This window comes from Malus sylvestris, chromosome 4 (genome assembly GCF_916048215.2).
Source record: "Malus sylvestris chromosome 4, drMalSylv7.2, whole genome shotgun sequence".
Taxonomy (NCBI): Eukaryota; Viridiplantae; Streptophyta; class Magnoliopsida; order Rosales; family Rosaceae; genus Malus; species Malus sylvestris.
In genome coordinates, this window is record NC_062263.1 from 25,097,912 (window position 1) to 25,241,707 (window position 143,796).

General features: G+C 38.6%; 11 protein-coding genes, 1 long non-coding RNA gene and 1 pseudogene across 22 annotated transcripts in view; 10 read left to right on the plus strand and 3 right to left on the minus strand.

Annotated features, from left to right (window-relative positions):
• Positions 1 to 10,827: 10,827 nt before the first annotated feature.
• LOC126620080 (WEB family protein At2g38370-like) lies at positions 10,828 to 13,921 on the plus strand. 2 transcript variants are annotated; one of them, XM_050288549.1, is made up of 2 exons: positions 10,828 to 11,321; positions 12,206 to 13,921. In XM_050288549.1, exons 1-2 carry the CDS (start codon positions 11,139 to 11,141, stop codon positions 13,718 to 13,720), a joined length of 1,698 nt encoding a protein of 565 aa, XP_050144506.1. In that variant the 5' UTR covers positions 10,828 to 11,138; the 3' UTR covers positions 13,721 to 13,921. The 2 variants fall into 2 exon arrangements, with proteins under 2 accessions (XP_050144506.1, XP_050144509.1); XM_050288552.1 differs by having other exon boundaries at positions 10,834 to 11,321; positions 12,209 to 13,921.
• Positions 13,922 to 14,749: 828 nt separating this feature from the next.
• LOC126618778 (uncharacterized) lies at positions 14,750 to 18,678 on the plus strand. The gene is made up of 6 exons (XM_050286937.1): positions 14,750 to 14,884; positions 16,373 to 16,468; positions 16,622 to 16,815; positions 17,027 to 17,224; positions 17,864 to 17,923; positions 18,239 to 18,678. Exons 2-6 carry the CDS (start codon positions 16,378 to 16,380, stop codon positions 18,398 to 18,400), a joined length of 705 nt encoding a protein of 234 aa, XP_050142894.1. The 5' UTR covers positions 14,750 to 14,884; positions 16,373 to 16,377; the 3' UTR covers positions 18,401 to 18,678.
• Positions 18,679 to 21,520: 2,842 nt separating this feature from the next.
• LOC126618777 (CBL-interacting protein kinase 2-like) lies at positions 21,521 to 24,369 on the plus strand. Its single transcript, XM_050286936.1, has 2 exons — positions 21,521 to 21,685; positions 22,332 to 24,369. Exon 2 carries the CDS (start codon positions 22,739 to 22,741, stop codon positions 24,221 to 24,223), a length of 1,485 nt encoding a protein of 494 aa, XP_050142893.1. The 5' UTR covers positions 21,521 to 21,685; positions 22,332 to 22,738; the 3' UTR covers positions 24,224 to 24,369.
• A 155-nt stretch (positions 24,370 to 24,524) lies between these two features.
• On the plus strand, positions 24,525 to 26,121 carry LOC126618781 (basic blue protein-like). 2 transcript variants are annotated; one of them, XM_050286946.1, is made up of 3 exons: positions 24,525 to 24,787; positions 25,356 to 25,647; positions 25,772 to 26,121. In XM_050286946.1, exons 2-3 carry the CDS (start codon positions 25,467 to 25,469, stop codon positions 25,975 to 25,977), a joined length of 387 nt encoding a protein of 128 aa, XP_050142903.1. In that variant the 5' UTR covers positions 24,525 to 24,787; positions 25,356 to 25,466; the 3' UTR covers positions 25,978 to 26,121. The 2 variants fall into 2 exon arrangements, with proteins under 2 accessions (XP_050142903.1, XP_050142904.1); XM_050286947.1 differs by lacking the exon at positions 24,525 to 24,787 and having other exon boundaries at positions 25,360 to 25,420; positions 25,520 to 25,647.
• Positions 26,122 to 27,549: 1,428 nt separating this feature from the next.
• Positions 27,550 to 100,892, plus strand: LOC126618779 (basic blue protein-like). Of its 9 annotated transcripts, none has more exons than XR_007621850.1 (4): positions 65,671 to 65,998; positions 67,386 to 67,456; positions 68,376 to 69,242; positions 85,408 to 85,694. XR_007621850.1 is itself a non-coding variant. In XM_050286942.1 (4 exons), the coding sequence occupies exons 2-4, from the start codon at positions 67,436 to 67,438 to the stop codon at positions 100,652 to 100,654; spliced, it is 324 nt and encodes a 107-aa protein (XP_050142899.1). In that variant the 5' UTR covers positions 65,672 to 65,998; positions 67,386 to 67,435; the 3' UTR covers positions 100,655 to 100,892. The 9 variants fall into 9 exon arrangements, 8 of the variants coding, with proteins under 8 accessions (XP_050142895.1, XP_050142897.1, XP_050142896.1 ...); XM_050286942.1 differs by lacking the exon at positions 85,408 to 85,694 and adding an exon at positions 100,592 to 100,892 and having other exon boundaries at positions 65,672 to 65,998; positions 68,376 to 68,615; XM_050286945.1 differs by lacking the exon at positions 85,408 to 85,694 and adding an exon at positions 97,411 to 97,446 and having other exon boundaries at positions 65,672 to 65,998; positions 68,376 to 68,615.
• Positions 60,914 to 61,644, plus strand: LOC126618782 (basic blue protein-like). Its single transcript, XM_050286948.1, has 2 exons — positions 60,914 to 61,094; positions 61,215 to 61,644. The coding sequence occupies exons 1-2, from the start codon at positions 60,914 to 60,916 to the stop codon at positions 61,418 to 61,420; spliced, it is 387 nt and encodes a 128-aa protein (XP_050142905.1). The 3' UTR covers positions 61,421 to 61,644.
• LOC126619636 (cationic peroxidase 1-like) lies at positions 64,452 to 65,539 on the plus strand. The gene has a single exon (XM_050288053.1). The coding sequence runs from the start codon at positions 64,452 to 64,454 to the stop codon at positions 65,460 to 65,462; it is 1,011 nt and encodes a 336-aa protein (XP_050144010.1). The 3' UTR covers positions 65,463 to 65,539.
• A 10,726-nt stretch (positions 100,893 to 111,618) lies between the features above and the next one.
• On the plus strand, positions 111,619 to 112,328 carry LOC126618783 (basic blue protein-like). The gene is made up of 2 exons (XM_050286949.1): positions 111,619 to 111,998; positions 112,123 to 112,328. Exons 1-2 carry the CDS (start codon positions 111,818 to 111,820, stop codon positions 112,326 to 112,328), a joined length of 387 nt encoding a protein of 128 aa, XP_050142906.1. The 5' UTR covers positions 111,619 to 111,817.
• A 3,017-nt stretch (positions 112,329 to 115,345) lies between these two features.
• LOC126618259 (uncharacterized) lies at positions 115,346 to 116,217 on the plus strand. Its single transcript, XM_050286310.1, has 3 exons — positions 115,346 to 115,457; positions 115,612 to 115,802; positions 115,885 to 116,217. The coding sequence occupies exons 1-3, from the start codon at positions 115,346 to 115,348 to the stop codon at positions 116,215 to 116,217; spliced, it is 636 nt and encodes a 211-aa protein (XP_050142267.1).
• A 5,742-nt stretch (positions 116,218 to 121,959) lies between these two features.
• Positions 121,960 to 126,781, minus strand: LOC126619217 (uncharacterized). The gene is made up of 3 exons (XM_050287517.1): positions 124,745 to 126,781; positions 123,306 to 124,360; positions 121,960 to 122,313 (listed from the first exon to the last, which is right to left on the minus strand). Exons 1-3 carry the CDS (start codon positions 126,230 to 126,232, stop codon positions 122,193 to 122,195), a joined length of 2,664 nt encoding a protein of 887 aa, XP_050143474.1. The 5' UTR covers positions 126,233 to 126,781; the 3' UTR covers positions 121,960 to 122,192.
• Positions 126,782 to 132,143: 5,362 nt separating this feature from the next.
• Positions 132,144 to 134,205, plus strand: LOC126619610 (uncharacterized). The gene is made up of 3 exons (XR_007622110.1): positions 132,144 to 132,319; positions 132,912 to 133,047; positions 133,596 to 134,205. It is a non-coding gene; the product is annotated as an uncharacterized LOC126619610 (long non-coding RNA).
• A 5,909-nt stretch (positions 134,206 to 140,114) lies between these two features.
• Positions 140,115 to 141,053, minus strand: LOC126618260 (protein TIC 22-like, chloroplastic; annotated as a pseudogene).
• A 2,062-nt stretch (positions 141,054 to 143,115) lies between these two features.
• The window catches only part of LOC126619652 (CBL-interacting serine/threonine-protein kinase 14-like), a 1,671-nt gene continuing 990 nt past the window's right edge, over positions 143,116 to 143,796 (minus strand). Inside the window, exon 1 of the mRNA XM_050288065.1 lies at positions 143,116 to 143,796. This exon is cut by the window's right edge and continues 990 nt beyond it. Within this exon, the coding sequence (XP_050144022.1) occupies positions 143,293 to 143,796 (504 nt within the window). The 3' untranslated portion in view covers positions 143,116 to 143,292.

Below are 143,796 nucleotides of genomic sequence, written 5' to 3' on the forward strand. Positions count from 1 at the left end.
CCAATACAAATAAATACATGTTGTAATAGTCATTTGTAACTAACTAGAAAGGAAATACATTTCTTGATTCTCTCTCTACTCTCTAAACTCTCTTACTCTCTTACTCTTCTACATTTCTCTCTGTCTTTCTTCCTGCATAACCTTTCTTCATCAACATACATAATGGTTTACATGGTATCATCGCCGGAACAAGCATGAAAGCTTGACGGATTTCGATCTTGGTTATGGTTGCTTCCGCTTCTACCCTATTACTTCTTCTTGCTGTGATTTCTTGTGTTAAAATTTGGGCTGGTTTAGTCTTCTTCTTCCTCTGATTCGTTCTCGATAAAAGTACACCCACCAAGTGTTTGTGGTTATTCCTCTGTCAAGATTCCTTGGGATTTTTCTCCTAATTGGTAACAATGGTGACTGCTACTCAGTTACATATTCTTCAGTCTCCAATTGCTTCTTTGATCTCGTCGGTTTCAAGTTCAGTTAATGTGAAGTTGGATGAAACAAATTATTTGGCTTGGCATTTTCAGATGGAGCTACTGCTTGAAGGCCATAGTATCATTGGTTTTATTGATGGCTCGATTCCTTGTCCTGATCAATTTTGCCAAGAATTATCTAGGGGTTCTACTACCCGAGTTCAATCTGATGATTATAGAGTATGAAAGATGCATGATAAAGCATTAATGCAGTTGATCACTGCAACCTTGTCTCCTGCTGGAATTTCTTGTGCGATTGGTAGTACCAGTTCCAAAGAATTGTGGACCAGGCTTAAAGAACAGTTCTCAACTATCACAAGAACCAGTATCTTTCAACTCAAATCTGAACTGCAAAATATAAAGAAGGGTAATGATGCTATCACTGTATATTTGCAGAAGATTAAAGAAGCATGGGATTTACTATCTGCTGCTGGTGTATTCTTTAATGATGATGATATTGTGATTCTTACATTGAATGGTCTGCCTGCTGAATTTAATATTATACGATCTGTGATTCGGGGTCGTGAAACTGTGATATCGTTGAAAGATCTTCGTTCTCAATTGTTGGCTGAAGAAGCATTGCTTGAAACCATTCCTGCATCACCTGTTTTGTCTGCACTAATGGCACAGAACAATGACTTGGTGTCCAAGAATCAGTCTTTTTCAAGTTCTGGTGGAAATCATCCTAGTTCCAATACAAATGCATACAGGTCTTTTAATCAGAATGGTAAAGGCAGAAATCGTTTTGGTTCTAATTTCAATCCGAGATATGGTAATCAAAAGAACTTCTCTTCAAATCTTGCACCTGGCATTCTTGGTGCTTCTCCGCCAAGAACACAGATTTATGGGTTTCAGCCTCAACTTTGTCAAATATGTGGGAAGTCTAATCATTTGGCTTCTACATGTCGTTTTCGAAACATGAATGTCTCACAAGGTTGCCAAATCTGTGGGAAGCACAACCATCTGGCTGATACCTGTAGATATCGAAATACAAGTGGTCCCTCAGGATGCTTTAGTTGTGGGAACTCCAATCATACTGCAGAAACATGTTTTCAAAAGAATGCCAATCCTCAAATGAGTGCTATGCATGCTGCAACATTCAATGGTACCACTCCTTCTTTCTCAGTGTCATCTCCTCCTCCACAGCAACAAATTTGGCTTACTGATTCAGGTGCAAATAATCATATGACGTCAGACTTGGGAAATCTTTCCTTGTCCACTCCATATCCGTCTAATGAGACTATTCAGACTGCTAATGGTGAAGGTTTAGCTATCTCTCACATTGGTTCCACTCTTCTTCGAACTCTAATGCAGCCTATTAGGCTTAATTCTGTTCTATATGTGCCAAAATTGTCCCAAAACTTATTATCTGTTCATAAGATCTGCTTGGATAATAAATGTTGGTTGATCTTCGATGCTTTTTCCTTTTGGATTCAGGACAAAGCCACAAGGAGGGTGCTTTACAAAGGGCTGTGTAACAATGGTTTGTATCCGATCATCTCACCAAGTTCTCATGCAGTTATCAACAAAAGGAATCTTGCAGCTTTTCTGGGACAACAAGTTACTACCAGTATTTGGCATAAGAGATTAGGTCATCCCTCTAATTCAATTGTTTCCCGCATTTTAGAATCCTCACATGTTCCTTGTGTTGCTGATCAAACACCTTCACTGTGTCACCCATGTTTAGAGGGCAAATTCAGTAAACTCCCATTTCCTTCCTTCGTAGATAAATCTGTAAAACCTTTTGATCTTGTTCACAGTGATGTGTGGGGTCCTGCTCCTTGTGTTTCTTTAGATGGATTTAGATATTATGTCACCTTCATTGACCATTGTACAAAATATTGCTGGATTTTTCCCATGTGCAATAAAAGTGATGTTTCGGGTATATTTGTTTCTTTATACAATTTCATCTTAAATCAGTTTCAAGTAGCCATTAAAACTCTTCACACTGATGGTGGTGGTGAATACATAAACAAAGCATTTCAACAGTTTTTGTCTGATAAAGGAATTAAGCACCAACTCTCCTGTCCTTACACACCCGAACAGAATGGAATAGCTGAACGAAAACACAGGCATATTATTGAAACTTCCATCACTTTGCTACAGTCTGCTTCCTTACCCTCAGTGTTTTGGTCTTTTGCTTGCAAAACCTCAGTGTACCTCATTAATAGAATGCCATCTTCTTCCTTGGGAAATTTATCTCCATTTCAATTGCTGCACAATTCCATACCAGTAATAACACATCTGAAAATATTTGGATGTTCTTGTTACCCTTGGTTAAGGCCTTATACTCATACCAAGTTAGATCCCCGGACTGCAAAATGTATCTTTTTGGGATATGCATCTAACTATAAAGGCTATCTTTGTTATGATGCTTCTAAAAACAAAATGTATATTTCTAGACATGTTTTATTTGATGAGACAGAGTTTCCTTATCGTTCTTTGGTCTCTAAATCTCACTGTACCACTATTTCACCACCTCCATCACATATTTAAACACCAATTCCAGTTCTCAATCATATTAATGCACTTGTTTACCCGAGTCACTCAATCCCTACACTGAGGTTTCTGCATCCAGTCCTGCATCATTAAGCTCAGATTCTATCTCTAGTGGCATGCCAAATCTGGTACTCCAGCAACTTTCAGCAGCCTCCACTACAGCTCCAGTTACAGGTTCACCTGACAGTGCAGGAACTTCAACTGCTACTCAATCCATTACTTCTCAAACTACACAGCCATTCTCCCCTGCACCTCCTGTGGTACCTGAATTCCAACCTGAGCAGCTCCAAGTGGTTCTCTCTGTTCCCCCAGTGAACTTACATCCTATGCAGACATGATCCAAAAGTGGTATTATTAAGAAGCTTGCTTTACTTGCTCAAGTTCATGAACATAGGGGGTTGATTTGACACAAGTGGAACCTGCAACATATAAGTCTGCGTTGAAATCCCCAGTTTGGTTTACTGCTATGCAAAATGAGATATTGGCTTTGCATAATCAGGGAACATGGTCATTGGTTCCATTGCCCTGTCACAAGAATTTAATTGGGTGTAAATGGGTATATAAGATAAAAAAGAATGCTGATGGCTCAATTGGGAGGTATAAGGCACGGCTGGTGGCAAAAGGCTTTAATCAAGAAGAAGGAATCGATTATGGAGAGACTTTTAGCCCTGTTGTTAAACCTACAACAGTGAGAATCGTTCTAGCTTTATCAGCACATTTTGGTTGGACGTTGAGACAATTAGATGTGAAAAATGCCTTTCTCCATGGCATATTACAAGAAGAAGTCTACATGACACAACCACCTGGGTTTGTTGATCTTAAACATGAAGATTATGTTTGTCGATTACATAAATCGCTTTATGGGTTGAAACAGGCACCACGGGCCTGGAATGAAAGGTTCACTGCTTTTCTACCATCCTTAGGGTTCAAGTCTACCTTTGCCGATTCATCCTTATTTGTAAAAACTGTTGACACATATGTGGTGATTCTGTTATTGTATGTTGATGATATTATCGTCACCGGCAGCCATACACAAGCTATCACTGAGGTTATTCAAGCTCTTACTCATGAGTTTGATATGAAAGATCTGGGACCTCTTCATTATTTTCTGGGCATTCAAATTGTACAGAACAAGGATGGTTTGTTTCTCTCTCAAGACAAGTATGTTACGGATCTGCTTACTAAATCTGATATGCTACTGTCCAAACCGTGTGCTACTCCATGTTTGCCTTACAACCGTATTCTCAGCAATGATGGAAAGCCTTATAATAATCCTACAATGTACAGGAGCTTGGTTGGTGCTCTCCAGTACTTGACTTTTACGCGGCCAGACATTGCTTTTGCAGTGCATCAGGTCTGCCAATTTATGCAGCGACCAATGGACTCCCACTTTATGGCTGTCAAGCGGATTCTCAGGTACTTACAGGCTACTCGAGGCTGTGGTATTCAGTATATCCGAGGTTCCCTTGATCTTACTGCCTATAGTGATGCAGACTGGGCGGGCGATCCGAATGATAGACGGTCCACAACTGGAATGGTGGTGTTCTTGGGGTCTAATCCCATTTCATGGATGTCTAAGAAACAACACACTGTCTCTCGCTCATCAACTGAGGCTGAATATCGAGCTCTCTCTACTACAACGGCTGAATTGGATTGGATTAAATCTCTGTTGTCGTTCTTGCAGCTTCCTTTGGCCGAGCCACCATTACTTTACTGTGACAACCTGTCTGCAATTGCACTGACTTGCAATCCAATTCAACATCAACGTACGAAACATATTGAGGTTGATGTCCATTTTGTTCGGGAAAGGGTCGCAAAACAGCAACTACATGTTCATTTTGTATCGTCTACTGAGTAGTTTGCAGATATCCTCATCAAGGGTCTTTCTGCACCACTCTTTCAGACTCATTGTGCCAATCTCAGGCTCAATTTCTCTGCCCCTGAGCTTGAGGGGGGATGATAGGAGTACTAAGATTCTATAGCTGTGATATAAGAGTTAGTTAAGGTGGTTATTGTGTGGCTTGGAGAGTAAGCTGCAAATACAAATAAATACATGTTGTAATAGTCATTTGTAACTAATTAGAAAGGAAATACATTTCTTGATTCTCTCTCTACTCTCTAAACTCTCTTACTCTCTTACTCTTCTACATTTCTCTCTGTCTTTCTTCCTGCATAACCTTTCTTCATCAACATACATAATGGTTTACACCTCAAACCTAAGAAGGGATGCCAATTTTTGCGGAACGGACTTCTGCGTATCATCCATAAGTATAAGGGAATTTTAATGAAAACCTTCCAGTATTGTTCACTTTAACGAAAAATCACATTTTTATACTAAAAAATCATTCATGATACTATTCACTTTATCCTTTATTTTGTTCTTATTATTAAAACTCAAAATTTTGAAACTTTTTTTTATTAGTTTTTCTTAAGAATACAGGCTTCACAACCTTACGAAGAAGAAAACAATCGAGTTAATATTCATTTTAAATGTCATGATATGGTTCAGATACAGTTTAGCAAAACATTGTACAAAAAACGAAACAAACGTGCAGATTTAGCATACTCACATTCATGAAAAAGTTGTGAAAGAACAGGTTGAGTAGCGAGACTACCATGCGTGACTCGACTTAAACAACAGTGCCGACACGACGCTCATTGATGGTCATCATGTCATTATACCTTAAGGAATATGAGGTTAGAGGTGTTGTGTGAAGAATTAGCAATTGAGGATGAGAAAATAAGAAAAGTAGGAGAAGAAAAGCCATGCTTCTGCAGTTTCTAATTTTTTTTTTTTTTTTTTTTTTTCTTTTTTTTCAATTGGGCCTGTCTGTTTGTTGCTGTGTGTGTGATAATACATAACTAGCATGCCCTCTAGAACTAAAGGTCGCATGTATGGATATTAACATCTCAAGGAAAAGAGATTAAATATGAATACATAAGAAATTATTTGAGCTGTAATTTGATTTATTTTTCTTTAATTTTGCAATTGCTTGCCTAATGGCCTGATGATCAATATTTTGTTTTGGAATTCGTTTGTCACTTTACAGAATATTTTGGAAGGTGACAAATCAATTCCAAAACAAAATATTCATCTAGCAAGCAATAGAAAATTAAAAAAATTAAAGTAAATTACAGCTAAATGATTTCTTATGTATCCATATCTAGTATCTCTCTTCTTTGATATCATTATTTCAATTCATGCTTCACCTCTAGCTCTATAGGGCAGACTAACTATATATTACCACACACAAACAACAAAAGGGTAGTCTCTTCCACAATTGAAAAACTTTCGTGAAGCTGCACAAGCATGGCCTTTCTTCTCCCATTTTTCCTCATTTCCTCCTCCTCAATTGATAACGCTTCACACAACTCCTCTGAGCCCTATTCCTCAAGGTATCCCGACATGATAACCATCATCGAGCGGCATGTCCGCATTGTCGTTTACGAGCATGGCTTCCTCACTCCTCAACCAGTTCTTTCACGATTGTTTCGTGAACGAGCGTACATCTACATATTCGTTTTGTCTTTGTACAATATTTTACTATATTGTATCTGTACTATACCGCATGGAATTCAGAGTGAATATTAATGTTATTTTTTCCTTGTTCTTAGGGTTTACTTTGTTGTTCTGGATGATATGGCAGAAATGATAGGAGAGAAGTCTGCTTCGCAAAACTTGATATCCCTTTGTGGGTTCGACGTGGTGGACGATGTCAAGGCGGCACTGGAGGCAGCATGTCCCTCAAACTTGTCTTGTGCAAACATCCTATAGATAATTCGAACTTTAATTTTTCTAATTAGTTAGGAATCAGGAGTAATTATCATGATTTATATTATTTATCATGGATTTTAGAAGCTGAAAAGAAACTAACTTTATTTATTTAATGTAAGGAATAGCTTCTTTTTTTTTTTGTCAAATAATAGTTACACTTACACACTGTGGTTGATATATGGACACCTATAAATCTGTAATGACACTTATTACTTTTACCAATTTTTATAGAACTAACACTGTTTGTTTAATTTTGCTAGACTATAGAAGGGGTGAAGTTGAGAGTCTAAGAGAGATCAGAGTAAAAATTAGGATTTGTTTTTTTCTTCCAAATACATGAATAGACATCTAGCTAAATAAGTCCATTAATACTATTTTGAAAAACATTTACTTTTCACGATTTTATTTATTTTTGTGTCATTTATCATTTTAGAATCTATATTATTCTTAGATTTTTTTTTATAAATATTTTTATCATATTTTGCTTCTGGTTGGTGCCCTAACAATGTATTTTGCCTCTAGTGGGGTGGCCCTACATGAGATGTTTAATTGGGTTGGAGTCCGTGTTAATCTCTGATTTTCAACCTTTCTAGTTGATCTGTGGATTTGAGACTTTGAAGTGTTCAATTATAGAGAGATAGTGGCATTGTCCGGTAATGTTATCAATCCAGATAGTGGTACTGTGTCCCACTCTATTTCATCAAATGAGTTAAAAATAGTTGTTAATTGTGCTAACGTAGTATTGACAGTTTGGTCTTTTCAACTATGGTTGTAAAAAACATGAGTGTACAGATGTGGGTTAAACTCAAACTAGGGTTTGATTTTTCCAGATTATGAAAAATAAAAAGAGAGCGATAGTGGTATAGAAGATTCTCATGAGAGAACCCTAAATCTTTACAAAACACTGAAGTTGATCAAGATTCTCTTTTTGTAGTTTTAAATTAACCTAGAGAAATCAAATTATAGTTTGAGCTTGACTCACCTCCCATCACCCATAGTTTCTCACTAGCATTGCCATGTCACATTACCTCTAAAATGTTTCACTTTACTCTATTTCGTCAAATAAGTTAAAAGTAGCTGTTAATTGTGCTAATGTGGCATGAACAATTTAGTCTTTTCAACTATATTAATAAGAACCATGGGTATAGAGATTCTCATGATAGAACCAGAAAAATCTTTGGAAAAGGATCCGGAAACATTTAAATTGATTTGTGAATCCTCAAATATAACCTTCTTTTATATTTCAAAATTATTTTGTTATATCTTTTTCTTAATCTAGAGAAATCAAATCCTAGTTTGACATTAACCCACCTCCCATTACCCATAAGTTCCACTAGCATGCCATGTTACATTACTTCTTAAATGTTTACTCTATTCGTCAAATAAATTAAAAATAATTGTTATTTGTGCTAACGTGGCATAAACAGTTTAATCTTTTTATTGTGTTAGTAAAACTATGATTGCAGGGATGTGAGTTAAACACAAACTAGGGTTTAATTTTTTTAGATTAATTAAAATAAAGAAGAGGAGAGTGATATATATTACCATAACAAAACCCTATGGTTCGGTATGGGATCCCATATCAAAACCCTTGTCCCGATTCCCAAACCAAAATTTTCGGGAATCCCAATTTCAATACCGATCCCAAACCAAATTTTTGGGAATCCCGAAATAGTTTCAGGATTTCGGGACAAATCAGGAATCCTGAAATGGTTTTGGGCTTTTGGACAAAAATTTGACATATTATGTTTTTGGGCTAAAATTCAACATTTTATATTGAAAAATTGACATATACGTAGGCCCAATCTGCCAATTTGTTTCTACTAATCTGTGCACAAATCTGCCAATTCAAAAGCATCTGTGCACAATCTGCCTATTCAAAAGCAATCTACCAATCTGCTAATCTGTGCACAAATCTGCCTATATGTGGCTCATCTAGAAATAGCTTGCTTAAACTTTGATCTGTTCCCGCTTAAAAATGCATTCAACCAATCGTCTCAACTAAATTCAAAAGGGGCGATAAACTATGCATTTTACCCTTCAAGTTCTTGATGGTAAGCTTAAACGAGAATATATACAACAGAAAGTAAAAGAAACGCTACAAAGCAGACGGAGACAGAATTTGTTCAACTATGCATTTTACCCTTCAAGTTTGAAGAATCTTGTCGAGCATGCTCCCCACACAAACAAGAAATTGTGATGGGCCAAGTTGACATAGCAAATCGACAGTACATGTACATTACATCTTGGATTTAATCCATATAGGATGTTTATACAGTCATTCATAACGGTAAATATGGAGAAGTTGGACAAGGCTAAAAAGGAGATGAATCCTACTCCGTTGAGGCAAACAGAATTACCTTGTCCTTGATGTCCTTGTAGCATTGGTTTGTACACCTTCTCTGTTAACAATAACACACCAACAAAACAACATTTGAAATATCCTTAGTAATGTTGTCTGCCTAATACCCCAAGTAATTCTCATAAAAAGACAAAAAATTTGATCTTGCTTAAGCTTTGATCGACATTGGTAAATATGGGTCGCTAATGTGACATCCATTTTATTAATTATGGCTTCCTACTAGAAGAGAATAATCTCCACATATGCTATTAAACCAGAATATGAGAAAGTATTAAATCGGAATCTGAGAGAGTATTAAACCACAACCTATTAAATTAGAATCGAGAGAGTATTAAACAGTTTGCATTGAGAGAGTATTAAATTAAACTACATCCTATTACAAAAGGTCAACCAATGACTAATGTAAATATACCAAAGCTCCAAAAGCTTAGATTCCTTAAAGACTAAATACTTCCAAGACTTGAATATAAATATGTCCCACATTACACTCTTAAAAGCAACAATTAAATCAAAGGAATATACAATTCAAGAGAGCATAAAATTAAATAAAACTCATCTGAGAATTTTACCTGTTGCTGTTGGCAAATAAAACTCCAGCACAGTAGCAAAGCAAAAGAGCCCAGTTCCTTCGGACCTTCACCAATATGCAAAAACCCAAGAACCTGAACCATTAGATCAATTAAATAGAATCTGATATGTGAAACCAAACAAACCCTAAATTTACAAACCCTAATCTAGAATTCAAAAATTAAATTTCAAAAACCCTAAAATTACAAACCCTAATCTAGAATTCGTAAATTAAATTTCAAACCCTAAATTAATTCCCATATTTATTTACCTGTGTATGAATCTGAGAGATAGAATTGCGTGAAAGAGTCCGAGACTCCTGAGAGAGAGAATTGCGAGAGAGAGAGTCGCAATAGAGAGAATCGTGAGAGAGAGACCTCAGACCGGTGGTGGCTGTGACTCTGTATCGTGAAGGAAGAGAGAGACAGCGATGGATGATCCGCGTGCGGTGGTGGGCCGGTGAATGGCTGGCCGAAGTTGGATTTGAGTGAGACTGAGCTGAGAGATAGAGACCGAGAAATGAAATGAAAGTTAGAAACTGGAGTGGAGTCAGTTTAGTCCTCGATGGGGAGAAACAAAATTGAAACCTGAAAGCCTAACAAGGAATAGATGGACGGCATACATTTTGAAACAATCCAACGGTTCAAATTAATTCTAATTATAATTAAAAAAATAATATATATAATAATTAAAAATATACATTTTCGGTTCAGTATGGGAATACTTAAATATTGGAAAGGCAATCCCGATTCCCATACCGATATTTCGGTATTTTTTCAGTTTGGGAATACCAAAATTTTGGGAAAATCGGTTTGGGACATTTTTTATTTGAAATCAGTATTTTTTTTGTTTGGTTTAGGAATTTTGGGAATTTTTCCACCCTATAACAGGAGATCTCAGTTTTGGAACGTTGGAGGCCGAGGACCAATATTCTTCATAGATTCGTACTAACAGTTTAAAGCCCAACAGCCCCAAACTCAAGAGGACAAGCAAAAGTGCTTTTCTTTAACGCGCTTTTATCATTACCCAAAAGACCAGAAGCCCGTTAGGTGATATTGGCTTTTGTTGCCGTTTAAAAAATCGAACGACACCCGACGCCCCCACCAAATTTCAAAAAATCAATGCGCACATCACTCCATCCATCTCTCCACTCCTACGTGTCATTCGACCCCTCTCCCGCCTTTCCCGTAAACCCCATAAACCCCAGCACTATTTCCCCTCCTCTACCCCTATCACACGTGTAAAATCTTTATTTATCAGGGGTATTTATGGAACTCCGGAAAAATCAAACGTACACTTTCGTTTGTACCGTGCTGCTCGGGTTTGTGTCTGTCTGAAGACTCTGAACTCTCTCTGCTCAGTAGCCAAACACCATTAATCTACACGCGAAGTGTTGTTAGGTTACTGAGAAAGTTTCAATCTTTGGTTTCGTTCTGTTGGGATTTCATTTGGGTTGTCGGGTTTGGACATGGAGACCGGAATCATCGGAGTGTCGGAGTCGGGTTTGGACGTGGGGAAGGAGGAGAGGGTTTTGAGGGCGGAGATCGATACTTCGGCCCCTTTTCAATCGGTGAAGGAAGCAGTGAGTCGATTCGGTGGAGTCGGTTACTGGAAGCCCTCTCAGCTCACTAATAAGCCTTCTGGGCCTGCAGTAACTCTCTCTCTCTCTCTCTCTCTCTCTCTCTCTCTCTCTCTCTCTCTCTCTAAACATATAAAGATTGGGTTTTTCTTTTGAGAAATGTAGAAATAAGAAGGGGGTTTTTTCTTAAAAGGAGAAAAATTACATGGATTGAGATTAATGGCTATGGTTTTTGGGCTGACGATGAAGTTTTAGTTTGAAATGTAAGGTTTTGTGTTGTTCTTTAAAGTTTAAAGTTGTTTATAAGTTGTTTAATTGTTGGTTCAAATTGTAAATTTGTAATGAAAATGCATTCTTGCACTTGGATTTAGAGCAGCCCGAGTGATCCGATTGCTTCGGAATGTAGTTGAAACTTGTAATGGGATTTGATGAACTTCAGTTTCTGTGGAATAGTGTGTGCCAAATGCTATTAGTTGTCTGTTTCTGACATTTTTGTGAGTTTATGGCTTTAGGACTAATGAACATCTAGCAAGTTTTTTATTTAACGCCAAGGCAATCGAGAATTATGAAATGTGTGTTAGCCCACCGCGAAAGAGGAAAGGTGATTTATGTTTGTCTTGTTGAGTAGGGGACTCAAGGGTTTTGGCTTGTACCATATAGGATTGCGTCCTCATACATCTTGTCATATCTTTCGCGTTGGTTGCACCGAAGGGTAGATTCATAAGTTGCAACTTTGGATTCATTTCGTATTAAAATCATTATGTGATGGTACCCTTTTCATAAAATTACTGAATTATGACTCGGTAAGACCCTGATTCAAAGAGAATGGTTGTGTTGTTTTCTAACCATAGGTAGCTTTTTAACATCATGTTCGCTTTTTTGTTTTCTGGTGTTTCTATTGCTTACCAAATTGCTAAAGACTACCTTATCACGTGGTGACATGTTTCTCTTCTTAGCAGCATGACATTGAAGATGTTGACACTGAAAAACTCGAGGAGCAGGCTTTGCAGTTGGAGAAAGATCTTACTTCGAAAGAAAGGGAAACGCTGGATGTTCTAATCGAACTTGAAGAAACCAAAAAGATAATTGATGAGTTGAAAAGGAAGCTACAGGAAGAAGTATCTGAAGTGAATGTGGCCCTTGAGGCAAATGGAGGTAAGGAACATGTGACTCCTGTGGTAAATGAAGAGGATAAGGAAAACCATGGCAATGTGGGTGGTCATTACAATTCAATGGGCGGCATTATTCCCTGCCCTTCTTCAGCTCCAGGTTTAATCTTGATGGAACTGAAGCAGGCGAAAATGAACCTTACAAGGACTACTACCGATCTTGCGGACATTCGAGCTTCAGTTGAATCATTGAACAAGAAATTGGAAAAGGAAAGAACCATGCTTGAGAAAACCCGTGTGCGGTTAACTTCAAATTCTTCGAAAGTGTTGTCTCTTGAAGAAGAGTTAAACCAAACAAAACTAAAGCTACAATTGGCAAAGGATGGTGAAACTAAAGGTGGTACTGCTAATTCTTTAGATATTTCAAAGGAGCTTCAACGGTTGAGTTCTGAGACTGAGCAGTTCAAAAGAATGGCAGAAGCTGCAAAGTTAGAGATCTTGCAAGCAACGTCTGAGATTGAACAAACAGGAACGAAGATAAAAACGGCTGAAATCCGGTTGGTTGCTGCGAGAAAAATGAAAGAGGCGGCTAGAGCTGTAGAAGCAGTGGCTCTAGCGGAAATTAAGGCTCTATCATACCATGAGAGTTCATCTGGAGATTCATTGCGAAAATTCGACCATGTAACTCTTTCATTCAAGGAATACTCAGACCTAATCCGCAAAGTTCGAGATGCTGAGGAACTTTCTAAGAAGAGGGTAACAGATGCCATGCTTCATGTTGAAGAAGCAAACGTGTCAAAAACGGAAATCCTGAAAAAAGTAGAGGAAGCAACTGAAGAAGTCAAAACCAGTAAAAAGGAATTGGAAGAAGCTCTGAATAGAGTGGAGGCTGCAAATAGGGGGAAACTAGTAGTTGAAGAAGCTCTTCGCAAATGGAGATCCCAGCACGGTCAAAGAAGACGTTCTGTTCACAACTCTACCAAGTTCAAAAATCCTTGCCCGTCTAATCACGGGATAGATTTGAAATTACGCGATGTGAATGGTCTGAATCTTGTTAGTGACGGGCCAACACCTGTGTTGAAGCCAACTTTGTCGATAGGACAAATACTAAGCAGGAAGCTGCTTTTGCCGGAAGAGGTTGAAATAGAGGTGGCCGGAAAAAACCCTGTAAAACAAAAGGTGTCACTGGGACAAATGCTGCAGAAACAAAATGGTGATCAACCCTCTTCTGGGAAGTCTGAGAGGGAAATCAATATCAAGAACTGTTCTGGTAAGAGAAAGAAGTCTGGATTTGCTCGATTCTCGCTACTCTTGACGAAGCAAAGCAGGAAAAAGAAGAAGCCAACTCCAAACTTAAAGTGATTCGGCCTGTCAATCGGCTTATTATCTCAATCAAGAATTGACTCTAGTTGTATGTGTGCGCGTCTCAGATTGTTTTTTCTTAAGAATTCGTTTGGTTTAGGTTGTAGTCGTTCCCAGACTATTGGATCTGTTCATTATATATGTAACCTTTATGTGTTGGTTGTGAAGTAAATGCACCTAGCTAATGCTAAAGTTCCTCAAGAGCCACGTTTAATTTTCCTCCCAAAAATGTTTGTGATACACATGAACTAAACCCTTCACCCGAGGTCCTGTGTTTGATTCCCTCTCTTCCAATATGCTCAAGAGCGACTCCTACCACGAGAGCTGAAACCAGTTGTCTTGTAAAAATGGTGCCGACAAACAAACATTTGCCTGGCAATCATCATTTTGCACGTAGGTAAGACGGGAAGGTACAGCCAGCTTCGTGTGGTGGCCAACTTGAGTTAAATATTATCCTGTTGGTATCCATCAAGCGTCCAAATCTGACGAACATATCTTGACTTCGATTTTTGTTGCTGGTAAATCACACGATCGGAGGAAACTAAAACGTCCATGTGAGTCTTCTTGGCCTCTGAAAATAGTGGATAATTATAGTTTATCACCAATTGTCCTCCCTAAAAAAAATGTGTGTAAATTTTTTCGACCCTTAAAAAGGTAGACTGCCACTAGCTGGTCCACAATTGAAAAAAATAAAAGAAATTAGAGAATTGATAACCTTGTTTAGTATATAAAAATCGAATGTTTATCAAAATAATGCCTCTTCGGAATATCCGTTGTACTTGTTCGTGGATATGCAGTTTCGTCAATAGTGCAGTAGAAACAAGAAACACCAAAAATATCTCAAAAAGCAAAACAAACCCAACCCTACGTGGATACGCAGTTGACAAGGCAGGAAGATCACGAACTCCAATGTGACACGGAGGAAGGAGTCCATGTCACAAATTGCTTAGCAGTGTTAGCACACACACAAGCCCAACCCAGATGGGGTAGCTGTTCCTGTTTAAAACAAACAAGAAAACAAAGCAAACGATCGCCAACGGCAATTCAACGCATACCCCACCCCCGAACACTTCGAAACAAATAAGAAAGAGAGAAGAGGAATTCCAAAAAATCCAGTTTTCCACCTCTCTCTCTCTCCCTCTCTCTCCCCCCTGACAATCACAGGTAAATACTTATCTATGTATCTCCGATTGTTCGGGATTTCGACTCCGCTCGTTTCTGTTCTTCCAACGTTGAAAATCCTTTAGAGTCTTTATAACTTCAAACTTGTTCCTTATTTCGTTTCCCACGTTTTCTCAGCACCAAAAGGCAAAAGCTGTGATTTTTAGGATTGATTCGATATCTGTCCATGTTGTTTGTTATTTGCTACATGTTAGTGTTTTTGTATGCATTGTTTTGTTAACTTGGTTCTTCTGTTTGTATGTCGTTGACAAATTTTATTGCTTTTGGTCTCTGATTAAGGTTGTCTGTTGTTTGGTTATTTATGTTATAGATGTTCTTGCTTTTACTATTAGACTATCAGTACAGTTTCAATTGCGCAAATCATCAGGCACATCACTATCTAATCGGTTCGGTAGGGTACTTGGGAAAGAATTTACCCTTTGACAAGAATTTACCCTGCCACAAGAATTTACTGTACACTTTGACAAGAATTGACCCTGCCACACTTGGTTTGGTGAATTCGCTTCCTCAAAATTTAGGCAGGTCTGTTACGGTCTTACGGACAGTTTTCTAGGGAGCATTGATTCGAGGGTTACGGCCCTGACCCTTGTAGCACTTGTTATTCAATATTTTACGACATGGGGCAATAGTTTCCGACTATTATGAGGCTCAAGGTGTATTCGAATTATAACTAGAATGAAGTCACTAAATTTTGACACGATGCGATAGATTGATTTTTGTTGTTTGCGTTTCTGTAATTGCTTTTCTGTAATAGAGTCACTAAACTATGACACGACGCGATAGACTGTAACTAGAATGGAGTCACTAAACTATGACACGACACGACGCGATAGATTGACACGATGCAATACTATTTTCATGCGTTGATAAATTTTCTTACTTTTGGTTGTTGGTGTTATAGCTGTTATTGCTTTTACTCTGACTTCAATTGGGTAAATGGTTAAAAACATCAGTTGACAATCGGAAGAGTATTTGGGAAATAAGAAACTTTGAACTTGCTATGGACTGTGAGATTTTAGTTTGCCCCGCTTGGTTTGGTGAATTCGGCTCAATCAAAACTTTGGCAGGTGTGTTAGAGACAGCATGCCAATCAGTAGCGAATCATGGGTTACGGTCCTGACCCTAGTTGACGTTAGCCCTTGTTGTTCAATAGCTAGCGACATGAGACAATAGTTTCCAACCATTATTAGGTTCAAAGTGCATTTGCTACGACTTTATAATTATCTTGTCACTACTTTTCTTTGTTTTGGGGAAACTACACTAAAAAGGTCGTACCCAGTGCACAAGGCTCCCGCTTTACGCAGGGTCTGGGAGAGGTGAATGTCGGCTAGCCTTACCCCCATTTATGGAGAGGCTGCTCCCAAGTCTCGAACCCGAGACTATGACCTTCTATTGTTTGCTATTGTTTTGATAACTATGAACCCCTTATCATGGCGGCTTTCTTATGTTGACAAATGATCGCAACTTCAGGCACCATGGACGTCAGAGTTGGGGTTTTGTTCCTTTTTGTGTTGGCAGCGAGTTGGGCTTGTGATGCTAGACAACTGACAAACCTTGATTTGTCTGGTAAGAAAATTTACTGTCCAATGATAATGAAATATGAACATGCTTCGTAGTATCGTCTTTGAAAATCGAGGGTCCCATTCACACCTCAATGTTGAGAAGTAATTGCTTCCTGGGAACATATTGTTTAACTGATAGTTTTACTCTCTGATTCAATTTCAAAGTCAGGCCACCTGGTGGAAACTCAAACCTTCCAAGTTGAAGAAGTTGTTGGGAATGAGAAAGCGTGCACATTGTGTGAGGAGTTTGCTGGCCAAGCGCTTGATTACATTGGTGAAAACAAGACCCAGACAGAGATCGTTGAATACCTACATCAGACCTGCTCTCAGTTGCGCTCTTTCAAGCAGCAGGTAGTCACCCCTTCTAAATTTCTACAAGATTTATAGAGTATTAGTACACTATCAAATATACTGCTATAAGAAGCTTTCTAGAGTTATGATAAGCTATGATGCATTGTATCTAAACCAAAATCATTTGGGGATGTTTAATACTACTTTTCTTCTCCCAAACTTAAGAAAAAAAAAACTTTCTGAACGTCTTTACGATTTTTTTGTGGGACAGTGTGTCACTTTGGTGGACTATTATGCTCCTCTCTTCTTCTTAGAGGTCTCCTCTCTAGAACCCGCTGAGTTCTGCCAGAAGGTCAACCTCTGTCAGCAAGTAGCTTGTGTTTCTTCACAATTCAAAGAGGATGGCTGTGGATTATGTCACCGTGCTGTTTCAGAAATGTCGGTTAAGTTGAAAGATCCTGACACGCAGGTTAGTAATTGCAGTACTCTTTCAATAATAAGAAGACACCATACTGAACATATCAGATTTTGATGTTTATAAGTTAATTTTTACCTTGTTGATCGTGATTAGCCACAGTTTTTAGTTGATTTGTGACAAATTATGGTTACCGCTATCTTTTTTAACTTACAAGATGGAACCTTGTTCATATTTCATTAAATCCAAAAGCTTGAGAAGAAAACTTGGAGCCCTAAATGCATGTGTCTTTTTTATTTATCGCTGAGTTTGTTTGCGAAAGGTCAACAAGCTACTGCACATGTGGATTGAACTTAATCATTTGCCACCCATGACCAACATTAGACAGCTGTTATTAGTATCATTCTGCAATTGGCTTCTTGCTCAGAGAACTGTGTTGAAAATTTTTCGCGATGTGGGATTTATGTTTTCAGAAATGCTACTCACCGAAAAAAAACATAGTAATGTTGCAAATGTATACTCCAGGAGAGCTGAAAACTTTGGAGCTTTTTACTTCAAATATTGGCAAAATAGACTGCTGGGTTTTCTTGTGATTGTTATTAACTTATTACTAGCAAGAAATTTCTCGTGGTTTTTATCCAACGGCGCTTCATGCCACCTAGACAACTGAATTCTATTTTTGTTTTCTGTCAGCTGGAGATCATTGAGTTACTTCTGAAGGCATGCAGTCCGGTGGAGTACTATAACAAAAAGGTGAGGAAAACTAAGAATATTAGTCAATATCCATGGATTCATATGTTCTCATCAAAAGTGTGTTTTACTCCCGATTTTCATGAATGCGTTAACAGATCAAATTGAAAACTGATATTCGTATACGAGAATTTTATTGCTGTATGCATTAACAGATTAATCACTTGGTTATTTATCACGGCCCTTCAAAATCTTTTCCGTTGAAATGTCTCTCTCTCTTCTCTATCATTGGGACAGATGATACTAATCGTTTAAGGTAGTTCCATTGCTTCAGTACCTTCATATGGTTCTCTTCTAACCCGCTTGAATTTTCAACAGTGCAAGAAGCTCGTTTTCAAGTATGCCCCACTCATGCTTGCCAATGCAGAGCAATACCTCGAAGCAACAGACATATGCACAGACATATGCACTGCACTACATGACTGTAATTCGAACACAGCTAGCATTATGGAACACATATCCAATCTTTCCGACTCTTAATCGTGGCAACGAAGAGACACTGGACTGATGAATCCATTCCGTCATGGGAACAAAGGTAAACTGGAACTTGTGTCTAACACATCCGTTTGTGTAGGTGTGCCCGGCTGTGCTATAATCTCTTTGTGGCAGGAGACTTGATTCAACATTTATTTTAAAATATGTAACGATAAAATTCTGTACCGCATTATCTTTGACGATTCGTAATCTCTTATGTTATTCGAAGCTAAATCATATTTAGATTGCAAAACAAGGAAAAATCAAACGTTTTAGTTGTTTTAGTGATGCAACGTTGAATTATATATGTTGAACATGCTGTTGCTTACTGACAGCTTTCCTTGCTGCTAAAACAAAAGATGGCCTTTATATTTTTAGCAGCACAGAACAGCTCCGCGACTATACAAATCCATTCTCCAGCTCCCACAGTTGGAGAGAAATATGTGTACACCTCGGACGCTGCTAGAATGTTATCCCGAGTCAATTAAGCATTATCATGTAAGAAAGTTAAAACATATGACAATGTTTGATAGCTTTGGATACCAACTCAGTACTGATAGTTGATACTTAGAAAAAAGTCAAAACAGTGTTTGATTGACTTTGAATACCGCAACACAGCACTAGTTTCTTACAAGAAAACCACTCAATAAACAAGTACAAGTGGGAGACTAGAAGGTTCGAGGGAGACTAAGGGTGGTTTGGGAGTGAGGTGCTTAAAAAAAAACATCCATGAAAAAAAGCTGTGAGGGTTTTAGGTGTTTGGTAAACTGAAAAAAAAAAGGCTTATTTTGAAAGTTGCTGTGAGAATAAGCTGAAATCAAAGGAAAAAGTTGAAGCTGCTATTTGCAGCTTTGGAAAACTGGTTTTTTTTCAAAGCACACTGAGCTACAGTGCTCCTTTAATGAAAAGACCCACTATCAGACTGCTTTTGTTTTTCCAAAAGCACTTTTACAAAAAAGTTTACCAAACACTCTGCTGATTTATTTCACAGCCGCTTATTCTCATAGCAGTTTTTTTTCAAAGCACAGTAATACCAAACCAGCCCTAAGAAGCCAAGCACCAACTTTGTGCTTTATTTTTGCTAAAGAAATTATTAAAAAAGGCTTGCTTATTATATTTTGTTCGTTCATTGGTTTCACGAAGCTTCCCTAATTCTCCTGGTCGACTTGCAAAACCCATATGCTTTTGAAAATTCTAGACTTCTCTGACCATGTGTTTCATATGTTAAATTTCGAATTCAATCATTTTCTCTAACTGTTCTTACGTCCAACTTTCTAAGCATAATTTCATTCCAATGTTCGTATATTTTGACTCTATTCATCTTAAAAAAACGATTTCTACCATCTTTTTCATCCTTGTACACACCCCCTTATTCATCCATGTTCATTAATTTTTATTTAATTTACACAATCGAAAGATCAAAATTAAACAACGATAAACAAGAAAAGAGAATGAATGTATAAATTTCACTTGCCTTAGCATTAAATTTGTACGGAGCAAGAATTTCACTTGCCTTGTTTAATTTACAAGATTATGTCATTGAATTTGTATGGAGCAGCGCGCGGCCAACTCCGACCGGGAGACGGTGGGGCCCCAGGGAGGGTAACCGGACACGGACCAGTAAGCTCGTGTGGTGCCAAGCAATCGCTGAGTGGGACGTGTACGGTGGGCAGCCTTCGGTAGAAACCTCTGCTAATTACCAAAAACTGGAATATTAACAAATAAATTCTTAAAAAAAATAATAATACATAATTAATAATAAATAAAGAGAAAATTATTGGCACTTCAAAAATCACATTCTACACTCCAAACTTTCTATATTTAAAAAGAAAAAAAGGTTCTAAAAAACGCTAGGCGCTAGTCGGAAGGCGGGCTGGCGCCTGGCGCCTAGCGCCTAGACGGGCTCTAGGCGGATTTAGATAATTTTTTTGTATATCTTGTAAATAAGTGCATATTGACACTTACAAAAAATTATACTTGTATAAAATTCATGGATAAGATAATAAAAAAAATGATAAAATGCAAAAAGAGTATCTAACAAGTCCAAAATTTAAAAACACATTAAGCATATATGTCATGTAACCATAGTGAGGAGTATTGTAAAATGACAAATGTACAACAAGTTCACAATTTTAAACCACTTAGACTTAGATAGGATTTTTTATTTTATTTTTTAATTTCATTAAAAAAAAAACCGCCTAGCTCCACCTAGCCCCGCCTACCTAGCCTAGCCCGCCTAGGCTGTCGCCTAGAGCCGATTTGATTTTTCCAACCGATTTGCAAGAAAACGCCTCGGCTTACCACCGCCTAGTGCCTAGGCAGCTGCCTAGGCCATTTTTTAGAACAGTGAGAAAAATACACTTATGAAGAGTGTAGAATAAGATTTTTGAAATGCCAACAAAACTTCCCTCATTAAATTCTTACAACAAATAATAATAAATTAATCACGTCGTGTCGTGATTGGTTTCTGGGTGAGAATGCCAAAGATGTTCGAGTCATGAAGCATCGCATTGGCCCGCCCTCCGCCCACCCAAATTATATGCATTGCACCCCAACGCCAATCAAAATCAAAATATTGCCTTAGTGTTTTTAATATCGTAGTGATTAAGGTTAATGATATCAGAATTTTTTTTTTTGGTCAAAATGATATCGGATTGAGTTTTTGATTGGGTCTACTCCGCAAAACTAAGGTAAGCAAATGATGACTATTATTATGAAATTGGGTCTATTCTGAACCTTAGTGTTCGAAGCCTAGGGATACGTAGATCTAGACTACACATTTATGTGGAAAAGAAATCGGAGTCGTTGACTTGTGTGACGTAGATCAACGAAATGAGTTAATGAGAAACATTAAATGTGGCTCAAATTTGTGAATCCTTAAGTTCCGGACATTAAGGTAGTGGATCTAGTTCCTGTTATTATGGCTTCCGTTTAACAAAAACTCATGGAGTTAGCAAAACAAAACAGATATTATACTAATTTTACGAATATTTTATTTAAAATTTGGGAAATAATTTAAGAAAAAAAGGTGGCGCCTTTGTATTTATGTCCAAGAACAGTGAGTCGGGAGTGCTGTGATCTCATGCAAACAAGAAGCCAAAAAAACGAGTGAGAAAAAGACAGAAATTTATTGGTTGGCGTTGGCGCGTTAGGCACAGCTTATAAAGGATAGCCACACACCACTACAGCCATTTGGGTTTTCTTTATCTTGCTTTGAATCCAAAAAGCAAAACCAAGATTCTGTTCTTCATTCTTTCCAACTTGGAGAGAACTTCTACCTCTAATTTCAAGGTAAGTTCGAATCTTTTTATTCGGTTCTTTAATTCTATTTGTTGGTTCTGTCAAAGTGAGAAATTTTCAATTTTGTTTATTTTTAGGTTCAGATTTTTTTTTTTAAATTTGTTTCCTGTTTGGTTGCCTAGAAAATTAGAGTTTTTCTTTTATTTTCCCTTGTTGAGGTGCTGAAATCTTGGAAATTTGAAGCTGGGAAATGGGGTTTTTTTTTTTCCTGTTTCTTTTTGGATGAGTTTTAATTGAATATCTTGAATTTAAGAAGTGATTGTGTTGCTGAATTGTTTATCCTACTAGAAGTTGAAATAAATTAAAACCTTCAAATTATTTTATAAATTGCTGAAACAGATGATGAAGTTCACAGCTTTCGAATATGAAGGATACAGAAAACTATGCATTATTTTCGAAATTTGCTGCAAATTATACACTGAATTTAGAACTTGGAAGTGTTTTTAAAATAATCGAAAATATTTTTAGTGAAAATAATTTTGGGTTAAAAGCACTTATTTACTTACACTTTTACTGAGAATTGATTTCAAAAATATTTTTACTAAAAGCACTTTCAGCCATTTTAAAGCACTTTTAAACGGACCCTTAAGCATGCGAAGGCTCAAAGATCTTATATTTCCGTCCTCTTCTCTCTCAGGTGTATATTTGTTGTTGGCAAGTTTGGCGCTTTGACTGCTTGCTACCTTGTTTCGTGTCCGGTTGAGTTTGAGCTAAGTCATCTTTTTCAGTTTTCTCTGGGTTATCAAAGACGGAAGCCAGGGAATGCTGAAAGATGTGCTTCAAGGTTGAGAACTCGCCATCTCTTATCGATGAGGTTGTAGCTCTGTTTGAGTTGCCCTTGCTTATCAATGATGAGACTGAAAAAACTCTCAACGAGTTCAGATTCTATGCTCAAGTGCCCACTTCAGTGAGAAATATAGGCGGGCACATCTTGTCGAAACATGATGTCTATGAAGATGGTTGAACTTTACATTCTTGAGAATATAGTTTCTGTATTATCGGGTAGAAGTAGCTTCTGCTGTGTACAAGAATAGTTAGCCGGAAATGGAAAACAAAGGAAGCGTGTTGATGCAGCGGTATGAATTGGGGCGAATACTAGGCCAAGGAACCTTTGCCAAGGTTCACTATGCGAGGAATCTTAAAACCGGCATGAGTGTGGCGATTAAGATAATTGATAAAGAGAGGGTCTTGAAGGTCGGAATGATTGATCAGATTAAGCGAGAAATTTCTGTCATGCGACTGATTAGACACCCGAATGTTGTGGAGCTTTATGAGGTAATGGCCAGCAAAACCAAGATTTACTTTGTCATGGAGTATGTCAAAGGTGGTGAGCTCTTCAACAAGGTTTCCAAAGGCAAGCTAAAGGAGGATGTTGCTAGGAAATATTTTCAGCAGCTCATCAGTGCTGTTGATTACTGCCATAGTCGAGGAGTCTGCCACCGAGATTTGAAACCAGAAAACCTACTTTTGGATGAGAATGAGGATCTAAAGGTTTCAGATTTCGGATTGAGTGCCCTTGGTGAATCTAAGCGGCAAGATGGTTTGCTTCATACAACTTGTGGAACCCCTGCATACGTTGCGCCAGAAGTAATAAACAGGAAAGGATATGATGGTGCCAAAGCTGACATTTGGTCTTGTGGAGTGGTATTGTATGTTCTATTGGCTGGCTATCTCCCATTTCACGATTCAAATCTGATGGAGATGTATAAGAAGATTGGTAAGGGCGAGTTCAAATTCCCTAACTGGTTTTCGCCAGAAGTACGCAGGTTGCTGTCACAGATCATGGACCCCAATCCAAATACTCGGGTATCCATTGCCAAAATTATGCAGAGTTCTTGGTTCCGCAAGGGTTTGGTCCAAAAACCGGAAATTGCTGAGGTACCGATGAAGGAGCCATCCGCTCTGGATGTTGATGCAATTTTTGGACCAAATGAAGACAGCAATTCTTCTGTGGAGTCAAAGCAAGAATTATCAAAGCCATCTAACTTGAATGCTTTTGATATCATCTCCTACTCCGAAGGCTTTGACTTGTCTGGATTGTTTGAGCAGACAGACCAGAAAAAGGAAGTGCGGTTTACATCCAACAAAACGGCATCCACCATCATCTCTAAGCTGGAGGACATTGCCAAGCGTCTGAAGCTAAAAATAAAGAAGCGGGATGGAGGATTGTTGAAAATGGAAGGGTCCACGGAAGGCAGGAAGGGGGTGCTGAGCATTGACACCGAGATATTTGAAATCACCCCGACTTTTCATCTGGTGGAAGTGAAGAAGTCTAGTGGAGATACATTGGAGTATCAGAAGGTCATTAAGAAAGATATCAGACCAGCTCTGAAGGACATTGTTTGGACTTGGCAAGGGGCGGAGCAGCAGCAGCAGCAGCAAGAAGAAGAAGAGCCACCACAACTAGTGCAGGAGCTGCCGCAGGGACAAGAACACGTAGGGAAGCAAGAACCGCCACGGCAAGGGAAGCAAGAGCAACAGCCTTCTCTGGCACTCCCAGTGCATGCAGTCTCACCCCAGGATTCGTAACAATCGAATAAAAAAAATGGTAGCGGATTTGATTGTAGTATGTGATGATATGAACTTTGTTGGTCTAATATTGAGAAACATTAGTTTTTCTTAAACTGAATGTGGAGGCCTGAGGATTCATGTAATAAAATTGCTTTTTTTTTCTACATTTGATTACTTTTCCTACGGCGGTGGGTTAGAGTGACCTGGCATGAGGGATACCCAACCTCACCCAGGCGGCTAGCGGTTTAAGGGGTGGTGGTCGACCCCAATACTTCTAATGCATTGAGGTTGGGGACCCGATCTACTAGGCGTCCTCACACCCGAAGACGACATGACTCTATGGCAGCTCCGGCCCCAACCCACCCTACTGATGCAGTGGAGGCCGATTCAGCGGGCGTGCAGCCTGTGGAAGACAGAGAACTCCTAACCAGGAAAAGAAACAAGAAATTATGGGGGAGTACTCCCTCGACTAGCGAACCCGCAAGTCAATAGCTTGTTGATGCACGACATGGGTGCCGTTTTGTGCACCAAGTGCTCCATGATCGGCAACTCGTGGACTTGGAACTAATTAGAAACGTATGGGTATGAATTAAAACTAAAACAACATTGGTACAAATTAGTTTTATGCATGCCCTAGGCTAGGATTGTATATTATACCTTAGATTTGGAATGAAACAAATCCTTTTCTTCTATAACATCCTGACATTACCACCCATGTCCATGTGCGATGTATGGGTTAGTCTATAGCCTTTAATTATTTCTCATGGTTGGTCACAATATTTTGGTTTAATTCACCTTAAAATTAAGAGAGGAATTTTTACAAATGGAAGGAAAACATAAAAGAACATTGACCAATGCAACTTTTGAGATCTGATTTAAGGCTGACATTCAAGCACGTGCTGACCTTGATGAAACAAATAATAAAAATAAAATAAAATAAATGAGAAACAAATCAAAATAGTTATAGAAGAAACAAATCAGAGGTTGACAAATGATTTTCAGGATTCGATCCCGATTATGGGCGACAAATGCAACCGTACAAGGAGAAGGAATATTCTATAAATAATTATTCAATAATTGTGAAAATTATCTACGGCAGTTTCATATTGTATTTTGAGTAACAAATCAAAATGAATTGAATGCAGGATAGGCCCGATGATCTATAAATTGATTGGTAATGTGGCTTCGTATTCCAGTCTATAGTCACAGGTTAAGGTTTTAGAATTTGTGAGTTTGTGAATCAAATCAAATCAAACCAAAGATGTCAATCAAAATGAACAAAATTTTGGTCATTGGATTTGGGCTTTTGGTCAGTTTACTACTCCAATGTGAACAAGTTCATGCGGTAGAATACACAGTTGGGGATGAGAAAGGATGGAGCCCTAGTGCTGACTTATCTCATTGGACCGAGGGCAAGAAGTTCAAGGCTGGAGATGTTTTGGGTAAAAAGACTTGTTTTCAATTTGTGTTCATGCATCCTCAATTTTATTCTTCTATAGTTTATTGATTAATTTAGTTGGTTTTACTCAATTTCTTTTGTTTGTTTGTTTGTTGTTTTTGGAACAGTTTTCAAATATACCGATCCCAACCTCTACGTAGTTGCTATATCGAACGAAGATAGCTACGTGCATTGTGACCTATATGCTGGGGGAATGGATAGATACCGTTCAGGAAACGATCATGTGGTGTTAAAGAAGGGCATAAACTATTTCATACCAGCTGGTGGGTCTTATTGTGAAAAGGGAATGAAAATTGCAGTTGATGCGGAGTAAGTATGTAGTTATAAGCATGAGCATTGTTAATTATCAGGCTCCATTGTTAATTATCTTACCATAGATGCCATATTTGTGGAAGAAATAATTGGAGCTCTATTTTTAATTGTCATTGTTTTAGCTAATAAAATATTTTGTTTTGGAGTTGTGCTTGTACCAAAAATCAGTGATTTTCCTATCGCGTAATGTCGATTTGTTTTTGCTGTTGATGATAGCAATGACCATCTTTTCCGGATACAAAACTTGTTAATTATTGTACTAATTGCGTTCATATCCTCATTAACATCACAACGATATATACACACATAAATTTCACATTTTGATGATTATTAATTCGAATCCGGGATAATTTCTTAAACAACATGGAGTGAAGAAATCGTACTTATCATTACAAGAGACCTTGAATCTTTGATACCAAGACTGAGAGTCCTGAAGGCTTATTATATTAACACCTCATAAACTGTTGAATAAACCCCACATATTTAATACACCCCACATTTGCTATTTCACTTAAAAATTATCTTAATACACCCCACATATTTTCCCATAATACCCCCACACCCCACATTCTCAATATACACCTTATATTTTCTAAATACACCCCACATTTCTCAATGTACACCTTATATTCCTCCCCAACAACACATCCGCAACTGCAAGATTACTACGATTAATTACTAATCTATGATCTTTCATGTTCGATTCATCGCCATATGACTAAGGGTAATTAGCAGATCACCAATTAGGGTTTTAGGATGCATGCCAGTTTAAATGAACATTACATACCTTTTATGCCTCCGAGAACATGATGAATCGGCCTCTCACGTCCGAAGAGCTTTACACCGCAGATTTCACCATTGTCATCAGAATTGGACGAATACACTAATCTCGGCTTTCTATACATACCTTTTGAGTTGATTAAACTTAATTATTTGTATGAGTGCTATTAATTGATGATACATGTTCATCGTCACCAACTTAAATATGATCGTGATTTATGTGAGGGGTTCTGAGCTTGGTGGCCAAGTAAGCTTGTATAAAGTAAGGAATGGCTTGGGGAATTAGCTCAAATATTTTTCAAGGTTGCTTTGCATGCCTGCTAGATACCATTAAAAAATAAACCTTGTTTTTACAAATGTACACTCTCCTGGCAATCAATATATTTTAGTTTAGTTTGTAAAACATAAATCAGTCACAATCAAGACATATCGTTTCGGTGGTGGCTACATTATTTAGACCTGGTAATAACTTAAATTGTTCCACACGATCTTGGTAGTTGGCGTAAAGGTGTTGAGCGTTATTTACTGCAAGAGTATGCTAATTTTGTGCAACCGGTGGCATGGGATGCCCTGGTGCCAAACGTGGCTGTACAAAACGAAAGGAGTCAATTAGCTTTCAAAAACAACGTTCAATGTTGCAAAAAAAGTAAGTCAACTCTTAGTACATGTATAAAGTGATTGTCATTGACTAAACCAATTGCAATCTTAAGAAGATTAGTGGGCTCATCATATTGGAGGATTGGGTGATGGAGAATCGTGGAATGGATCGCACGCATAACTTTAAATGTGTAAGTTTCTTTCTTTATACCTCTTTGTTTATATGTGTTTTCGTATAACTTTAAATGTGTTATCTGTGGCCTGCCTCAGTTCTAAGGTAGAATTGATGTACTTATAATTCATGGCTGTGATCCACTTGAGTTTCTTCATTATGAGTATTAAGTTGGCCTTGACTTTCTTAGCTTTTAAAAATGTGATTCTATCAAGTTCAACAGTTTAGAAACGTAAGTAGATTCAGGCTCAACATTTTTGGCTCGTTGGAACGTCAACCCAAAAATCTACAAATTGCAATGGTAACTTAAACACCGGTTGCCACATAATGATAAGAACATCAGGCGTATTATAACAACATTTAGATGCATACGGTAAGTGTTACATTGTGAGCATTCAATGCTGGTTCACTCAGAACCAGTCAGGGACTGAACCTAAAAAATCATGGCACCAATTGTTTACTCGTTCATTGTCCGTGCCTCCAGCAGGCCTCCGGACGAAACTACTGAGAATGAACTGATTTTTGGGAGTCACATCAGAGCTACTGGCAACCATCCATTTGAGCTGCCTCAAGCGATACGTCCTTCATAGTGCTTATAAAGACTAATTATGGTGGGGCTGCGGTTGTGAAATAGTGGGGTGTAAAGGTTAGGATTATTTGTTTCAATTCTGATCTTAACATAGCCACCCTTCATAGTGCTTATATAATGTTTGTTTATTGCAATTCGATTCTCAGTCAGTCATTGAGTGGTGTTTTGCTCAATTTCATGTTCTTGCCTTAGCTTTCTTGACCATGCTATCAGTAGTTGGGAGAAATTATTTTTATTTTTCTAATATAAAGATGAATTGATGAAGTTTTGAAGAAAGATTTGGTAGAGTTTCGGGTTGCAAGATTGTTCTTGTTCTAGATGACAAGTAGTAGTGCTGGAAGATTGATGGGTTATTACAGTAGACATGTTGTCAGGGAAATATTTGGCCTACAGTTTTTTTTTGTCTTGCGTTTACAGTTTAAAGAAGAGGAACTACTTTCCTGGATCAACAGTGGCTGTTTTCGCATATGGGAGCTGTAGGCCTCGCAGTGAGTCTCTTTCCTCTTTCCGTCGATGGTCATGATGGTGTTTTTCTTGTGGGTTGGTTCTTTGAGAATTTAAATAATCGTGCCCTTGTGTTGTTGATATTTTCAATCTGATGTTGAACCCAATTTTCTTTGGATTGTTGAAAGTATATGAAATTTATTAAATGAAAAATGACTGATCTGATTTCTAATAGAAAGCCAAGTGCTTTTTGGGTTTAATTTTAGTTTCTACCCTTGTATTGTTTAGGAGATTTGGCTGTAGAATTTATTACCAAGTTGGATTGGTAGAGCTTTCATCATTTTCTTTCCTCGACATGGGTTGCCTGTAAAATGGTTGCTAGCTTCTAAGAGAAAGGCAGGTGCTTGTTGGGTTTAATTTTCAATTTCTAATAGAAAAAGAGTTATCTCAAAAACTAGAGGTTCACTTCAATTTCGGACAAGCACAGAGCTGAAAAATCAATTAAATCTGTCTGTTCATATAACTTTAAATGTGTTATCTGTAGCCTGCCTCAGTTATAAGGTTGAATTGATTTACTTATAATTCATGGCTGTGATCCACTTGAGTTTCTTCTTTATGCCTTTCCTCTATTAGGTTGACCTTGACTTTATTAGCATTTCAAAATGTGATTCTATCAGGTTCAACAGTTTCGTGAGTTAAGTAGATTCAGTCGCAACTTTTTTGGCTCCTTGGAACCTCAACCCAAAAATCTACAAATTGCCACCCTGATTTCAACTCCTGTTGCCACATAATGATGAGAATATTAGGCGTATTATTACAACATTTAGATGCGTATAATAAGTGTTACAATGTGAGCATTCAATGCTGGTTCACTCGAAACCACACATAGAGACTACAACAACAGCAACAATAAAGTCTTATCCCACTAAGTAGGGTTGGCTGTATGAATCTTAGAACATCACTGCACTTGGTTCTGTGCCACATCTTCCGTTAGATTTAAGTACTCAAAGTCCTTTCTTAGAGTCTCCTTCCAAGTCTTCTTAGGTTTTCTTCTACCTTTTCGACTCTAAACCTGTCTTGTAATCACAACTTCTAACCGAAGCGTCTGTAAGCTTTCGTTTCACATGTCCAAACCACCTTAACCGATTTTTTCTCATCTTACCTTCAATTTCGGCTGCTCCTACTTTACCTCGGATATCCTCATTTCTAATTCCAATCTTTCTCATGTGCCCACACATCCAACGAAGCATTCTCAACTCCACAGTCAGAGAGAGAACCTAAAAAATCCTGGTAGCAATTGTTTATACATGATTCTATTCTACAAAGGTCTCTCCCGACTGTATAAATACACCATTATCAGGTTTATCCCTGGTAACACAATCATCGCATTCTAACTCTCTTGCCCACTGCTTGAGTCTTATATTTGCTTACTAATTTGATTGTCAAAGAGCTTTTGACCGACACCCCGGTCTCAGGCTTGCTCACGGTTGTTTGTTTTTTTTACACGTTACTTGAATTTGTGCATCTCCACCACATGCAGCGGTGCACGAATTTGGCACTGACTAATTTTTTTGCAATCGGCCATGATCATGAATTTGGCTCCAACTATTTTTTTTTGCAATCGGCCATGATTTGACGGTTGGTGCGCAAAAGAGGGCTAAGCTTTGTCATCTTGATCATAGCCTTGGGAAGTCCGTTTGAAGCTTGCGCATGCGTCTCGGTTGATCCGTCGTCAAAGAGTTCTTGATCGGAATGTAACACCCTTTTTGGCTCACAAAGTTTTTTTTTTTCGAACAATAGCGTTAGTAAGGTAATTGTAAAATTAGCTGCCGACGGGATTTGAACTCACGCCGTCATGTAAGGGCACAACACTTTTCCATCACTGTGGTAAATGACCACTTGTTGAAATCACCAAGTTCTTAAAATATGCATTGTCAAACAAATGTTGGGCTCCTGAAATCACCAAGTTCTTGATCGGAATGTAACATACACTAAACTAAGTGGTTGAGCTCTTAGTTAACTAAGAAGAAAGAAATAATTAGATATTGATCTTGAGCACTAGTACGCTAGCTGTTGTTAGCTCATATTAGATATTGAAATCACCAAGTTCCTGACCCGACCACTTAAATCGCACGCTAGCTGTTGTTAGCTCATATTGGATATAAATTATAATTAAGCACTAGTACGGGCCATTATCTGATAATTTGTCAATAAAGCATACAATTTTCTTAACTACGTGATAAAATCACAGTTTGAATATGAACACTTTGGAGTCTTTTATATTTATTCATCCTTCCCTCTTCTTAACGAGGAAACATTTTTTGGCGATTGGGATAAGTTGAATGAATTAAAATTAAATCCTAATGTTCTAGTTGAGGTAAAATTTCAGATGGACCTCATTCGACTCAAAGATGCTTTGAATGAAAGAATTCTTGTTTCCAGTCAGTATATTCTTGATTCTTACAAGGGATCTTCTGCGATATCAATTCCACTAGACTGAAGACAAAGATGTGTTGTATATGGACGGAAATTGTGATATGAAGCAGCGTTAGTCCTCGATGAAGGTTTTTGACTATCATTCCAGTAAACCAATGTGTTTTACTAGCTACATCTAAAGAATGTTGTGAAGGAATAAGCTTGGTTAGATCTTCAAAGGTTGTGCTTCTGGATGTCACTTGAAATCCATTGGTCAAGAGGCAAACTATATCTCGTGCCTCAAGGCTAGGAAAAAACAACATTGTCTAAGTCCTGCAGGAGTGCCCTGACGCCGAGATTGTACGCCTCGATTCTAAGTCCTGAAGGGAGCGCAAAACAAAACATAAGTGGACCAAGTTTATATATAAGTACTACTAAAACAAATACTCTTTAAACGTACTAACCCCCAGGTTTTATAAAAACTCATATAGCATAATAAGTAGTAGGTTTTTCCGAAAATCCTAACATGCCATAAAACATTTCATAAATTAATATATATTGTATATAGTGTGCTTAGTAGTGATAACATAATCGCCCGAAGGCCCTACATCGCCCACCCGAAGGCATATATAAATCTTCCGCCTATAGGCCTTACATCACTCGTCCGAAGGCAATATATGAATCTTCCACCCGAAGACATTATTTATAAATCTTTCGCCCGTAGGCACTACATCTCCCACCCGAAGGCAATATATAAACATGAATATCCACTAAGTAAGAGCAGAAAATCATAAACATAATCTTTCCAAAATATATCTCATCGGAGCTCAATAGCTCAAGCATCATATCATAAATCATGTTCATAAATATCTGAGTATACGTAAATCCGATAAAGCATGATATTTCATAAAGCATAAATCCGATAACTCATAAACATTTCATAAAACGTAGTCATAAATCATGATTTTCATGTATGCAATTCTAGTAATCAAAACATGCATTTTGGAAGGGGTCCACTCACAGATAATCCGTTGCCGAAAAGTTGCTCAAACTTGAGAGGAGGGAGTCGCCACTAACAAACGCACATAAGCATATAAAGGGACCAATTAGTAAAACCCTATTAAGATGATCGAATTTGGGAAAATGGACGTCAGATTTGGAATATTCCCTAACGGAATATTCTTTGGAATGGGTCTGGTCTGGTCGGCTTGGATCCGGGTCAAATTCGGGTCGGGTCTGATTCTGGGTTTATGGGATCGGTCGGACTGCTGGGTTGGGTCAGGTGTTGGTTTTGGGCCAGGAAACATGTGGGTTTGGCCCGGGAAGTATCTGGATTGGGCCGGGTTTAGGGTAATCGGGTTTGGGCCAGGTTGGTTGGGTCGCTGGGTTGTCGAGTCGAGTCGACCCGATTTTAGGACGTGGGTCGGTCGAATTCTAGGCAGAGGTTCTAAAGCTCCGTTCGAGCTCATTTCTTCACCATTTTCAACATTCTAACTATAGAAATGAAGCTTAGGATGAGGGGAAGAGATTCATACCAGTTTGGAGCTATGTCGTGGCCGAAGTTGGCCGGAAAATGGCCTGGGAGGCTCGGGTTCTCGTCGGAAAACTGGGCTTGGGATCCCCGCGCTGTTTTCTGCATCCAACAAGAATAAACCACTTAAAACCTACCCTAATCTAACCCTAAAATCCAACCTAGTGGGGTCTAAGCACTTACCTATGTCAGGGATGTAGAAGTCTCGTCAACAGTGTGTCGGGTAAAGCTAGGAACAATGAACTCCACCACTGCCGAAGCTTCACGTTCTTGGCCTGGGGTCGCAACGACGAGGTATCGATGGTGGTGAGGGTGGCTCGCCAGGGGAAGTCACGGTGATGGTGTTGCCATTGTTGTTGTTTGTTGTTGGTGTGTCTGTGTTCGTAAAAAGGAGAGTGCAGAGGTGAGAGGGAGATAAAAGAAAGAAAGAGTGAAGAGAGTTAGTGATCGAGAGTGACGGGGAGAGGGAAGAGAGAGAGAAAGGCTGGGAGACCAAAACAAGGGGTGGGCCACCCATTGGCACACCATCCAAGCCCAAAAAGCAAACATCTCGAACAAATATCTCCCTACCCGTGAAATTACCAAAATGACCCTCATTCCGAAAATCGTAAAAAAAGTCCGGGGCGGATCGTTGCATATATTTTCAATTAGTAATTGTTATAAAAAATTCTATTTCCAACAATGAATTACTATTTACAAGGGCACATCGTCATCACAATTACCATTCAGCGACCTTGGGGTTGTCGTAAATACAAATATATGGTTGGAAAAAGAAATATTTCAAATATACAATTGTTATATAAAAAAATGTTTAAAAGTGCCATTAATGGAACAACACTAACAGTAAAACATGTAAAAAAGCCATTAACATATTGCAAAATACTACAATCCTAAGAATAATCACGATATAATAAATCAAGAACAACCCTCGAAGATGTCCTCTAACACTAGGTCTCAAAGTCCACTTCAAGTGGTCCTGCAGATGAGTATAAGGATCTAATCGGTGAACTTCTGAGAGTTGTTTGATCACACCCGTATCACATACAATGTCAATGCTTAAGTGCGTGAGAATTGGACACAATATTAATACCATTTGAATCATTCTAAATGTATAAAAAATTACTACTTAGTACTCCGGTCTAATAGTATTCCACTTCATTAATATCGTCTGTTAAAAAAAAGTGTTAGAAATTATAGAACATAATACCTAGTGTCACCTTTGATGTCAAGTTTCAGGACATGTCCTTCCTTTTTTTATATACCCTTAGCCTTCTTCTACCCAAGGGCGGAGCCATGATTTTTTTCTTGGGTGGGCTAGCTAAAATTAGTACCATAAAATCATATGTTTATTTTTTGTTTATATAAAATTATATAATAATCAATATAAAAGAACAACAATAGAATATAAACTATTCTCAAAATCATAACCCTAACCGATAAACTGAAGGATTATATAAATAATTAACCTTCTAATTAAATCATGAATAAGTAAATAAAGAGATTAAGAATGTACCAAAGGTGACATTCATTAAAAAGGTGCAACGGAAAGTCAACAATTGCAGAGATAGGGATGTGATTGTGAATTTAAAAAAGTTAATTTTCTTTTCTTGAAAGAAGCACAGAGGCTAAATCGCATAGGATAAATGGTCATTTCTTTTATGAATAGGATAAAAGGGGGACAAGGGATATAACTTATTTGTCATTTTTAGCATAAAACATACTATTTATTACCTATCCTCTGCTAAATATACACGAAATAATAACCTATATTGAATGGTGTTAATCACACAAAAGAATAGTGTTGTTCATACACACATATTTCCCTCCAACACACCTCCTTGTTAATTTTTTGTCATTGATCATCTTCAATTCATTCGATTCGACAGCCAAAACTTGAGAGAGGTGTATGAAAAGTAAAAATGAGTGCATGAATAGCATTACCCTAACAGAAAACCTCCATAGACTACAACCCACCTTAGCCTTATGGGTGGCTACGTTCCACCTCATTAGTACCTGAACTAATCGATAAATAAAGCAACAATATAAAAATTGATACAAGTATATATTCTTAATTGTACATAAACACTAAAGCAAAGCAACCAAAACCCATGAAAACAAGAATACAACACTACGTAACATTGCATCTAATTGTTTGTGTGAAGTGAAGTACACGACCGACATTTAAAACCCATGAAACAAGAACACAACTCAAAAAAAGAAGAAATCTAGTTACAAATAGGGAATTGGACTAACAAAATCGTATCTATACACATTATTTTTTGGAGAACCACGTCAATATTACAGTAATTATATAGAGTCAGATAGGTACCTAACGTCTTTTGCTATGTTGCACCACAGAGAAGATTGTTCTGGAGATGATCTTGACCTACAACATTATGTGAGGACTTGATGGACGTAGCCCCATAATTCTGGCCCAAATTTGCGAAAAATGATCTTCAGGATCATTCAACATTGCGGGCCGAGTTTTGGATCCATTTGTGCAAAACAAATGTAGGCCGTTGGATATGATTTCAACGGCTGTAAATAAATCAATCAAAGCAAGGTTACAGTAAAACCAGGTAAAAAACGACTTGTCATTAAAACCCATTGGATCAGACAACAGTTTTTTTTTTTTGTTTTTTTTTCAACTATAACTCTCTCCCTCCCCCAACAACAATTACCTCCTTCATTAATCTTATCATCTCCTCTGCCAAAAACTCTCTAGCAAACGATTTCCAAAAAAAATTTCATCGAATTCCACATAGTTTGAAATTCAGTCGAACTTCTCCAATGTTTGTTGTCTCCGGCAAGGCGTTTGAAACTCAATCGACTTCCACATTGCATGTTTGAAATTAAGTTGAACTTCATCCAAATTGGTTCTTAATTTGTCCAGTCAATTGGACAGAAAGGACGTCGTCGTACTTGCTTTCTCCAATTCGAGGTAAGATTCCTTGCTTCCATACATACTCGAAATCATACTTCCTTCTAGGTCACTTTGAAATTTGGTGAGTTTGAAAATGCCAAACCTTAGAAGTAAATTTTATTATTTGTGTTAAATTTGATAAAAATTAATCTAGTGTTCGTGGTTATTTATGCATGGTTGATAATGAAATTAGTGGAAATTGGTGGAAACTATGTAATTTTGAGAAAATTTGGTTTTGATGTGGGTTTATGAACTCTTGTTGACAAGTTGTGTATAAGGCTTATATTATTGAATTTGGTTGTGTTGAAGTTATATTGTTGACTTGGGGCTGATTTGTGTTGATGAAAGCTTCTTCAATTTTATGAATTAACTTAAGTTTACTAAATTCATAATGCTTTGTCCACGCCTGATGTATTGTTATGAAAACTAATTGACAGGCTAGGTTAAAGGTATATATTGTTGAATTTGGTTGTGCTGAATGCTTGTATTGTTATTTGTATAGCAGATGGAAAATCAAAGTGTTCAATTAGTGACAAGAGAAGAATAATCCTACAGGGGAAGATTTAACAACCTATCCCAAGCTTGTCATATGTTAGGGATGATACGTCAAAAGTTTAATGATGCCCAGATCACTGCCTTTAAGGCATCATGCTTCAGGCATTTAGAGCACATTGATAAACTGACCATCAATGGTCAATTGATCCATGAAACGGGGCTGCAAAGGCTTTACGTATACTTTTTAGGTACTATAATTTTGTAGCTATTATAAGTTAGGGTGAATTGTCAATTTCGTCACTGATTTATCACCTGAGTAAAAATTAGGTTCTAAACTATTTTTTCTGAAAAATCAATCCTTGAATTACAAAATTCTGCTAACTACATCCTTCATATTAGACTCAAAGCTATTGTATTCAATTTTTCATCAATTTAAGTCACGTTACGAGCATGTGATACACTTTAGAGGGTAAACTAGTAATTTTTTTTATAAAGAAATAGTGTATAGAGTTAACTTTGGAGGGTAAATTAGATGTTAGATTCGCAACCTATATGAAATGTTAAGGGCTTATAGGCGAGAAAGGGATGATATTACGCTCTAAAGTATGTCAAGTGACTTAAGGTGACAAAAAGTTGAATAAAATAGCTTTGAATATAATAATAAGAATGAAATTAGAAATTTTTAATGAATTTATGGACTTATTTTATTGAAAACATAATTCAGGGACCTAATTTTCATGGATTGAATACTAAATTAGTGTACGTGTATGTGTAGGCATACGAAACATTTCACCAACTGAAGAAGTCCTTACATTAGTCAACGACTGATTTATTTCCTTTGTCTATGTTCCTTATTAGTAAGAGTTTATTTTTACTCACCGTTCAAACCTTGGTATAACTGTTGACTTGTATATAGTTTCCCACAATTTAGGATTTCCTAGTTAGGGTGATTCCTTATAATTTGGGATTGTAATTATTGTATTTATCCTTTCCTTTTATGTATGCCCTAGGATTGTATATTATACCTCAGATTTGGAATGAAACAAATAACTTCAACGCATCATTTTCTTCTTGGCACTAGAGCCAAGAAAACCCTAATTGGTATTGTGTGATACCACCATTGATTCCTAACTGTGCTGAGCTGTTCAACACATCGTCCAGGAAAAAGACAACCCACCGCTTCCATATCATTATGCTTGTGTTCAGCGAGCGACCTGGTGTTTCCTTGTCGTTGATGTTCTCGACCAAGCAGGGAGTAACCATGTGTTATTGCTGTCAGTTCCACCGATTCATCATTCTGCAAGTCCTGTCGACCCTGTTTTTTCCCCATTCGCATCACGGAAGCAACCGTTTCCATCCATGGCAGAGAAGAGTGACGAGAAAACTGTTGTCCCTGTTGCGGTGCACTCGGACAACTCAAACTTTAGAATCGGTATGCTACTTGATGAGAAGAACTATGATTTATGGGCTCCTCTCATCCAAACTCATATCGCTGGAAGAAAAAGAATGGGATATCCTCGTGGGTCTATCAAGGCTCTATACGAAAACGATGCCAAGTACGATGATTGGTTCTCTGAAGATCAAAAAATAAAGAGTTGGCTACTGTCATCCATGAAACCTGAGATTATGAAACGATATATCCGTTTACCCACGGCAAAAGAGATTTGGGATTCTCTAAAGACAGTCTATTTTGATAAAAACGATGAAGTTAGAATTTACACTCTAAGTCAGAAGGCATCATGCCTGCCTTCGGCAGAATGGTCGTTTCTTGGTTACATATTTTGGGGAATTGACTGAAATTTTCCAAGAATTAGATCATTGTAATAGAGTGGCTATGGAGTGTGCACATGACATCAAGGCTTACAAAAGTTCAATTGAGCGGTAGAGAGTTTACCTCTTCCTTGGATGACTAGATGATGTTTTTTATGACTGTACGCAAAATTGGTACTCTTGGTGGTGCTCACTGGTTTGTTACGTTTATTGACGACTGTACGCAAATAACTTGGGTTAGGTTGTTGAAATCTAAAAGTGAAGTTAATTCAGCCTTTCAAAATTTTCATCATATGGTTACTGTGCAGTACAACATGAATATTCAGGTTCTTCACAATGACAATGGAGGTGAATACGTCAATGCGGACCTTCGTGCATTTCTTGACAAACATGGTATTATTCATCAAACTACGTGCCCTTACACTTCTTAACAGAATAGAATTGCTGAGAGAAAGAATCGACACTTGCTAGAGGTAGTTCGTGCCTCTCTTTTAGCGGCACACCTTCCCTTGCATTATTGGAGAGAAGCCCTGACTTCGGCAGCATATCTTATCAACTGTCTCCCATCTCGCACCATTGACTTCCAAACGCCTTTGCAGACACTTCAAACTAAAACTCGTTGCCCACCTGTTTCTAATTTATCTCTTTGTGTATTGGGATGTGTCGCATTTGTCCACCTCCACCCATCTCAAAGACAGAGTAAGCTTGACCCTCGTGTCGTTCGTTGTGTTTTTTTGGGATATGCCACCACTCAAAAAGGTTACCGTTGTTATCATCCTTCAACCAAGAAAATGTTTATCACAATGGATGTTGTGTTTCATGAACATGATATGTATTATAGTTCGTATGGGTCCTCACTTGAAGGGGAGATGCGAGATGAAGAAGTTCAAACCCTTGATTATGTTAGCCCGATTGGGGTTGACATGCATCAGCCCACAGTAGCAGAGGAACCCACAGAATCTGGGCCTCATGAGGGTCAACAGTTAGTTGTGCAACCCACGGAATCTGAGCCCTATGACCAACCCGCCCATGTCCTGCCCCCATCTTCAAGGCTTCAAGATAATCCCACGCCCATGTTCTCTGGGCTTCAGAATGTAGAGGACTAACCTGTGGTATCTGGACATCTGGAATAGGCCACGAACCAACAGCAGCAGGCCGTGATCTCTGGACAGCAAGAATGAGGCACAGACCAACAACAGCAGGCCATGGAATTTGGGCATCTGACTCAACAAGATGGCACAGATCAATCTCACATTCACTTGTCTCCGGTCGATACCCATAACCAATCACATTCCATTTCGGATGCTCCACCTGCTCGTCGTCTTCCAGAGCACATTAACTGAGGTATCCCTAAACCAACTTATGAGGCCGATCTTAAATGCAAACACAAATATCATGTGAGTGAACCAAATATAGATTCAGGGGTCAAATATCCATTGAATAATTATGTGTCTACCCTTCACCTATCATAATCAAATAAGTCATTTATCCATCAATTATCTACTGTATTTATTCCTAACAATGTGGCCTTAGCAAATGTCTGCTGGAAAGAAGCAATGAACGAGGAATTGAGATCATTGAAGAAGAATGATACTTGGGAAGTAATCGACTTGCCAGTTGGCAAGAAACCTGTGGGATGCAAGTGGGTCTATACAGTGAAATACGGATGCTGAAGAATGGTCATTTCAGAATTGAAGGTTATATGGATGCTGATTGGGCTGGTTCAACGGATGATAGACGCTCTACATCCGGTTATTTTACCTTTGTTGGTTGAAATCTGGTCATGTGGAGAAGCAAGAAGAAAAATGTAGTAGCAAGGTCAAGTGCAGAAGTAGAATATAGGAGTATGGAGCTTAGTATCTGTGAGATTTTATGGCTTAAGATTCTATTACAAGATTTGGGCGTTAAACAGAGTCAACTGATGAGATTATTTTGCGAGAACAAAGCTGCTCGTGATATTGCTCACAATCCGGTGCAACATGATAAAACCAAACATGTAGAGGTTGACAAGTTCTTTATTAAAGAAAAGATAAAAGGGAAAATAATTGAAGTTCCTCCAATCAGAACAGAAGATTAGGTAGCGGACATTCTCACCAAAGCAGTCTCGAGTGAAAAGTTTTCTAAGTTTGTAGACAAGTTTGGCATGTGTAATATATATGTACTAACTTGAGGGGGAGTGTTGACTTGTATATAGTTTCCAATAATTTAGGATTTCCTTGTTAAAGTGATTCCATGTAATTTGGGATTGTAATTATTGTATTTATCCTTTCCTTTTATGTATGCCCTAGGCTAGGATTGTATATTATACCTTAGATTTGGAATGAAACAAATCCTTTTCTTCTAGAACATCCTGACATTACCACCCATGTCCATGTGCGATGTATGGGTTAGTCTATAGCCTTTAATTATTTCCCATGGTTGGTCACAATATTTTGGTTTAATTCACCTTAAAATTAAGAGAGGAATTTTTACAAATGGAAGGAAAACATAAAAGAACATTGACCAATGCAACTTTTGAGATCTGATTTAAGGCTGACATTCAAGCACGTGCTAACCTTGATGAAACAAATAATAATAATAAAATAAAATAAATGAGAAACAAATCAAAATAGTTATAGAAGAAACAAATCAGAGGTTGACAAATGATTTTCAGGATTCGATCCCGATTATGGGCGACAAATGCAACCGTACAAGGACAAGGAATATTCTATAAATAATTATTCAATAATTGTGAAAATTATCTACGGCAGTTTCATATTGTATTTTGAGTAACAAATCAAAATGAATTGAATGCAGGATAGGCCCGATGATCTATAAATTGATTGGTAATGTGGCTTCGTATTCCAGTCTATAGTCACAGGTTAAGGTTTTAGAATTTGTGAGTTTGTGAATCAAATCAAATCAAACCAAAGATGTCAATCGAAATGAACAAAATTTTGGTCCTTGGATTTGGGCTTTTGGTCAGTTTACTACTCCAATGTGAACAAGTTCATGCGGTAGAATACACAGTTGGGGATGAGAAAGGATGGAGCCCTAGTGCTGACTTATCTCATTGGACCGAGGGCAAGAAGTTCAAGGCTGGAGATGTTTTGGGTAAAAAGACTTGTTTTCAATTTGTGTTCATGCATCCTCAATTTTATTCTTCTATAGTTTATTGATTAATTTAGTTGGTTTTACTCAATTTCTTTTGTTTGTTTGTTTGTTGTTTTTGGAACAGTTTTCAAATATACCGATCCCAACCTCTACGTAGTTGCTATATCGAACGAAGATAGCTACGTGCATTGTGACCTATATGCTGGGGGAATGGATAGATACCGTTCAGGAAACGATCATGTGGTGTTAAAGAAGGGCATAAACTATTTCATACCAGCTGGTGGGTCTTATTGTGAAAAGGGAATGAAAATTGCAGTTGATGCGGAGTAAGTATGTAGTTATAAGCATGAGCATTGTTAATTATCAGGCTCCATTGTTAATTATCTTACCATAGATGCCATATTTGTGGAAGAAATAATTGGAGCTCTATTTTTAATTGTCATTGTTTTAGCTAATAAAATATTTTGTTTTGGAGTTGTGCTTGTACCAAAAATCAGTGATTTTCCTATCGCGTAATGTCGATTTGTTTTTGCTGTTGATGATAGCAATGACCATCTTTTCCGGATACAAAACTTGTTAATTATTGTACTAATTGCGTTCATATCCTCATTAACATCACAACGATATATACACACATAAATTTCACATTTTGATGATTATTAATTCGAATCCGGGATAATTTCTTAAACAACATGGAGTGAAGAAATCGTACTTATCATTACAAGAGACCTTGAATCTTTGATACCAAGACTGAGAGTCCTGAAGGCTTATTATATTAACACCTCATAAACTGTTGAATAAACCCCACATATTTAATACACCCCACATTTGCTATTTCACTTAAAAATTATCTTAATACACCCCACATATTTTCCCATAATACCCCCACACCCCACATTCTCAATATACACCTTATATTTTCTAAATACACCCCACATTTCTCAATGTACACCTTATATTCCTCCCCAACAACACATCCGCAACTGCAAGATTACTACGATTAATTACTAATCTATGATCTTTCATGTTCGATTCATCGCCATATGACTAAGGGTAATTAGCAGATCACCAATTAGGGTTTTAGGATGCATGCCAGTTTAAATGAACATTACATACCTTTTATGCCTCCGAGAACATGATGAATCGGCCTCTCACGTCCGAAGAGCTTTACACCGCAGATTTCACCATTGTCATCAGAATTGGACGAATACACTAATCTCGGCTTTCTATACATACCTTTTGAGTTGATTAAACTTAATTATTTGTATGAGTGCTATTAATTGATGATACATGTTCATCGTCACCAACTTAAATATGATCGTGATTTATGTGAGGGGTTCTGAGCTTGGTGGCCAAGTAAGCTTGTATAAAGTAAGGAATGGCTTGGGGAATTAGCTCAAATATTTTTCAAGGTTGCTTTGCATGCCTGCTAGATACCATTAAAAAATAAACCTTGTTTTTACAAATGTACACTCTCCTGGCAATCAATATATTTTAGTTTAGTTTGTAAAACATAAATCAGTCACAATCAAGACATATCGTTTCGGTGGTGGCTACATTATTTAGACCTGGTAATAACTTAAATTGTTCCACACGATCTTGGTAGTTGGCGTAAAGGTGTTGAGCGTTATTTACTGCAAGAGTATGCTAATTTTGTGCAACCGGTGGCATGGGATGCCCTGGTGCCAAACGTGGCTGTACAAAACGAAAGGAGTCAATTAGCTTTCAAAAACAACGTTCAATGTTGCAAAAAAAGTAAGTCAACTCTTAGTACATGTATAAAGTGATTGTCATTGACTAAACCAATTGCAATCTTAAGAAGATTAGTGGGCTCATCATATTGGAGGATTGGGTGATGGAGAATCGTGGAATGGATCGCACGCATAACTTTAAATGTGTAAGTTTCTTTCTTTATACCTCTTTGTTTATATGTGTTTTCGTATAACTTTAAATGTGTTATCTGTGGCCTGCCTCAGTTCTAAGGTAGAATTGATGTACTTATAATTCATGGCTGTGATCCACTTGAGTTTCTTCATTATGAGTATTAAGTTGGCCTTGACTTTCTTAGCTTTTAAAAATGTGATTCTATCAAGTTCAACAGTTTAGAAACGTAAGTAGATTCAGGCTCAACATTTTTGGCTCGTTGGAACGTCAACCCAAAAATCTACAAATTGCAATGGTAACTTAAACACCGGTTGCCACATAATGATAAGAACATCAGGCGTATTATAACAACATTTAGATGCATACGGTAAGTGTTACATTGTGAGCATTCAATGCTGGTTCACTCAGAACCAGTCAGGGACTGAACCTAAAAAATCATGGCACCAATTGTTTACTCGTTCATTGTCCGTGCCTCCAGCAGGCCTCCGGACGAAACTACTGAGAATGAACTGATTTTTGGGAGTCACATCAGAGCTACTGGCAACCATCCATTTGAGCTGCCTCAAGCGATACGTCCTTCATAGTGCTTATAAAGACTAATTATGGTGGGGCTGCGGTTGTGAAATAGTGGGGTGTAAAGGTTAGGATTATTTGTTTCAATTCTGATCTTAACATAGCCACCCTTCATAGTGCTTATATAATGTTTGTTTATTGCAATTCGATTCTCAGTCAGTCATTGAGTGGTGTTTTGCTCAATTTCATGTTCTTGCCTTAGCTTTCTTGACCATGCTATCAGTAGTTGGGAGAAATTATTTTTATTTTTCTAATATAAAGATGAATTGATGAAGTTTTGAAGAAAGATTTGGTAGAGTTTCGGGTTGCAAGATTGTTCTTGTTCTAGATGACAAGTAGTAGTGCTGGAAGATTGATGGGTTATTACAGTAGACATGTTGTCAGGGAAATATTTGGCCTACAGTTTTTTTTTGTCTTGCGTTTACAGTTTAAAGAAGAGGAACTACTTTCCTGGATCAACAGTGGCTGTTTTCGCATATGGGAGCTGTAGGCCTCGCAGTGAGTCTCTTTCCTCTTTCCGTCGATGGTCATGATGGTGTTTTTCTTGTGGGTTGGTTCTTTGAGAATTTAAATAATCGTGCCCTTGTGTTGTTGATATTTTCAATCTGATGTTGAACCCAATTTTCTTTGGATTGTTGAAAGTATATGAAATTTATTAAATGAAAAATGACTGATCTGATTTCTAATAGAAAGCCAAGTGCTTTTTGGGTTTAATTTTAGTTTCTACCCTTGTATTGTTTAGGAGATTTGGCTGTAGAATTTATTACCAAGTTGGATTGGTAGAGCTTTCATCATTTTCTTTCCTCGACATGGGTTGCCTGTAAAATGGTTGCTAGCTTCTAAGAGAAAGGCAGGTGCTTGTTGGGTTTAATTTTCAATTTCTAATAGAAAAAGAGTTATCTCAAAAACTAGAGGTTCACTTCAATTTCGGACAAGCACAGAGCTGAAAAATCAATTAAATCTGTCTGTTCATATAACTTTAAATGTGTTATCTGTAGCCTGCCTCAGTTATAAGGTTGAATTGATTTACTTATAATTCATGGCTGTGATCCACTTGAGTTTCTTCTTTATGCCTTTCCTCTATTAGGTTGACCTTGACTTTATTAGCATTTCAAAATGTGATTCTATCAGGTTCAACAGTTTCGTGAGTTAAGTAGATTCAGTCGCAACTTTTTTGGCTCCTTGGAACCTCAACCCAAAAATCTACAAATTGCCACCCTGATTTCAACTCCTGTTGCCACATAATGATGAGAATATTAGGCGTATTATTACAACATTTAGATGCGTATAATAAGTGTTACAATGTGAGCATTCAATGCTGGTTCACTCGAAACCACACTTAGAGACTACAACAACAGCAACAATAAAGTCTTATCCCACTAAGTAGGGTTGGCTGTATGAATCTTAGAACATCACTGCACTTGGTTCTGTGCCACATCTTCCGTTAGATTTAAGTACTCAAAGTCCTTTCTTAGAGTCTCCTTCCAAGTCTTCTTAGGTTTTCTTCTACCTCTTCGACTCTAAACCTGTCTTGTAATCACAACTTCTAACCGAAGCGTCTGTAAGCTTTCGTTTCACATGTCCAAACCACCTTAACCGATTTTTTCTCATCTTACCTTCAATTTCGGCTGCTCCTACTTTACCTCGGATATCCTCATTTCTAATTCCAATCTTTCTCATGTGCCCACACATCCAACGAAGCATTCTCATCTCCACAGTCAGAGAGAGAACCTAAAAAATCCTGGTAGCAATTGTTTATACATGATTCTATTCTACAAAGGTCTCTCCCGACTGTATAAATACACCATTATCAGGTTTATCCCTGGTAACACAATCATCGCATTCTAACTCTTTTGCCCACTGCTTGAGTCTTATATTTGCTTACTAATTTGATTGTCAAAGAGCTTTTGACCGACACCCCGGTCTCAGGCTTGCTCACGGTTGTTTGTTTTTTTTACACGTTACTTGAATTTGTGCATCTCCACCACATGCAGCGGTGCACGAATTTGGCACTGACTAATTTTTTTGCAATCGGCCATGATCATGAATTTGGCTCCAACTATTTTTTTTTTGCAATCGGCCATGATTTGACGGTTGGTGCGCAAAAGAGGGCTAAGCTTTGTCATCTTGATCATAGCCTTGGGAAGTCCGTTTGAAGCTTGCGCATGCGTCTCGGTTGATCCGTCGTCAAAGAGTTCTTGATCGGAATGTAACACCCTTTTTGGCTCACAAAGTTTTTTTTTTTTCGAACAATAGCGTTAGTAAGGTAATTGTAAAATTAGCTGCCGACGGGATTTGAACTCACGCCGTCATGTAAGGGCACAACACTTTTCCATCACTGTGGTAAATGACCACTTGTTGAAATCACCAAGTTCTTAAAATATGCATTGTCAAACAAATGTTGGGCTCCTGAAATCACCAAGTTCTTGATCGGAATGTAACATACCGTAATACTAAGTGGTTGAGCTCTTAGTTAACTAAGAAGAAAGAAATAATTAGATATTGATCTTGAGCACTAGTACGCTAGTTGTTGTTAGCTCATATTAGATATTGAAATCACCAAGTTCCTGACCCGACCACTTAAATCGCACGCTAGCTGTTGTTAGCTCATATTGGATATAATTAAGCACTAGTACGGGACATTATCTGATAATTTGTCAATAAAGCATAAAATTTTCTCAACTACGTGATAAAATCACAGTTTGAATATGAACACTTTGGAGTCTTTTATATTTATTCATCCTTCCCTCTTCTTAACGAGGAAACATTTTTTGGAGATTGGGATAAGTTGAATGAATTAAAATTAAATCCTAATGTTCTAGTTGAGGTAAAATTTCAGATGGACCTCATTCGACTCAAAGCTGCTTTGAATGAAAGAATTCTTGTTTCCAGTCAGTATATTCTTGATTCTTACAAGGGATCTTCTGCGATATCAATTCCACTAGACTGAAGACAAAGATGTGTTGTATATGGACGGAAATTGTGATATGAAGCAGCGTTAGTCCTCGATGAAGGTTTTTGACTATCATTCCAGTAAACCAATGTGTTTTACTAGCTACATCTAAAGAATGCTGTGAAGGAATAAGCTTGGTTAGATCTTCAAGGGTTGTGCTTCTGGATGTCACTTGAAATCCATTGGTCAAGAGGCAAACTATATCTCGTGCCTACAGGCTAGGAAAAAACAACATTGTCTAAGTCCTGCAGGAGTGCCCTGACGCCGAGATTGTACGCCTCGATTCTAAGTCCTGAAGGGAGCACAAAACAAAACATAAGTGGACCAAGTTTATATATAAGTACTACTAAAACAATTACTCTTTAAACGTACTAACCCCCAGGTTTTATAAAAACTCATATAGCATAATAAGTAGTAGGTTTTCCGAAAATCCTTACATGAAATAAAACATTTCATAAATTAATATACATTGTATATAGTGTGCTTAGTAGTGATAACATAATCGCCCGAAGGCCCTACATCGCCCACCCGAAGGCATATATAAATCTTCCGCCCATGGGCCCTACATCACTCGTCCGAAGGCAATATATGAATCTTCCACCCGAAGACATTATTTATAAATCTTTCGCCCATAGGCACTACATCTCCCACCCCGAAGGCAATATATAAACATGAATATCCACTAAGTAAGAACAGAAAATCATAAACATAATCTTTCCAAAATATATCTCATCGGAGCTCAATAGCTCAAGCATCATATCATAAATCATGTTCATAAATATCTGAGTATACGTAAATCCGATAAAGCATGATATTTCATAAAGCGTAAATCCGATAACTAATAAACATTTCATAAAAGGTAGTCATAAATCATGATTTTCATGTATGCAATTCTAGTAATCAAAACATGCATTTTGGAAGGGGTCCATTCACAGATACTTCGTTGCCGAAAAGTTGCTCAAACTTGAGAGGACGGAGTCGCCACTAACAAACGCACCTAAGCATATAAAGGGACCAATTAGTAAAACCCTATTAAGATGATCGAATTTGGGAAAACGGACGTCGGATTTGGAATATTCCCTAACGGAATATTCTTTGGAATGGGTCGGGTCTGGTCGGCTTGGATCTGGGTCAGATCCGGGTCGGGTCTGGTTCCGGGTTTATGGGATCGGTCGGACTGCTGGGTTGGGTCAGGTGGTTTTGGGCCAGGAAACATCTGGGTTTGGGCCGGGAAGTATCTGGATTGGGCCGGGTTTAAGGTAATCGGGTTTGGGCCAGGTTGGTTGGGTCGCTGGGTTGTCGAGTCGAGTCGACCCGATTTTAGGCCGTGGGTTGCCGAATTCTAGGCAGAGGTTCTAAAGCTCCGTTCGAGCTCATTTCTTCACCATTTTCAACATTCTAACTATAGAAATGAAGCTTAGGATGAGGGGAAGAGATTCGTACTAGTTTGGAGCTGTGTCGTGGCCGAAGTTGGCCGGAAAATGGCCTGGAAGGCTCGGGTTCTCGTCGGAAAACTGGGCTTGGGATCCCCGCGCTGTTTTCTGCATCCAACAAGAATAAACCACTTAAAACCTACCCTAATCTAACCCTAAAATCCAACCTAATGGGGTCTAAGCACTTACCTATGTCGGGGATGTAGAAGTCTCGTCAACAGTGTGTCGGGTAAAGCCAGGAACAGTGAACTCCACCACTGCCGAAGGTCCACGTTCTTGGCCTGGGGTCGCAACGACGAGGTATCGATGGTGGTGAGGGTGGTTCGCCGGTGGAAGTCACGGTGATGGTGTTGCCATTGTTGTTGTTTGTTGTTTGTGTGTCTGTGTTCGTAAAAAAAAGAGTGCAGAGGTGAGAGGGAGATAAAAGAAAGAAAGAGTGAAGAGAGTTAATGATCGAGAGTGACGGGGAAAGGGAAGAGAGAGAGAGGCTGGGAGACCAAAACAAGGGGTGGGCCACCCATTGGCACACCATCCAAGCCCAAAAAGCAAACATCTCAAACAAATATCTCCCTAAATTACCAAAATGACCCTTATTTCGAAAATCGTAAAAAAAGTCTGGGACGGATCGTTGCATATATTTTCAATTAGTAATTGTTATAAAAAATTCTATTTCCAACAATGAATTACTATTTACAAGGGCTCATCATCATCACAATTACCATTCAGCGACCTTGGGGTTGTCGTAAATACAAATATATGGTTGGAAAAAGAAATATTTCAAATATACAATTGTTATATAAAAAATGTTTAAAATTGCCATTAATGGAACAACACTAACAGTAAAACATGTAAAAAAGCCATTAACATATTGCAAAATACTACAATCCTAAGAATAATCACGATATAATAAATCAAGAACAACCCTCGAAGATGTCCTCTAACACTAGGTCTCAAAGTCCACTTCAAGTGGTCCTGCAGATGAGTATAAGGATCTAATCGGTGAACTTCTGAGAGTTGTTTGATCACACCCGTATCACATACAATGTCAATGCTTAAGTGCGTGAGAATTGGACACAATATTAATACCGTTTGAATCATTCTAAATGTATAAAAAAATTACTACTTAGTACTCCGGTCTAGTAGTATTTCACTTCATTAATATCGTCTGTTAAAAAAAAATGTTAGAAATTATAGAACATAATACCTAGTGTCACCTTTGATGTCAAGTTTCAGGACATGTCCTTCCTTTTTTTTTTATACCCTTAGCCTTCTACTACCCAAGGGCGGAGCCATGATTTTTTTCTTGGGTGGGCTAGCTAAAATTAGTACCATAAAATCATATGTTTATTTTTTGTTTATATAAAATTATATAATAATCAATATAAAAGAACAACAATAGAATATAAACTATTCTTAAAATCATAACCCTAACCGATAAACTGAAGGATTATATAAATAATTAACCTTCTAATTAAATCATGAATAAGTAAATAAAGAGATTAAGAATGTACCAAAGGTGACATTCATTAAAAAGATGCAACGGAAAGTCAACAATTGCAGTGATAGGGATGTGATTGTGAATTTAAAAAAGTTAATTTTCTTTTCTTGAAAGAAGCACAGAGGCTAAATCGCATAGGATAAATGGTCATTTCTTTTATGAATAGGATAAAAGGGGGACAAGGGATATAACTTATTTGTCATTTTTAGCATAAAACATACTATTTATTACCTATCCTCTGTTAAATATACACGAAATAATAACCTATATTGAATGGTGTTAATCACACAAAAGAATAGTGTTGTTCATACACACATATTTCCCTCCAACACACCTCCTTGTTAATTTTTTGTCATTGATCATCTTCAATTCATTCGATTCGACAGCCAAAACTTGAGAGAGGTGTATGAAAAGTAAAAATGAGTGCATGAATAGCATTACCCTAACAGAAAACCTCCATGGACTACAACCCACATTAGCCTTATGGGTGGCTATGTTCCACCTCATTAGTACCTGAACTAATCGATAAATAAAACAACAATATAAAAATTGGTACAAGTATATATTCTTAATTGTACATAAACACTAAAGCAAAGCAACCAAAACCCATGAAAACAAAAATACAACACTACGTAACATTGCATCTAATTGTTTGTGTGAAGTAAAGTACACTACCGACATTTAAAACCCATGAAACAAGAACACAACTCAAAAAAAGAAGAAATCTAGTTACAAATAGGGAATTGGACTAACAAAATCGTATCTATACACATTATTTTTTAGAGAACCACGTCAATATTACAGTAATTATATAGAGTCAGATAGGTACCTAACTTCTTTTGCTATGTTGCACCACAGAGAAGATTGTTCTGGAGATGATCTTGACCTACAACATTATGTGAGGACTTGATGGACGTAGCCCCATAATTCTGGCCCAAATTTGCGAAAAATGATCTTCAGGATCATTCAACATTGCGGGCCGAGTTTTGGATCCATTTGTGCAAACAAATGTAGGCCGTTGGATATGATTTCAACGGCTGTAAATAAATCAATCAAAGCAAGGTTACAGTAAAACCAGGTCAAAAACGACTCGTCATTAAAACCCATTGGATCCGACAACAGTTTTTTTTTTCAACTATAACTCTCTCCCTCCCCCAACAACAGTTACCTCCTTCGTTAATCTTGTCATTTCCTCTGCCAAAAACTCTCTAGCAAACCATTTCAAAAAAAAAAAAAATTTCATCGAATTCCACATAGTTCGAAATTCAGTCGAACTTCTCCAATGTTTGTTGTCTCCGGCAGGGCGTTTGAAACTCAATCGACTTCCACATTGCATGTTTGAAATTAAGTCGAACTTCGTCCAAATTGGTTCTTAATTTGTCCAGTCGATTGGACAGAAAGGACGTCGTCGTACTTGCTTTCTCCAATTCGAGGTAAGATTCCTTGCTTCCATAGATACTCAAAATCATACTTCCTTCTGGGTCACTTTGAAATTTGGTGAGTTTGAAAATGCCAAACCTTAGAAGTAAATTTTATTATTTGTGTTAAATTTGATAAAAATTAATCTAGTGTTCGTGGTTATTTATGCATGGTTGATAATGAAATTAGTGGAAATTGGTGGAAACTATGTAATTTTGAGAAAATTTGGTTTTGATGTGGGTTTATGAACTCTTGTTGACAAGTTGTGTATAAGGCTTATATTATTGAATTTGGTTGTGTTGAAGTTATATTGTTGACTTGGGGCTGATTTGTGTTGATGAAAGCTTCTTCAATTTTATGAATTAACTTAAGTTTACTAAATTCATAATGCTTTGTCCACCCCACCGCAGGCAGAGTTAGTGAGCCGTGTGGAGAAGGAAGACATGGGCTATTATATTACTACTATGGTGACACCTTATGAAAACTAATTGACAGGCTAGGTTAAAGGTATATATTGTTGAATTTGGTTGTGTTGAATGCTTGTATTGTTATTTGTATAGCAGATGGCAAATCAAAGTGTTCAATTAGTGACAAGAGAAGAATAATCCTACAGGGGAAGATTTAACAACCTATCCCAAGCTTGTCATATGTTAGGGATGATACGTCAAAAGTTTAATGATGCAAAGATCACTGCCTTTAAGGCATCATGCTTCAGGCATTTAGAGCACATTGATAAACTGACCATCAATGGTCAATTGATCCATGAAACGGGGCTGCAAAGGCTTTACGTATACTTTTTAGGTACTATAATTTTGTAGCTATTATAAGTTAGGGTGAATTGTCAATTTCGTCACTGATTTATCACCTGAGTAAAAATTAGGTTCTAAACTATTTTTTCTGAAAAATCAATCCTTGAATTACAAAATTCTGCTAACTACATCCTTCATATTAGACTCAAAGCTATTGTATTCAATTTTTCATCAATTTAAGTCACGTTACAAGCATGTGATACACTTTGGAGGGTAAACTAGTAATTTTTTTATAAAGAAATAGTGTATAGAGTTAACTTTGGAGGGTAAATTAGACGTTAGATTCGCAACCTATATGAAATGTTAAGGGCTTATAGGCGAGAAATGGATGATATTACGCTCTAAAGTATGTTAAGTGACTTAAGGTGACAAAAAGTCGAATAAAATAGCTTTGAATATAATAATAAGAATGAAATTAGAAATTTTTAATGAATTTATGGACTTATTTTATTGAAAACATAATTCAGGGACCTAATTTTCATGGATTGAATACTAAATTAGTGTACGTGTATGTGTAGGCATACAAAACATTTCACCAACTGAAGAAGTCCTTACATTAGTCAACGACTGATTTATTTCCTTTGTCTATGTTCCTTATTAGTAAGAGTTTGTTTTTACTCACCGTTCAAACCCTGGTATAACTGTTGACTTGTATATAGTTTCCCACAATTTAGGATTTCCTAGTTAGGGTGATTCCTTATAATTTGGGATTGTAATTATTGTATTTATCCTTTCCTTTTATGTATGCCCTAGGATTGTATATTATACCTCAGATTTGGAATGAAAAAAATAACTTCAACGCATCATTTTCTTCTTGGCACTAGAGCCAAGAAAACCCTAATTGGTATTGTGTGATACCACCATTGATTCCCAACTGTGCTGAGCTGTTCAACACATCGTCCAGGAAAAAGACAACCCACCGCTTCCATATCATTATGCTTGTGTTCAGCGAGCGACCTGGTGTTTTCTTGTCGTTGATGTTCTCGACCAAGCAGCGAGCAACCGTGTGTTGTTGCTGTCAGTTCCACCGATTCATCATTCTGCAAGTCCTGTCGGCCCTGTTTTTTCCCCATTCGCATCACAGAAGCAACTGTTTCCATCCATGGCAGAGAAGAGTGATGAGAAAACTGTTGTCCCTGTTGCGGTGCACTCGGACAACTCAAACTTTAGAATCGGTATGCTACTTGATGAGAAGAACTATGATTTATGGGCTCCTCTCATCCAAACTCATATCGCTGGAAGAAAAAGAATGGGATATCCTCGTGGGTTTATCAAGGCTCTATACGAAAACGATGCCAAGTACGATGATTGGTTCTCTGAAGATCAAAAAATAAAGAGTTGGCTACTGTCATCCATGAAACCTGAGATTATAAAACGATATATCCGTTTACCCACGGCAAAAGAGATTTGGGATTCTCTAAAGACAGTCTATTTTGATAAAAAACGATGAAGTTAGAATTTACACTCTAAGTCAGAAGGCATCATGCCTGCCTTCGGCAGAATGGTCGTTTCTTGGCTACATATTTTAGGGAATTGACTGAAATTTTCCAAGAATTAGATCATTGTAATAGAGTGGCTATGGAGTGTGCACATGACATCAAGGCTTACAAAAGTTCAATTGAGCGGTAGAGAGTTTACCTCTTCCTTGGATGACTAGATGATGTTTTTTATGACTGTACGCAAAATTGGTACTCTTGGTGGTGCTCACTGGTTTGTTACCTTTATTGACGACTGTACGCAAATAACTTGGGTTAGGTTGTTGAAATCTAAAAGTGAAGTTAATTCAGCCTTTCAAAATTTTCATCATATGGTTACTGTGCAATACAACATGAATATTCAGGTTCTTCAGAATGACAATGGAGGTGAATACGTCAATGCGGACCTTCGTGCATTTCTTGACAAACATGGTATTATTCATCAAACTACGTGCCCTTACACTTCTCAACAGAATAGAATTGCTGAGAGAAAGAATCGACACTTGCTAGAGGTAGTTCGTGCCTCTCTTTTAGCGGCACACCTTCCCTTGCATTATTGGAGAGAAACCCTGACTTCGGCAGCATATCTTATCAACTGTCTCCCATCTCGCACCATTGACTTCCAAACGCCTTTGCAGACACTTCAAACTAAAACTCGTTGCCCACCTGTTTCTAATTTATCTCCTCGTGTATTGGGATGTGTCGCATTTGTCCACCTCCACCCACCTCAAAGACAGAGTAAGCTTGACCCTCGTGCCGTTCGTTGTGTTTTTTTGGGATATGCCACCACTCAAAAGGGTTACCGTTGTTATCATCCTCCAACCAAGAAAATGTTTATCACAATGGATGTTGTGTTTCATGAACATGATATGTATTATAGTTCGTATGGGTCCTCACTTGAAGGGAAGATGCGAGATGAAGAAGTTCGAACCCTTGATTATGTTAGCCCGATTGGGGTTGATATGCATCAGCCCACAGTAGCAGAGGAACCCACGAAATCTGGGCCTCATGAGGGTCAACAGTTAGTTGTGCAACCCACGGAATCTGGGCCCTATGACCAGCCCACCCATGTCATGCCCCAATCTTCTAGGCTTCAAGATAATCCCACGCCCATGTTCTCTGGGCTTCAGAATGTAGAGGACCAGCCCGTGGTATCTGGACATCTGGAATGGGCCACGAACCAACAGCAGCAGGCCGTGATCTCTGGACAGCAAGAATGAGGCACGGACCAACAACAACAGGCCATGGAATTTGGGCATCTGACTCAACAAGATGGCATAGATCAATCTCACATTCACTTGTCTCCGGTCGATACCCATAACCAATCACATTCCATTTCGGATGCTCCACCTGCTCATCGTCTTCCAGAGCACATTAACTGAGGTATCCCTAAACCAACTTATGAGGCCGATCTTAAATGCAAACACAAATATCATGTGAGTGAACCAAATATAGATTCAGGGGTCAAATATCCATTGAATAATTATGTGTCTACCCTTCACCTGTCATAATCAAATAAGTCATTTATCCATCAATTATCTACTGTATTTATTCCTAACAATGTGGCCTTAGCAAATGTCCGCTGGAAAGAAGCAATGAACGAGGAATTGAGATCGTTGAAGAAGAATGATATTTGGGAAGTAATCGACTTGCCAGTTGGCAAGAAACCTGTGGGATGCAAGTGGGTCTATACAGTGAAATACGGATGCTGAAGAATGGTCATTTCAGAATTGCAGGTTATACGGATGCTGATTGGGCTGGTTCAACGGATGATAGACGCTCTACATCCGGTTATTTTACCTTTGTTGGTTGAAATCTGGTCATGTGGAGAAGCAAGAAGCAAAATGTAGTAGCAAGGTCAAGTGCAGAAGTAGAATATAGGAGTATGCGCTTAGTATTTGTGAGATTTTATGGCTTAAGTTTCTATTACAAGATTTGGGCGTTAAACAGAGTCAACTGATGAGATTATTTTGCGAGAACAAAGCTGCTCGTGATATTGCTCACAATCCGGTGCAACATGATAGAACCAAGCATGTAGAGGTTGACAAGTTCTTTATTAAAGAAAAGATAAAAGGGAAAATAATTGAAGTTCCTCCAATCAGAACGGAAGATTAGGTAGCGGACATTCTCACCAAAGCAGTCTCGAGTGAAATGTTTTCTAAGTTTGTAGACAAGTTGGGCATGTGTAATATATATGCACTAACTTGAGGGGGAGTGTTGACTTGTATATAGTTTCCAATAATTTAAGATTTCCTTGTTAAAGTGATTCCTTGTAATTTGGGATTGTAATTATTGTATTTATCCTTTCCTTTTATGTATGCCCTAGGCTAGGATTTTATATTATACCTTAGATTTGGAATGAAACAAATCCTTTTCTTCTATAACATCCTGACCACACCATTTTTCCAGAGGCCCAAAAGGCCTGAACCATAGCAACAATATCGCTGCCAACCACTTCCCAGAATTCGTGGTAGAAACTCCCTGTGAACCCATCCGGCCCCGGAGCTTTATCCGCCGGAATTTGGAACATAGAGCTCCGCACTTCTTCCGCCGTTATCGTTTGCATCAGCCAATGAGCCTTTTCCGGTCTGATCTGGGCTTCCACACATTCCGTGATTTCCTTAGTACCTCTTGGGTTACAGGTGCGGAATAGGTTCCTGAAATACCTCACTGCTATCTCATCCACCTCGCCGGGTCCCGTGCACCAATTTCCCTGCTCGTCCTCCAATCCCACAATTTTATTGCACCTGCGTCGCTTCATAGTTTGAGCATGAAAAAACTTAGTATTTTTATCCCCCTCTTTCATCCATTGGTTTCTGGACTTGAGTTTCCAGTATCTTTCTTCCTCCCTAAGCAAGTGTTTAAGTTCCCCCTCCATATTCCTAACAGCCTCACTAGCAAACTTGTCCGACTTGTAGGTGTTCCTCAAGTCATTTTTCAGAATTGCAATCCGCAGTTGTGAGTTTCTTCCACTTGCTCTACTCCATTTTTGCAGCCCTTTCCGGACCCATTTCAACTTCTCCACCACTCTAAATGCTTTGGATCCCACAAAGTTGTACTTCCAGTTTGTGCCCACAATACCATGGCACTCATTTTCCCTATTCCATCGGGAATCGTATATAAACCGTTTCCGCCTCTTAACGGAAACAAAATCAGTGTCCAAGATTAGCATAGCATGGTCAGATCCCTCCACAACTTCATGCAGGACTTTAGCCTCCGGGTAGGTCGAGATCCACCCTTCAGAAGCCAAACCCCGATCAAGCCTTTGCTGGATGGGTCCATCCTCCCTTTGGTTCCTCCAGGTAAAAGGATAGCCTGTAAAGCCCAAATCAAGCAGCTCATTGCCAGATACGAAATCCCGAAAGTCTTTCCTACTTGCCACCGATCGGTAGTTCCCCCCTTCCTTCTCCGATTCCTCCAGAATATCATTAAAGTCCCCAATGACCACGCATTTCTCACCCACAACCCCCAACCGTTGAGATAAAATGTGCCACTGGTCCCTTCTTTTCTTATCATCCGTGCTTGCATAGATCGCAACTAACCTCCACTCCTCATCCTTGATCTTGTCACTGATACCGACCTCAATGAAAAACTCCGAGTAATTAACAAGCATCACCAGGTCATAGGTTCTCCAAAATATACACATACCTCCCGCAATACCTCTTGGTTCAACCGCGTGCATGAAATCCATCCCAAGTCGCTTCTTTAGGTAAGCATAGCGATAACTCCGATTTTTTGTTTCTAGGAGTATCACTATGTCAGGGGTGTGGAGTTTGTTTTGCTCCATTAAATTGTCAACTGTCAGGTCACCCCCGATACCCTGACAGTTCCAGCAGATTAGCTTCATGGATTCCTGGGAGACCCCTCACGGTTGGTCTCCTCCGCCTCCGAAAGCACAATCAATCTTTGTTTTCTACGTTTCTGAAACCCAACTTCCCCTGTATCCTCCTGCTCCACATCTGTAAACTGCCTTTTTGTCCTTTTGGTTTCCCGCATTACAGCTTCTATAATTTGATTTAGCTCAAAAGGGTCTTCATCCATAGTCCCCGTAGCCGTGGTCTCGTCCTTCTCTGTTCCCTGTTGGTTCAGCCTTCCCTTTCCGTTCACCACATTTCCTTCGGTATTATCTGCATTTTGTAGTTCCACATTTAAATCAATTCCTATGCCCGATTCCTTTGGTCTGTTAGCCTCGTATGGTCTATCTTCCTGTTCCGGCAATTCCTTCAGGATAATGTGCCTTGCCTCCTCCGCCATTACGCCCCCCGGTCCTATTAGCCCTGCATCGAAAGCGGCCTCTCTTTCCCTTCTTGCATCCTCGGCCCTCATCCTTTGGCATCTAATTTCCCCAGCTAGAGATTTACCCCCGCTCCCTTTTGGCGTCCAGGAGGCTCGTGTTTTACTTGGCGAGGATGCCGTATCAACCACCTCTTCTTCCCCCCGAGCTCCCCTGCCCTCGCCACTTAGGATGCTCCTGTCCCTGGTTTGTGCCAGATCTCCTGTGCCTGAATCCAAGGATGACCGAGAGCTTCTTCGGTTCCCATCTCCGTCGTCAATCCGCTCTCTCTTCCATCTTCCTTCGCTTGTCCTCCCTCCATTAGACCCGACTGAGGCTTTACTACGTGAATTAGATCCCAAAGGTTTTCCTCGGATATCAGTTTCTGCATCCAGCCCACGGTATGCGGGGGTATCATCGATGTCCCCCTTACCATCCCCATCTGGTCTTCGATCCACCTGCAGTTCCTTGCACACCCGGGTAGCATGCCCCAGTATTCCACAAATTAAACCATACAAATCTGGTGCTTATTCCTAAAGTATCCAGTCCGAGGAATATGTCTCAACTACGCCCAATTTCCTTATGTAATGTTGTGTATAAGGTGATTGCCAAAATTCTCACTAACCGTATGAAAACTGTCATTCCACATCTGATCAGTGCAAACCAATCAGCCTTTATGGCAGGTCGACAAATCCAGGATAATATTTTGGTTGTGCATGAGATTCTTCACTCACTGAATCAGCAAAAAAACGGGGATGAGAATTGCGTCGCCATGAAGCTTGATATGGCAAAGGCTTACGATCGGGTTGAATGGAGCTTTCTTCTGGAAATGATGAGGGCTCTGGGGTTCCCTCATGAGTTCTGCAAGAGAATTGAGGTGTGTATAACTACTGTGTCGTACAGTGTGCTACTGAATGGCTCTGCAACTGGATTTATACAGCCAAAGCGCGGACTGCGACAAGGAGATCCCATGTCCCCATTTCTATTCCTAATTTGTGCCGAGGGGTTATCAGCTGTGCTTAGGAAAAGGGAGGAGCAAGGTTCTCTACACGGGATAAGAGTCACGCCTGATGGGATGCAAATTTCCCACCTATTTTTCGCTGATGACGCGGTCATCTTCTGTAAGGCAACTGAGGTAGAGGTCAGAGGAATATTGGAGGTTTTGCAATGCTACGCTGTTGCCTCGGGACAAATAATCAATAGAGAAAAAAGCTCCCTGTATTTTGGCAACCAGTGTACACGGCAACAACGGCAGTTGATTGTGTCATGCACCAATTTTGTTGGTAAGGAGACCTTCGGTAGGTACTTGGGCCTTAGTGCAGATTTTGGCGCGTCAAAGAAGGCTGTTTTCGAAGGAGTTCGTGAAGCACTAGAGGGAAGAATAAATGGATGGGCGGAGCAATTTTTGTCTCCGGCTGGGAAGGAAGTGATGATTAAAGCGGTGGCCATGGCTTTACCAAATTATGCGATGTCGTGTTTTAAACTCCCAGTGAATCTCTGCCAAGAAATGGAATCAACTATTGCAAAATTCTGGTGGCGGGGAAGTAAGGAGAAAAATGGGATGCATTGGCTCAGTTGGGAAAAAATGAAGAGAAGGAAGAAAGTGGGAGGGCTGGGGTTCCGGGATCTTATATCCTTTAACTTGGCCTACTTGGCAAAGATTGGATGGAGGATTCTATCCAACCCCTCTAGCTTGCTGGGCAAGATTCTAAAAGAAAAGTACTTTCCTGAATGCTCCTTCATGGAGGCAAAGGTGGGGAGAAGGTCTTCGTGGGGATGGAAAGGAATTATGCAAGGCAAAAGGATCTTGGAAAGAGGGAGAAGATGGAGGGTGGGTGATGGGAGCAGCATTCGAGTGCATGATGACCCTTGGCTTCCAAGACCTCGTACCTTTCGGGTTCTCTCAAAACACCCAGATTTGCCGGTGATGGTAAAGGATCTAATCAATCCGGTGACGGGCTCTTGGATGGTTGATTTAGTTAAGGGGTGCTTTGAGAAGGAGGAAAGTAATATTATCCTTGGCATCCCAACTAGTCTGGCGGGGTGCAAGGACAGAATAATATGGCACCACACCAGTAACGGTGATTACACTGTGAGGACTGGTTATGGTATTGCAATGGAAATGCAGGAAAATGGTGAGCTAGGGCGGAAAGGAACCGGGGGGTGTAGTCGGAGGGACGAACCAGACAAACGTTGGATGGAGATTTGGAGACTGGAAGTTCCAAATAAAATGAAGTATTTCATTTGGCGGTGCTGTACTTCCTCCTTGGCGGTCAGGGGTAACCTCCACCGACGAAGAATGAGGGTGAATACGGCGTGTGCTCTGTGTGGGGAAGCTAGGGAAACTGAGCATCACCTCTTCTTTGATTGTGAATTTAGCAGGGTATTATGGTTTAGCTGCTCCCTGCAACTAGACATAAAGCTTGCCACGGGGAGGGATTTTGGGGAATGTTGGCACAACCTTTGTAATCGATTCCGGAAGGAGAAGAACCATGAACTAATACTGCAGGAATGCGTGTTCATTCTGTGGAGAATCTGGAAATGTCGAAACGAACTGCTGTTTAAGGGTGCAGAAGCCAATCCCATGGGAAGTGTGAATGTGGTGCGAAGCCAGATTATAGAGTATAGGGCATCCCTTGTCCCTGCCCAAACGTCTACTACCGTGGGTGTGGTGGGGGAGGATATCTCTTACGCTGGGCAACCTGTTCGGTGGAGAAGACCCAATTTCGGGGTGATCAAGGTAAATTGTGACGGCGCCTGGTGTGCATCAACACTCCGTGGAGGCTTTGGATGGGTGGTGCGCGACTTCGCTGGAATGCTTCTTGCGGCTGGCGGGGAGGGGGATTTTTTGTTCAATACGGCGGCTATGGCTGAGGCTAGTGCTGTGCGTGCAGCCTTATTGGTTTGCAGGGAGCGGGGTTTTGCGGAGGTGGAAATCGAGTCTGATTCCCAGGGGCTGATTAGCATGCTCAACGAAGTGTATGTCATTGATGCAACTCTTGAATGTTTTCTCCATGATATTAGGGTCCTGGCGTCACAAGTTGGCAGGGTGAGCTTCGTGTTTGCTAAGAGGAAAGGAAATGCTGCGGCCCACGCTGTGGCCTCATATGTAACCTTAAAAAGAGGCTCCTTCTGTTGGGATGCCCACGGACCTAAGTTTCTATTTAATATTCTAGCTGAAGATGTAAACATTCCTATTCGTATTTAGTTAAGTAAAATCTACCTTTGACAAAAAAAAAATATAACATCCTGACATTACCACCCATGTCCATGTGCGATGTATGGGTTAGTCTATAGCCTTTAATTATTTCTCATGGTTGGTCACAATATTTTGGTTTAATTCACCTTAAAATTAAGAGAGGAATTTTTACAAATGGAAGGAAAACATAAAAGAACATTGACCAATGCAACTTTTGAGATCTGATTTAAGGCTGACATTCAAGCACGTGCTAACCTTGATGAAACAAATAATAAAAATAAAATAAAATAAATGAGAAACAAATCAAAATAGTTATAGAAGAAACAAATCAGAGGTTGACAAATGATTTTCAGGATTCGATCCCGATTATGGGCGACAAATGCAACCGTACAAGGAGAAGGAATATTCTATAAATAATTATTCAATAATTGTGAAAATTATCTACGGCAGTTTCATATTGTATTTTGAGTAACAAATCAAAATGAATTGAATGCAGGATAGGCCCGATGATCTATAAATTGATTGGTAATGTGGCTTCGTATTCCAGTCTATAGTCACAGGTTATGGTTTTAGAATTTGTGAGTTTGTGAATCAAATCAAATCAAACCAAAGATGTCAATCAAAATGAACAAAATTTTGGTCGTTGGATTTGGGCTTTTGGTCAGTTTACTACTCCAATGTGAACAAGTTCATGCGGTAGAATACACAGTTGGGGATGAGAAAGGATGGAGCCCTAGTGCTGACTTATCTCATTGGACCGAGGGCAAGAAGTTCAAGGCTGGAGATGTTTTGGGTAAAAAGACTTGTTTTCAATTTGTGTTCATGCATCCTCAATTTTATTCTTCTATAGTTTATTGATTAATTTAGTTGGTTTTACTCAATTTCTTTTGTTTGTTTGTTGTTTTTGGAACAGTTTTCAAATATACCAATCCCAACCTCTACGTAGTTGCTATATCGAACGAAGATAGCTACGTGCATTGTGACATATATGCTGGGGGAATGGATAGATACCGTTCAGGAAACGATCATGTGGTGTTAAAGAAGGGCATAAACTATTTCATACCAGCTGGTGGGTCTTATTGTGAAAAGGGAATGAAAATTGCAGTTGATGCGGAGTAAGTATGTAGTTATAAGCATGAGCATTGTTAATTATCAGGCTCCATTGTTAATTATCTTACCATAGATGCCATATTTGTGGAAGAAATAATTGGAGCTCTATTTTTAATTGTCATTGTTTTAGCTAATAAAATATTTTGTTTTGGAGTTGTGCTTGTACCAAAAATCAGTGATTTTCCTATCGCATAATGTCGATTTGTTTTTGCTGTTGATGATAGCAATGACCATCTTTTCCGGATACAAAACTTGTTAATTATTGTACTAATTGCGTTCATATCCTCATTAACATCACAACGATATATATACACATAAATTTCACATTTTGATGATTATTAATTCGAATCCGGGATAATTTCTTAAACAACATGGAGTGAAGAAATCGTACTTATCATTACAAGAGACCTTGAATCTTTGATACCAAGACTGAGAGTCCTGAAGGCTTATTATATTAACACCTCATAAACTGTTGAATAAACCCCACATATTTAATACACCCCACATTTGCTTTTTCACTTAAAAATTATCTTAATACACGCCACATACTTTCCCATAATACCCCCACACCCCACATTCTCAATATACACCTTATATTTTCTAAATACACCCCACATTTCTCAATGTACACCTTATATTCCTCCACAACAACACATCCGCAACTGCAAGATTACTACGATTAATTACTAATCTATGATTTTTCATGTTCAATTCATCGCCATATGACTAAGGGTAATTAGCAGATCACCAATTAGGGTTTTAGGATGCATGCCAGTTTAAATGAACATTACATACCTTTTATGCCTCCAAGAACATGATGAATCGGCCTCTCACGTCCGAAGAGCTTTACACCGCAGATTTCACCATTATCATCAGAATTGGACGAATACACTAATCTCGGCTTTCTATACATACCTTTTGAGTTGATTAAACTTAATTATTTGTATGAGTGCTATTAATTGATGATACATGTTCATCGTCACCAACTTAAATATGATCGTGATTTATGTGAGGGGTTCTAAGCTTGGTGGCCAAGTAAGCTTGTATAAAGTAAGGAATGGCTTGGGGAATTAGCTCAAATATTTTTCAAGGTTGCTTTGCATGCCTGCTAGATACCATTAAAAAATAAACCTTGTTTTTACAAATGTACACTCTCTCGGCAATCAATATATTTTAGTTTAGTTTGTAAAACATAAATCAGTCACAATCAAAACATATCGTTTCGGTGGTGGCTACGTTATTTAGACCTGGTAATAACTTAAATTGTTCCACACGATCTTGGTAGTTGGCGTAAAGGTGTTGAGCGTTATTTACTGCAAGAGTATGCTAATTTTGTGCAACCGGTGGCATGGGATGCCCTGGTGCCAAACGTGGCTGTACAAAAAGAAAGGAGTCAATTAGCTTTCAAAAACAACGTTCAATGTTGCAAAAAAAGTAAGTTAACTCTTAGTACCTGTATAAAGTGATTGTCATTGACTAAACCAATTGCAATCTTAAGAAGATTAGTGGGCTCATCATATTGGAGGATTGGGTGATGGAGAATCGTGGAATGGATCGCACGCATACTGGATACAGTTGATCCGAACTTGGGTTCGAATTTAGTTGTTAAAGAGATGAGGTTGGTGCTGGAACTAGGTTTGCTTTGCACTCACTACAAACCAGAAGCTAGGCCTACCATGAGACAAGTGGTTCGATATCCCAACGAGGACGAGCAGCTTCTTGAAGTCGAAAACTAGAACCTCATTGATTCTGAGTCGGAACAGTGGAATGAACTCAAGATTTAGGTGGGATCTCTTGCAGTTCCATGGACGCGGGCAGATAGTAGTGCTAATGTACTTTTCGTTATAAACTCTCTTTCTTGCTCCCATTCTTTTCATTTTTTGAATCATCGAATCAACATTGTAACATTTGTTTCATCCGATTGCTATTTATACGGGCCGAGTATGCCAAACAGCCTCAACATCGAACTGAGTGGCTTGGATGTATAGGGATTTCGGAGGGGATCCCACCAAGAGTCGAAAACAAGGACAGCGAAAGCTAAGAAACTTCCTTGCCCTCGGTGATGCTGCCCGTAAGGAGACAGTACCGAAAACACATGCATCGATCATTTGAAGTTCTTAAAGAAAACATAAGCGGTATCAAGTCATAATACTCATTTAGCGTTAGCTTAATAATTATAATGCCTCCGAAATACATAACAATCTAACGCTAGTTCTTCTAAGTTATACGTTGACCCATCATATTTTTAATATCTAGAATCTTGTAATACGTAACAGGAAAACCGTAGCTACCACATTTAGTTCATTTTGGATGGAACTTGGAACTAAACCCATTAAAGATAAGCCTATATGTGTACATGGCTTGGACATCACTTCTCCAACCTGGACTCATACGTGGGCTTGGGATATGTTACGAACTGCAACCAAACCAACCAGGCCCAATCAGATTTCATTAAACCCATCATCATCTTGTCCCAGGTAACTCGGAGGATTTTGAAAGATTTGGGTGGAGAACCCGGGTGTAGTTGGTTCATTATATATATATATATATATATATATATTACAACACCTCACAACGCCATCGAACGACTCATATATAAGCACAAGACCATAGAATCTAGTCGGAATCATCACCGTCCGCACGAGTAGCAGTGGAAACAAGACATTGATTAATGATGCAATGCTTGGGACATATTCCTTTGCCAGATAATCTTATTCCCTCCCAAATCGAGAGATGATCGAGTTTAAAGGGAGACATTCACAACCGGAAGAAAGCCATAATAATCTATTGGGAAGACTTTGGGATGTTCATATACATATTTGTGCATGCATGCTTAATTTTAGTGTTTGATTTTTTCAGCCATGCATGATCAGCTAGCGTTCACACTCCAATTATATCAGCCTTCACACATACACATTCATCGCCCATGCACTAATTCACAGCTACAAGAAACACCTCCTTTTGCTTCTCAATCACCATAAATATGCCCTCTCTCTATCCTCGTAACCCCATCTCCACCCTAAGCCCATCCTCTGAAACTATGGAAAACAGAGTACTCTTCTTCGCCGCCACCACCTTTTCTCTCCTCCTCCTACTCCTACTCCCCCACCCATCCACCGCAGCTTCCGCTACTGCAGCTGCATCTCCCCCCCTGTCCTCAACCTTCTACCACGCCACTTGCCCCCGGGCCACCTCCGTCATCCGCGCAGTGGTCCAAAGGGCCGTCGCCGGGGAGCCTCGACTCGGGGCCTCCCTCCTCCGAATGCACTTCCACGACTGCTTCGTGCAGGGCTGCGACGGCTCCGTCCTCCTGGACGACACCGGCGCCGTGGAAGGAGAGAAGGGCACCCCTCCGAACAAGAATTCCCTCCGCGGCTTCCAGGTCGTTGACGCCGCAAAGTCGGAGCTCGAGCATGTCTGCCCGGGCGTGGTGTCCTGCGCCGACACTCTGGCCGTGGCAGCCAGAGAAGGGGTCGTTGCCGTGGGCGGGCCAAGTTGGGACCTCCTGCTTGGCCGGAGGGATTCCCTGGCGCCCAATGCCAGCGCCACCATCGAGCTGCCCGGCCCGGATTCCCCTCTCGCCGGTCTCAGGGAAATGTTCGCCGCCAAGGGCTTCACGGAGGCAGAGATGGTGGCCCTGTCTGGCGCCCACACCATCGGGAGGTCGAGCTGCCGTTTCTTCCGCGGTCGCATCTACAACGACGCCAACATGGACCGGGAGTACGCGGCCAGGCTGCAGACCGCCTGTCCACCTGTCGGGGGCGACCTCACAGTGGCGCCCCTTGACCCTCGGAACCCCGACATGTTCGACAACGCCTACTACGGCAACCTGGTGGAGCGGAAGGGCCTGTTCCGGTCGGACCAGGCACTGTTCGGCGGCGGGGGCGGCAATGCGGTGGAGGAGCAGGTCCTGCGCTACAGCAGGAACCTGTCGGCGTTCGAGGCGGATTTTGCGGCGGCCATGCAGAAGATGTCGGCCCTGAGCCCGCTGACGGGAGGCCAGGGCGAAGTGAGGGTCAATTGCCGGAGGGTGAACCCGGCGGTGGAGTAAGTTGTCTGGAAAATGTAATAAGACTCGTGGTGTCGTTGAATAGAGTTCCTTTTATTTTTCTGTTGGTTAATTTTAAATTTGAATGAATAAAAAAGCAGCTTCGGCTTTGTTTTTCTACACTTTTTACTTTGTTGTTTGTTGGTTTGTGGAATATCCGATTTTTATTTTTATTTTTATTTTTCTAATATTTTTTTTATAAATTAATGAAATCTCTTTTGAAGGAGGAGAGAGAGAGAGAGAGAGAATGTTTCGTTGGAATGGCGATCCCAATTCAATTCAAATTTCTCGCTCTCTCTCTCTCTCGACCTCCTCTTTTGGAATGGCGACACCACCACCACGACGCCGACGCCGACGCCGATCTCGTCCCGAACAAGGAGCCGAGAGATCGTTGTCTTGTCGGCCAACATTCGGGGTACCGCCGCCACTGCTGCCTCAGACCCGCCGGCCCAAATTCCCGCCCGACGAAAAGCTTGGGTCCACTCCACTGACCTCTATTCAATCTCCCATTCTTTGTTCGATTTGAGCGGGATAATAAGGTTAGGGTTTGCTATTGGGAGCATTGGTGCTTGGGCAAGTTTGCTGTGGGAGAATCTTAGGGTTGTTTTTTTAATTTATCGAAATTCAAGTCGGGTTTTTTTTAATTTGTTTACTCGTTCATCGTCCGTGCCTTCATCATCAACCCTTGGTTTTGTTGCTTCTTTGAGAATTTAAATAATCCTGTCCTTGTGTTGTTGATTTTTTCCATCTCATGTTGAACCCAATTTTCTTTTTCTTTCTCCAAAATATGAAATTTATTAAATAAAAAAAATGACTGATTTGATTCTAATAGAAAGCCAAGTGCTTTTTGGGTTTCATTTTACTTTCTACGCTTGTATTGTTGTATAAGAGATTGTTTGCTGTAGAATTTATTACCAAGTTGGTTTGGTTAGAGCTTTCATTCTCTTTCCTCGATTTGGGTTCCTACTAGCTTCTACTGCTGTAAAGATGTTTGTAGCTTCAATGATTTTTACCGCATTGTTTATGTTATGCATTATGGTCTATGAATTCTCAAGCATTCCATGGCTGAAATGATGGGAACTCTGTTTCGTTAGGATTATATAAGCGTGCCCTTGTGTTTGTGAAATGGGTGTTTCCTTGTGGGTTGGTTCTTTGAGAATTTAAATAATCGCGCCCTTGTGTTTTTGATAATTTCAATCTGACGTTCACCCCAATTTTCTTTTGATTGTTTGAAAGTATATGAAATTTATTACATGAAAAATGACTCATCTGATTTCTAATGGAAAGCCAAGTGCTTTTTGGGTTTAATTTTAGTTTCTACCCTTGTATTGTTTAAAGAGATTTGGCTGTAGAATTTGTTACCAAGTTGGATTGGTAGACTTTTCATTCTCTTTCCTCCATTTGGGTTGCCTGTAAAATTTGTATTGAATGGTTGGACAACACAGTAGATTCGTAACCACAACTCACGGGGTTCCTTCATTGGTTTGGATTTTTCGTGCTATTTCAATGTTAAATAGAATTCGTTGCTTTGATTTTGTGTTTGATTGGTTTGAATTTTGTCGTGCTATCTCAATGTTAAATAGAATTTGTCGTTTGAAAAAGCCTTCCAGGGGATAATGGTGATATAGTCTTGCTTTATGACAATTCGATTCTCAGTCAGTCCTTGAGTGGTATTTTGTTCAATTTCATGTTCTTGCTTTGAATTTCTTCACCATGCTATCAATACTTGGGAGAAATTATTTTTATTTTTCTAGTATTAAAGATGAATTGATGAATTTTGAAGAAAGATTTGGTACAATTTCTGGTTGAAAGACTGTTCTCGTTCTAGATGACAAGTAGTACTGCTGGAAGACTGATGGGTTATTACATTAGACATGTTGTCAGGGAATATTTGGCTTACAGTTTTTTTTGGTTTTGCGCTTACAGTTTAAAGAAGAGGAACTACTTTCCTGGATCAACAGTGGCTGTTTTCGCATATGGGAGCTGTAGGCCTTGCAGTGAGTCTCTCAGTCACTCTTCACTCATTGTTTGCTGGATTGTGTTTTATGGTGGGAATATTTGTTTAAATTTGGATTTTTAATGTGGGGAACTTGAGAGTTATCTGGCTTTTTTCTGTATGGTTGCTACATTTTCCACCCTTTTTCCTTAAATGATCTTGTTGGAGTTTGTAAAATGGGTGTTTCCCCGTGCTTTGATTCTTTGAGAATTTAAATGTCCTTGTGTTGTTGATATTTTCAATCTGATGTTGAACCCAATTTTCTTTTGATTGTTTGAAAAGATGTAATTTATTAAAAGCAAAATGACTGATTTGATTTCTAACAGAAAGCCAAGTGCTTTTTCAGTTTAATTTAGTTTCTTCTCTTGTATTGTATAAGAGATTGTTGGCTGTAGAATTTATTACCAAGTTGGTTTGGTAGAGCTTTCATTCTCTTTCCTCAATTTTGGTTGCCTGTAAAATGGATACTAGCTTCTACTGCTGTAAAGATGCTTGTAGCTTCAATGATATTTACCTAGTTGTTTATGTCATGCATTATGGTCTATCAATTTTCAAACATTTCATGACTGAAATGATGGGAATTCTGTCGAGTAGGCTACGTTAGGATAATTTCATCGTAATAATTTTAATGGTGCCTTTGGTTTGTTTTACATTCTCTTTTGTACGGAGGGCCAAAGCTTTGCTAATAGAAAGTGATTTATCTCTAGCGAGAAATTCAACTTGATTTCGGAAAAAAAATGGATGGGTTTCTCAGGTGTAAGAGATTTGTAGCTTTTCACATTGCTTCTCATAAAAATAAATCCATTGCTTTGCTTCAGATTTGATCTTAATCCTTTCTGGGTTCATTGATCCTGCAACCCAATTTTAATCCTTTCTTGTTTTTGTTTACTGCAACCCAATTCTAATCTTAATCCTTTCAGGGAAATGCTGGATCTAGGTACCTGGACCGCATGAGGGGTACAATTTTTAATTACTCCAAGGCATTTGATGGAGGTAGTTTCTTTGGGAAGGGCGATAATACTACAGGGACAAAAGAAACCAAATCTAGCAGTTCTGTAGATCATGTCCATATTTATGCCCCAAAGAGAGACTTATGCCCACCTGAGCGTGTAGCTGCGAGACCTTTTATGAGTGGGGATGATAAGAGTGTCCACCGCCCTGTAAGTTTCTTTCTTTATACCTCTTTGTTTATATGTGTTTTCGTATAACTTTAAATGTGTTATCTGTGGCCTGCCTCAGTTCTAAGGTAGAATTGATGTACTTATAATTCATGGCTGTGATCCACTTGAGTTTCTTCATTATGAGTATTAAGTTGGCCTTGACTTTCTTAGCTTTTAAAAATGTGATTCTATCAAGTTCAACAGTTTAGAAACGTAAGTAGATTCAGGCTCAACATTTTTGGCTCGTTGGAACGTCAACCCAAAAATCTACAAATTGCAATGGTAACTTAAACACCGGTTGCCACATAATGATAAGAACATCAGGCGTATTATAACAACATTTAGATGCATACGGTAAGTGTTACATTGTGAGCATTCAATGCTGGTTCACTCAGAACCAGTCAGGGACTGAACCTAAAAAATCATGGCACCAATTGTTTACTCGTTCATTGTCCGTGCCTCCAGCAGGCCTCCGGACGAAACTACTGAGAATGAACTGATTTTTGGGAGTCACATCAGAGCTACTGGCAACCATCCATTTGAGCTGCCTCAAGCGATACGTCCTTCATAGTGCTTATAAAGACTAATTATGGTGGGGCTGCGGTTGTGAAATAGTGGGGTGTAAAGGTTAGGATTATTTGTTTCAATTCTGATCTTAACATAGCCACCCTTCATAGTGCTTATATAATGTTTGTTTATTGCAATTCGATTCTCAGTCAGTCATTGAGTGGTGTTTTGCTCAATTTCATGTTCTTGCCTTAGCTTTCTTGACCATGCTATCAGTAGTTGGGAGAAATTATTTTTATTTTTCTAATATAAAGATGAATTGATGAAGTTTTGAAGAAAGATTTGGTAGAGTTTCGGGTTGCAAGATTGTTCTTGTTCTAGATGACAAGTAGTAGTGCTGGAAGATTGATGGGTTATTACAGTAGACATGTTGTCAGGGAAATATTTGGCCTACAGTTTTTTTTTGTCTTGCGTTTACAGTTTAAAGAAGAGGAACTACTTTCCTGGATCAACAGTGGCTGTTTTCGCATATGGGAGCTGTAGGCCTCGCAGTGAGTCTCTTTCCTCTTTCCGTCGATGGTCATGATGGTGTTTTTCTTGTGGGTTGGTTCTTTGAGAATTTAAATAATTGTGCCCTTGTGTTGTTGATATTTTCAATCTGATGTTGAACCCAATTTTCTTTGGATTGTTGAAAGTATATGAAATTTATTAAATGAAAAATGACTGATCTGATTTCTAATAGAAAGGCAAGTGCTTTTTGGGTTTAATTTTAGTTTCTACCCTTGTATTGTTTAGGAGATTTGGCTGTAGAATTTATTACCAAGTTGGATTGGTAGAGCTTTCATCATTTTCTTTCCTCGACATGGGTTGCCTGTAAAATGGTTGCTAGCTTCTAAGAGAAAGGCAGGTGCTTGTTGGGTTTAATTTTCAATTTCTAATAGAAAAAGAGTTATCTCAAAAACTAGAGGTTCACTTCAATTTCGGACAAGCACAACAACAACAACAACAACAACAATAAAGCCTTTTCCCACTAAGTGGGGTCGGCTATATGAATCCTAGAACGCCATTGCGCTCGGTTTTGTGTCATGTCCTCCGTTAGATCCAAGTACTCTAAGTCTTTTCTTAGAGTCTCTTCCAAAGTTTTCCTAGGTCTTCCTCTACCCCTTCGGCCCTGAACCTCTGTCCCGTAGTCACATCTTCGAACCGGAGCGTCAGTCGGCCTTCTTTGCACATGTCCAAATCACCGGAGCCGATTTTCTCTCATCTTTCCTACAATTTCGGCTACTCCTACTTTACCTCGGATATCCTCATTCCCAATCTTATCCTTTCTCGTGTGCCCACACATCCCACGAAGCATCCTCATCTCCGCTACACCCATTTTGTGTACGTGTTGATGCTTCACCGCCCAACATTCTGTGCCATACAACATCGCTGGCCTTATTGCCGTCCTATAAAATTTTCCCTTGAGCTTCAGTGGCCTACGACGGTCACACAACACGCCGGATGCATTCTTACACTTCATCCATCCAGCTCGTATTCTATGGTTGAGATCTCCATCTAATTCTCCGTTCTCTTGCAAGATAGATCCTAGGTAGCGAAAACGGTCGCTTTTTGTGATCTTCGCTAGATTGCTCCGGTCATTAGTGTGGATAAGTATATAAATGGATAGAGATAGGAAAGCAAACACAAGATGTACGTGGTTCACCCAGATTGGCTACGTCCACGGAATAGAAGAGTTCTCATTAATTGTGAAGGGTTTACACAAGTACATAGGTTCAAGCTCTCCTTTAGTGAGTACAAGTGAATGATTTAGTACAAATGACATTAGGAAATATTGTGGGAGAATGATCTCGTAATCACGAAACTTCTAAGTATCGGAGTGTGGTGTCGTCTTGACTTGCCTTATCTGTCTCATAGGTAGATGTGGCATCTTCTCTGGAAGTACTCTTCCTCCATCCAGGGGTGGTATCTTTAACTGGTGGAGATGCACAAGGTAATGTATCAATTTCACTTGAAGCTTACTTGTAGTTTCAGGCTTGGTCAAGCGCGATACAAACCATGTAGTAGGAGTCCCCCAAGTCGCCGAGCTAGGGGGTCTGCTGAAAGAGGTGACAGACAAGGTAAGCAATCAGAGCTCCGACTGATTGTTCACCTTCTCCCCATCTTGCAGCAGCATGAAGGATAAAGAGAAGAAAAATGAGAAGAGATGATATGAGATACTTTTGCTTTTGAAGAAGTAACTTTCCACAGGCTTATTCTTGAACTGAGCTGGAGGGTTTTCTGGTTTCCTCCAGAGTATAAGGCCGACTGAAGAATTTGAGGGTCAAAACAAGTCCATCAAATCTAGAGTACGTTCCACCCTGCTGATATGGGATACTTTTGCTTTTGACAGAGTAATGGATGTATCGGCACGTGTGCTGTTACGCTTGTCTCCACATGCTTCCTTGTATCCTTCGCACTTGCCCTATCTGTTCCTCAAGCAGATGCGGAATCTTCCCTGGAAACATAAGATGTTGAAGATGAGTACTCGAGAGCAATGCCAGGTAAGTAATCAGGTAAGGGGTTCCAGGCAGTCAGTTCCTGGCTGGAAGCTTGATTCCAACTGCTGACTGATTGCTCTCTTTCTCCTTGTCTTGCAGGTAAAAACAAGGCCAAAGGAAAAGACAGGGAAAAAGCATGATATGGGATACTCTTGCTTTTAACCCTGATGATATGAGATATTCTTGCTCTAGTATAGCTTGTTTGCAGAGGTATTATCGGGGGGAAAGAAAGCTGAATATTTCGAAAGGCTTCGTTGGGAGTGCCCTCTCAGATATGATGAAGGGTTGAGCATTTTTGCAGGTCTGCCTGTCCGTTGGGGATGGAGGTCGACATATATAGGAGTCTCCCTAACAACAAGTAGTAATGCTATTCCTTTACCCTGCTTGGTCATAGCACGGTAGTGGGAGCTGCCAGTTTCACATGTTTTAACTCTGTCAGAGCACTTTGAAAAAGTGGTCTGTGGTATCTGGCTCTCGAGATTCGGAAAACGATGCCTCTTCGATTTTTGAGAAAGCAATCATGTTGGGGGTCTGACTCTCGAGATTCGGAGAGCAGTGTCTCTTCGATTTTTGAGGAAGTAATCATGTTAGGAGTCTGGCTCTCGAGATTCGAAGGGCGGTGCCTCTTCGATTTTGGAGCAAGCAATCTTGTTGGGAGTGTTGTCTCGAATGTGAGTAAAGGTTGGGCATGTTTGCTAGTCTACCTTGCCACGAAGCACAAAGGTTGACACACAGGGACTTTCCAATTATCCAGCAATGGTACTGTTCTTTTACCCTCTCTTCAATTTTGAGAAAGTAGTCATGTTGGGAGTCTGGCTCTCGAGATTCGGAGGACGGTGCCTCTTCGATTTTGGAGCAAGCAATCTTGTTGGGAGTGTTTTCTCGAATGTGAGTAAAGGTTGGGCATGTTTGCTAGTCTACCTTGCCACGAAGCACAGAGGTTGACACACAGGGACTTTCCAATTATCCAGCAGTGGTACTGTTCCTTTACCCTTGTGGGTAATAATATGGTAGCTAGACCTTCAAAATTTATGTGTCTAAACTTTGTTAGTGCTGTTTCTTTGCTATTCTTTTACCTTTCTTGGTCAGAGCGATGTAGTGGGAGCTGCAAGCTTCACGTGCTCAACTTTGGCAAAGTTATATGTGGTACCCATGAGCTATTGTTGCGTGTGGGAAGTGGGTGATTGAACAGTAAGATTCATGTGCTTTCTACTTCACCAGAAGTCTTCGACAGAATGCCCATAATTTCTGCAAAGCTGAGTGTGCGTGTGACAGGTGCTGACAAGGCTAGAAAAGTAGGTGCCTCTTCGATTTCTGAGATTGGCCCTCGTGGTCTCTGAGCAGCCCAGCTTTTGAGAAAGCGAGCGCCTCTTCGATTGATTCGGAGAACGATGCCTCATCGATTTTTGAGAAAGCAATCATGCTGGGGGTCTGGCTCTCGAAGATTCGGGGAGCAGCGTCTCTTCGATTTTTGAGAAAGTAATCATGTTGGGAGTCTGGCTCTCGAGATTCGGAGGGCGGTGCCTCTTCGATTTTGGAGCAAGCAATCTTGTTGGGAGTGTTTTCTCGAATGTGAGTAAAGGTTGGGCATGTTTGCTAGTCTACCTTGCCACGAAGCTTCTCTTCGATTTTTAAGAAAGTAGTCATGTTGGGAGTCTGGCTCTCGAGATTCGGAGGACGGTGCCTCTTCGATTTTGGAGCAAGCAATCTTATTGGGAGTGTTTTCTCGAATGTGAGTAAAGGTTGGGCATGTTTGCTAGTCTACCTTGCCACGAAGCACAGAGGTTGACACACAGGGACTTTCCAATTATCCAGCAGTGGTACTGTTCCTTTACCCTTGTGGGTAATAATATGGTAGCTAGACCTTCAAAATTTATGGGTTTAAACTTTGTTAGTGCTGTTTATTTGCTATTCTTTTACCCTTCTTGGTCAGAGTGATGTAGTGGGAGCTGCAAGCTTCACGTGCTCAACTTTGGCAGAGAACTTTGGCAAAGTTTTCTGTGGTACCCATGAGCTATTGTTGCGTGTGGCAAGTGGGTGATTGAACAGTAAGATTCATGTGTTTTCTACTTCCCCAGAAGTCTTCGATAGAATGCCCATAATTTCCGCAAAGCTGAGTGTGCGTGTGACAGGTGCTGACAAGGCTGGAAAAGTAGGTGCCTCTTCGATTTCTGAGATCGGCCCTCGTGGTCTCTGGGGAGCCCAGCTTTTGAGAAAGTGAGCGCCTCTTCGATTTCTGAGATCGGCCTTTGTGGTCTTTGAGCAGCCCAACTTTTGAGAAAGCAAACGCCTCTTCGATTTCTGAGATCAACCCTCGTGATCTCTAAGCAGCCCAGCTTTTGAGAAAGCAAACGCCTCTTCGATTTCTGAGCAGGCGCCTCTTCGATTTCTGAAGCTCCGTCGAGTGCAGATTTTTATAGGGGCTGGCATTAAGTTCCAAAGCACACTTGAATCTCCACCAGTAGAAGCTTCATTCTTGCACTTCTAAGAACTTGATTTGTCCGACCTCTTCTCTCTTCAACACCTTTGAAAATGTCTGGCCCCTCCGACCGTCGTTTTGACTTGAACCTTGTTGAAGAGGCAGCCCCGCCTTCTCCAGACAACATATGGCGTCCATCCTTCGTCTCCCCCACTGGTCCTCTTACCGTTGGGGATTCCGTGATGAAGAATGATATGACCGCTGCGGTGGTGGCCAGGAACCTTCTCACTCCCAAAGATAACAGACTACTTTCCAAACGGTCTGATGAGTTAGCTGTTAAGGATTCGCTGGCTCTCAGTGTTCAGTGTGCAGGTTCTGTGTCTAATATGGCCCAACGCCTATTTGCTCGAACCCGCCAAGTTGAATCATTGGCGGCTGAAGTGATGAGTCTCAAACAGGAGATTAGAGGGCTCAAGCATGAGAATAAACAGTTGCACCGGCTCGCACATGACTATGCTACAAACATGAAGAGGAAGCTTGACCAGATGAAGGAAACTGATGGTCAGGTTTTACTTGATCATCAGAGATTTGTGGGTTTGTTCCAAAGGCATTTATTGCCTTCGTCTTCTGGGGCTGTACCGCGTAATGAAGCTCCAAATGATCAACCTCTGATGCCTCCTCCTTCTAGGGTTCTGTCCAGTACTGAGGCTCCAAATGATCCCCCTCCGGTGCCTTCTCTTTCTGAGGCTCTACCGACTGCTGAGACTTCTCCTAAGCAACCTTTGTGAAGGCTCCCTCTTGTGTGTTTATTTTGACTCATGTATATGTACATATTTGTAGCTTATCGGGGATATCAATAAATAAGCTTTCCTTCATTTCAACGTATTGTGTTAAATACACCAAAGCCTTATTCGCTAAGTTCTTTGAATTTTCTTTTGTTGAAGCTTTCTGAGTGGAGCATGTAGGTTGGGGTAGTGTTCCCTTAATTTTCCGAGTGAGGAAAACTTCTCGGTTGGAGACTTGGAAAATCCAAGTCACTGGGTGGGATCGGCTATATGAATCTTAGAACGCCATTGTGCTCGATCATGTGTCATGTCCTTCGTTAGATCCAAGTACTCTAAGTCTTTTCTTAGAGTCTCTTCCAAAGTTTTCCTAGGTCTTCCTCTACCCCTTCGGCCCTGAACCTCTGTCCCATAGTCGCATCTTCTAATCGGAGCGTCAGTAGGCCTTCTTTGCACATGTCCAAACCACCGTAACCGATTTTCTCTCATCTTTCCTTCAATTTCGGCTACTCCTACTTTACCCCGGATATCCTCATTCCTAATCTTATCCTTTCTCGTGTGCCCACACATCCAACGAAGCATCCTCATCTCCGCTACACCCATTTTGTGTACGTGCTGATGTTTCACCGCCCAACATTCTGTGCCATACAGCATCGCCGGCCTTATTGCCGTCCTATAAAATTTTCCCTTAAGCTTCAGTGGCATACGGCGGTCACATAACACACTGGATGCACTCTTCCACTTCATCCATCCAGCTTGTATTCTATGGTTGAGATCTCCATCTAATTCTCCGTTCTTTTGCAAGATAGATCCTAGGTAACGAAAACGGTCGCTCTTTGGTATTTCTTGATCTCCGATCCTCACCCCTAACTCGTTTTGGCCTCCATTTGCACTGAACTTGCACTCCATATATTCTGTCTTTGATCGGCTTAGGCGAAGACCTTTAGATTCCAACACTTCTCTCCAAAGGTTAAGCTTTGCATTTACCCCTTCCTGAGTTTCATCTATCAACACTATATCGTCTGCGAAAAGCATACACCAAGGAATATCATCTTGAATATGTCCTGTTAACTCATCCATTACCAACGCAAAAAGGTAAGGACTTAAGGATGAGCCTTGATGTAATCCTACAGTTATGGGAAAGCTTTCGGTTTGTCCTTCATGAGTTCTTACGGCAGTCTTTGCTCCTTCATACATATCCTTTATAGCTTGGATATATGCTACTCGTACTCCTTTCTTCTCTAAAATCCTCCAAAGAATGTCTCTTGGGACCCTATCATACGCTTTTTCCAAATCTATAAAGACCATGTGTAAATCCTTTTTCCCATCTCTATATCTTTCCATCAATCTTCGTAAGAGATAGATTGCCTCCATGGTTGAGCGCCCTGGCATGAACCCGAATTGGTTGTCCGAAACCCGTGTCTCTTGCCTCAATCTATGCTCAATGACTCTCTCCCAGAGCTTCATTGTATGACTCATTAGCTTAATACCCCTATAGTTCATGCAATTTTGTACGTCGCCCTTATTCTTGTAGATAGGCACCAAAGTGCTCGTTCGCCACTCATTTGGCATCTTCTTCGTTTTCAAAATCCTATTGAAAAGGTCAGTGAGCCATGTTATACCTGTCTCTCCCAAAAGTTTCCACACTTCGATTGGTATATCGTCTAGGCCTATTGCTTTTTTATGCTTCATCTTCTTCAAAGCTACAACCACTTCTTCCTTCCGGATTCGACGATAAAAAGAGTAGTTTCTACACTCTTCTGAGTTACTCAACTCTTATAATTCATGGCTGTGATCCACTTGAGTTTCTTCTTTATGCCTTTCCTCTATTAGGTTGACCTTGACTTTATTAGCATTTCAAAATGTGATTCTATCAGGTTCAACAGTTTCGTGAGTTAAGTAGATTCAGTCGCAACTTTTTTGGCTCCTTGGAACCTCAACCCAAAAATCTACAAATTGCCACCCTAATTTCAACTCCTGTTGCCACATAATGATGAGAATATTAGGCGTATTATTACAACATTTAGATGCGTATAATAAGTGTTACAATGTGAGCATTCAATGCTGGTTCACTCGAAACCACACTCAGAGACTACAACAACAACAACAACAACAATAAAGTCTTATCCCACTAAGTAGGGTTGGCTGTATGAATCTTAGAACGCCATTTCGCTCGGTTCTGTGCCACATCTTCCGTTAGATTTAAGTACTCAAAAGTCTTTTCTTAGAGTCTCATGCCAAGTCTTCTTAGGTTTTCTTCTACCTCTTCGGCTTTGAACCTATTTTGTAATCGCAACTTCTAACCGAAGCGTCTGTAAGCTTTCGTTTCACATGTCTAAATCACCTTAACCGATTTTTTCTCATTTTACCTTCAATTTCGGCTGCTCCTACTTTACCTCCGATATCCTCATTCCTAATTCCAATCTTTCTCATGTGCCCACACATCAAACGAAGCATTCTCATCTCCACAGTCAGAAAGAGAACCTATAAAATCCTGGTAGCAATTGTTTGTACATGATTCTATTCTACAAAGGTCTCTCATCTCATTATCTGATCATTTGTCAATAAAGCATACAATTTTCTTAACTACGTGATAAAATCACAGCTTGAATATGAACACTTTGGAGTCTTTTATATTTATTCATCCTTCCCTCTTCTTAACGAGGAAACATTTTTTGGCGATTGGGATAAGTTGAATGAATTAAAATTAAATCCTAATGTTCTAGTTGAGGTAAAATTTCAGATGGACGTCATTCGACTCAAAGATGCTTTGAATGAAAGAATTCTTGTTTCCAGTCGGTATATTCTTGATTCTTACAAGGGATCTTCTGCGATATCAATTCCACTAGACTGAAGACAAAGATGTGTTGTATATGGACGGAAATTGTGATATGAAGCAGCGTTAGTCCTCGATGAAGGTTTTTGACTATCATTCCAGTAAACCAATGTGTTTTACTAGCTACATCTAAAGAATGTTGTGAAGGAATAAGCTTGGTTAGATCTTCAAGGGTTGTGCTTCTGGATGTCACTTGAAATCCATTGGTCAAGAGGCAAACTATATCTCGTGCCTCAAGGCTAGGAAAAAACAACATTGTCCAAGTCCTGCAGGAGTGCCCTGACGCCGAGATTGTACGCCTCGATTCTAAGTCCTGAAGGGAGCGCAAAACAAAACATAAGTGGACCAAGTTTATATATAAGTACTACTAAAACAATTACTCTTTAAACGTACTAACCCCCAGGTTTTATAAAAACTCATATAGCATAATAAGTAGTAGGTTTTTCCGAAAATCCTAACATGCCATAAAACATTTCATAAATTAATATATATTGTATATAGTGTGCTTAGTAGTGATAAAAAGTTGAATAAAATAGCTTTGAATATAATAATAAGGTGACAAAAAGTATGTCAAGTGACTTAAGGTGACAAAAAGTTGAATAAAATAGCTTTGAATATAATAATAAGAATGAAATTAGAAAATTTAATGAATTTATGGACTTATTTTATTGAAAACATAATTCAGGGACCTAATTTTCATGGATTGAATACTAAATTAGTGTACGTGTATGTGTAGGCATACGAAACATTTCACCAACTGAAGAAGTCCTTACATTAGTCAACGACTGATTTATTTCCTTTGTCTATGTTCCTTATTAGTAAGAGTTTGTTTTTACTCACCGTTCAAACCTTGGTATAACTGCTGACTTGTATATAGTTTCCCACAATTTAGGATTTCCTAGTTAGGGTGATTCCTTATAATTTGGGATTGTAATTATTGTATTTATCCTTTCCTTTTATGTATGCCCTAGGATTGTATATTATACCTCAGATTTGGAATGAAACAAATAACTTCAACGCATCATTTTCTTCTTGGCACTAGAGCCAAGAAAACCCTAATTGGTATTGTGTGATACCACCATTGATTCCCAACTGTGCTGAGCTGTTCAACACATCGTCCAGGAAAAAGACAACCCACCGCTTCCATATCATTATGCTTGTGTTCAGCGAGCGACCTGGTGTTTCCTTGTCGTTGATGTTCTCGACCAAGCAGGGAGTAACCATGTGTTATTGCTGTCAGTTCCACCGATTCATCATTCTGCAAGTCCTGTCGGCCCTGTTTTTTCCCCATTCGCATCACGGAAGCAACCGTTTCCATCCATGGCAGAGAAGAGTGACGAGAAAACTGTTGTCCCTGTTGCGGTGCACTCGGACAACTCAAACTTTAGAATCGGTATGCTACTTGATGAGAAGAACTATGATTTATGGGCTCCTCTCATCCAAACTCATATCGCTGGAAGAAAAAGAATGGGATATCCTTGTGGGTCTATCAAGGCTCTATACGAAAATGATGCCAAGTACGATGATTGGTTCTCTGAAGATCAAAAAATAAAGAGTTGGCTACTGTCATCCATGAAACCTGAGATTATGAAACGATATATCCGTTTACCCACGGCAAAAAAGATTTGGGATTCTCTAAAGACAGTCTATTTTGATAAAAACGATGAAGTTAGAATTTACACTCTAAGTCAGAAGGCATCATGCCTGCCTTCGGCAGAATGGTCGTTTCTTGGTTACATATTTTGGGGAATTGACTGAAATTTTCCAAGAATTAGATCATTGTAATAGAGTGGCTATGGAGTGTGCACATGACATCAAGGCTTACAAAAGTTCAATTGAGCGGTAGAGAGTTTACCTCTTCCTTGGATGACTAGATGATGTTTTTTATGACTGTACGCAAAATTGGTACTCTTGGTGGTGCTCACTGGTTTGTTACGTTTATTGACGACTGTACGCAAATAACTTGGGTTAGGTTGTTGAAATCTAAAAGTGAAGTTAATTCAACCTTTCAAAATTTTCATCATATGGTTACTGTGCAGTACAACATGAATATTCAGGTTCTTCACAATGACAATGGAGGTGAATACGTCAATGCAGACCTTCGTGCATTTCTTGACAAACATGGTATTATTAATCAAACTACGTGCCCTTACACTTCTCAACAGAATAGAATTGCTGAGAGAAAGAATCGACACTTGCTAGAGGTAGTTCGTGCCTCTCTTTTAGCGGCACACCTTCCCTTGCATTATTGGATAGAAGCCCTGACTTCGGCAGCATATCTTATCAACTGTCTCCCATCTCGCACCATTGACTTCCAAACGCCTTTGCAGACACTTCAAACTAAAACTCGTTGCCCAGCTGTTTCTAATTTATCTCTTTGTGTATTGGGATGTGTCGCATTTGTCCACCTCCACCCACCTCAAAGACAGAGTAAGCTTGACCCTCGTGTCGTTCGTTGTGTTTTTTTGGGATATGCCACCACTCAAAAGGGTTACCGTTGTTATCATCCTCCAACCAAGAAAATGTTTATCACAATGGATGTTGTGTTTCATGAACATGATATGTATTATAGTTCGTATGGGTCCTCACTTGAAGGGGAGATGCGAGATGAAGAAGTTCGAACCCTTGATTATGTTAGCCCGATTGGGGTTGACATGCATCAGCCCACAGTAGCAGAGGAACCCACAGAATCTGGGCCTCATGAGGGTCAACAGTTAGTTGTGCAACCCACGGAATCTGGGCCCTATGACCAACCCGCCCATGTCCTGCCCCCATCTTCAAGGCTTCAAGATAATCCCACGCCCATGTTCTCTGGGCTTCAGAATGTAGAGGACTAGCCCGTGGTATCTGGACATCTGGAATAGGCCACGAACCAACAGCAGCAGGCCGTGATCTCTGGACAGCAAGAATGAGGCACAGACCAACAACAGCAGGCCATGGAATTTGGGCATCTGACTCAACAAGATGGCACAGATCAATCTCACATTCACTTGTCTCCGGTCGATACCCATAACCAATCACATTCCATTTCGGATGCTCCACCTGCTCGTCGTCTTCCAGAGCACATTAACTGAGGTATCCCTAAACCAACTTATGAGGCCGATCTTAAATGCAAACACAAATATCATGTGAGTGAACCAAATATAGATTCAGGGGTCAAATATCCATTGAATAATTATGTGTCTACCCTTCACCTATCATAATCAAATAAGTCATTTATCCATCAATTATCTACTGTATTTATTCCTAACAATGTGGCCTTAGCAAATGTCTGCTGGAAAGAAGCAATGAACGAGGAATTGAGATCATTGAAGAAGAATGATACTTGGGAAGTAATCGACTTGCCAGTTGGCAAGAAACCTGTGGGATGCAAGTGGGTCTATACAATGAAATACGGATGCTGAAGAATGGTCATTTCAGAATTGAAGGTTATACGGATGCTGATTGGGCTGGTTCAACGGATGATAGACGCTCTACATCCGGTTATTTTACCTTTGTTGGTTGAAATCTGGTCATGTGGAGAAGCAAGAAGAAAAATGTAGTAGCAAGGTCAAGTGCAGAAGTAGAATATAGGAGTATGGAGCTTAGTATTTGTGAGATTTTATGGCTTAAGTTTCTATTACAAGATTTGGGCGTTAAATAGAGTCAACTGATGAGATTATTTTGCGAGAACAAAGCTGCTCGTGATATTGCTCACAATCCGGTGCAACATGGTAAAACCAAACATGTAGAGGTTGACAAGTTCTTTATTAAAGAAAAGATAAAAGGGAAAATAATTGAAGTTCCTCCAATCAGAACAGAAGATTAGGTAGCGGACATTCTCACCAAAGCAGTCTCGAGTGAAAAGTTTTCTAAGTTTGTAGACAAGTTGGGCATGTGTAATATATATGTACTAACTTGAGGGGGAGTGTTGACTTGTATATAGTTTCCAATAATTTAGGATTTCCTTGTTAAAGTGATTCCATGTAATTTGGGATTGTAATTATTGTATTTATCATTTCCTATTATGTATGCCCTAGGCTAGGATTGTATATTATACCTTAGATTTGGAATGAAACAAATCCTTTTCTTCTAGAACATCCTGACATTACCACCCATGTCCATGTGCGATGTATGGGTTAGTCTATAGCCTTTAATTATTTCCCATGGTTGGTCACAATATTTTGGTTTAATTCACCTTAAAATTAAGAGAGGAATTTTTACAAATGGAAGGAAAACATAAAAGAACATTGACCAATGCAACTTTTGAGATCTGATTTAAGGCTAACATTCAAGCACGTGCTAACCTTGATGAAACAAATAATAAAAATAAAATAAAATAAATGAGAAACAAATCAAAATAGTTATAGAAGAAACAAATCAGAGGTTGACAAATGATTTTAAGGATTCGATCCCGATTATGGGCGACAAATGCAACCGTACAAGGAGAAGGAATATTCTATAAATAATTATTCAATAATTGTGAAAATTATCTACGGCAGTTTCATATTGTATTTTGAGTAACAAATCAAAATGAATTGAATGCAGGATAGGCCCGATGATCTATAAATTGATTGGTAATGTGGCTTCGTATTCCAGTCTATAGTCACAGGTTAAGGTTTTAGAATTTGTGAGTTTGTGAATCAAATCAAATCAAACCAAAGATGTCAATCGAAATGAACAAAATTTTGGTCCTTGGATTTGGCCTTTTGGTCAGTTTACTACTCCAATGTGAACAAGTTCATGCGGTAGAATACACAGTTGGGGATGAGAAAGGATGGAGCCCTAGTGCTGACTTATCTCATTGGACCGAGGGCAAGAAGTTCAAGGCTGGAGATGTTTTGGGTAAAAAGACTTGTTTTCAATTTGTGTTCATGCATCCTCAATTTTATTCTTCTATAGTTTATTGATTAATTTAGTTGGTTTTACTCAATTTCTTTTGTTTGTTTGTTTGTTGTTTTTGGAACAGTTTTCAAATATACCGATCCCAACCTCTACGTAGTTGCTATATCGAACGAAGATAGCTACGTGCATTGTGACCTATATGCTGGGGGAATGGATAGATACCGTTCAGGAAACGATCATGTGGTGTTAAAGAAGGGCATAAACTATTTCATACCAGCTGGTGGGTCTTATTGTGAAAAGGGAATGAAAATTGCAGTTGATGCGGAGTAAGTATGTAGTTATAAGCATGAGCATTGTTAATTATCAGGCTCCATTGTTAATTATCTTACCATAGATGCCATATTTGTGGAAGAAATAATTGGAGCTCTATTTTTAATTGTCATTGTTTTAGCTAATAAAATATTTTGTTTTGGAGTTGTGCTTGTACCAAAAATCAGTGATTTTCCTATCGCATAATGTCGATTTGTTTTTGCTGTTGATGATAGCAATGACCATCTTTTCCGGATACAAAACTTGTTAATTATTGTACTAATTGCGTTCATATCCTCATTAACATCACAACGATATATACACACATAAATTTCACATTTTGATGATTATTAATTCGAATCCGGGATAATTTCTTAAACAACATGGAGTGAAGAAATCGTACTTATCATTACAAGAGACCTTGAATCTTTGATACCAAGACTGAGAGTCCTGAAGGCTTATTATATTAACACCTCATAAACTGTTGAATAAACCCCACATATTTAATACACCCCACATTTGCTATTTCACTTAAAAATTATCTTAATACACCCCACATACTTTCCCATAATACCCCCACACCCCACATTCTCAATATACACCTTATATTTTCTAAATACACCCCACATTTCTCAATGTACACCTTATATTCCTCCACAACAACACATCCGCAACTGCAAGATTACTACGATTAATTACTAATCTATGATCTTTCATGTTCGATTCATCGCCATATGACTAAGGGTAATTAGCAGATCACCAATTAGGGTTTTAGGATGCATGCCAGTTTAAATGAACATTACATACCTTTTATGCCTCCGAGAACATGATGAATCGGCCTCTCACGTCCGAAGAGCTTTACACCGCAGATTTCACCATTGTCATCAGAATTGGACGAATACACTAATCTCGGCTTTCTATACATACCTTTTGAGTTGATTAAACTTAATTATTTGTATGAGTGCTATTAATTGATGATACATGTTCATCGTCACCAACTTAAATATGATCGTGATTTATGTGAGGGGTTCTGAGCTTGGTGGCCAAGTAAGCTTGTATAAAGTAAGGAATGGCTTGGGGAATTAGCTCAAATATTTTTCAAGGTTGCTTTGCATGCCTGCTAGATACCATTAAAAAATAAACCTTGATTTTACAAATGTACACTCTCCTGGCAATCAATATATTTTAGTTTAGTTTGTAAAACATAAATCAGTCACAATCAAGACATATCGTTTCTGTGGTGGCTACATTATTTAGACCTGGTAATAACTTAAATTGTTCCACACGATCTTGGTAGTTGGCGTAAAGGTGTTGAGCGTTATTTACTGCAAGAGTATGCTAATTTTGTGCAACCGGTGGCATGGGATGCCCTGGTGCCAAACGTGGCTGTACAAAACGAAAGGAGTCAATTAGCTTTCAAAAACAACGTTCAATGTTGCAAAAAAAGTAAGTCAACTCTTAGTACATGTATAAAGTGATTGTCATTGACTAAACCAATTGCAATCTTAAGAAGATTAGTGGGCTCATCATATTGGAGGATTGGGTGATGGAGAATCGTGGAATGGATCGCACGCATAACTTTAAATGTGTAAGTTTCTTTCTTTATACCTCTTTGTTTATATGTGTTTTCGTATAACTTTAAATGTGTTATCTGTGGCCTGCCTCAGTTCTAAGGTAGAATTGATGTACTTATAATTCATGGCTGTGATCCACTTGAGTTTCTTCATTATGAGTATTAAGTTGGCCTTGACTTTCTTAGCTTTTAAAAATGTGATTCTATCAAGTTCAACAGTTTAGAAACGTAAGTAGATTCAGGCTCAACATTTTTGGCTCGTTGGAACGTCAACCCAAAAATCTACAAATTGCAATGGTAACTTAAACACCGGTTGCCACATAATGATAAGAACATCAGGCGTATTATAACAACATTTAGATGCATACGGTAAGTGTTACATTGTGAGCATTCAATGCTGGTTCACTCAGAACCAGTCAGGGACTGAACCTAAAAAATCATGGCACCAATTGTTTACTCGTTCATTGTCCGTGCCTCCAGCAGGCCTCCGGACGAAACTACTGAGAATGAACTGATTTTTGGGAGTCACATCAGAGCTACTGGCAACCATCCATTTGAGCTGCCTCAAGCGATACGTCCTTCATAGTGCTTATAAAGACTAATTATGGTGGGGCTGCGGTTGTGAAATAGTGGGGTGTAAAGGTTAGGATTATTTGTTTCAATTCTGATCTTAACATAGCCACCCTTCATAGTGCTTATATAATGTTTGTTTATTGCAATTCGATTCTCAGTCAGTCATTGAGTGGTGTTTTGCTCAATTTCATGTTCTTGCCTTAGCTTTCTTGACCATGCTATCAGTAGTTGGGAGAAATTATTTTTATTTTTCTAATATAAAGATGAATTGATGAAGTTTTGAAGAAAGATTTGGTAGAGTTTCGGGTTGCAAGATTGTTCTTGTTCTAGATGACAAGTAGTAGTGCTGGAAGATTGATGGGTTATTACAGTAGACATGTTGTCAGGGAAATATTTGGCCTACAGTTTTTTTTTGTCTTGCGTTTACAGTTTAAAGAAGAGGAACTACTTTCCTGGATCAACAGTGGCTGTTTTCGCATATGGGAGCTGTAGGCCTCGCAGTGAGTCTCTTTCCTCTTTCCGTCGATGGTCATGATGGTGTTTTTCTTGTGGGTTGGTTCTTTGAGAATTTAAATAATCGTGCCCTTGTGTTGTTGATATTTTCAATCTGATGTTGAACCCAATTTTCTTTGGATTGTTGAAAGTATATGAAATTTATTAAATGAAAAATGACTGATCTGATTTCTAATAGAAAGCCAAGTGCTTTTTGGGTTTAATTTTAGTTTCTACCCTTGTATTGTTTAGGAGATTTGGCTGTAGAATTTATTACCAAGTTGGATTGGTAGAGCTTTCATCATTTTCTTTCCTCGACATGGGTTGCCTGTAAAATGGTTGCTAGCTTCTAAGAGAAAGGCAGGTGCTTGTTGGGTTTAATTTTCAATTTCTAATAGAAAAAGAGTTATCTCAAAAACTAGAGGTTCACTTCAATTTCGGACAAGCACAGAGCTGAAAAATCAATTAAATCTGTCTGTTCATATAACTTTAAATGTGTTATCTGTAGCCTGCCTCAGTTATAAGGTTGAATTGATTTACTTATAATTCATGGCTGTGATCCACTTGAGTTTCTTCTTTATGCCTTTCCTCTATTAGGTTGACCTTGACTTTATTAGCATTTCAAAATGTGATTCTATCAGGTTCAACAGTTTCGTGAGTTAAGTAGATTCAGTCGCAACTTTTTTGGCTCCTTGGAACCTCAACCCAAAAATCTACAAATTGCCACCCTGATTTCAACTCCTGTTGCCACATAATGATGAGAATATTAGGCGTATTATTACAACATTTAGATGCGTATAATAAGTGTTACAATGTGAGCATTCAATGCTGGTTCACTCGAAACCACACTCAGAGACTACAACAACAACAACAACAACAATAAAGTCTTATCCCACTAAGTAGGGTTGGCTGTATGAATCTTAGAACGCCATTGCGCTCGGTTCTGTGCCACATCTTCCGTTAGATTTAAGTACTCAAAAGTCCTTTCTTAGAGTCTCCTTCCAAGTCTTCTTAGGTTTTCTTCTACCTCTTCGACTCTAAACCTGTCTTGTAATCACAACTTCTAACCGAAGCGTCCGTAAGCTTTCGTTTCACATGTCCAAACCACCTTAACCGATTTTTTCTCATCTTACCTTCAATTTCGGCTGCTCCTACTTTACCTCGGATATCCTCATTTCTAATTCCAATCTTTCTCATGTGCCCACACATCCAACGAAGCATTCTCATCTCCACAGTCAGAGAGAGAACCTAAAAAATCCTGGTAGCAATTGTTTATACATGATTCTATTCTACAAAGGTCTCTCCCGACTGTATAAATACACCATTATCAGGTTTATCCCTGGTAACACAATCATCGCATTCTAACTCTCTTGCCCACTGCTTGAGTCTTATATTTGCTTACTAATTTGATTGTCAAAGAGCTTTTGACCGACACCCCGGTCTCAGGCTTGCTCACGGTTGTTTGTTTTTTTTACACGTTACTTGAATTTGTGCATCTCCACCACATGCAGCGGTGCACGAATTTGGCACTGACTAATTTTTTTGCAATCGGCCATGATCATGAATTTGGCTCCAACTATTTTTTTTTTGCAATCGGCCATGATTTGACGGTTGGTGCGCAAAAGAGGGCTAAGCTTTGTCATCTTGATCATAGCCTTGGGAAGTCCGTTTGAAGCTTGCGCATGCGTCTCGGTTGATCCGTCGTCAAAGAGTTCTTGATCGGAATGTAACACCCTTTTTGGCTCACAAAGTTTTTTTTTTTCGAACAATAGCGTTAGTAAGGTAATTGTAAAATTAGCTGCCGACGGGATTTGAACTCACGCCGTCATGTAAGGGCACAACACTTTTCCATCACTGTGGTAAATGACCACTTGTTGAAATCACCAAGTTCTTAAAATATGCATTGTCAAACAAATGTTGGGCTCCTGAAATCACCAAGTTCTTGATCGGAATGTAACATACCGTAATACTAAGTGGTTGAGCTCTTAGTTAACTAAGAAGAAAGAAATAATTAGATATTGATCTTGAGCACTAGTACGCAAGTTGTTGTTAGCTCATATTAGATATTGAAATCACCAAGTTCCTGACCCGACCACTTAAATCGCACGCTAGCTGTTGTTAGCTCATATTGGATATAATTAAGCACTAGTACGGGACATTATCTGATAATTTGTCAATAAAGCATAAAATTTTCTCAACTACGTGATAAAATCACAGTTTGAATATGAACACTTTGGAGTCTTTTATATTTATTCATCCTTCCCTCTTCTTAACGAGGAAACATTTTTTGGAGATTGGGATAAGTTGAATGAATTAAAATTAAATCCTAATGTTCTAGTTGAGGTAAAATTTCAGATGGACCTCATTGGACTCAAAGATGCTTTGAATGAAAGAATTCTTGTTTCCAGTCAGTATATTCTTGATTCTTACAAGGGATCTTCTGCGATATCAATTCCACTAGACTGAAGACAAAGATGTGTTGTATATGGACGGAAATTGTGACATGAAGCAGCGTTAGTCCTCGATGAAGGTTTTTGACTATCATTCCAGTAAACCAATGTGTTTTACTAGCTACATCTAAAGAATGCTGTGAAGGAATAAGCTTGGTTAGATCTTCAAGGGTTGTGCTTCTGGATGTCACTTGAAATCCATTGGTCAAGAGGCAAACTATATCTCGTGCCTACAGGCTAGGAAAAAACAACATTGTCTAAGTCCTGCAGGAGTGCCCTGACGCCGAGATTGTACGCCTCGATTCTAAGTCCTGAAGGGAGCACAAAACAAAACATAAGTGGACCAAGTTTATATATAAGTACTACTAAAACAATTACTCTTTAAACGTACTAACCCCCAGGTTTTATAAAAACTCATATAGCATAATAAGTAGTAGGTTTTCCGAAAATCCTTACATGCCATAAAACATTTCATAAATTAATATACATTGTATATAGTGTGCTTAGTAGTGATAACATAATCGCCCGAAGGCCCTACATCGCCCACCCCGAAGGCATATATAAATCTTCCGCCCATGGGCCCTACATCACTCGTCCGAAGGCAATATATGAATCTTCCACCCGAAGACATTATTTATAAATCTTTCGCCCGTAGGCACTACATCTCCCACCCCGAAGGCAATATATAAACATGAATATCCACTAAGTAAGAACAGAAAATCATAAACATAATCTTTCCAAAATATATCTCATCGGAGCTCAATAGCTCAAGCATCATATCATAAATCATGTTCATAAATATCTGAGTATACGTAAATCCGATAAAGCATGATATTTCATAAAGCGTAAATCCGATAACTAATAAACATTTCATAAAACGTAGTCATAAATCATGATTTTCATGTATGCAATTCTAGTAATCAAAACATGCATTTTGGAAGGGGTCCATTCACAGATACTTCGTTGCCGAAAAGTTGCTCAAACTTGAGAGGACGGAGTCGCCACTAACAAACGCACCTAAGCATATAAAGGGACCAATTAGTAAAACCCTATTAAGATGATCGAATTTGGGAAAACGGACGTCGGATTTGGAATATTCCCTAACGGAATATTCTTTGGAATGGGTCGGGTCTGGTCGGCTTGGATCCGGGTCAGATCCGGGTCGGGTCTGGTTCCGGGTTTATGGGATCGGTCGGACTGCTGGGTTGGGTCAGGTGTTGGTTTTGGGCCAGGAAACATCTGGGTTTGGGCCGGGAAGTATCTGGATTGGGCCGGGTTTAAGGTAAATGGGTTTGGGCCAGGTTGGTTGGGTCGCTGGGTTGTCGAGTCGAGTCGACCCGATTTTAGGCCGTGGGTTGCCGAATTCTAGGCAGAGGTTCTAAAGCTCCGTTCGAGCTCATTTCTTCACCATTTTCAACATTCTAACTATAGAAATGAAGCTTAGGATGAGGGGAAGAGATTCGTACTAGTTTGGAGCTGTGTCGTGGCCGAAGTTGGCCGGAAAATGGTCTGGAAGGCTCGGGTTCTCGTCGGAAAACTGGGCTTGGGATCCCCGCGCTGTTTTCTGCATCCAACAAGAATAAACCACTTAAAACCTACCCTAATCTAACCCTAAAATCCAACCTAATGGGGTCTAAGCACTTACCTATGTCGGGGATGTAGAAGTCTCGTCAACAGTGTGTCGGGTAAAGCCAGGAACAGTGAACTCCACCACTGCCGAAGGTCCACGTTCTTGGCCTGGGGTCGCAACGACGAGGTATTGATGGTGGTGAGGGTGGTTCGCCGGTGGAAGTCACGGTGATGGTGTTGCCATTGTTGTTGTTTGTTGTTTGTGTGTCTGTGTTCGTAAAAAAGAGAGTGCAGAGGTGAGAGGGAGATAAAAGAAAGAAAGAGTGAAGAGAGTTAATGATCGAGAGTGACGGGGAAAGGGAAGAGATAGAGAGGCTGGGAGACCAAAACAAGGGGTGGGCCACCCATTGGCACACCATCCAAGCCCAAAAAGCAAACATCTCAAACAAATATCTCCCTAAATTACCAAAATGACCCTTATTTCGAAAATCGTAAAAAAAGTCGGGGACGGATCGTTGCACATATTTTCAATTAGTAATTGTTATAAAAAATTCTATTTCCAACAATGAATTACTATTTACAAGGGCTCATCATCATCACAATTACCATTCAGCGACCTTGGGGTTGTCGTAAATACAAATATATGGTTGGAAAAAGAAATATTTCAAATATACAATTGTTATATAAAAAATGTTTAAAATTGCCATTAATGGAACAACACTAACAGTAAAACATGTAAAAAAGCCATTAACATATTGCAAAATACTACAATCCTAAGAATAATCACGATATAATAAATCAAGAACAACCCTCGAAGATGTCCTCTAACACTAGGTCTCAAAGTCCACTTCAAGTGGTCCTGCAGATGAGTATAAGGATCTAATCGGTGAACTTCTGAGAGTTGTTTGATCACACCCGTATCACATACAATGTCAATGCTTAAGTGCGTGAGAATTGGACACAATATTAATACCGTTTGAATCATTCTAAATGTATAAAAAAATTACTACTTAGTACTCCGGTCTAGTAGTATTTCACTTCATTAATATCGTCTGTTAAAAAAAAATGTTAGAAATTATAGAACATAATACCTAGTGTCACCTTTGATGTCAAGTTTCAGGACATGTCCTTCCTTTTTTTTTTATACCCTTAGCCTTCTACTACCCAAGGGCGGAGCCATGATTTTTTTCTTGGGTGGGCTAGCTAAAATTAGTACCATAAAATCATATGTTTATTTTTTGTTTATATAAAATTATATAATAATCAATATAAAAGAACAACAATAGAATATAAATTATTCTCAAAATCATAACCCTAACCGATAAACTGAAGGATTATATAAATAATTAACCTTCTAATTAAATCATGAATAAGTAAATAAAGAGATTAAGAATGTACCAAAGGTGACATTCATTAAAAAGGTGCAACGGAAAGTCAACAATTGCAGAGATAGGGATGTGATTGTGAATTTAAAAAAGTTAATTTTCTTTTCTTGAAAGAAGCACAGAGGCTAAATCGCATAGGATAAATGGTCATTTCTTTTATGAATAGGATAAAAGGGGGACAAGGGATATAACTTATTTGTCATTTTTAGCATAAAACATACTATTTATTACCTATCCTCTGCTAAATATACACGAAATAATAACCTATATTGAATGGTGTTAATCACACAAAAGAATAGTGTTGTTCATACACACATATTTCCCTCCAACACACCTCCTTGTTAATTTTTTGTCATTGATCATCTTCAATTCATTCGATTCGACAGCCAAAACTTGAGAGAGGTGTATGAAAAGTAAAAATGAGTGCATGAATAGCATTACCCTAACAGAAAACCTCCATGGACTACAACCCACATTAGCCTTATGGGTGGCTATGTTCCACCTCATTAGTACCTGAACTAATCGATAAATAAAACAACAATATAAAAATTGGTACAAGTATATATTCTTAATTGTACATAAACACTAAAGCAAAGCAACCAAAACCCATGAAAACAAAAATACAACACTACGTAACATTGCATCTAATTGTTTGTGTGAAGTAAAGTACATTACCGACATTTAAAACCCATGAAACAAGAACACAACTCAAAAAAAGAAGAAATCTAGTTACAAATAGGGAATTGGACTAACAAAATCGTATCTATACACATTATTTTTTAGAGAACCACGTCAATATTACAGTAATTATATAGAGTCAGATAGGTACCTAACTTCTTTTGCTATGTTGCACCACAGAGAAGATTGTTCTGGAGATGATCTTGACCTACAACATTATGTGAGGACTTGATGGACGTAGCCCCATAATTCTGGCCCAAATTTGCGAAAAATGATCTTCAGGATCATTCAACATTGCGGGCCGAGTTTTGGATCCATTTGTGCAAACAAATGTAGGCCGTTGGATATGATTTCAACGGCTGTAAATAAATCAATCAAAGCAAGGTTACAGTAAAACCAGGTCAAAAACGACTCGTCATTAAAACCCATTGGATCCGACAACAGTTTTTTTTTTCAACTAGAACTCTCTCCCTCCCCCAACAACAGTTACCTCCTTCGTTAATCTTGTCATCTCCTCTGCCAAAAACTCTCTAGCAAACCATTTCAAAAAAAAAAAAATTTCATCGAATTCCACATAGTTCGAAATTCAGTCGAACTTCTCCAATGTTTGTTGTCTCCGGCAGGGCGTTTGAAACTCAATCGACTTCCACATTGCATGTTTGAAATTAAGTCGAACTTCGTCCAAATTGGTTCTTAATTTGTCCAGTCGATTGGACAGAAAGGACGTCGTCGTACTTGCTTTCTCCAATTCGAGGTAAGATTCCTTGCTTCCATAGATACTCAAAATCATACTTCCATCTGGGTCACTTTGAAATTTGGTGAGTTTGAAAATGCCAAACCTTAGAAGTAAATTTTATTATTTGTGTTAAATTTGATAAAAATTAATCTAGTGTTCGTGGTTATTTATGCATGGTTGATAATGAAATTAGTGGAAATTGGTGGAAACTATGTAATTTTGAGAAAATTTGGTTTTGATGTGGGTTTATGAACTCTTGTTGACAAGTTGTGTATAAGGCTTATATTATTGAATTTGGTTGTGTTGAAGTTATATTGTTGACTTGGGGCTGATTTGTGTTGATGAAAGCTTCTTCAATTTTATGAATTAACTTAAGTTTACTAAATTCATAATGCTTTGTCCACCCCACCGCAGGCAGAGTTAGTGAGCCGTGTGGAGAAGGAAGACATGGGCTATTATATTACTACTATGGTGACACCTTATGAAAACTAATTGACAGGCTAGGTTAAAGGTATATATTGTTGAATTTGGTTGTGTTGAATGCTTGTATTGTTATTTGTATAGCAGATGGCAAATCAAAGTGTTCAATTAGTGACAAGAGAAGAATAATCCTACAGGGGAAGATTTAACAACCTATCCCAAGCTTGTCATATGTTAGGGATGATACGTCAAAAGTTTAATGATGCAAAGATCACTGCCTTTAAGGCATCATGCTTCAGGCATTTAGAGCACATTGATAAACTGACCATCAATGGTCAATTGATCCATGAAACGGGGCTGCAAAGGCTTTACGTATACTTTTTAGGTACTATAATTTTGTAGCTATTATAAGTTAGGGTGAATTGTCAATTTCGTCACTGATTTATCACCTGAGTAAAAATTAGGTTCTAAACTATTTTTTCTGAAAAATCAATCCTTGAATTACAAAATTCTGCTAACTACATCCTTCATATTAGACTCAAAGCTATTGTATTCAATTTTTCATCAATTTAAGTCACGTTACAAGCATGTGATACACTTTGGAGGGTAAACTAGTAATTTTTTTATAAAGAAATAGTGTATAGAGTTAACTTTGGAGGGTAAATTAGACGTTAGATTCGCAACCTATATGAAATGTTAAGGGCTTATAGGCGAGAAATGGATGATATTACGCTCTAAAGTATGTTAAGTGACTTAAGGTGACAAAAAGTCGAATAAAATAGCTTTGAATATAATAATAAGAATGAAATTAGAAATTTTTAATGAATTTATGGACTTATTTTATTGAAAACATAATTCAGGGACCTAATTTTCATGGATTGAATACTAAATTAGTGTACGTGTATGTGTAGGCATACGAAACATTTCACCAACTGAAGAAGTCCTTACATTAGTCAACGACTGATTTATTTCCTTTGTCTATGTTCCTTATTAGTAAGAGTTTGTTTTTACTCACCGTTCAAACCTTGGTATAACTGTTGACTTGTATATAGTTTCCCACAATTTAGGATTTCCTAGTTAGGGTGATTCCTTATAATTTGGGATTGTAATTATTGTATTTATCCTTTCCTTTTATGTATGCCCTAGGATTGTATATTATACCTCAGATTTGGAATGAAACAAATAACTTCAACGCATCATTTTCTTCTTGGCACTAGAGCCAAGAAAACCCTAATTGGTATTGTGTGATACCACCATTGATTCCCAACTGTGCTGAGTTGTTCAACACATCGTCCAGGAAAAAGACAACCCACCGCTTCCATATCATTATGCTTGTGTTCAGCGAGCGACCTGGTGTTTCCTTGTCGTTGATGTTCTCGACCAAGCAGGGAGTAACCATGTGTTATTGCTGTCAGTTCCACCGATTCATCATTCTGCAAGTCATGTCGGCCCTGTTTTTTCCCCATTCGCATCACGGAAGCAACCGTTTCCATCCATGGCAGAGAAGAGTGACGAGAAAACTGTTGTCCCTGTTGCGGTGCACTCGGACAACTCAAACTTTAGAATCAGTATGCTACTTGATGAGAAGAACTATGATTTATGGGCTCCTCTCATCCAAACTCATATCGCTGGAAGAAAAAGAATGGGATATCCTCGTGGGTCTATCAAGGCTCTATACGAAAACGATGCCAAGTACGATGATTGGTTCTCTGAAGATCAAAAAATAAAGAGTTGGCTACTGTCATCCATGAAACCTGAGATTATGAAACGATATATCCGTTTACCCACGGCAAAAGAGATTTGGGATTCTCTAAAGACAGTCTATTTTGATAAAAACGATGAAGTTAGAATTTACACTCTAAGTCAGAAGGCATCATGCCTGCCTTCGGCAGAATGGTCGTTTCTTGGTTACATATTTTGGGGAATTGACTGAAATTTTCCAAGAATTAGATCATTGTAATAGAGTGGCTATGGAGTGTGCACATGACATCAAGGCTTACAAAAGTTCAATTGAGCGGTAGAGAGTTTACCTCTTCCTTGGATGACTAGATGATGTTTTTTATAACTGTACGCAAAATTGGTACTCTTGGTGGTGCTCACTGGTTTGTTACGTTTATTGACGACTGTACGCAAATAACTTGGGTTAGGTTGTTGAAATCTAAAAGTGAAGTTAATTCAGCCTTTCAAAATTTTCATCATATGGTTACTGTGCAGTACAACATGAATATTCAGGTTCTTCACAATGACAATGGAGGTGAATACGTCAATGCAGACCTTCGTGCATTTCTTGACAAACATGGTATTATTCATCAAACTACGTGCCCTTACACTTCTCAACAGAATAGAATTGCTGAGAGAAAGAATCGACACTTGCTAGAGGTAGTTTGTGCCTCTCTTTTAGCAGCACACCTTCCCTTGCATTATTGGATAGAAGCCCTGACTTCGGCAGCATATCTTATCAACTGTCTCCCATCTCGCACCATTGACTTCCAAACGCCTTTGCAGACACTTCAAACTAAAACTCGTTGCCCACCTGTTTCTAATTTATCTCTTTGAGTATTGGGATGTGTCGCATTTGTCCACCTCCACCCACCTCAAAGACAGAGTAAGCTTGACCCTCGTGTCGTTCGTTGTGTTTTTTTGGGATATGCCACCACTCAAAAGGGTTACCGTTGTTATCATCCTCCAACCAAGAAAATGTTTATCACAATGGATGTTGTGTTTCATGAACATGATATGTATTATAGTTCGTATGGGTCCTCACTTGAAGGGGAGATGCGAGATGAAGAAGTTCGAACCCTTGATTATGTTAGCCCGATTGGGGTTGACATGCATCAGCCCACAGTAGCAGAGGAACCCACAGAATCTGGGCCTCATGAGGGTCAACAGGTAGTTGTGCAACCCACGGAATCTGGGCCCTATGACCAACCCGCCCATGTCCTGCCCCCATTTTCAAGGCTTCAAGATAATCCCACGCCCATGTTCTCTGGGCTTCAGAATGTAGAGGACTAGCCCGTGGTATCTGGACATCTGGAATAGGCCACGAACCAACAGCAGCAGGCCGTGATCTCTGGACAGCAAGAATGAGGCACAGACCAACAACAGCAGGCCATGGAATTTGGGCATCTGACTCAACAAGATGGCACAGATCAATCTCACATTCACTTGTCTCCGGTCGATACCCATAACCAATCACATTCCATTTCGGATGCTCCACCTGCTCGTCGTCTTCCAGAGCACATTAACTGAGGTATCCCTAAACCAACTTATGAGGCCGATCTTAAATGCAAACACAAATATCATGTGAGTGAACCAAATATAGATTCAGGGGTCAAATATCCATTGAATAATTATGTGTCTACCCTTCACCTATCATAATCAAATAAGTCATTTATCCATCAATTATCTACTGTATTTATTCCTAACAATGTGGCCTTAGCAAATGTCTGCTGGAAAGAAGCAATGAACGAGGAATTGAGATCATTGAAGAAGAATGATACTTGGGAAGTAATCGACTTGCCAGTTGGCAAGAAACCTGTGGGATGCAAGTGGGTCTATACAATGAAATACGGATGCTGAAGAATGGTCATTTCAGAATTGAAGGTTATACGGATGCTGATTGGGCTGGTTCAACGGATGATAGACGCTCTACATCCGGTTATTTTACCTTTGTTGGTTGAAATCTGGTCATGTGGAGAAGCAAGAAGAAAAATGTAGTAGCAAGGTCAAGTGCAGAAGTAGAATATAGGAGTATGGAGCTTAGTATTTATGAGATTTTATGGCTTAAGTTTCTATTACAAGATTTGGGCGTTAAACAGAGTCAACTGATGAGATTATTTTGCGAGAACAAAGCTGCTCGTGATATTGCTCACAATCCGGTGCAACATGATAAAACCAAACATGTAGAGGTTGACAAGTTCTTTATTAAAGAAAAGATAAAAGGGAAAATAATTGAAGTTCCTCCAATCAGAATAGAAGATTAGGTAGCGGACATTCTCACCAAAGCAGTCTCGAGTGAAAAGTTTTCTAAGTTTGTAGACAAGTTGGGCATGTGTAATATATATGTACTAACTTGAGGGGGAGTGTTGACTTGTATATAGTTTCCAATAATTTAGGATTTCCTTGTTAAAGTGATTCCATGTAATTTGGGATTGTAATTATTGTATTTATCCTTTCCTTTTATGTATGCCCTAGGCTAGGATTGTATATTATACCTTAGATTTGGAATGAAACAAATCCTTTTCTTCTAGAACATCCTGACATTACCACCCATGTCCATGTGCGATGTATGGGTTAGTCTATAGCCTTTAATTATTTCCCATGGTTGGTCACAATATTTTGGTTTAATTCACCTTAAAATTAAGAGAGGAATTTTTACAAATGGAAGGAAAACATAAAAGAACATTGACCAATGCAACTTTTCAGATCTGATTTAAGGCTGACATTCAAGCACGTGCTAACCTTGATGAAACAAATAATAAAAATAAAATAAAATAAATGAGAAACAAATCAAAATAGTTATAGAAGAAACAAATCAGAGGTTGACAAATGATTTTCAGGATTCGATCCCGATTATGGGCGACAAATGCAACCGTACAAGGAGAAGGAATATTCTATAAATAATTATTCAATAATTGTGAAAATTATCTACGGCAGTTTCATATTGTATTTTGAGTAACAAATCAAAATGAATTGAATGCAGGATAGGCCCGATGATCTATAAATTGATTGGTAATGTGGCTTCGTATTCCAGTCTATAGTCACAGGTTAAGGTTTTAGAATTTGTGAGTTTGTGAATCAAATCAAATCAAACCAAAGATGTCAATCGAAATGAACAAAATTTTGGTCCTTGGATTTGGGCTTTTGGTCAGTTTACTACTCCAATGTGAACAAGTTCATGCGGTAGAATACACAGTTGGGGATGAGAAAGGATGGAGCCCTAGTGCTGACTTATCTCATTGGACCGAGGGCAAGAAGTTCAAGGCTGGAGATGTTTTGGGTAAAAAGACTTGTTTTCAATTTGTGTTCATGCATCCTCAATTTTATTCTTCTATAGTTTATTGATTAATTTAGTTGGTTTTACTCAATTTCTTTTGTTTGTTTGTTTGTTGTTTTTGGAACAGTTTTCAAATATACCGATCCCAACCTCTACGTAGTTGCTATATCGAACGAAGATAGCTACGTGCATTGTGACCTATATGCTGGGGGAATGGATAGATACCGCTCAGGAAACGATCATGTGGTGTTAAAGAAGGGCATAAACTATTTCATACCAGCTGGTGGGTCTTATTGTGAAAAGGGAATGAAAATTGCAGTTGATGCGGAGTAAGTATGTAGTTATAAGCATGAGCATTGTTAATTATCAGGCTCCATTGTTAATTATCTTACCATAGATGCCATATTTGTGGAAGAAATAATTGGAGCTCTATTTTTAATTGTCATTGTTTTAGCTAATAAAATATTTTGTTTTGGAGTTGTGCTTGTACCAAAAATCAGTGATTTTCCTATCGCATAATGTCGATTTGTTTTTGCTGTTGATGATAGCAATGACCATCTTTTCCGGATACAAAACTTGTTAATTATTGTACTAATTGCGTTCATATCCTCATTAACATCACAACGATATATACACACATAAATTTCACATTTTGATGATTATTAATTCGAATCCGGGATAATTTCTTAAACAACATGGAGTGAAGAAATCGTACTTATCATTACAAGAGACCTTGAATCTTTGATACCAAGACTGAGAGTCCTGAAGGCTTATTATATTAACACCTCATAAACTGTTGAATAAACCCCACATATTTAATACACCCCACATTTGCTATTTCACTTAAAAATTATCTTAATACACCCCACATACTTTCCCATAATACCCCCACACCCCACATTCTCAATATACACCTTATATTTTCTAAATACACCCCACATTTCTCAATGTACACCTTATATTCCTCCACAACAACACATCCGCAACTGCAAGATTACTACGATTAATTACTAATCTATGATCTTTCATGTTCGATTCATCGCCATATGACTAAGGGTAATTAACAGATCACCAATTAGGGTTTTAGGATGCATGCCAGTTTAAATGAACATTACATACCTTTTATGCCTCCGAGAATATGATGAATCGGCCTCTCACGTCCGAAGAGCTTTACACCGCAGATTTCACCATTGTCATCAGAATTGGACGAATACACTAATCTCGGCTTTCTATACATACCTTTTGAGTTGATTAAACTTAATTATTTGTATGAGTGCTATTAATTGATGATACATGTTCATCGTCACCAACTTAAATATGATCGTGATTTATGTGAGGGGTTCTGAGCTTGGTGGCCAAGTAAGCTTGTATAAAGTAAGGAATGGCTTGGGGAATTAGCTCAAATATTTTTCAAGGTTGCTTTGCATGCCTGCTAGATACCATTAAAAAATAAACCTTGATTTTACAAATGTACACTCTCCTGGCAATCAATATATTTTAGTTTAGTTTGTAAAACATAAATCAGTCACAATCAAGACATATCGTTTCTGTGGTGGCTACATTATTTAGACCTGGTAATAACTTAAATTGTTCCACACGATCTTGGTAGTTGGCGTAAAGGTGTTGAGCGTTATTTACTGCAAGAGTATGCTAATTTTGTGCAACCGGTGGCATGGGATGCCCTGGTGCCAAACGTGGCTGTACAAAACGAAAGGAGTCAATTAGCTTTCAAAAACAACGTTCAATGTTGCAAAAAAAGTAAGTCAACTCTTAGTACATGTATAAAGTGATTGTCATTGACTAAACCAATTGCAATCTTAAGAAGATTAGTGGGCTCATCATATTGGAGGATTGGGTGATGGAGAATCGTGGAATGGATCGCACGCATAACTTTAAATGTGTAAGTTTCTTTCTTTATACCTCTTTGTTTATATGTGTTTTCGTATAACTTTAAATGTGTTATCTGTGGCCTGCCTCAGTTCTAAGGTAGAATTGATGTACTTATAATTCATGGCTGTGATCCACTTGAGTTTCTTCATTATGAGTATTAAGTTGGCCTTGACTTTCTTAGCTTTTAAAAATGTGATTCTATCAAGTTCAACAGTTTAGAAACGTAAGTAGATTCAGGCTCAACATTTTTGGCTCGTTGGAACGTCAACCCAAAAATCTACAAATTGCAATGGTAACTTAAACACCGGTTGCCACATAATGATAAGAACATCAGGCGTATTATAACAACATTTAGATGCATACGGTAAGTGTTACATTGTGAGCATTCAATGCTGGTTCACTCAGAACCAGTCAGGGACTGAACCTAAAAAATCATGGCACCAATTGTTTACTCGTTCATTGTCCGTGCCTCCAGCAGGCCTCCGGACGAAACTACTGAGAATGAACTGATTTTTGGGAGTCACATCAGAGCTACTGGCAACCATCCATTTGAGCTGCCTCAAGCGATACGTCCTTCATAGTGCTTATAAAGACTAATTATGGTGGGGCTGCGGTTGTGAAATAGTGGGGTGTAAAGGTTAGGATTATTTGTTTCAATTCTGATCTTAACATAGCCACCCTTCATAGTGCTTATATAATGTTTGTTTATTGCAATTCGATTCTCAGTCAGTCATTGAGTGGTGTTTTGCTCAATTTCATGTTCTTGCCTTAGCTTTCTTGACCATGCTATCAGTAGTTGGGAGAAATTATTTTTATTTTTCTAATATAAAGATGAATTGATGAAGTTTTGAAGAAAGATTTGGTAGAGTTTCGGGTTGCAAGATTGTTCTTGTTCTAGATGACAAGTAGTAGTGCTGGAAGATTGATGGGTTATTACAGTAGACATGTTGTCAGGGAAATATTTGGCCTACAGTTTTTTTTTGTCTTGCGTTTACAGTTTAAAGAAGAGGAACTACTTTCCTGGATCAACAGTGGCTGTTTTCGCATATGGGAGCTGTAGGCCTCGCAGTGAGTCTCTTTCCTTTTTCCGTCGATGGTCATGTTGGTGTTTTTGGAATGGGTGTTTCCTTGTGGGTTTGTTCTTTGAGAATTTAAATAATCGTGCCCTTGTGTTGTTGATATTTTCAATCTGATGTTGAACCCAATTTTCTTTGGATTGTTGAAAGTATATGAAATTTATTAAATGAAAAATGACTGATCTGATTTCTAATAGAAAGCCAAGTGCTTTTTGGGTTTAATTTTAGTTTCTACCCTTGTATTGTTTAGGAGATTTGGCTGTAGAATTTATTACCAAGTTGGATTGGTAGAGCTTTCATCATTTTCTTTCCTCGACATGGGTTGCCTGTAAAATGGTTGCTAGCTTCTAAGAGAAAGGCAGGTGCTTGTTGGGTTTAATTTTCAATTTCTAATAGAAAAAGAGTTATCTCAAAAACTAGAGGTTCACTTCAATTTCGGACAAGCACAGAGCTGAAAAATCAATTAAATCTGTCTGTTCATATAACTTTAAATGTGTTATCTGTAGCCTGCCTCAGTTATAAGGTTGAATTGATTTACTTATAATTCATGGCTGTGATCCACTTGAGTTTCTTCTTTATGCCTTTCCTCTATTAGGTTGACCTTGACTTTATTAGCATTTCAAAATGTGATTCTATCAGGTTCAACAGTTTCGTGAGTTAAGTAGATTCAGTCGCAACTTTTTTGGCTCCTTGGAACCTCAACCCAAAAATCTACAAATTGCCACCCTAATTTCAACTCCTGTTGCCACATAATGATGAGAATATTAGGCGTATTATTACAACATTTAGATGCGTATAATAAGTGTTACAATGTGAGCATTCAATGCTGGTTCACTCGAAACCACACTCAGAGACTACAACAACAACAACAACAACAATAAAGTCTTATCCCACTAAGTAGGGTTGGCTGTATGAATCTTAGAACGCCATTGCGCTCGGTTCTGTGCCACATCTTCCGTTAGATTTAAGTACTCAAAAGTCTTTTCTTAGAGTCTCATGCCAAGTCTTCTTAGGTTTTCTTCTACCTCTTCGGCTTTGAACCTATTTTGTAATCGCAACTTCTAACCGAAGCGTCTGTAAGCTTTCGTTTCACATGTCTAAATCACCTTAACCGATTTTTTCTCATTTTACCTTCAATTTCGGCTGCTCCTACTTTACCTCCGATATCCTCATTCCTAATTCCAATCTTTCTCATGTGCCCACACATCAAACGAAGCATTCTCATCTCCACAGTCAGAGAGAGAACCTATAAAATCCTGGTAGCAATTGTTTGTACATGATTCTATTCTACAAAGGTCTCTCATCTCATTATCTGATAATTTGTCAATAAAGCATACAATTTTCTTAACTACGTGATAAAATCACAGCTTGAATATGAACACTTTGGAGTCTTTTATATTTATTCATCCTTCCCTCTTCTTAACGAGGAAACATTTTTTGGCGATTGGGATAAGTTGAATGAATTAAAATTAAATCCTAATGTTCTAGTTGAGGTAAAATTTCAGATGGACGTCATTCGACTCAAAGATGCTTTGAATGAAAGAATTCTTGTTTCCAGTCGGTATATTCTTGATTCTTACAAGGGATCTTCTGCGATATCAATTCCACTAGACTGAAGACAAAGATGTGTTGTATATGGACGGAAATTGTGATATGAAGCAGCGTTAGTCCTCGATGAAGGTTTTTGACTATCATTCCAGTAAACCAATGTGTTTTACTAGCTACATCTAAAGAATGTTGTGAAGGAATAAGCTTGGTTAGATCTTCAAGGGTTGTGCTTCTGGATGTCACTTGAAATCCATTGGTCAAGAGGCAAACTATATCTCGTGCCTCAAGGCTAGGAAAAAACAACATTGTCCAAGTCCTGCAGGAGTGCCCTGACGCCGAAATTATACGCCTCGATTCTAAGTCCTGAAGGGAGCGCAAAACAAAACATAAGTGGACCAAGTTTATATATAAGTACTACTAAAACAATTACTCTTTAAACGTACTAACCCCCAGGTTTTATAAAAACTCATATAGCATAATAAGTAGTAGGTTTTTCCGAAAATCCTAACATGCCATAAAACATTTCATAAATTAATATATATTGTATATAGTGTGCTTAGTAGTGATAACATAATCGCCCGAAGGCCCTACATCGCCCACCCGAAGGCATATATAAATCTTCCGCCTATAGGCCTTACATCACTCGTCCGAAGGCAATATATGAATCTTCCACCCGAAGACATTATTTATAAATCTTTCGCCCGTAGGCAATACATCTCCCACCCGAAGGCAATATATAAACATGAATATCCACTAAGTAAGAACAGAAAATCATAAACATAATCTTTCCAAAATATATCTCATCGGAGCTCAATAGCTCAAGCATCATATCATAAATCATGTTCATAAATATCTGAGTATACGTAAATCCGATAAAGCATGATATTTCATAAAGCGTAAATCCGATAACTTATAAACATTTCATAAAACGTAGTCATAAATCATGATTTTCATGTATGCAATTCTAGTAATCAAAACATGCATTTTGGAAGGGGTCCACTCACAGATAATCCGTTGCCGAAAAGTTGCTCAAACTTGAGAGGAGGGAGTCGCCACTAACAAACGCACATAAGCATATAAAGGGACCAATTAGTAAAACCCTATTAAGATGATCGAATTTGGGAAAATGGACGTCAGATTTGGAATATTCCCTAACGGAATATTCTTTGGAATGGGTCTGGTCTGGTCGGCTTGGATCCGGGTCAAATCCGGGTCGGGTCTAATTCCGGGTTTATGGGATCGGTCGGACTGCTGGGTTGGGTCAGGTGTTGGTTTTGGGCCAAGAAACATCTGGGTTTGGCCCGGGAAGTATCTGGATTGGGCCGGGTTTAGGGTAATCGGGTTTGGGCCAGGTTGGTTGGGTCGCTGGGTTGTCGAGTCGAGTCGACCCGATTTTAGGACGTGGGTCGGTCGAATTCTAGGCAGAGGTTCTAAAGCTCCGTTCGAGCTCATTTCTTCACCATTTTCAACATTTTAACTATAGAAATGAAGCTTAGGATGAGGGGAAGAGATTCATACCAGTTTGGAGCTATGTCGTGGCCGAAGTTGGCCGAAAAATGGCCTGGGAGGCTCGGGTTCTCGTCGGAAAACTGGGCTTGGGATCCCCGCGCTGTTTTCTGCATCCAACAAGAATAAACCACTTAAAACCTACCCTAATCTAACCCTAAAATCCAACCTAGTGGGGTCTAAGCACTTACCTATGTCAGGGATGTAGAAGTCTCGTCAACAGTGTGTCGGGTAAAGCTAGGAACAATGAACTCCACCACTGCCGAAGCTTCACGTTCTTGGCCTGGGGTCGCAACGACGAGGTATCGATGGTGGTGAGGGTGGCTCGCCAGTGGAAGTCACGGTGATGGTGTTGCCATTGTTGTTGTTTGTTGTTGGTGTGTCTGTGTTCCTAAAAAGAAGAGTGCAGAGGTGAGAGGGAGATAAAAGAAAGAAAGAGTGAAGAGAGTTAGTGATCGAGAGTGACGGGGAGAGGGAAGAGAGAGAGAGAGGCTGGGAGACCAAAACAAGGGGTGGGCCACCCATTGGCACACCATCCAAGCCCAAAAAGCAAACATTCGAACAAATATCTCCCTACCCGTGAAATTACCAAAATGACCCTCATTCCGAAAATCGTAAAAAAAGTCCGGGACGGATCGTTGCATATATTTTCAATTAGTAATTGTTATAAAAAATTCTATTTCCAACAATGAATTACTATTTACAAGGGCACATCGTCATCACAATTACCATTCAGCAACCTTGGGGTTGTCGTAAATACAAATATATGGTTGGAAAAAGAAATATTTCAAATATACAATTGTTATATAAAAAATGTTTAAAAGTGCCATTAATGGAACAACACTAACAGTAAAACATGTAAAAAAGCCATTAACATATTGCAAAATACTACAATCCTAAGAATAATCACGATATAATAAATCAAGAACAACCCTCGAAGATGTCCTCTAACACTAGGTCTCAAAGTCCACTTCAAGTGGTCCTGCAGATGAGTATAAGGATCTAATCGGTGAACTTCTGAGAGTTGTTTGATCACACCCGTATCACATACAATGTCAATGCTTAAGTGCGTGAGAATTGGACACAATATTAATACCATTTGAATCATTCTAAATGTATAAAAAATTACTACTTAGTACTCCGGTCTAATAGTATTCCACTTCATTAATATCGTCTGTTAAAAAAAAGTGTTAGAAATTATAGAACATAATACCTAGTGTCACCTTTGATGTCAAGTTTCAGGACATGTCCTTCCTTTTTTTATATACCCTTAGCCTTCTTCTACCCAAGGGCGGAGCCATGATTTTTTTCTTGGGTGGGCTAGCTAAAATTAGTACCATAAAATCATATGTTTATTTTTTGTTTATATAAAATTATATAATAATCAATATAAAAGAACAACAATAGAATATAAACTATTCTCAAAATCATAACCCTAACCGATAAACTGAAGGATTATATAAATAATTAACCTTCTAATTAAATCATGAATAAGTAAATAAAGAGATTAAGAATGTACCAAAGGTGACATTCATTAAAAAGGTGCAACAGAAAGTCAACAATTGCAGAGATAGGGATGTGATTGTGAATTTAAAAAAATTAATTTTTCTTTTCTTGAAAGAAGCACATAGGCTAAATCGCATAGGATAAATGGTCATTTCTTTTATGAATAGGATAAAAGGGAGACAAGGGATATAACTTATTTGTCATTTTTAGCATAAAACATACTATTTATTACCTATCCTCTACTAAATATACACAAAATAATAACCTATATTGAATAGTGTTATTCACACAAGAATAGTGTTGTTCATACACACATATTTCCCTCCAACACACCTCCTTATTAATTTTTTGTCATTGATCATCTTCAATTCATTCAATTCGACAGCCAAAACTTGAGAGAGGTGTATGAAAAGTAAAAATGAATAGCATTACCCTAACAGAAAACCTCCATAGACTACAACCCACCTTAGCCTTATGGGTGGCTACATTCCACCTCATTAGTACCTGAACTAATCGATAAATAAAGCAACAATATAAAAATTGATACAAGTATATATTCTTAATTGTACATAAACACTAAAGCAAAGCAACCAAAACCCATGAAAACAAGAATACAACACTACGTAACATTGCATCTAATTGTTTGTGTGAAGTGAAGTACACGACCGACATTTAAAACCCATGAAACAAGGACACAACTCAAAAAAAGAAGAAATCTAGTTACAAATAGGGAATTGGACTAACTAAATCGTATCTATACACATTATTTTTTAGAGAACCACGTCAATATTACAGTAATTATATAGAGTCAGATAGGTACCTAACGTCTTTTGCTATGTTGCACCACAGAGAAGATTGTTCTGGAGATGATCTTGACCTACAACATTATGTGAGGACTTGATGGACGTAGCCCCATAATTCTGGCCCAAATTTGGGAAAAATGATCTTCAGGATCATTCAACATTGCGGGCCGAGTTTTGGATCCATTTGTGCAAAACAAATGTAGGCCGTTGGATATGATTTCAACGGCTGTAAATAAATCAATCAAAGCAAGGTTACAGTAAAACCAGGTAAAAAACGACTCGTCATTAAAACCCATTGGATCAGACAACAGTTTTTTTTTTTTTTTTTTTCAACTATAACTCTCTCCCTCCCCCAACAACAATTACCTCCTTCATTAATCTTATCATCTCCTCTACCAAAAACTCTCTAGCAAACGATTTCAAAAAAAAATTTCATCGAATTCCACATAGTTTGAAATTCAGTCGAACTTCTCCAATGTTTGTTGTCTCCGGCAGGGCGTTTGAAACTCAATCGACTTCCACATTGCATGTTTGAAATTAAGTCGAACTTCGTCCAAATTGGTTCTTAATTTGTCCAGTCGATTGGACAGAAAGGACGTCGTCGTACTTGCTTTCTCCAATTCGAGGTAAGATTCCTTGCTTCCATACATACTCGAAATCATACTTCCTTCTGGGTCACTTTGAAATTTGGTGAGTTTGAAAATGCCAAACCTTAGAAGTAAATTTTATTATTTGTGTTAAATTTGATAAAAATTAATCTAGTGTTCGTGGTTATTTATGCATGGTTGATAATGAAATTAGTGGAAATTGGTGGAAACTATGTAATTTTGAGAAAATTTGGTTTTGATGTGGGTTTATGAACTCTTGTTGACAAGTTGTGTATAAGGCTTATATTATTGAATTTGGTTGTGTTGAAGTTATATTGTTGACTTGGGGCTGATTTGTGTTGATGAAAGCTTCTTCAATTTTATGAATTAACTTAAGTTTACTAAATTCATAATGCTCTGTCCACGCCTGATGTATTGTTATGAAAACTAATTGACAGGCTAGGTTAAAGGTATATATTGTTGAATTTGGTTGTGCTGAATGCTTGTATTGTTATTTGTATAGCAGATGGCAAATCAAAGTGTTCAATTAGTGACAAGAGAAGAATAATCCTACAGGGGAAGATTTAACAACCTATCCCAAGCTTGTCATATGTTAGGGATGATACGTCAAAAGTATAATGATGCCCAGATCACTGCCTTTAAGGCATCATGCTTCAGGCATTTAGAGCACATTGATAAACTGACCATCAATGGTCAATTGATCCATGAAACGGGGCTGCAAAGGCTTTACGTATACTTTTTAGGTACTATAATTTTGTAGCTATTATAAGTTAGGGTGAATTGTCAATTTCATCACTGATTTATCACCTGAGTAAAAATTAGGTTCTAAACTATTTTTTCTGAAAAATCAATCCTTGAATTACAAAATTCTGCTAACTACATCCTTCATATTAGACTCAAAGCTATTGTATTCAATTTTTCATCAATTTAAGTCACGTTACGAGCATGTGATACACTTTGGAGGGTAAACTAGTAATTTTTTTATAAAGAAATAGTGTATAGAGTTAACTTTGGAGGGTAAATTAGACGTTAGATTCGCAACCTATATGAAATGTTAAGGGCTTATAGGCGAGAAAGGGATGATATTACGCTCTAAAGTATGTCAAGTGACTTAAGGTGACAAAAAGTCGAATAAAATAGCTTTGAATATAATAATAAGAATGAAATTAGAAATTTTTAATGAATTTATGGACTTATTTTATTGAAAACATAATTCAGGGACCTAATTTTCATGGATTGAATACTAAATTAGTGTACGTGTATGTGTAGGCATACGAAACATTTCACCAACTGAAGAAGTCCTTACATTAGTCAACGACTGATTTATTTCCTTTGTCTATGTTCCTTATTAGTAAGAGTTTGTTTTTACTCACCGTTCAAACCTTGGTATAACTGTTGACTTGTATATAGTTTCCCACAATTTAGGATTTCCTAGTTAGGGTGATTCCTTATAATTTGGGATTGTAATTATTGTATTTATCCTTTCCTTTTATGTATGCCCTAGGATTGTATATTATACCTCAGATTTGGAATGAAACAAATAACTTCAACGCATCATTTTCTTCTTGGCACTAGAGCCAAGAAAACCCTAATTGGTATTGTGTGATACCACCATTGATTCCCAACTGTGCTGAGTTGTTCAACACATCGTCCAGGAAAAAGACAACCCACCGCTTCCATATCATTATGCTTGTGTTCAGCGAGCGACCTGGTGTTTCCTTGTCGTTGATGTTCTCGACCAAGCAGGGAGTAACCATGTGTTATTGCTGTCAGTTCCACCGATTCATCATTCTGCAAGTCCTGTCGGCCCTGTTTTTTCCCCATTCGCATCACGGAAGCAACCGTTTCCATCCATGGCAGAGAAGAGTGACGAGAAAACTGTTGTCCCTGTTGCGGTGCACTCGGACAACTCAAACTTTAGAATCGGTATGCTACTTGATGAGAAGAACTATGATTTATGGGCTCCTCTCATCCAAACTCATATCGCTGGAAGAAAAAGAATGGGATATCCTCGTGGGTCTATCAAGGCTCTATACGAAAACGATGCCAAGTACGATGATTGGTTCTCTGAAGATCAAAAAATAAAGAGTTGGCTACTGTCATCCATGAAACCTGAGATTATGAAACGATATATCCGTTTACCCACGGCAAAAGAGATTTGGGATTCTCTAAAGACAGTCTATTTTGATAAAAACGATGAAGTTAGAATTTACACTCTAAGTCAGAAGGCATCATGCCTGCCTTCGGCAGAATGGTCGTTTCTTGGTTACATATTTTGGGGAATTGACTGAAATTTTCCAAGAATTAGATCATTGTAATAGAGTGGCTATGGAGTGTGCACATGACATCAAGGCTTACAAAAGTTCAATTGAGCGGTAGAGAGTTTACCTCTTCCTTGGATGACTAGATGATGTTTTTTATGACTGTACGCAAAATTGGTACTCTTGGTGGTGCTCACTGGTTTGTTACGTTTATTGACGACTGTACGCAAATAACTTGGGTTAGGTTGTTGAAATCTAAAAGTGAAGTTAATTCAGCCTTTCAAAATTTTCATCATATGGTTACTGTGCAGTACAACATGAATATTCAGGTTCTTCACAATGACAATGGAGGTGAATACGTCAATGCAGACCTTCGTGCATTTCTTGACAAACATGGTATTATTCATCAAACTACGTGCCCTTACACTTCTCAACAGAATAGAATTGCTGAGAGAAAGAATCGACACTTGCTAGAGGTAGTTCGTGCCTCTCTTTTAGCGGCACACATTCCCTTGCATTATTGGAGAGAAGCCCTGACTTCGGCAGCATATCTTATCAACTGTATCCCATCTCGCACCATTGACTTCCAAACGCCTTTACAGACACTTCAAACTAAAACTCGTTGCCCACATGTTTCTAATTTATCTCTTTGTGTATTGGGATGTGTCGCATTTGTCCACCTCCACCCACCTCAAAGACAGAGTAAGCTTGACCCTCGTGTCGTTCGTTGTGTTTTTTTGGGATATGCCACCACTCAAAAGGGTTACCGTTGTTATCATCCTTCAACCAAGAAAATGTTTATCACAATGGATGTTGTGTTTCATGAACATGATATGTATTATAGTTCGTATGGGTCCTCACTTGAAGGGGAGATGCGAGATGAAGAAGTTCGAACCCTTGATTATGTTAGCCCGATTGGGGTTGACATGCATCAGCCCACAGTAGCAGAGGAACCCACAGAATCTGGGCCTCATGAGGGTCAACAGTTAGTTGTGCAACCCACGGAATCTGGGCCCTATGACCAACCCGCCCATGTCCTGCCCCCATCTTCAAGGCTTCAAGATAATCCCACGCCCATGTTCTCTGGGCTTCAGAATGTAGAGGACTAGCCCGTGGTATCTGGACATCTGGAATAGGCCACGAACCAACAGCAGCAGGCCGTGATCTCTGGACAGCAAGAATGAGGCACAGACCAACAACAGCAGGCCATGGAATTTGGGCATCTGACTCAACAAGATGGCACAAATCAATCTCACATTCACTTGTCTCCGGTCGATACCCATAACCAATCACATTCCATTTCGGATGCTCCACCTGCTCGTCGTCTTCCAGAGCACATTAACTGAGGTATCCCTAAACCAACTTATGAGGCCGATCTTAAATGCAAACACAAATATCATGTGAGTGAACCAAATATAGATTCAGGGGTCAAATATCCATTGAATAATTATGTGTCTACCCTTCACCTATCATAATCAAATAAGTCATTTATCCATCAATTATCTACTGTATTTATTCCTAACAATGTGGCCTTAGCAAATGTCTGCTGGAAAGAAGCAATGAACGAGGAATTGAGATCATTGAAGAAGAATGATACTTGGGAAGTAATCGACTTGCCAGTTGGCAAGAAACCTGTGGGATGCAAGTGGGTCTATACAGTGAAATACGGATGCTGAAGAATGGTCATTTTAGAATTGAAGGTTATACGGATGCTGATTGGGCTGGTTCAACGGATGATAGACGCTCTACATCCGGTTATTTTACCTTTGTTGGTTGAAATCTGGTCATGTGGAGAAGCAAGAAGAAAAATGTAGTAGCAAGGTCAAGTGCAGAAGTAGAATATAGGAGTATGGAGCTTAGTATTTGTGAGATTTTATGGCTTAAGTTTCTATTACAAGATTTGGGCGTTAAACAGAGTCAACTGATGAGATTATTTTGCGAGAACAAAGCTGCTCGTGATATTGCTCACAATCCGGTGCAACATGATAAAACCAAACATGTAGAGGTTGACAAGTTCTTTATTAAAGAAAAGATAAAAGGGAAAATAATTGAAGTTCCTCCAATCAGAACAGAAGATTAGGTAGCGGACATTCTCACCAAAGCAGTCTCGAGTGAAAAGTTTTCTAAGTTTGTAGACAAGTTGGGCATGTGTAATATATATGTACTAACTTGAGGGGGAGTGTTGACTTGTATATAGTTTCCAATAATTTAGGATTTCCTTGTTAAAGTGATTCCATGTAATTTGGGATTGTAATTATTGTATTTATCCTTTCCTTTTATGTATGCCCTAGGCTAGGATTGTATATTATACCTTAGATTTGGAATGAAACAAATCCTTTTCTTCTAGAACATCCTGACATTACCACCCATGTCCATGTGCGATGTATGGGTTAGTCTATAGCCTTTAATTATTTCCCATGGTTGGTCACAATATTTTGGTTTAATTCACCTTAAAATTAAGAGAGGAATTTTTACAAATGGAAGGAAAACATAAAAGAACATTGACCAATGCAACTTTTGAGATCTGATTTAAGGCTGACATTCAAGCACGTGCTAACCTTGATGAAACAAATAATAAAAATAAAATAAAATAAATGAGAAACAAATCAAAATAGTTATAGAAGAAACAAATCAGAGGTTGACAAATGATTTTCAGGATTTGATCCCGATTATGGGCGACAAATGCAACCGTACAAGGAGAAGGAATATTCTATAAATAATTATTCAATAATTGTGAAAATTATCTACGGCAGTTTCATATTGTATTTTGAGTAACAAATCAAAATGAATTGAATGCAGGATAGGCCCGATGATCTATAAATTGATTGGTAATGTGGCTTCGTATTCCAGTCTATAGTCACAGGTTAAGGTTTTAGAATTTGTGAGTTTGTGAATCAAATCAAATCAAACCAAAGATGTCAATCAAAATGAACAAAATTTTGGTCATTGGATTTGGGCTTTTGGTCAGTTTACTACTCCAATGTGAACAAGTTCATGCGGTAGAATACACAGTTGGGGATGAGAAAGGATGGAGCCCTAGTGCTGACTTATCTCATTGGACCGAGGGCAAGAAGTTCAAGGCTGGAGATGTTTTGGGTAAAAAGACTTGTTTTCAATTTGTGTTCATGCATCCTCATTTTTATTCTTCTATAGTTTATTGATTAATTTAGTTGGTTTTACTCAATTTCTTTTGTTTGTTTGTTTGTTGTTTTTGGAACAGTTTTCAAATATACCGATCCCAACCTCTACGTAGTTGCTATATCGAACGAAGATAGCTACGTGCATTGTGACCTATATGCTGGGGGAATGGATAGATACCATTCAGGAAACGATCATGTGGTGTTAAAGAAGGGCATAAACTATTTCATACCAGCTGGTGGGTCTTATTGTGAAAAGGGAATGAAAATTGCAGTTGATGCGAAGTAAGTATGTAGTTATAAGCATGAGCATTGTTAATTATCAGGCTCCATTGTTAATTATCTTACCATAGATGCCATATTTGTTGAAGAAATAATTGGAGCTCTATTTTTAATTGTCATTGTTTTAGCTAATAAAATATTTTGTTTTGGAGTTGTGCTTGTACCAAAAATCAGTGATTTTCCTATCGCATAATGTCGATTTGTTTTTGCTGTTGATGATAGCAATGACCATCTTTTCCGGATACAAAACTTGTTAATTATTGTACTAATTGCGTTCATATCCTCATTAACATCACAACGATATATATACACATAAATTTCACATTTTGATGATTATTAATTCGAATCCGGGATAATTTCTTAAACAACATGGAGTGAAGAAATCGTACTTATCATTACAAGAGACCTTGAATCTTTGATACTAAGACTGGGAGTCCTGAAGGCTTATTATATTAACACCTCATAAATTGTTGAATAAACCCCACATATTTAATACACCACACATTTGTTTTTTCACTTAAAAATTATATTAATGCATCCCACATACTTTCCCATAATACCCCCCCCACACCCCACATTCTCAATATACACGTTATATTTTCTAAATACACCCCACATTTCTCAATGTACACCTTATATTTTTTACATACACCCCACATCTTCTTTACACCACACATTTCTCAATATACACCTTATATTCCTCCACAACAACACATCCGCAACTGCAAGATTACTACGATTAATTACTAATCTATGATCTTTCATGTTCAATTCATCGCCATATGACTAAGGGTAATTAGCAGATCACCAATTAGGGTTTTAGGATGCATGCCAGTTTAAATGAACATTACATACCTTTTATGCCTCCAAGAACATGATGAATCGGCCTCTCACGTCCGAAGAGCTTTGCACCGCAGATTTCACCATTGTCATCAGAACTGGACGAATACACTAATCCCGGCTTTCTATACATACCTTTTGAGTTGATTAAACTTAATTATTTGTATGAGTGCTGTTAATTGATGATACATGTTCATCGTCACCAACTTAAATACGATCGTGATTTATGTGAGGGGTTCTAAGCTTGGTGGCCAAGTAAGCTTGTATAAAGTAAGGAATGGCTTGGGGAATTAGCTCAAATATTTTTCAAGGTTGCTTTGCATGCCTGCTAGATACCATTAAAAAATAAACCTTGTTTTTACATATGTACACTCTCTTGGCAATCAATATATTTTAGTTTAGTTTGTAAAACATAAATCAGTCACAATCAAGACATATCGTTTCGGTGGTGGCTACATTATTTAGACCTGGTAATAGCTTAAATTGTTCCACACGACCTTGGTAGTTGGCGTAAAGGTGTCGAGCGTTAATTACTGCAAGAGTATGCTAATTTTGTGCAACCGGTGGCATGGGATGTCCTGGTGCCAAACGTGGCTATACAAAACGAAAGGAGTCAATTAGCTTTCAAAAACAACGTTCAATGTTGCAAAAAAAGTAAGTCAACTCTTAGTACCTGTATAAAGTGATTGTCATTGACTAAACCAATTGCAATCTTAAGAAGATTAGTGGGCTCATCATCTCTTAATACATATAAAGGTAGGAATGAGAGGCATTGCAAACGGGATAAAAAAATCACCATTACACGATAACATGAAGCTATAAGATGGGCCACATCTGGCATTTTCATCCAGTAGAGTTCTGGTGCATATGAATCTTCAAAATAGTCAAGTGCTCGGTCAATCTCAGCACGCCTCTCTTTCCAACCAAAAGCTTGGTCATATAGGAATGGGCAACCACGTACTTCCGCCAATAGGTCCTTACGTACCCTTGGCCATGAATCTTGACCAAATCCCATTGCCTCAGCTATGACTTTATATCCACAATTACCATCTCCAAGGACATCAATCGCAATAGTAATGTATTGCTTTATTGCCTCAGGGAACTGTCCCGTATATTGATGCGTAGGGGCCGCCAGATTGCGTAAAATTGAGCTATAAGTCTGTATAGTGATCAAGGGTTACTCAGTGAAGTTATAATTAGTATATCAAACATCACAACTATAAAGATAAGTGCATACCTTCAATTTGCGTGGTCTTCCTCTTGGTTTCTTTTTAGAGGGTTGTGGCTGGCTATCATGACCTAAAAGAGCTTTTGCAATATCAAAGGCCGATGGCAAACGACGAGTAGAAGTGTCAACTTTACGTGGACGTCTTTTGGTTTTAATTTTTTTAATTGGTTTTGTAAGTGTCTTGGAACTTGGGTTCATCAACTCCTCTATTTTAATGCATAGTTGTTGTCTAGATTCATCAGTTTGACCCTCATAAATTAGATGAGTTTCTCAAATGTGAGACATTTGTAGATGTTCGCATTGCTTCTCATAAAAAATAAATCCATTGCTTTGCTTCAATTCTGATCTTAATCCTTTCTGGGTTCTTTGATTCTGCAACCCAAATCTAATCCTTTCTTGTTTTTGTTTACTGCAGCCCAATTCTAATCTTAATCCTTTCGGGGAAAAGCCCAGAAGATAGACTTATGCCCACCTGAGCGCGTAGCTGCGAGACCCTTTATGGATGGCGATGATAAGAGTGCCCACCGGCCTGTAAGTTTCTTTCTTTTTGCCTCATTGTTTATGTGTATTCATATAACTTTAAATGTGTTATCCGTAGCCTGCCTCAGTTCTAAGGTAGATTTGATATAATTCATGGCTGTGATCCACTTGAGTTTCTTCATTATGCCATTCATCTATTAGGTTTGGCTCGACTTTCTGAGCATTTAAAAATGTGGTTCTATCAAGTTCAACAATTTAGTAACTGAAGTAGATTCAGGCGCAACATTTTCGGCTCCTTGGAACCTTAACCCAAGAATCTACAATTTGCAAAACTAATTTTAACTCCTGTTGCCACACAATGATAAGAATATTAGGCGTATTATAACAACATTTAGATGCATACAATAAGTGTTACAATGTGAGCATTCAATGCAGGTTCACTCAGAACCAGAGTCAGAGACTGAACCGAATAAATCATGGCAGCAATTGTTTACTCGTTCACCGTCCTGCCTTCATCATCAAGTGTAAATGTAATAAGTAGACCAAATGCAAAGTCTCAGACAGAAGTTCAAAGTCCTCCGTTATCTGGTCAGTCCTCGTCAATACAATCATTTGATAATCCAATCAACTTTGGGCAGCCATCACCATTCGCTCTATCTACTACCTATCCAAAAGGATCTACTAGCAGCAGTTTAGGTTTTTGCGCCTGCAATTGATCCCATGCTTCCTCGCATTGGTGAAGGGCATCATGACCTCATACCTGAGGAGCCAGAGCTTTTTGAAGACCCATGTTACGTCCCTGATCCAGTATCCTTGCTTGGGCCAGTTTCCGACTCACTTGATAATTTTCAATTAGACATGGGGACTGGCTTCGTGAAAGATATGGGACTGGAGAGGGCTTGCACATTGAAGGATGGACCCGCGTCATATGAAGTGAACAAGCCATCTTCAATTGAGTCACCGATGTCGCGAGAAAAGCATAATAATTCTGGTCGCTTCCCTAGTACCCTCAAAGGCCCAAGATATGCGTGCTTCACCCCTGGATGATGCAAATGCAAATGCAAATGCTAAGGGAATGTGGAAAATGCGGAACAGTTGTCCTCTTGGTCAGAAAGGTCTAGGGTTTGCAGGTGGTTCTCCAAGCTGGTTTCTACCTCCAGAACTGAACAGATCAAACACGGATGATCTCACGCACCCGTCATCAGTATCACTATTTATTACAGAAGATCGGGTTGTTTCTGGCTCTGAATGTCCTAAGAATCAGAGCATTTCCCTAACTTTTAGCCCTGTTACTGGTTCCACAGTGATCATGATCCTTGGTTGCAGAAAGCCCTTCTTCCTCCATTGACATGATTATTGGGAGGGAGTCACATCGGAGCTACTGACAAACCATCCGTTTGAGCTGCCTCAAGCGAACGGTTGGTCCAAGTAAGTGCATCACACCTCATCCTCTGTATTTTTAATTGTTAGTTTCTAAAAGTTGCTTTTTTTATGTCCTTCATAGAGCTTTTGTAGACTAATTATGGTGGGGTTACTGTTGTGAAATAGTGGTGTGTAAATGTTGGGATTATTTGTTCTTGCCTTAAGCAAGGAGTGTCAACTAGAAACAATAATGAACGACAAAGGGAAAGTTAAAATGTTTCAACACTTTAAGCCTTTTCCGTTCTCGCAATGTTTTAATACTTTTTAGAACTTTAGAAACAATATTGAATCACCAAGGGAAAGTTGAAATGTCCACACTTTTTTATTTCGGTTCTTGCATTGTAATCCAGTATAACACTAGAGTGGACGTTCGAGATGTAATGTGCTGATAAAGGGTTTGGATGTGCACAGTATGTAGCTTGATGTTTCAGTTGTTATACTGTTGCAGGAGTAAATTTTTCTTTAAATGGCTTGTTCGTTTCGTTGTCTGTGTTTGCCAAGCTAATGTTAAGTAAACATCAATCTCCCTTATAAAGAAGAGCAGGAAGATACAATGCGTCCAGTATTTCTAAACTCTCCATCAAAAGAGGCTATTTGCCCACTAGTACAGGAAGAAGAGGTCTGTTTTTCTTTTCTTTCTGTTATAAATTAAAATTTACCAAAGCGGCTGTACATTCGGGGTGCGATACAGACCCCTGCTATGAGGCCTCAACACAGATGGCTTTCCAACACCGCCCCCCCGTTCCCTTCACAGCGCATTTATCCCATTCTTTTTCGCTGGAAAAACAAAAACCAAACCAAAACAAAAATTAGATCACCATTATCCACTTGAAGGCATCGTCAAACGATGAATTCTATTTAACATTGAAGTAGCACGACAAAGTTCAAACCAATCAAACATAAAATCAAAGCAATGAATTCTATTTAACATTCAAATGACACGAACAATCCAAACCAAGGAACCCCATGACTTGGTTACAAGCTGCATAAATCTACTCTGTGTAAGTTGTGAGTGTTAAAGAACATGTACTTGCCGTTTCTTGACATACAAGTAACTTGGTCAATCCGAGTTAATAGTTAAGGAAATCATGGAGCCTTATTTGGTTAGGTTTAGGAGTCCTTATTTAGTGCAATTAATTATGAAAACCTTAAATTAGTTGACAAAGAATTCGATACCATTTAGGACTATTATGATATCCTAATTGATATGGAATATCTCATGTAATCAGTTAATAGGCCGGATTATAGGGATAATTATCGGTATATTAGGAGGTCCCTGCACTCACAGAAATTATCCTTGTTTTGTGCTAAACCATATTCACTAGTAAAGGGACCTACGACTGCTTGAGTGAAGAAGACTTTCCTGAAACCCTAGCATCATGTCTTCATCTTCTACAGATAAGTTTATTTCCTTTTCATGTCGATTTCGTTATTGCATTCATGATCCTAATGTCTTGTTGTTGCTCTTATGATTTCAGATTATATCTTACATGTGGTATCAAAGCCACACAACAAGCTTTGGGTTCTATTCACAAGTAATTTGATTAACTGAAATTCTGTAATGATTGACACAACTGGAGCATAATTTGTGTTTATCGTTTGGTTGGCTATTTTAACTAATCGATCCTGTGAGACTTTATAAAGATGATTCCGCAATTTTGTATCACTTGAGTCTGCAATTTTGTTTAGGGATTTAGGTCCAAATAAATTGAAACTGGGCATGGAAAATAAAAAGGGGAAATAATTTAATTACTCGTTGAATTTGGAATTTATAATTAGTCATCGGCTAATTGTCCTCTTTTTTTCGGTAGAGTTTGGAGTTTTCTTGAGTATATAGGGCTGTCTTCCCTTCCAGAACATCCTCACGCATGGTATTGACACCTACTCCCTATTACAAAAGCTTTTGGTTCCAATTGATTATCTATCTAGTGCCAATTGAGTATATAGGGTTGTCTTCCCTTCCGTTAATGCTTGATGAATGGGCTAAGGTACATGTCTAGTTGCAGAGGTTTTACTAATAAAAATCTTATCTTTGTTTATGTGGGTTTTCATCACTGCGAACCGAACCGTACGGTTTTAGTAATAAATTTAAGTGGAATCACACCGAATTGAACCGTTGAAATTTTTCGATTCCGGTTTCATTTTGAGGGTGGAACCCGGCTAAACCGGACCATACCCACCCCTACTTGTGTTAAGGAAGTCATTGGCTCATGGTGGGCTCATTCATGGGCTCCACGAAGGTGCAAAGGTCATTGAGAAGCATGTTGCACAGCTCAACCCAATCGGGTTTGGTTAATCGGGTTGGGTTGGGTTAGGTTGGGCAAATAATCAACCCAACTCAACCCAATCAATTAACGGGTTGAAATTGGGTTGGGTTCGGGTGGGTTATAACTAAAAAAACCCGCTTGTTCGGGCGTCTCCACAATCTACTTGGTTCTTGAATTGTCCAGTTTGAAGAGTTAGGGAGTGCAATGTGTTTAGGGTTTGTGTTTCGGTTGTATCCCCCTGATGTTCTTCGAGTATGTACTAGATATTTGTTTATAATATTTTCGTCTCCACTTAGAGAACCTTATGGAGATCTTGCCGAATTTTTACTACCAAAAATAGTAGCGTGAATATTTTACATATAAATTTAAAAAAAAATATTATGATGGATTTTTTTTATTAATTTTCATTTACATTACAAAATAAAAAACAACAAAAGAAAATGACGCATGGCACTGGCAGCATGTGAAGGAGAAATTTTTTATTATAACCGGAACATGAGTGGTATATCAAGTATTTTAATATAAGTGATGGAAAATTTTATTTTTTAAGTTATTAACTTTTTAACACATATCCCATCATTTATACAATGACATGTGGTGTAATACCTCGTGTACCGGTCACAATGAAAAATCTCTCCATGTGAAGAGGCCATGGATGGAGAAATTTTTCCAAGTTGCGGGCTTATTAGTTGATCTGGAATTTCACCAACCATAACTTGACACCTGTACACAGTTTTACACCAACCCACCATTTAAAGATACAAAAGTAAATCTTTGTCCAAAAAAAAAAGATACAAAAGTAAACATGTTGAGGTTTGGACCCCACTAGTCTCTCCTTCCTATCTCCCTTATTCAAGAAACTGAAAGGCTTTTTATGAATACAACACCGGCTAGCCTTTTCTCATCCTCTCCCTTAGCCGTTGCCATGCACACTATCAACCAAGCAACCTTCGACCAAAAAGTCCAAGATTTTTGCTTTTACACTATTCAAAATTCTAACTCAACAATTAATTTCAAAATTATGCCATCTCTTTTAAAATCATATTTCAATTGGGAAAGACCATAGAAGAAGAAGATGGTATCAAACATATTTTAGTTGGGTGATAAAGATTGGAGTTTCGGGTGGGTGTTCATAGTAGTGGGCGTGATGTGATTGTTGGGTGGAAGGCATCAACATCAAGTGGGTGATCTTGACGATGGCAGTAGCGGACGTTCGGATGCAGCTGGTGGTGACGCTTTGGCCGGAGATTCTTTGGTTGCTGGTGTGCATAGAGACGGAGAATGAGAGGGAAGAGAGAAGGCCGGTGTTGTATCGATGAAAAGGCCTTTCCCGAAGAATGGAGAGATGAAGAAGAGACTAGTGGGGACCAAACCCCAATATGTTTTTTTTTTTTTTAATTCTTCAACGGTGTGTTGGTGTAAAAACTGTGTACAAGTGTCAAGTCATAATTAGTGGAATTCCATATCTTATTTTTTGTTGAGTAATAGTACCAATAAGTCTTGAATGAGCACCCTGAAAGGTTGATGCAAATAAACAAATTTTTGTTCTACGTCTTCGAGCTATATACCCAATAGCAAAGGGTTTGAACCAAGAAATTCAGATGATACATAATTTAAATGTGGAAATTTGTCCTTTAAGAAAGGAAAATATTGAATGAATTGATCGTCGATATAAGTCCCAAAAATTCAAATAAAGAAAAAAGTTAGAAAAATTAGAGGGGGTAAAACTTTTGTGTTTTTGTATTGTAAAAATATATATAAATGAAAAATATTAAATCAAATGAGCCAGGAAAGACTCTCTGCCACTCACGTGCTGCCACTTGTCATTTGTTTAGTATTTTTTGTATATTTTCCTTAAAATATCAAAAACAAATTAATAAGTCATTTACAAGCGTGAAAAAATGTGAGAAAATATGCAAACGTTCGTGATCGCATTAACTACGCTTTGACGATGATTAGATCGTCATTTGGATTTTCAAAACCCTCCAAACACTTGTGAATAGTGTTTTTCATATGACTTCAAAAAAATAGAAAATTAGTTAATTAATTTACAAGTTGAAAACATAAAAAATATATATATATATATAAATGCTCATAATGACAAGGCCTACATGTAACATCCTACATCGACCATCAGAGAGGGGGTGATGTGTCTTATATCTACATGCCCACCTCGATATAGTACGATGCATTTTTGGAACTCATTGGCTTCGGATTCCATTGGACGAGTTCAGGCAAGAGCATTCCAGGATGGATGACCCATTGGTAAGTTCTCGTGTGAATTCCTAGAAACAAAACCCTGAGGACGTGGTCAAGGCTCAAAGCAGACAATATCGTGCTACGGCGAAGTCGAGGCTGGGATGTGACACTACAACTATTGTGAATGAGTAAATTTCATGACTTAAAAAAAATAGAAAATTAGTTAATTAATTTTCAAGTTGAAAACATTAAATGTATATATATATACATATATATATATGTAAATGTAAATATATACAAATGCTCATAAAGACAAGTCCTACAACTATTGTGAATGAGTCAATTTGAAACACAACAACATTGTTCGTAAATCTTAGTGAGAAACTCTAATCGTCTATTTGTCATTTATGTTTACGCTTTAATTTTTCATCATCGGAAGCCGTTTTTACAGAGTTTCTTTTTTAAAACATATTCTTATAGTTGTTTGAAAAAAATGAACAGTTTGGATCATTGCATCACGTTCCTATTTTTAAGGTTAGTGCAAATATTGCTTGATGAGCACGCAGAAGGCGCAATTTTCACATTTGAAGTAATTGGATGATTTTTATCCCAACGTCAATGACGTTTCCAAATTTTACAACATTTTAGCTTCAAAAATTAGACTCTCGCACTCCCATTGAATCATCACGAACCAGCTCTCTTTTTTTCTTTTTTGGGACAAAATGTTCACTGTTAAATAAGCAGCTGAATACACCATGACCAATCAATAGATCTCTCACTGCATATGCACAGAGGAACTACTAACCAAGCACATGCTTGACTACCAAAAAACCTGCATGTTTGTTAAACTAAATACAACCCTAACCATTCTCCGGAGTTTAACTAGTTTTTTTTGTTGGATTCTCCAACAGGGAAGCAAGTGCTCTCTGGCAACTCAGTGCGAAAAAGCCCCTACTGGACCGGAGTTGGCGGAAAATAACCATAAATAGGAATGAAGGGACTCCTTGATTCCTTGTTACATGACATCCAAACGTTCATCTGCATCATGGTTCAAGCAAAGTGGTAGGGAGGGCAAACGCAGGCAGATTTCTCCATAGAAGAAACGCCTCTCCCCCTCCCCCTCCCCCTCCCTCCCCCTTCCCCGGGAACAAAAACGAAACAAAAGAAAATCAGAATAGTGAGACACATAGCTAGCTGTTACCTGAAGAGAAAAAAGCATGCATGTCACGTGGTATTCCTATCCAAGCTAATGTTAAGCAAACATCAATCTCCCTTATAAAGAGGAGCAGGAAGATACAATGCGTCCGGTATTTCTAAACTCTCCACCAAAAGAGGCCATTTGCCCACTAGTACAGGAAGAAGAGGTCTGTTTTTCTTTTCCTTCTTTTTCTCATGTCCCTCGTACTCTTTCTCATTTTCTGTTATAAATTAAAATTTACCAAAGCGGCTGTACATTTGGGGTGGGATACGGACCCCTGCTATGAGGCCTCAACATAGATGGCTTTCCAACATCGTCCCCCGTTCCCTTCACAGCACATTCATCCCATTCCTTTCCGCTGGAAAAACAAAAACCAAACCAAAACAAAAATTACATCACCATTATCCACTTGAAGGCATTTCCAAATGATGAATTCCATTTAACATTGAAGTAGCACGACAAGATTCAAACCAATCAAACACAAAATCAAAGCAATGAATTCTATTTAACATTGAAATGACACGAACAATCCAAACCAAACAAGGAACCCGGTGACTGGGTTACAAGCTGCATAAATCTACTCTGTTGTCCAACCATTCAAAACAAACTTATACTGGCTAGCTATTATTCGGGGTATCAAGAGACAACTTTAATTGATTTTTCAACCCTAGGGTTGCTATGGGATCAGTGAAACCCCCTTACATTCATCCAATGAGAAGGTTTGGCAAATAAACAAAAGGGGTGTGATATCCACACACCCCATTTTACTTCTCACACACCTTTTTAATTTTCGGCCGTCAGATCGGAATGAATTGAAGAAGATCAACGGACAGAAATTATCAAAGGGTGTGTGAGAAGTAAAATGGGGTGTGTGGATAGCACATCCCTAAACAAAAATACAAGCCATTTAAAGAAAAAATTACTCCTGCAACAACATAACAACTAAAACATCAAGCTATATGCTGTGCACATCCAAACCCTTTTTTCAGCACATTAGAACTCCAACGTCCACCCTAGTTTGTACTGGATTACATTGCAAGAACGGAAAAAAAAAGTGTAGATGTTTCAACTTGCCCTTCGGGATTCATTATGGTTTCTAAAGTTCGAACGTCCACCCTAGTGTTGTAAAGGATTATATTGCAAGAACGGGAAAGGAAAAAAAAAAAAAGTTGCTGTTTCTATTGACATTCTTTGCTTCAGGCAAGAACAAATAATCCTAACCTTTACACACCACTATTTCACAACCCCACAATAACTATTAAAGTCTATAAAAGCTCTATGAAGGACATAAAAAGCAACTTTTAGAAACTAACAATTTAAAATACTGAGGATGAGGTGCGATGCACTTACTTTGACAACCCGTTCTCTTGAGAAAGCTCAAATGGATGGTTTCCAGTAGCACTGATGGGACTCCCAAAAATCAGTTCATTCTTTGTAGTTTCGCCCGGAGGTCTGAGAGGACAATGGTTTTCAGCAGTTGACAATGGAGGAAAAAAGGCTTTCTGCAACCAAGGATCATGATCACTGGAACCAGTGACAGGGCTAAAAGTTCTGCCATTCTGGCCATTGCCAAGAAAAATGCTCTGATTCTTAGGAGATTGAGAGCCAGAAACAACCTGATCTTCTGTAGTAAATAGTGAAACTGATGAAGGGTGTGTGAGATCATCCTTGTTTGATCTATTCAGTTCTGGAAGCAAAAACCAGCTTGGAGAGCCACCTGCAAAACCTAGACCTTCATGACCAAGAGGACAACTGTTCCACATTTGCCACGTTCCCTTATCATTGACATTTGCATCATCCAGGGGTGAAGCATGCATATCTTGGGCATTTGGGGTACTAGGGAGGCGACTAGAGTTATTATGCTTTTCTCGTGACATTGGTGACTCAATTGGAGATGGCTTGTTCACTTCAGAAGAAGCAGGTCCATTCTTCAATGTGCGAGGCCTCTCCAATTCCATATCTTTCACAAAACCAGTCCCCATGTCCAATTGAAAATTATCAAGTGACTCAGAAACTGGCCCAAGCAATGATACTGGATCAGGGATGTAACATGGGTCTTCAAAAAGCTCTGGCTCCTCAGGTATAAGTTCATGATGCCCTTCACCAATGCGAGGAAGTATGGGATCAATTGCAGGTGAAAAACCTAAACTGCTGGTAGTAGATACTTTTGGATAGGTAGTAGATAAAGCGAATGGTGATGGCAGCCCAAAGTTGATTGGATTATCAAATGATTGTATTGCCGAGGACTGACCAGATAACTGAGGACTTTGAACTTCTGTCTGAGACTTTGCATTTGGTCTACTTATTACATTTACACTTGTTGATGAAGGCACGGACGATGAACGAGTAAACAATTGCTGCCATGATTTTTTAGGTGCAGTCCCTGACTGTGGTTCTGAGTGAACCTGCATAGAATGCATCACATTGTAAAATTTATTGTATGCATCTAAATTTTGTTATAATAGGCTTAATATTATTATCATTTATGGGGCAACAGGAGTTGAAATTAGTGTTTCACTTTTGTAGATTTTTGGGTTGACATTCCAAAAGGAGCCTGAATCTACTTAAGTTACAAAACTGTTGAACTTGATACAATCACATTTTTAATGCTCAGAAAGGCAAGGCCAACCTAATAGATGAATGGCATAATGAAGAAACTCAAGTGGATCACAGCCATGAAAATTATAAGTATATAAAATTCTACCTTAGGACGAGGTAGGCTACTGATAACATATTTAAAGTTATAGGAAAACACATATAAACATTGAGGTATAAAGCAAGAAACTTACAGGGCAGTGGACACTCTTATCATCTCCATTCATCAAAGGTCTCGCAGCTACGCGCTCAGGTGGACATAAGTCTCTCTTCTGGGCATAAATATGGACATGATCTACAGAACTGCTAGATTTGGTTTCTTTTGTCACTGTACTATTAGCACCCTTTCCAAAGAAACTACCTCCACCAAAGGCCTTTGAAGAATTAAAAATTGTACCCCTCATGCGGTCCAGGTACCTAGATCCAGCATTTCCCCGAATAAAATTGTTTGTATATGAATTTTTTATACCATGCCCCGTCTCTGTGCTTTGTCCCTTAAGAAAATCTGCCCCTGATTTCAGAAGTTGGCGGCGGTCAATATCACTCTTCTTGTCAAAGTCCCTCTTTCGTTCACTTTCCTTACCTGCTCTCTTTTCCAGCTCTTCTGCATCAGAGTTGCTCTTGCTAGAACCCTTATCTTTCTCTTTCCTTCTTTCCTGTCGTTTCTTTTCTGCTTCTCTCTTAGTATCTTTTTCCCTGGCAGGTGGTGATGATTTCCCACGTTCAGCTTCCTTTTTCTCATCCCTAATTCTCCTGCGTTCCTCCACCAACCTTGCAACTTCCTCCCTCTGCTTTCTTTCTTCCTCCTCCAAAAGCTCCTTCTCTATCCTAGCCTGTCTCTTCTCTTCAGCTTTTCTGCGAGCCTTTTCTCCTCTACTCTCATTCAAGTTGGCCCCATTCTCGCCCCTTTTGGCCGATCCATTATGGTCTGTATCAGATGCATCATCTTCCCCTGATGTACTAATCCTAAAAAGCTTTCTCCAAAGCCATCTAACGCTCAAGAAAAACGAAGTTAGTAGCTTGCAAGCAAAATTAACAACACCTGTATACGACTTCTCTGCCAAACAACTCTCATCCCCTCCAAAAACACTGCTCCTGTCCTTTCTGCAATAACTAGACTTCCCAGTAATAGAACCACCGACCCAATTTCCATTCTCCAATGAATCTTGACCATCCATCCACCCATTTTCAGACCACACCTTTCCAGTCAATATCCTTCCAACCTTTTCAACTAACTCTTTGATGATCCCAGAATTCGAGAGTCCCATCCCAGGCACAGGTAAGTCTAAAACTGGTCTCTTTGACATATGCCCACAATACGAACACATAAACCGACCACCGCCGGGATTCTGATCCCTATACGGAGTCTTGCAGTTTCGACACCGCCTCGTTGCTGTTTTCCTCAGCTTTTGCAACTCTATTGCCTCAAACCTTTTCTTCTCTCTAAGCATTGCATTCCTCCGCACCCGCCAAGCCGAAAGCTGAGGCATCAAAACCTCATACCAGAAGAGAGTAACCAAGAGCACAACAACACAAGCGAGTCTAGGCGAAGTTATCTCAAATCGGAAAGCTGGTGGTAGAAGCTGAGAGAGACCCCATAGTCCTATTAATGGAATAACTAACCAAGGAAGCATCGTAGCAACCCGGCGAGACCACTTCTGAATCACACAAAGTATACACATTATCCTCTAGCATACGCCTATCTTTCCCCCGACTTGAATTTCGACAAATTAAAAAACCCTAAGATTCTCACACAGCAAACTTCCCGAAGCAACAATGCTCCCAATAGCAAACCCTAACCCTAATATCCCGCTCAAATCGAACAGCAAGACACCAAATTTCTCAACGTTTCCAAGAACCCTAGAAACAACTAAAATCTCGAACCCTTCAAGATACGGAAGAGCACGGAAAAAGACAATCCACCATTAATGGTTTGAGCAGCACCCAAAAAAGCTCAAAAATTCAATCAAATTTTAGGGTTTTCAAGATTCCAAGCTGCACGTCAATCAAATGGGTTCAGCAATCCGGAGACTTACAGATTCGAAGAGCATGCCGTATTGGGAATGAGGGCAAAGTTTCGGAAGGCTAATCGGAGCCGCCGCTGCCGTCGCTTTGAAAAGGGTTTGGGATCCGGATTCGGGTCTCACCGACCGTTGAGCTCGTTTTATCGTTTTCGTTGCAAAACAGCAACAAGAAACTGCGATGATGGAGAGAAAGCAGAGACACGGAAAAGAAAATGTCAGAATGCGAGGAAAAACAAATTATATAACCAATGGGTGGACCCGGTCTGACCGGAAGTGAACCGGGCTCTGAATGGTCGGTTTGGTAAAGGCGAATATTCTTCATGTTGATAGGTTATTAGTGATTAGTCCCAGATCTTATCATTAAGCTAAAATGGCTTGCAAACAATTTTTGACATAAGTATATAGAAAATATGGGTTTAATTTGAGGGGCAGGGTTGATTAATTGTGGAAGTAATTAAGTAAAATTAAGTAGCAGGACATTTGAGTTCAAATTTTTTTGTATCTATCATGCATCAATTAAAGATAAAGATCACAGAAATGTCGCCCAAGCATTAGGGGCAAAAGATTTAATCTTTGCTGATTGATGGGGGCATTTAAGGTTAGCAAGTGAAATGTCTTTTACAAGCCAAACTAATTACTTAATTACATCAAGTCAAACTTTGCCACCCAAATTGTCAAAGTGAAGGGGGGTCTTGGGCTCCAAGGAGGTCAGATTTTGACTCAAATCTGAAGAGGAGGGCAGCTCTTTTAGGATAAAGATGTGAGGAAATCTTGGGACACATTTTTTGACGCGAGTTTTATCGAATAATTGTTAGGGAGGATGAAATTTATGTGGATATAATTTGCATTTTTGTCTTCAACTTTGGATAATCGACTACAAAATTTCGAATGTAAAAGTAACTAATTTTATTTGAACTCACATCTCAAATCACAAGAAAAAAGTTAACTTGATCAACAAGTTTTGTGATCATAGTTGGTTATTAGATATTAAAGACTTTTTCTTTAATTTGTTTTTTTTTTTCTCCTTTTTTCGTGACGGTGGTTGTGAAGCCCACGCGATTATTCAATTGTTTACTAAGTTTCAATGGGAAAATTGTTGCTAGGCGCCTGACACCTTCATATGGTTGTGATTTGAGTTTTAAGGACACGTTGTTGGGAAAAGAAAAGAAAAAAGGTAAACGAGCGACGATATATAACTAAATTAGGCCAAACCAAAAGGAAGGTACATATATAACTAACCAACTCTTAAAAGTCGACTTATATTGCATTATTGTCACTTCTCCCATCACAATGTTACCTAACTCAAGAAGACGCGAAATAAATACGGTAACTAGTTCACTAGCTAGTTGTAGTAGGTCTCGTGCCATTCTTCTTTCCAAATTCGAATCTCCGTGCCTGTACTATCTAAATTCGAATAACAAATTAGATCGTCATATATATTTTTTTATTACAAATTTATATTCTAGAAGCTGCCTAAGCTGGCAAAAACAGTTTGAAGAGCTATTGCCATGGTTTGAAACTATCAACGGAAAATCAAAAAGAATTCGTCAAAGTTAGTCCAAATTGATTTTATATTAGCAGACAATCTGTTAATTTTATGTTCGCTAACGCACTAAACACGAAAACAAATTGAAATATTTCCTCATCGAAGTCAAACCATTCAAGAATTTCCTCAAGAATAAAGTTTGGCTCCTCAAAGACTCTAAAAAATACTTTGTTGCTTTATAGACCTTCGTGTTTATAATCGGAATTGTTCATATTATAAATTATTATGTAAAAGTTATCTCTACAAAAAATATCATTCAGTGAACAAACTATATCAGAAAGCTTTTGCTACTTCCGACTAGCTGTTTTTATGTAGTTCAAACTTTAGACTAAACAATGTTATCGTTTCATTTAAAAACAAATTAGACTAAACAATGCTATATTTTGTTAATTTTTTGGGAAAATGATCTTTACAAAGTAATTTCGAATATTAACATTTCCGATGATAACTGATAAGAAAGAAATTCCGTAAATAGGTCGGAAATTATTTTGTAGATGAAAAAGGTGATATTATTCAGTTCCTAAACTCCATTAGTAATACTTTAGAGTCTCCTCCTTCTCCATCCTACTGGCTACTAGTGAAAAGGAAAACGTAAAGACTACCATTAAAGCAGGTCAAGCAAGAACTCCAACAATCTACAAGTGCCAAGTTGAATCTGTCCAGAACTAGCAAGCCCCTTTTGTCCAAATGAATGAGCTGTTTAAAGCACAAGACAAAATCAGGTGAGCCCATGATCATTACATTTGCCTCAATGGGCTTACACCTAAAAGCCCATTATATTTTGGTCCCAGCCATTTTTTTTTCTTTTTGGTCTAGGTCAGAGTCCTTTCGATTGCTAATTCATTAGCTAATTAAATTTTTTTTTCTTATACAAGTGATGTTGATAGTAAGAGAGGGCGAATCAGCTCAACTTTCTTTATGATATTAGTATAAGTTGTCTTTTGTATAAAATTAAACAACCATACATGCTCCAAGTCACCAGATTTGTATTATCCACGTGCACACATGAAGGAGCGTTTAAAAGTATGAATCCTACATTGGAAAAAAAATGGACTTTGCATGTGCTTATAAGTAACTGAGTTATTTCTCATACTGCTAATTAGTTTTATGCGTAAATTACATAAAACTACCTCAATTATTGGGTCATTAACAGTTTCATACCTCGTCTTTAAAGAGTTACAATGTCATAACTTATCTTCGAATTTGTTGTAAAGTCATAACTCCCATCAGTTGTCTGTTAATTCATCTGTTAAATGTTGATATGGCTTGAGACGGGGCCTATTTTCTATTAAAATAATAATTTACCCTTAAAAAAAATAAATAAATAAACCACACCCATCTTCCCCTTCCCCTTCTTCTTCCCTGCAATCCAAATCCCTTCCCCTTCCACTTCCCTGCAACCCCTGACCCATTCCCTACCCATGCCAACATCTCCACCTGCCACCACCTCCTTCGCCCCGACCCCTTCCCCACCCACGACAACAGCTCCAACCTTCCCCACATCCTCTTTTCCTCCTCCCCCAGGCCCACCTCTTCCTTCTCTGCCGCCCACCCCTCTCCCCGACTAGGTGTATTTCTGCGACGACGCGTACTTCTCCTCCCCCCCCAGACCCACATCTTCCTTCTCTATATTGTTTTTTTTCCAAATGTTCCGGGTCGAGATGGTGGGGCGATTTTTGGTGTTGGGGAGATTGGGATTGAGTTTTTTGGCGTTGGCCGAAGAACTCGAAATCCGACGGCAACGGAGGGTAGAAATTTTCCTAGTTCCACATGGAGGAGCCATGCGCCGGTGTTGGTGAGAGGCGGGGGCGATGGAGGAAGAGATGATGTGGGGAAGGTTGGAGCTGTTGGCGTGGGTCGGGAAGGGGTCAGTGGCGGAAGAGGTGGGGGCGGGTGGATGTTGGCATAGATGGGGAAAGGGTCGAGGGTTGCAGGGAAGAGGAAGGGGTCGGGGAAGATGGGTGTGGGGTTTTTATTTTTTTTAAGGGTAAATTATTATTTTATTAATTTTTAATAGAAAATGGGCCCCGTCGCAAGCCACGTCAGCATTTAACAGATAAATTAACAGCCAACTGATGGGAGGTATGACATTGCAACAAATTTGAAGATAGGGAATGACATTGAAACTTTTTAAAGACGAGGTATGAAACTATTAATAACCCAATAGTTGAGGTAGTCTTATGTAATTTACCCTAGTTTTATAGTGAAATATCAACTTTCTTTAATTAACTTAAAAAAGTATTGGCAAGCTCCTTTTTCTTTGACCGGATTTTTCTTCTTTGAGATTCTTTTATGGAATAAGGTTTTAACAAGACTACTTTTTGCATTCCTCATATTTGTAATATTTTTCTTTATCGATGAAATTCAATCTCTTTGAATTTAAAAAAAAATAATTACTGGTGAGGCAGTATGATTCGTCAACATTCAACAATGCCACACCCACATAAGTTTCATAATAAGCATATATGTAAGACTGAATTGTAAGTCCTAGCTTAGCCCTTGAATATGGGAATACTTATTGAAACGAAAAGTCTCTTTCCACCATTCTATGTGCAACACGTGTGCGGTCCAAAGGAAAATAACAATATCGCAAACGAAAATTACAGAATTATCCAAACCAACCAAAAGGCATGCAAATGGGCATTGCCGATTGAGCATCTTCAATGGACAAGAGCCAAGAGAAAGGGATGAGGCCAACCATATATTTGATTTGCAACAACAGCTTTTACTAGGTACTGATAAAAGGACATGTCAATATATGTGTGTGTATATATGTAGAAAGAGAGGAGCTCTCAAGCCTTAGCCAACTAGTATTTTAATAGGAGGCTAACAACTCGTTTGAGCCCACTCCACAATTTAATCTCAAGATCCGAACCGTTTAAATTTGTGGATATCATTACTAGAAACTTTATTCGAATATGAAATCATTTAGCTCTTTAATTCTTCTTATGAACATTTCATGGTTTATCGAGAACTCTGTCTTCGTCTATTTGTCATGTTACAATGAGAAAAAAACGATGTCTAGTTTTAGTGAATTTTTGCATCAATGATCTTTTAGTGATAACCTAAAAAATGAGTGGTTCGGATTATAATTGATATCGGTTAATGAGTCCAAACAAGTAGTTAGTTTTGTGCTGGAATATTAACTAGTTAGCGCTTGAGTGCTCTTATATGTATATATATGTATGACTATTTTACGGCATTTGTCTAAACCATTTGCCACATCCTAATACCTAGAAGTGGCAAATCAACCCACTGGGTTGTTAATGGGTACCCGTTAAGACCCTTTTAATTTAATATCATCATTATATAAGGGTGAGATTAGTAATGATGATGATGATGTTCTAAGGTGAAATTAAACTAAATGGGTCTTAATGGATACCCATTTTAGTGAATTTTTGCATCAATGATCTTTTAGTGATAACCTAAAAAATGAGTGGTTCGGATTATAATTGATATCGGTTAATGAGTCCAAACAAGTAGTTAGTTTTGTGCTGGAATATTAACTAGTTAGCGCTTGAGTGCTCTTATATGTATATATATGTATGATTATTTTACGGCATTTGTCTAAACCATTTGCCACATCCTAATACCTAGAAGTGGCAAATCAACCCACTGGGTTGTTAATGGGTACCCGTTAAGACCCTTTTAATTTAATATCATCATTATATAAGGGTGAGATTAGTAATGATGATGATGTTCTAAGGTGAAATTAAACTAAATGGGTCTTAATGGATACCCATTAACAATATAATGGGTTGATTTGCCACCTCTACTAATACCTAGACTTAAAATCTCGATGATGACACAAATATTGGAGGCAAAGTTCAACATAATTCACCAAAGGACACATAGTTTGTTCAAAAGAGTTGTATATTCACAAATGTAGCACATTAGGGCGTGTTTGTTTCCCTTCACTAGCCCTCACTGGACTAGACTAGACTAACAATTAGTCCAGTCCCATATTCATTAGCAACCAGGACTGTGTTTAATGGAATTAACCGGGACTCGTGTCAACTAAACTCTTTTATCTATCAAATTCTCAAAATTCAACCTGCCTGATAAATTGATTGATGGTAATTTTGATTCAATTTCAAACTTGTGAAGTTGCAACTCCAAAAAGGGCAGCAACGCCTGGCCCTGCAGCTCCAGCTCCACCACCGACCACCTTCTTCAGGCCCCACCAACTTGTTAATCAGGTTTGTGTTAATTGGGTTTGATAAAATTATTTTAATCAAGATTTTATTAATTTTTGGATTAAAATTTGGCACTCGGAGGGGATTATGGAGGTAATTTTTTGTTCTTTGCTCAATGTACTTCAAAGGCGTATCGTCACTTTTGAAAGATGCTTTGGTTTAGTGTTCTGGTCTTGATCTTAATGCATCATGCGTGTGCTGCTATTGCCCCAACTTTTTGAACCTCAACTTACTTAACTAGTATGCAGTAAGTTTGGTCATAGACTAATGGATTCACGATTCATCTCTTATGTATTGCATAAGAATATCTGGGTCTCGTTTTCTGTGAGGTTTTAAACAATCTAGCTTATGTTTATGTCATGCGGAAGGAGTAAGATTCTCTCCCCTTCCATCCCCTCCTATTTAAACGGTTGCGATTACGCCACGTCTACATCTTGTTTTCAATTTTTTATATAGAGAATAAGATAAAAAGAAGAGTGTGAGAGGAGGGGATGGAAGGGGATGGTAATAGGAGGGGAGAGAATCCTACTCCCATGCGGAATATATTTTTCGTAATTGAAGCTTGCTGAATGCTTGATTGACTTGTTGACTGCAGAACTCGCCGTATGACCCATGCTCAACACACTGCTGCTTGCACTGGTGCCCCTTGTGCCATGAGCACAGGGAGATGAGGGATAACCCCAAAGATGTTGGGTTTAGTCACACTACAGTGTAACACTGGTCAATTGAAGGTAAGATGCCTTAAATAAGTTATTTGAGTATTATACAATCATACTTCTTCAGGTTTTTTGTTATATGGAAACATTACATATTTATGGCATCAACTTGTGTCCACCAGTGTTGGGATCTTTTGCTACCCTGTTTAGAAATTGCAACACTGTTGGGATCTTTTGCTACCCTGTTTGAGTTCCCACAAATGAATCCCATTTTCTTGAATCTTGCTCATTGAGTGTTTGCAGCCAACCCTCTAATTGTCAATCTCTATTTATATTCAAACTTTTACTTCTATTCTTAATACATTCAATTTATCCTCATAAACTATTGTGGGAATTATAGTTCCCAGTGATTGATATTGTGAAACAACTCTGCTGCTGTACTAGTTTTGTTTTCCTTCTCTTTTTTGTTTATAAAGTTCACTATTTTTCAAAAGATACAACCCCTCGTTTAAAGCCACTACTGCTTCTCAATGTCAATCTTGTTTTTTCTAGAGGCCACAATTGGTGAAAGGAAATTTGCAACTGTTGTCCGTGGATTAAATTTTTTTTCTTTCTTGCTGCAGCTGCTGCTGCACTGTTATTAACAGCCGTTAGCGGCGATTGTTGGTCGTTGGGAGAAGGTGAAATCTATTGCTGAGCTACCTCAACTCTCTTCAGAACACAAGGCAGCCAGCAACCACTGAAAGCCAATTGCCGTGTACACTCAAAATGTTGCAGAGTGCAGGAAGTTATGGATTTTCTAATGAGTTCTGAAAGCGAATTGAGAGTGCTGCAAGTCGGAAATGATGTTACACGAGGATGTGTCTTCGGGGCCAAGGAAGCTAAGGACGACACATTTGTTGTATAGTTCCTAAGTAGTAAGTATGTAAAGGCTAGTAGTATTGCATTCGTTTATTCTTTTTGCTCGTTATTGCAAAAAGAAGCCCAAGCTGAAGAGAAATAACAGGTTGAGTGGTATGAATAAGGATTTTGTTGTTGTAGGTTCTTCTTGGTTGTGTCTCCTTTTGTGTCATCCATTTCAAATGAGCCCAAAAAGGAAGGACAAGAAATGGGAGTGTAAAGGAAAACTAGAACAAGAAAGAACACGTACTAGTTTGGTTTTGTTGTTTCTTTGTTTTAGTTTGTAGTAAGAAGTTCAAATCTGATTATAAGAATTTTGATAAGTGGCTCCAATTCATGTTATATTTTTTTATTTTTTTATTTTTTTGGAATTGTTTCATTGATTTCTCATTTTTTTTCTTCCAAGATTGCTTATATTTAGCTTTGTACCTCGGTTTGTCGATTGGGGTTCTGCTACTTTGGTGTTGGAATGAAGCAAATAACATTTAATATTTTTTTATACATCATTGGTTTTTTTTTTCTTTTCATCATCTTGCTTCTTAGTCCGACACTGCACCAAATGCTTCACTAAATTAGTCAAGCTTAGCTTATTCTAAGGTAGTCTAGCTTAATCCTAGAAGTTAGTCCAGTTCAAGATAGTTCAATGCAACAAACGCACCCTTACTATTAAACTGAAACAAGGGTTGGTTATATTGTGTTATTGCGATTTTCCATTTCATCTCCGCTCTGTAATTTCCACAAATAAGCCATCAAAGATTTAAACCAGATTTTTTTTTAGCAAACGATATTATCTATAATAAGGGAGCGGGTGAGTGGTTAAGTCTTACACTGAGCTAACAATAATATGGTTCAAATTCGCATTTGACGAGAATCGAACCTAAGACCTCTCACTTACAAGTGAAGAGGAATACCACCAGACCGTAGTACTAAATGGTCAGATTTAAACTAGATATTTAGCAAGAGTAAATTAATATTATATCTGGAGATTGGTGTTAAGACTACTTTGCATCCGGGTTAGGCGTTGTTATATTGTCTTAAATTTTTATCCTGTAACCGGCATTTGTGTGTGTGTTGCAAGCGCGGTGCCTTAATTTTGTAGCACCATATCTTCTGTTATCTTAGAAGCTCAACAACGTTTATGACTTAAGCGTAAGAGAAAAGAGAGAGATCGTTCTTCCCTCCTTGTGAAGTGATCAACAATAACGAACATGTTTAAAAATAATTAAGGTTATATAATTACTAAGTGCATGGATCACAAAAAATGACTCTTTTTTTGTCCAACGATCAATTTGTTAGATTAAATGTTAAATTAGAAAGCCAACGATGTTCGAACCCACGCCGTGATGCAAGAACAACGCTTATCTCCATCACTTTGGAACAGGCACCATAAACAATGACTTTAAAATTGCATCCTAAAAGTTAGAAAGAACTTGGTCTATTATACTTAAATTATAACTAGTCGTAAGAGAAAAGAGAGATATCGTTCTTCCCTCCTTGTGAAGGGATGAAAATAATGAACATGTTTAAAAATTAATGTAGATTATACAATTAACTTACTAAGTGCATGCAACATAAAAAATGACCTTAAAATCGCATCCTAAAAGTTAGAAAGAACTGTCTTCCAAAAAAAAAAAAAAAGTTAGAAAGAACTTGGTCTACTATACGCAATTGATTTCCTGATGTTTCTGAAACACATGGCATCGTCATCAGTATTATACTTCAATTATAACTAGTCGATTTGTTTTTAATAATATATACTCTAAAATTATGACATATCAACTGAAGCGTCCACCCTTAATATAACACATAAAGTAATATAAATTTAGTTTATGTTGTAGTCAGATACGTATTAAATTTATCTAAATAAGAACTTTATCCATAAAAGGGTGATAGATAAATCACGTAGGGTATGGTGGTACTGTATTTGTCTCAATTATTGACTAAGCCGAAATTATTTTTTCTTTCTTTGGTTTTAGTTGAGAACAATACAAACCTAACCTTATTAGCATTTCATTAATCACGGAATTTGGGTTTTGCTTGCATTGTTATCTCAAATTTATTTTCCTCTTTTTTTTTTCAAACTATACTTTCTTTTGATTTGAAAAATGTTTTAATTTAATTTCAACTAGCAAAATGAGTGTAGTCATATTGGTTAGAGTCGATGTACTTCTTCATATGAGCCCGAGTTCTAATTATAATCCTCACATTAAATTAATTTAAAATAAAATATTGCTTGTATTAAAAAAAAATCTTATTAGTAAGAAAATATTCAAACTTGAATTGCACAACAAACACGCTAGCCAACTTTACTACGTCAGGCCTACAAATTTACTTGCAATACTACTAAACAACGTACACAAATATTAAATTTAGTGTAGATTTCTACATGCATATCACTTGAACACAGTTATCATTCATGTGATTAGAATCGAGGTCGAGAGACGGGGATGGAGAAGAAGAAGAAGAAGAAGAAGAAGAAGAGGCTTCTTTACAGCGGAAAAGGAAAAGTAATAGAAGAAAAAAGTGGATAGAATCCTCTGGTTCTGCCTATTGAAATTTTGGATTACAAGATTTGGGGCGCTTGGGGTGGTCGCCTGCGAATATGGGGGTTCGAGTGGTGGAGGGGATGGTTGCGCTGTGGTCGCATGTAGGGTTTAGGATGGATTGAATTGGACTTGAGAAAGATTGGAAAGAAAAAAAGAAAAAAAAACTATTTAATCTCAGCGGTACAACATTATTAATTCATCCAATCTATGAGAATGTGATTCCCATATTTTTTTCAAAATTGAAGATACCTTTGCTTAAAGAATCTAAATATATACGTAATACGAGATGACAATTCTAACCGTTAAAATCGATAACCGTGGATAACCGCCTGAATGGATTGGATTGGATTTGAATATGGGGAAAAACCGTGAATAATATTTGGTTTTGGTTTTGGATATGGTTATAGGGGTTCCCAATCCATATCCATCCCCAAATCCGAACCGAATTATATATAATATAATTGTATTATATATATATATTATTCATTTAATCCATTACTTTAAAAATACAAAAGTTGCACTGTGTGAGTTGCATTTTGTGGGCAAGTTAAAAAGTTTTGATAGGAATCAAAATCTATGAGAATCCAGACCAATAGTACTTATAGGAGATATCAAAGATCAGCCAATATTATAAATGTTTAGCTTTAATTTTTATGCTCCACAAGATTCATTCATTAAATCATTTTATACATCAAAATTTAATGACGAAATTAATATTTATTAAATTATCATGCGTTAATTGAACGAATATAATTTTGGTATTGATGAAGATGAGTATAATCGTTAACCGATGGGGAATCCATTACCTGATGGGTATGATTATAGATAATACCTGATGGTTAATTGGCAATTATGGATATAATTAATTTTCATAATTATGAAGATAAATATAGTATTTTCGTCCCTAAACTAAACCGTTGACATCCCTACGTAATAGGGATGCAAAAGGTCAAATAATATGCAATCATGCATGCTTATAATAGCATGGAGAACCATTTGTTGCATAAAAATATTGATTGAAAAAGTTTCATAATGCAGTGTATAATATGGACGCCTTTGTTTATTCATGATTGATGATTCGATGGTGGATCTGTAAACCCATCAACGGCCACCACCCCTGCAACTGCCTCCGTACGGTTTGGAAGTGACAAAAAGAAAATTAATAAAAAAATTAAAAAGGATTCAGACCTTTGATATTGTTGATGCACAAAATCGAAAGGGTCTTGGAATAACGTAAATCCGACCATGAATCTGCATGAAAGTAAATAACACAAGATGTATCGTGGTTCACCAATGTTTGGGCTACGTCCACATTGATATTGTATTTCTCTAAGAGGATTGTGAGGGAGAGAACCTCTGTAATGTGAGAGGGTAAGGGGGCTTCAGGCCTAAGCGTTGGCCTCTCTTAATGAGGAGAGTGAGGGGTCCTTTTATAGAATAAGGGCTCCTCACTTATTACATATTTTCCCCTTCATTCATTACATAATTACATTTGAGTCCCCTGAGTATTTATACGATATCTAAATACGGAGGCCCTAAGTATGGTACAAACAGTAGTCCCCCAAGTCTTCAGTCAAGAGAGTCTTTTGGCTGGAGACTTGAAATTTAGTCCATGTGTGGGCCGAAGTAACTAGATGTCGTCTTGAACTGATACTGGATATGAGGCGGTGCTCAAAGTGAAATGATGCTCAACTAGAAGTAGCACATGTTGCGAGGCTGCTCTGCTTGTGGCTTATGTTGCCTTGGTTAGCTCGGCTTGTGGCGTTTGAAAGTGAGGGAGTCCCTTTTATAAAATAAGGGCTCGCTCCTCAGTACATAAATATGGGCTAAAGTTGATGCTCACAGCGAGACGGTTGCTAAGTAGGTAGCGATGCTCTCTAATGATGGTGAGGGAGTCCCTTTTATAAAACAAGGGCTCGCTCCTCAATACATGAATAATAGGCTAGAGTCCCCCAAGTATTTTTCATGAGGCCCAATATATGGTACATAATATTGTCCCTCAAGTCTTCGGTCAATAAAGTCTGTTAGCTGGAGACTTAAAATTGAATCCATGTATGAGCCGAAGTGGCGGTTGTTCAGATGTGATATTTGTATACCCTGCACTGAAACTTTGTAGGTGAAGCTTTGCAAGTGAAGCTTTGAGGCTGGAGCTTTTGTAAATGAAGCTTTTGAAACTAGAGCTCTGTAAATGAAGCTTTTGAAGCTAGAGCTTTTGTAAATGAAGCTTTTGAAGCTAGAGCTTTTGTAAATAAAGCTTTTGAAGCTAGAGCTCTGTAAATGAAGTTTTTGAAGCTGATTGACATGAGTGATGCTCATGAATGTTTATATTGATTGACATGAGTGATGCTCATGGATGTTGACATGAGTGATGCTTATGAATGTTGACATGAGTGATACTCATGAATGTTTATGTATGATTGATATGAGTAATGCTCATGAATGTTTATGTATGATTGATATGAGTAATGCTCATGTATAATTTGAAGTACTGGGCGTACTTCTGATCACCTGGTTGGTGATAATAGCGGCAGGCTGCCGAATAATTTGGAGTACTTGGCGTACTTTTAATCACCTGGTTGACGATAATAGCGGCGGGGTGCCGAATAATTTTTGTAGTACTGAGCGTACTTTCAGTCACCTGGTTGGTAATAATAACGGCAGGGTGCCGAATAATTTTTTGTAGTACTGGATGTACTTTTGGTCACCTGGTTGGTGCTATTTTGTGCTTATGGGCCTTCGCCTTCCACACAACATTCTAGCCCATTTATTTTCGGCTTTGCCTTTTTTTTTTATTACCCTCTGATGGGGTTATACAGATATCTCCGAAAGATACGAAAAATAAATTATATCATTAAAAAATAAATCCGACCCTCAGCTCAATGGGTCACTCCCATAATTCTCTTTTCTGCATGCCATCACCATCGTAATTATGTTTGCTTTTGCTTTCTGCTTTTACTTTTTTCTGTTTTGCTTTGCTTTTGCTTTCTCAGAAAATGGGAACATGCATGATGAAAGTGTGGGCATCTTCTGCGCTGTCATTGTGCCAAGTTGGCTCTGTTAATCAACAAAGAGCTTGGGCTGCTGTGCATTAATCGTTCCTTTTCCTGTAGCTTGACTGGTGGTCTCCATTTTCTTTTTCTTTTTCTTTTGTGTTGTCCCCCATGTGTTCCCCCATGATTCTCCCTATCTTCTAAGTTGCCGCATCATGACCTTCATTACCAGCAGTAAAACAATAAAAAGATGGAACCTTTTTCTTTTCTTTGAAACGACAGAGGTGGTGGTTCCACAACCTTCAGTGGTGGAAGGTTTTCCAGCCCAAGCTTGGCCCTGAAGAGGTAGACGAATGAGGGTTTGCCATTTGGTGGTGGGGGAGAGGACGGCATGCGCGACCTCCGTATGGGGGCGGAACTGCCACGTGGCTCTGTTGACCTACCTGCAAGTACATGGACGACTACGGGGGTCCGTACATCTGATGGCTAGACGACGCTTATGACGTAGAGAAACGGTAGTTCGGCGTTTAACCGGATTTTCTCGCGGGTCGCCTGGAAGTCATATGGGGTTTGGGATCCGGATCCTGGGTCCTCATGGATATGGAAGTTCAACTGGAGAACAGGGACGGCGTTGGAAGCCAACGAGTGGGCGTGGAGATCAGGGAGGCGTTGGGAGATGTCGGAATGAGGGAGTTTGAGCCGGAGATCATGGATCGAACGACTGACAGAAGATGCCTTGTGATCCTAGTTTAGGACATACCTCTGCTGGTCCTGGGTGAATATCATGGGGATGTCTTGTTCGTTGTCTTGCCCACCACCTCCTCTTACTACGTTTGCTGCCCACGCTAGCAGTCATTCCATCTCTTTTCCTATTCTCTATTTTCTTGAAAAATACTGGACGATAGTTCTTGCTTTGGTTTTTAAGAACCAAGCTCCTTTACTGGAAAACTGGCACACCAGAAAAGCCATCATCATCAGAAGTTCTAACCTTTTCTCTCTCCTTAAGCGCATTCTTAACTTGAGAATACTCAAGAATCAACTTGAAGGCTACCCCATCGACCTTGAGCTGGAAAAAATTATTTAAAGCCACAGCCACTACTTTCGACCCGCTTCGCATTTCGGGGTCCATAATCCTAATATGCTCAAGAAGTGCATCCGCATTCTTTTTCTTGAAACAAAACAATCCCAGAGACTTCCTAGTGGAAGCAACAGAAAACAACACGAATTCCTCCGAGGCATTACTGAGAGCATAAATTGGCACCCCGGTAAGCCAATCTTCGATGTACTCGGTGGACATGGCGGCTTTAGCCCCGCCACCAGGGGAATTGGCGACCTGGGTTTTGTTACTCACCCCAATTCGACCCCAAACTGGGTTTTTGCCAGAAGAATGCACCGGATTGAAGCTCGAAAACCCGGAATTGAATGCATGTTTTGCTTGATTCTGGAGGTTGGAGAAGGTGGATTGGAGGTGGGTTTGGAGGGAAGAAAGGTTGGGGTTGAAGAGGGGAAGGCAGGATAGGTGGTGGAGAAAACCGAAGCAATGGTTTTGGAGGTTGGTGAAGGCCTGTTGGATGCTGATTTGGGGTGGATTGTGTGTCGGTGGTGAGAAAGTTTTCGGGTTATTGGAGTTTTTGCAAATTTTGCAGATTCACAGTGGAGGTGAAAAAATGAAAGAGAACCTACATAACTTTTCGTATCGATTCTTACAGACGGCGCCAAATGTTGATGCACAAAACCGGATGGGTCTTGGAACAACGTAAATCCGACCGTGAATCTGCATGAAAGTAAATTACACAAGATGTATCGTGGTTCACCCCAATGTTTGGGCTACGTCCACACTGATATTGTATTTCTCTGAGAGGATTGTGAGGGAGAGAACCTCTGTAATGTGAGAGGGGATGTGAGAGGGTAAGGGAGCTTCAGGCCTAAGAGTTGGCATCTCTTAATGAGGAGAGTGAGTGGTCTTTTTATAGAATAAGGGCTCCTCACTTATTACATATTTACCCCTTCATTCATTACATAATTACATTTGAGTTCCTCGAGTATTTATACGATATCTAAATACGGAGGCCCTAAGTATGGTACAAACAGATATCATTGCATATCCTTTGTTGTGCTGTTATGTTTATTAGCAAACAGTACCTTAGACCAAAAATTTAAAAAAAAAAATTCAAATCAAATCTGATCTGAAAAAATAATTATGAGGAGCTGGTGTGTTATTGGAGTATCATTATCTGCTGCAAATATCTATGGCAGCCAAAGCAGGTATGTAGAATATATAGGAAGCTTCCCCATATAAAAGGGATATGGATTGTCTACCCTCCCATTTCCATACCCTCCTCATACTTTCTTGTTTTGTGCAGTCAAGGTTAAGCCACGTCAACATTTGCTTTTTATCTTATTATTTTTATAAAAAAAATTAATATAAAATATTAACGTGGCTTAACCGTTACCACACAAAACAGAAGGGCATAAGAAGAATATGGGAAGGAGAAGGCAGACAATCCATCTCTATATAAAACGAGAGTGAAGTGTGAGTAAAGTTTGAGTATGACTTGTTAAAGATGGGACACTAACTGCAACTTTTATCAACCTATGCCGACCAATCTGCTTCACATTCATATTTCCCCACGATCCCATGTGGATTTTTAGTACGATAGGATATTTCGATCCAAGCGATATTGAAAAAGAAAAAAAAAAGGGCCATACATATATATGACTTAAGTACACAGATGAATGTTCTTAATCATTCATATATCTCCCACAATTTCGTGTTTAATTGGATACCATGTTTCGATTTAATGATAATGAGGAAAGAGAAACCGTCATATACGACTTCAAATGTACAAATGAATGTTCTTAATCATTTGAGTTGCTCGTTTCTTCTTGCAATGAGATAACATGGTTTGTTAAACATGACTTTGCCAATTTACTCTTTTTGAGCTAAGTCGATGAGACTCTCGTGGATACTGATAGAGGGATGGATAATGTTAAATCCGTGAGGATATCTGAGTTCCTTGTACGGTTTTCATGCAAATTGATAAAGTACTTCACATGCTACCACTGGAAGCAATACTATTTGTAATAATGGGATTTTCTCTTAAAACACTTTGCAGAAATGGATTAAGTGGTCAATTATGACATCTCCTTTCCCACATGAACTTGAACTAAAAAAAAAAAAAAAAAAAATCATAGAATTGCACCTCAAGATATTATGTGGAATCAAACACGCTTATGTTCATTTGGTTTTTCGGTTCTCAGTTTTCATTTCTCAAAAGAAATTTGTGTAAGAATAACCATAAAACCCAACAACCAAGATTAAGTTAACAAATCACGAACATAAATGAGAAAAGAACGCCCCGACTCTCCTGTTAGAATCCAATTTTATATTGACTGAAATAATTCATCTTTCTATTAGACTTTTCTGAAGCAGTTGAATTTAATAGTCGGTTACAACTACATTATCCTAATCATATTAGTGTTTTGAATAAAATTATTAAATATTAAGCATCTAAAAGTGCAACACCTTCTCTGTCCTTATCATTTTGGACTCTTGATATTCCCTACGACTTACCAAAGATTTGATAACTGAAATTATGAACATGCCAGAGAACAATGCCAGAACGGATCACGTTTGCATCAATAATTTTTAATTACTGCATTTATTGAAAAAAAAAAAAGAACGAAAAGGAAAAAAAAATCATATATACAGAAGAATATAAGGAGCTTCCATCGTCTCTTTTTGAGATTCTTGAATTATATTCCGGGCAAAAACAAAATTACAAGAAAACCCGGGCACTGATATTTATAGTTCCTCTTTTTTTCGACCATTTAATTTTTAATGTACCTCAAAATATTAATTGTTTCCTTCTGGTTTCTGGGTGCTAACAGTCACCGGCGACTGGCTCTTCCGGTCGGTACATCAAACAGCTCAGCTCCGGCCTCAGCTTGTCTTTCCATATTTGCGGCCCACATTCAGCTTCCCTTTGCCTTAATTTCAACTCCACCACAACCAGCTTCTCCGTTAACCGGTAAATCCCAATCATTACAACAAAATTCCCATTCTGCCCCGCCAGTTTCGCCCCCCAGCTCTTCTTCTCCGTCACCGCCATGTCCCCCGCCTTAGCCACCTCCTCCACCTTCTCCATTATCCTCTCCGGCGTCTCCGCCGACACGAACCGCTCCCCGCAGTCCGATATCCCGGACTTGCTAAACAAACCCGATATATCGAACCCCGACGAGAATGAAATCAAATCAAACGCGTTCAACGACGACGTCTCGTCGCTGTCCCCGTCCCGCATGTCCTTCAAGTCGAAGTCCTCGAAGTGGAATTTAATCTCCTGGTAACCCTTCGCGAACCACGGGTCCTTCAAAATCTCGTCGACGGT

Excerpts from the sequence above, each read along its gene's own strand:
- LOC126618781 (XM_050286946.1), top strand. The coding sequence starts at position 25,467 with ATGTCAATCAAAATGAACAAAATTTTGGTCATTGGATTTGGGCTTTTG. Across the intron at positions 25,648-25,771 it reads CAAGGCTGGAGATGTTTTGG|TTTTCAAATATACCGATCCC; the intron begins GTAAAAAGACTT and ends TTTTTGGAACAG.
- LOC126618783 (XM_050286949.1), top strand. The coding sequence starts at position 111,818 with ATGTCAATCAAAATGAACAAAATTTTGGTCATTGGATTTGGGCTTTTG. Across the intron at positions 111,999-112,122 it reads CAAGGCTGGAGATGTTTTGG|TTTTCAAATATACCGATCCC; the intron begins GTAAAAAGACTT and ends TTTTTGGAACAG.
- LOC126618779 (XM_050286938.1), top strand. The coding sequence starts at position 97,527 with ATGTCAATCGAAATGAACAAAATTTTGGTCCTTGGATTTGGGCTTTTG. Across the intron at positions 97,708-97,831 it reads CAAGGCTGGAGATGTTTTGG|TTTTCAAATATACCGATCCC; the intron begins GTAAAAAGACTT and ends TTTTTGGAACAG.
- LOC126620080 (XM_050288549.1), top strand. The coding sequence starts at position 11,139 with ATGGAGACCGGAATCATCGGAGTGTCGGAGTCGGGTTTGGACGTGGGG. Across the intron at positions 11,322-12,205 it reads ATAAGCCTTCTGGGCCTGCA|CAGCATGACATTGAAGATGT; the intron begins GTAACTCTCTCT and ends TTCTCTTCTTAG.
- LOC126618782 (XM_050286948.1), top strand. The coding sequence starts at position 60,914 with ATGTCAATCAAAATGAACAAAATTTTGGTCGTTGGATTTGGGCTTTTG. Across the intron at positions 61,095-61,214 it reads CAAGGCTGGAGATGTTTTGG|TTTTCAAATATACCAATCCC; the intron begins GTAAAAAGACTT and ends TTTTTGGAACAG.
- LOC126618777 (XM_050286936.1), top strand. The coding sequence starts at position 22,739 with ATGGAAAACAAAGGAAGCGTGTTGATGCAGCGGTATGAATTGGGGCGA.
- LOC126619636 (XM_050288053.1), top strand. The coding sequence starts at position 64,452 with ATGGAAAACAGAGTACTCTTCTTCGCCGCCACCACCTTTTCTCTCCTC.
- LOC126618778 (XM_050286937.1), top strand. The coding sequence starts at position 16,378 with ATGGACGTCAGAGTTGGGGTTTTGTTCCTTTTTGTGTTGGCAGCGAGT. Across the intron at positions 16,469-16,621 it reads GACAAACCTTGATTTGTCTG|TTTCAAAGTCAGGCCACCTG; the intron begins GTAAGAAAATTT and ends TCTCTGATTCAA. Across the intron at positions 16,816-17,026 it reads TGCGCTCTTTCAAGCAGCAG|TGTGTCACTTTGGTGGACTA; the intron begins GTAGTCACCCCT and ends TTTGTGGGACAG.
- LOC126619217 (XM_050287517.1), bottom strand. The coding sequence starts at position 126,232 with ATGTGTATACTTTGTGTGATTCAGAAGTGGTCTCGCCGGGTTGCTACG. Across the intron at positions 124,361-124,744 it reads ATAAGAGTGTCCACTGCCCT|GTTCACTCAGAACCACAGTC; the intron begins GTAAGTTTCTTG and ends CATTCTATGCAG. Across the intron at positions 122,314-123,305 it reads CAAGAGAACGGGTTGTCAAA|CGGAAAGGAATGGGATGAAT; the intron begins GTAAGTGCATCG and ends TTGTTTTTCCAG.
- LOC126618259 (XM_050286310.1), top strand. The coding sequence starts at position 115,346 with ATGGCAGCAATTGTTTACTCGTTCACCGTCCTGCCTTCATCATCAAGT. Across the intron at positions 115,458-115,611 it reads TCAAAGTCCTCCGTTATCTG|GGCATCATGACCTCATACCT; the intron begins GTCAGTCCTCGT and ends GCATTGGTGAAG. Across the intron at positions 115,803-115,884 it reads ATGGACCCGCGTCATATGAA|GCCCAAGATATGCGTGCTTC; the intron begins GTGAACAAGCCA and ends GTACCCTCAAAG.